The sequence below is a fragment of the Zalophus californianus genome, chromosome X (genome assembly GCF_009762305.2).
Source record: "Zalophus californianus isolate mZalCal1 chromosome X, mZalCal1.pri.v2, whole genome shotgun sequence".
Lineage (NCBI taxonomy): Eukaryota > Metazoa > Chordata > Mammalia > Carnivora > Otariidae > Zalophus > Zalophus californianus.
The window spans coordinates 88358835-88492026 of NC_045612.1; the positions used below are offsets into that span (position 1 = coordinate 88358835).

Genomic DNA, 133192 nt, shown 5'->3' on the forward strand with positions numbered 1-133192 from the left:
ATCAGGAATGAAACACGGGATATCTCTGCAGATCCTGCAGCAATTAAAAAGATAGTAAGGTAACCCTACAAATAACTTTATAAATAAAACTCATAAATTCAACAACTTAGAAGAAATTGAGCAAGTGCTCCAAGACTACAAAGACAAAACTCATCCAAATAGTCCCAGAACCATTAAAGAGATTACATGTGTTGTTTTGCCCTCCAGAAAGGAATCTCCAGATGCAGATGTTTTCAGTGGAGAATTCTACCAAACTTTGAAAGAGAAATTAGAACCAACTTTGTAGGATCTCTTCCAGATAAGAAAACATTTCCCACCTCATTTTATGAGGCTAGTTTCACTTTGCCACCAAAACCAGGAAAAAAAGCACACAAAGAAAAAGACAACTACAGATGGAGAGATCTCTTGAATTCAGCCAGAGAAATTCAACAAAACAGTAGCAAATCAAATCTGGCAATGTTTAAAAAAAAGAATTATGCAGTATACCACAACCAAATGGGATTTATTCTAGGTAAGAAAGACTTGTTCAATATTCAAAAATCAGTCAATGTAATCCACCATATCAAAAAAGACAAATCGTATGATCATATCAATTGATGCAAACACACACACAAACCCCCAGTATCTGACAAACTCCAATGCCAGACTTGTGGTTCCTGGAGAAGATGGAGTGGACACACCTCTTCCTATTTCTAGCACTAGTTAGGGAACCTGGAGCAATGATCAAATAAATAGTATTTCTTTCTTTCTTTCTTTCTTTCTTTCTTCCTTCCTTTCTTTCTTTCTTCCTTTCTTTCTTTCTTTCTTTCTTTCAAGATTTTATTTATTTATTTGACAGAGACAGCGAGAGCAGGAACACAAGCAGGGGGAGTGGGAGAGGGAGAAGCAGGCTTCCCGCAGAGCCGGGAGCCTGATGTGGGACTCGATCCCAGGACCCTGAGACCATGACCTGAGCCGAAGGCAGACGCTTAACGACTGAGCCACCCAGGAGCCCTAAATAGTATTTCTTATTATAAGTCACAATATCATAGTAACAAAGACAGACGAGCTATTTACATTCCTGGCCATGAGTGATCTTCTGTCTAACTATTTCATCCAGAGGAAAAAAGCATCAAAGAGATTATTTTCATTTGATTAGGAAAACTATGAAAGGGATTCAGAATTTATATGACTTAGCCACAGAGATATGCATTAGGTTATGTGCCTGTGGCCTAAAGTAACTATAATATTACTATTGGGGATTATACCTTAGAAATTTTTGAACTGGAAAAGACAGTTGATTGTCTTTTTTGTTGTTTATTTAGTAATAATGGAAATCTGACTTTGAGAGGAAACTCGGGATATTTTCTGCTTTAAGTTATTCTTGTGTTCTCTTAGAATAAGGACCAGCAAACCATGGCCCATGACCAAATATAGACCTCTGTCTGTTTTTGTAAGTAAAGTTTTATTGCAACACACACACACAAAACAATAGCATTTTTATATACTAACAATGAAAGGTAAAAACACAATACCATATATAATTGCTCCAAAGAACATAAAGTACTTGGGTATACAGTTAACAAAAAACGTACAGGATCTGTATGCTAAAAATTATAAAATATTGATGAAGAAAATAAGAGGAGATCTAAATAAATGGAGAGACATTTTGTGTTACGAATTGGAAGAGTCAACATGGTAAAAAAAAAAAAAAGTCAATTCTCCCCAAACTGATCTATAGGGTTAATGCGATTACTATAAAAATACCAGCAAAGTTTTCCGTAGACAGAGACAAGCTTTTTCTAAAATTTATATGGAAAAGCAAAGAGTAAAATAGCAAAGACTAAAACAGTTTTGAGCAAGGAAGAAAAAAGCAGGAGAAATCACTCTACCTGATATTAAGGCTTATTATATAGCTACAGGAATCAAGAGTGCATGGTACTGGTAGAGGGATAGACATAGATGGATGGAACAGAATATAGAACCCAAGCATAGACTCACACAAATAGGCCTAACTGATTTTGGTCAAGGGAGCAAAAGCAATTCAAGGGAAGGACAGCCTATTCAACAAAGGTGCTAGAGCCAAGTGGGCATCAATGGGAAAAAACATGAACCTGGACCAAACCTTGCACCTTATACAAAATTAACTCAAAATGGATCATAGACTTACATATAAAACTTCTAAAAAGAAAACAGGAGAAAATCTTCAGTACATCAGGCTAGACAGAGAGTTCTTATACATGATACCAAAAGCACAATCCATAGAAGGAAAATGTGACAAATCGGGCTTCATCAAAACTAAAACTTTTTGCCCTGGAAGAGATGAAAAGACGAGCTACAGGCTGGGAAAAAGTGGTTGCAAAACATACATCCAACAAAGGACTTGTATCTAAAATATATATATAAAAAAACCTCTCAAAATTCAACTGAACAACCCAATTAGAAAACCAAACAATCCCATTAGCAAATGGTGCAAAAGACATGAAGAAACATTTCACCTCAGAGGATGTACAGATGGCAAATAATGATGTCTATATCATTAGCCACCAGGGAAATGCAAATGAAAACCACAATGAGATATCCCTACACACCTATCAAAATGGCTAAAATAAAAAATAGTGACGATACTAAATGCTGGAGAGGATGTAGAGAAACTGGATCACTTATACAGTGGACTCTTGAACAATGCAGGGGTTAGGGGCGCTGACCCCCCCCCAGTCATGTGTAACTTGTGACTCTCCTAACTACTAATAGCCTACTGTTGACCAAAAGTTTTACTGATAACATAAACAATCGAGGAACACATATTCCATATTGTATGCTATATTCTTACAATCAAGTAAGCTAGAGAAAGGGAAATGTTATTAAGAAAATCATAAAGAAGAGAAAATATACTTACACAACTGTACTGTATTTATGGAAAAAAATCCACCTATAAGTGGACCTACGCAGTTTAAACCTGTGTTGTTCAAGGGTTAACTGTCCGTTGCTAGAGAGAATGCAAAATGATACAGCTACTCTGGAAAATAGTTTGGCAGTTTCTTATACAACTGAACATGCAACCACCATATGGTCCAGCATTGCATTCCTGGGCATTTATCCCGGAGAAATGAAAACTTACATTCACACAAAAACATGTACATGAATGGTCTTAGCAGCTTTGTTCATAATAGGCAAAAATGTCCTTCAGTGGGTGACTGGTTAACAAGCAGCAGACACATCCATGCGATGGAATATTCTCAGGGATAAAAAGCAACGGTCTATTAAAACATGCAACAACTTAGTCGGATCTCAAAGGAATCATGCTGAGTGGAAAAGCCAATCTCCAAAGGTTTCATATTGTGTGGTTCCATTTATGTAACATTCTTGAAATAACACAATTATAGAGATGGAGAAAGGATTAGTGGTTGCCAAGGGGACAGGGATGGGGGAGGGGGCCTGTAAAGGCATAGCACAGGGCTCTTTGTGCTAAGGGAACAGTTCTGTCTTTACTGCAGAATCTACACATGTGATAGAATTGCACAACACCACACACACACACACACACACACAAGTGCACGTAAAGCTAGTGAAATCTGAATAAAGTTGGTGGGTTGCACCAATGTCAGTTTCCACTTTTTTTTAAAGATTTATTTATTTGAGAGAGAGAAAGCACGAGCAGGGGGAGGGGCAGAGGGAGAGGAAGAGAGAATCCTCAGACGCCCCCCTGAGCAGGGAGCCCGATGCAGGGCTCAATCCCACGACCTTGAGATCATGACCTGAGCCGATATCAAGAGTTGGACGCCTAACCGACCGAGGCACCCAAGCACCCCGGATTTCCTCTTTTTGATGTTGTACTATATTCATGCAAAAGCTAAATGAAGGACACATGGAATCTCTTTGTATCATTTGTTTGAGGAATCTCGTGTGAATCTCTTATTTCAAAATTAAAAATTAAAAACCAATCGGCATGGAGAAGGGGACTGGCTTCTGTGGGCAGAGCGGCGGGCTGTGGAGCTGCCCTGAGCCCTGAACTCACAGACTGTAGCCTGGCAGCGAGGCCACTGGATGACCAGTGTCAACCTCTATGGGGACAAACACTGTGGCAGCGGATTGCCCAAGACCCCTGTTCGGGACCTTATGTGAACGGATGCCACGGGATGGGACCCTTTCAGGATGCGTGTCAGTGGATCAACAGGCTAGTGAGCCCTGCACCGCGTGGGTCAGGACCATGGACAACCGGACCCCAGCCGCACAGAGCATGGTAAGCCAGCAAATGTGCTGAGACTGCCAGTCACACGGTAGGGTGACGGAGAGAGCTTCAGGGCACATGGCGCTCTAGGCAAGTGCCCTCCCCGGCTCTCGAGGGTGGGGGGCATGGACTGCAGCAGGTGCCTCTTCGGGCTCGGCACTGCGGCTCCTGCCTGCGCAGCGGGTAAGGCCTTGGATCCAAGGACTCCTAACTGGGTGGAGCTGCATTTGGAATTCCCCAAACACATCCGATCGCACCAAATGGTGCCACCTTTCAGCAAAGATGGCCAGGCAGAGGGCCGTTGGCTGCACATTCCCTGCCCTGGGTCACCCCCCGATAGGAATGCCATTAAAACATAAAATGGATTCGTGAAAGAGAAAATGAAAGGTAACTGAGTCACCAAGGTGCTGCTCGTCGGGCAGCACACATTTTAAACAGGCAATGTGGGCTCGAGAAGTGGCAATTCTCTGCCAGAGAACCTCCCATTTGTTTTTTTTTCTTTCTTTTTTTTTTTTAAGATTGTATTTATTAGAGAGAGAGAGAGAGCAGGAGCAGAGGCAGAGAGAAGCAGACTCCCCGCTGAGCGGGGAGCCCGATGTGGGGCTGGATCCCGGGACCCTGGGACCATAACCTGAGCTGAAGGCAGATGCTTAACCTACTGAGCCACCCAGGTGCCCCCAGAGAACCTCCCATTTCACCTTATGTCTTCCCCTCCCACGCCTGCCAGCAGGAAGTCGGGCAACTGGACCTCGTGAGTGGCAGAGAAGAGATGGGGGGTGCTAACCTGGTGTTTCTCTTCCCCTCCCATTAGCCAGCGGGGCTGGATGGTTAGAGACTGATGACAATGGCAGTAGGTATGAGGGGATGATGTCTAAGTTGGTCCTGGAGCAACCACACACACGGGTGGGGCAGATATGGGGGAGATGACAAGGCCTGGGTGCTTCAGAGACCGGGCATACCCATCACGTGGCCACCAAAGGACAACGACATCTTGGGCTGGTGGGGAAGGAACCCATCAGGCCTAGGGGATTTGGTGCAGCGAGGGGTTGGGGGGGAACCATTAGGGTTTGCTTTGCTCCTGCCTGCAGGACCCCTGACTTGTCCTGTCATCTCAGAAAGCTGAGGAAAACGTTTCTAGATCCCAAGTCAACAAAATGCTGCTGCTGAGTTGTCTACAAGCCTGCTAGGCGAATCCAGTTCCCCGTGAGCAGGCCGTGGCAGGGGGCTGTGCCGGCTGGAGTAGCCTCATTGTTCTCTGCAGAAACACTTGAGCCGGCTTCAAAGGGTTGGTCTGTATAAGGGACGCAAAACTGGTTTATTCCAGTTATCAGAAGTGTAATAAATGATTCCATCTTGCTACAGTTTCTGCCCCAATAGGGTACCACTTCTTTTTTTTTTAATTTTTATTTATTCATTAGAGAGAGAGAGAGAGCACGACTGTGTGGGGGGGGGGTGCGGCAGAGGCAGAGGGAGAAGCAGGCTCCCCCACTGAGCCAGGAGCCCGATGTGGGGCTCGATCCCAGGCCCCTGGGATCATGTCCTGAGCCAAAGGCAGTTGCTTAACCATCTGAGCCACCCAGGCGCCCCTAGGGTACCATTTCTGTGGTACTTGCCTGCCACACACAAACCAGTCTCAACTCCCTGGCATGACTGGGGACGGACAATCCCACGGCCCCGGACTTCCTGTTGGCCACCCCAAGGCAGGCTGCCTGCGGTTGCCAACACCTCTTGCCCCACCTGGACTCAGGACATATTTAGGGGGTTTGCCTCTGGACCAGGAGCCTGGCTGTGGTCTGTCTGGGATCAGACCAGGTCTGGTCATTCTACTGGGAGTCATAGCCATGGTCACTCCCATCTGTTTGCACTCAAGACAAATAGAAAGTCTTTCTTCCAAGCCCCTCTCAGTACAGTTACTTGGGGCATCTGATGGGGTGCCCTGGGCTTCTAAGAAGAATTCTTAGATGATCACGTGAAAGATGGGGCGGGGCAGTTGTAGGGGACAGCTCCGTCGGTCATGACGCCATGGCGACTTTGCACAGCCTCGCATGAACCGCAAAGGGCAAAGGCTTGAGCGAAGTCCCACATGAGTCTTGGCGGAGGGTCCTGCGGTCTTCTCTGGGACATGGCAGGACGGGCAGCCTGGTGAGGAGTGTCCCTCGTGTCCCTGGCTAGGGTGCTGCTGGGACTTCCCACCTTGACTGCACGGGGGGTCCAGCCGCAGGCTTCTGTGTAAGTCTCCAAAACTGCCCGGAGTCGTGTAGTTCTGGAAACAGAGCGACTCCTGTTTAGAGTTGGCTCTTCTCTAACAGAGCGACTCACCGCCTGTGCTGCCTGTCTGTCATCTGTGCTGCTCCCGTTCCGGGTCACCTGGGGGAACTAGGGACGTGGCAGCCATCACCACGCTGGCCTTACTTTTGCTGTCTCTGTAGGCAATAAAGCGAATGGATGTGGGCTCGTTGTCTCTTTCTTGGCTCAATCTGGGGACATGTGACAAGCTAGCCTAGCAGCTGCCACCGCACTGTCGCTAAAGAACTGTTTTTCCTGAGTGACACAAATGTGCTGAAACGCGGGGGAGGATACGCTTCCTCTCACTTTGGCATTTTGATGAAACACCTTCCCAGTGTCACCTTATCGTCCAATTGCCCACGTCAGTGCCTGGAGTCACACTGCCCCTGACAAGTCTGCCGCACGTTAGCCCTTGCGAGCCCCCTGGAAGCTTCGATGCTGCTTAAGAGATCCTCAAAGGCAAGACAGGAAACCCTCACTGCCATTTCTCTAGAAGAAAACCCCCATGGAAAAGAAATTAGTTCATCCGTGTAACCTAACAACACAGATCACAGACATGTCAACAGTGAAAAGGAGATTTGGAGGTTAGTTAGACCAACAGCCTCCATCACATGGGCGCGGATTTCTGTACCCATCTTACAGGCCAGAAACGGGGCCACCGACCTGTAAGGTGCCTTGTCCCCAACCCCCCCACCCCTACCCCGGCATGGAGTTGGGATGGACCGTGTCCCTTTCTTGCACTTACAGTCAGGCTCCTTTACACAAGCAGCAAACAGCAACAATGACAAGGAGTATGTGCTCGCTCTTCAGTTGGTGATTCTTTCCCCCCTTGGAAAAGTTAAAGCCTAACTCTTAAGATATAGAGAACAAATTGGAGGTTGCCAGAGGGGAGGTCGGGCGCGGGGGAACGGGCGAAATAGGGCATGGGGATTAAGAGTTCACCTCTCGGGCCTCCGAGCACTGAGTCATACATGGAAGTGTTGAATCACCAGACTGCACACCTGAAACCAATATAACACCGTATGTTAATTATACTGGAATTACAATTTTTTTATTACACTTTCTTAAAACGCTATAGCGTTACATTAGACAAAGCAGGCACAGATGAACACTTTCACTCTTACGGAAAATGCCTGCCCTACAAATGAGACTACTTGGAATGCTCGGGTGATGTCACCAACACTAACGCGTAGCCCCGCTGGGTGCTGTCCTGCAACAGCCGGTGTGCAAGCCAGTCCTCTCGCCTCGCTCACGCATGGAGGGTGCCGGCCGCCTGCTCGCTGGTGTTCCTGCGTTCGGAAGGACTTCTCCTTTGTGCCTGGCTGCCCTCTCGCTCCCGATCTCGGTTCTGAGGCTGTCACCGCCCCCCCCCCCCCCGCAACCTGTTGCATTTGGAGATGTATATTTGGGCTTGGGGGGGTGATTAGCAAGAGCACCAAAAGCTTATTTTATCTGCAGTTTTTGATCAAATGCATTAATCAAACTTAGAATTGCACCGTAGCTATGCACTTGACCCCTGAACAAAGCAGAGGTTACAGGTGCTGATCCCCACCCCATGCAGTCAAAAATCCATGTGTAACTTTTGGCTTCCTAGAAACTTAACTAGGAATAGCCTACTGTTGACCAGAAGTCTTACTGAGAAGAGTTAATGAAAACATATTTCTTTTTTATGTTCTATCAATTATATGCTGTATTCTTTTTTTTAAAAGATTTAATTTATTTATTTGACAGAGAGAGAGAGACAGCGAGAGAGGGAACACAAGCAGGGGGAGTGGGAGAGGGAGAAGCAGGCTTCCCGCTGAGCAGGGAGCCCGTCGCGGGGCTCCATCCCAGGACCCTGGGATCTTGACCTGAGCAGAAGGCAGATGCTTAACCGATTGAGCCACCCAGGCACCCCAATATGCCGCATTCTTACGATCCAGTAAGCTAGAGAAAAGAAAAGGTTATTCAGAAACTTATAAGAAAAAAATAGTTACAAGGAAGCGAAAATACATTTCCAGCACCCTACCGTATTTATAAAAACAAATTCGGGTATATCGTGGGCCTGCACAGTTCATACCCCTGTTGTTCAAGGTCATCTGCATAGCAACTCACAGTTAGTTATATAACATAGTCTCAAATATTTGAGAAAGAAGCAAACTACTTGAAAGATCTGGTTTCTTCCTCTGGCATTCCTATTTCTTTTCTGAGTTTCAGTGTGGCTATTTGAAAAATCTCTGCAATAATTGTGAATTGCTTTGATTCAATGAAAGAGTAGTGACACGTCCATTCTAACATGTTCACTGGCATCTTCCTAAATAAGATGAACTTTGTTTGACAATCTATGATCTGGAAGGAGAATGTGTATGTGATCACAAAACTTTGGTTTCTAAGTTATTGCTTTTTTCCCCCTTTATATACTGGGAGTCGGTACAACGAAAACAAAATAGTCTTACTGAATCATAGCTAAATCCTACTGTTTGGTGGAGACTCTGGGCCCGAGGCCTGTTTTTCCGTTGTCACAACTTCCAAAACGAGACCTTCTACCTGCCATATCCACAGATGCTGAAGGAGCCTACGGAAGGCAGCATCTCTCTCACCCGTGAGTCACTGTTATTTAGTGCTGCGTCCATAGTTACCACCAGTGATAAAAGCAGCCTGCACTTAGTACTGAACGTCATTTTATTTAACCTTCAAAATATGCATCAGTTGAGGGATGCCTGGCCGGCTCAGTCGGTGATGAATGCGACTCTTGATGGGGGGGTGGGGGGGTTGAGTTCAGGCCCCCCATTGAGAGTAGAGCTTACTTAAAGAAAAAAATAAAGTATGTTAAAAATGTGCATCAGGTTTTTAAAAAATATTTTGTTTATTTGAGAGAGAGAGCAGGAGCTGGGGGGCAGAGGGGGAGGGAGAAGCAGGCTCCCCACAGAGCAGGGAGCTGTAAGCAATGCTCGATCCCAGGACCCTGGGATCATGACCTGAGCCGAAGGCAGACGCTTAACGACTGAGCCACCCAGGCGCCCCAAAATGTGCATCTGTTTAAAGCAACATAAGGAATAAATAATGTTCATGTGGTATATGGATATGGCAAAAGTAGTGATGGTCGCACATGAATTACTGAAATCAGCACTGCACACCATCTTATATGTGTATGTGTTTTATATGTATGCGTCACAGCTGTATGCTACCTCTGTCATACGTAACACATAGAATGTGAAATCCAAATATCTAGTTTTTATATATACCATACATTTTAAAGCTCTGGAAATTATGAAGAAAATATCAGAGTCTCTGGATTTCTTTTTTTCTTCCATTTACAGCTAAAATCTTTATGACAGAGGGGCACCTGGCTGCCTCAGTGGGTAGAGCATGTGACTCTTGATCGTGGGGTTGTAAATTCGAGCCCCACGTTGGGTGTAGAGATTACTTGAAAAAAATAAAATCTTTAACAAAAAATATTTATGGCAGAGTGAATTAAGGAGCAGTCACTGGGAAAATTAGGCTATAAATTAATATATCATATACCAACTTCAGAGAATGGACTTCTGTGACCTTTGCCATGGTGTTTCGAGCACCACTTGATTAGTAAGCGGGACTCAAACCATTTCTCCACTGGTCCAGGGCTCGAGTGGTTTCTACTATGCTGTGTGCGTGGTAACTGGAAAAACCATAAATGATAGGAAAAACATATGGTAATGGGAACAGAAATTGATATATTCCACAGTGTTCACACAACATAAATGTGTCAAAGGAAGGATTTATGTTGAACACATTTCCATTAGGACATAATTATGCACTGTTATGGGTGAGTTTTTTTTTAAAAAAACGAGGGGCATTAGGGGTGCCTGGCTGGCTCAGTCAGTTAAGCATCCGACTCTTGGTTTCGGCTCAGCTAGTGATCTCAGAGTCATGAGATCTTGAGCCCTGGGGCGGGCTCCCCGCTTAGCAAAGAGTCTGCTTCCCCTCTCTCTCTCCCCTTACCCCACCCTCCCAGCTCATGTTCTCTCTCTCTCTCAAATAAATAAGTAAATCTTTTTATTTATTTTTTTTATTCTGTATTTTATTACTGAAATACATTGTCCTACCCGCACCACCCCACAATAAAAATCTTAGCTAGATTCCCCATTTTTTCCCCTCAGCCCCCCAGCCAGCCCTGCACAAGTGCTCCAGGATTCTCTGCCCACTGGCCATTTTGGAGTGTGTCCCTTGGATAACCACGTGGAAACCAGTTGGTGCCTTTGTGGAGAAAATGGAGAGGGGAGACGGAGTCTCAGGAGGCACTTATTTGAGGGCCTTGGCCACTTGCTCGTAAGCCAGCTCGATCTCCTCATCATCTGGACAGGTGGAGGCAAACTCTTCCCAAGCATAGGCATTGCGCAAGTACCGATGCACTCCGCGGAACCCCTCGGGGATGGAGAATCCCCTGTACTTCTTACAGACCACCTGTACTATGTGGAGCTTTGGCAACAGGTTGCAGTCAGCCAGAGTGAGCTCATTGCCATCCAGAAACTTCCTCTGAGAGATGCCCTTGTCCTCAGCACTGGTCTCATCCACTTCTTCTGGGAGGGGAGATGTCAAATAATTGTCTAAAACTTTCAGGGCTTTCAGGAGCCCCTTCTCCAGATTATCATTGAGTGCCGGGTTTGAATTCTTGATGTAAGCAGAGAATTTGGCAAATATGTCCAGCCCCGCCGTGTTGGATTCAGGGTTCAGAGCTGCCAGCTTGGGGTACCTGGGAGGGCACAGCACCGCCTCCAGAAACTCCTCAATCTTGTTGGTGTCTGTGTGCACTTCGGTGCCCTACAGCAGGAACGGGAGCTGCCCCCCTGGGCACAGCTTCTGCGCTGTCTCAGTCCGCCTCTTGGTGTCAACAGTGGTGACGTTGAAGGTGACTCCCTTGAGCCAGAATACCATGAACAGTCTCTGGGAGAAGGGGCAGTTCCCAATCTTGGCCCCATCACTGCCAGCCTTCACGAACAATTCAACCTGAGGTTCTTCAGCCATGGTTGCGACGGGGCAAGTAAATCTTTTTTAAAAGGGGGTGGCGGCATTATGGGACATTTCAATTCAAAATATTGCCCTTTAGTGTCAAAAATTGGGTGGGGGGGTGTGGATATTTATTCCACAGAGTTTAAAATAGGTCAATCCTGCAAAGCAAACCATTTTAATGTACTCTCTAAAATCCAAATGTTCAAAGGGCCAATATTAAAATTTATAAAAAGGTTGCAACTATACTTTAACACCCATTCCATAAATTATATTCACTGACTATTTGCTCAAAGCCTAGCAAATGAGGGCTGGCCCCAACAACTCACCCCCTGCCTCCTTTCTCTGGCCACCTCTCACAGGTGACAGCTGAGTTGGTCCATCTATAAGGCAAAATAGTCATTAAGGAACAAAAAAGTATAAGGTGCGCCTGGGTGGCTCAGTCGTTAAGGGTCTGCCTTCGGCTCAGGTCTTGATCCCAGGGTCCTGGGATCTGGGATTGAGCCCGGTGTTGGGCTCCCTGCTCAGCTCAGAGTCCACTTCCCTCTCTCCTTCTGCCCCCTCCCCCTGCTCGTGCTCTCTCTCTCTCTCAAATAAGTAAAATCTTTAAAAAAATAAAAATTAAAAAAAAAGAAACAAAGTATGTTCACAAAAATCCTCCAACTGATCTTTCACCTTTTTTCTGGAAGAAAACAAGAATTCTGCGATTCACATAGTGAGACCACTTTATCACTAGGACTCAGAGGAAAAGCCTGTTTGGGTCTAGCAGAATTCTACAGAAAGCTCTTCTGTTTGGTAAAGCAAAGAATACTGGGATCCAGCAGCTTACTAATCTGATTAATGAAATGCTACCCCCCATACCACACCCAGATTATTAGTTTTTCCAAGAATTGGAATGCAAAAAATTTGCCGCTGAATCTGATGAAGATCGTTTCAACTTCATTTCACAAGGGAGAAAGTGGGTCACGGTCCTGTTGAGCTGTAGGTGCCTGCGTTTTGCCACTCTGCTAAGAAACAAAGATATCCTTTCTGTAGCACAAACAGGTCCCTGGCCATTCCACAATCTTTGTTGGACGCATTAGGACTGTGGGGGTGATAAAATGAGAGCTTTGCTTGTTTGCTTTTTAATCACTGTGGCCTTTATAAGAGTAGCAACTGGACTAGTAGAAAAAAGTCGTGGGGAATAACAATATAGCAGAACAAAAGCTAAAAATTATTTTCAAGGACTAAGGAAAGAAACGCGTGGTACAAATAGCCAACGGTGCTGAAAGATCTTTGGGAGGAAAAGTAGACATTTTTACCAATGCAGAAGAAAATGTTACTTCTCTGGGTCTAAGGATAATAACAAGGACAAGGAAAGAATGTCAGAACAAGCAGGAAAATCGGGTTCTATGTCTTGAGAATCGAAACCTCTTATGATTCTCACTAAGAGAATTACTGTGAGGGGCCCCTGGGTGGTTCAGTCAGTTAAGCCTCAGACTCTTGGTTTGGCCTCCTGTCATGATCTCAGGGTCGTGGGATCAAGCCATGCATATGTCCCTCTCCCTCCCTCTCTGTTCCTCCCTGCCCCTGCTTCAAATAAATCATTTTTTTTAAAAAGAGAGAATTTCGGGGCCCCGGGTGGCTCAGTCAGTTAAGCGGCTGCCTTCGGCTCAGGTCATGGTCCCAGGGTTCTGGGATCGAGCCCCACATCGGGCTCCCTGCTCAGGGTGGAGTCTGCTTCTCCCTCTCCCACTCCCCCTGCTTGTGTTCCCTCTCTCGCTGTGTCTCTCTCTGTCAAATAAATAAAATCTTAAAAAAGAGAGAGAGAGAACTTCTGTGAATAAGAAACTGAGTTTGATAGCAGCATGAAAACCAGAAAAAGGATAGAAAAGTAGGAAACAAATTTAAATAGCCATAGGAATGGCTTTGACCATGGGCATGAGGTCGGAATTTCGGGAGGGACAGAAAAAGCAGGCAGGCAGATGGCAGAGAGATTTGCTGGAACCTTCGAGCCATAAGCAAGAGTTCTGAATATGTCATTGCTTTAGAAGGCTTTCGAAGCCATAACTCTCTGCGAGGAAAAGCTCTGCTAGCCTTTGAGACCGATGAAGACTGGTCGTCCTGCTATGGGAAACACGGAGTTTTAAAGTGGGAAAGCCTAGGGTTTCTTGATGAGAAGAAATCTGTGATGGGGCATTCAAGTCCCAAGCATTATTTTTTTTCCAAAATATATTTAGAGAGACGCTAATTGGCATTTCGGCGTTGTTTTTTTCCTTTTTTTCCCCCAAAGATTTCATTTATTTATTTGAGAGAGAGAATGAGATAGAGAGCATGAGAGGGGGGAGGGTCAGAGGGAGAAGCAGACTCCCCGCTGAGCAGGGAGCCCGATGTGGGACTCGATCCCGGGACTCCAGGATCATGACCTGAGCCAAAGGCAGTCACTTAACCAACTGAGCCACCCAGGCGCCCTACATTTCTGCATTGTTGTTTAGGTGTTATAAGAAAGGCCTCAGGGGCACCTGGGTGGCGCACTCGGTTGAGCGTTGGACTCTTGGTTTCAGCTCAGATCATGATCTCAGGGTCCTGGGACCGAGCCCCACATTGTCGTTGGGCTCTGTGCTCAGCAGGGCGTCTGCTTGTCCCTCTCCCTCTCCCTCTGCTCCTCCTCCCCCCCCACTCTCTCTCTCTCTCAAATAAATAAAATCTTTAAAAAAAAGAGAGAGACTTCAGAAATCAGCTCTTCCTGTGACAAATCAGGCCACTCAACTGTCAATTCAACCCTTGGTCCTCAGCAATGCTCAAACAAAGTAAACGCATGCTTCCTTAGGCCAACACGGATCACAGAGGGACTCCTGCTCTCTGTGGGTCCTTCTGATAATATGCATTTTCACACCTCACGTGGGGGATGACAGTGAAGCAGGTAAACTCACCAGGGACACTTGGTACATTTCTAAGAGCACTATGAGAGCTACTGGAAGGCCATGGGGAGAAATGACTTACCAACTCCATGTGCCTTGATGAAGTCGTGGCCTGAATATACAGCTGGTCGTCTTACTTATGAGCTCAGGTTCCCAATGTGACAGTTTGTTCAGCCGTCTGGTTTAATGAGGGTGACGAAGATGGTCTGTAGCAGTTCTTAAATTCTCCCCGGGAGACTTTACCAAATGAAGACCTCAGAGAATTGTCCCCAACAAACCTAAGACAACTGAGCAGCTCAGCTGAAAAGATTCCCCCAGACTCACTTAAATGCAAAGTGTTCTCAAGTCTAGGCATCACTCCAAAAGTGGCCCCAGGGGTGCCTGGAGGGTTCAGGCGGTTAAGCGTCTGCCTTTGGCTCAGGTCATGATCCCAGGGTCCTGCTTGGCAAGGAGCCTGCTTCTCCCTCTCCCTCTCCCCCCCACCCCCTCCGCTTATGCTCTGGCCCTGGCTTTCTCTCTCTTAAATACATACATACATACATACATACATACATACATACATAAATAACTAAATCTTTAACTAAAAAAAAAAAAAGAAAGAAAGAAAAGAAAAGTAGCCCCAGCCTGGCTGCCATGGCTGAAGGACAGGGTCAATGCAGAAAGGCATTACATCACTGGGAAAGGTTTTGTGGGGGTGGTTGGTGGGGGGAAGTAGATACTAAAATCCTTTTTTTTCCCTCAAGTCATCACCTGTTGGTTCCCGAAAAGGTTAAAATGAATCATCTCTTTCCCTGCCTCTCCTCCACCCACCTCCTCCACAGCTCTTATGATTCCAGAGCAGAAACAAAAACTAATAATCACTGGGGTCACAAGTAACTGATGATCACGAATGCATGATCATGAGCATAAAATCATTTATATTTTAAAATACGCATTACAAAATGAGTAAAATATGCATACACATGGCCAGTGGAGGTTACCATAGAGACAATTGGCTATATTGTTCCCAGTTTCACCGTTTATCGCTGCTCGGGAATGCATCCACCATAACTATATTCCTCCTAGAATACACACACACACACACACACACACACACACACACACACACACACAGAGGCTGAGCACTGTCAAGTGACACATTCTCACAAAATTTAGGTTACAGTGATTAACATAAAATAAAAAATTATTAAAAAAATCTAGTCACTTAAGAAAAACAAAAAAAACAAAATTTAGGTTACACTGTTCTTTCATCTGTGCTCTTTTTTTTTAAGATTTTATTTATTTATTTGACAGAAAAAGGGAGAGAGACAGCGAGAGAGGGAACACAAGCAGGGGGAGTGGGAGAGGGAGAAGCAGGCTTCCCGCTGAGCAGGGAGCCCGACGCGGGGCTCGATCCCAGGACCCTGGGACCATGACCTGAGCCGCTTTCTAACTAAACCTAGAGTAAGGTGGCATGGTGGAGACCTCTGGAAAATGCTACCTTCTGACAAAGGAGGCACCCTGTGGCATTGGAGAATGAGGTCTGTCATAAATAAAGCACCCTTTTGAGGACATTACTGAGCTCTGAAATGGGAATTATTCCTTTGTCTCATGTTTTATCATCTAATAATGCTTTAAAAGTGCAAATATCACTTGTTGATGCTATACTTTCAGTGAAATCAATAAGTGACTGCTGCAGTTTTAAAAATTGTACTTCCAAAATAGAGACCTAACTCCTGATTTCTTGGGAATACTTATCACAGAAGGGGCTGGCCTCATAACATTCCAACTTTAGGGGTGCCTGGGTGACTCAGTTAAGCGTCTGTCTTGGATTCAGGTCATGATCTCAGGGAACTGGGATCGAGCCCTGCATCGGGCTCCCTGCTCAGCAGGGAGTCTGCTTCTCCCTCTCCCTCTGCCGCTCCCCTGCTTGTGCTCTCTCTCTCTCTCTCTCAAATAAATAAATAAAATCTCTTTTAAAAATTCCAACTTTTTCGGGCACCTGGGTGGCTCAGTTGTTTGTTAAGCGTCTGCTTTCGGCTCAGGTCATGGTCCCGGGGTCCTGGGATCGAGCCCCACGTCGGGCTCCCTGCTCGGCGGGAAGCCTGCTTCTCCCTCTCCCGCTCCCCCTGCTCGTGTTCCCTCTCTCACTGTGTCTCTCTCTGTCAAATAAATAAATAAAATCTTTTAAAAAATATTGCAACTTTAAAAAAACACAGGTTTCCCACAAATTCTACCTCAGGAAACTGCTGGAGGAAATGCGGGTGAGGAGATAAGGAGGGGTGTTAGGAGACAGTGGAAAAAATAAGAAACATCACAGCATTCGAATAAAATGAAAAAATGTTCATCATCATTAGCCATCAGGGAAATTCAAAACAAAACCACACTGAGGGCACCTGGGTGGCTCAGTTGGTTAAGCGACTGCCTTCGGCTCAGGTCATGATCCTGGAGTCCCGGGATCGAGTCCTGCGTCGGGCTCCATGCTCGACGGGGAGTCTGCTTCTCCTTCTGACCCTCTTCCCTCTCGTGCTTTCTATCTCTCATTCTCTCTCTCAAATAAATAAATAAAATCTTAAAAAAAAAAAGGGACAAAGCTGAAATAAAAAAAAAAAAAAACCCACACTGAGATACCACCTTACACCAGTTAGAGTGGCAAAAATGGACAGGGAAAGAAACAACAAATGTTGGAGAGGTTGTGGAGAAAAGGGAACCCTCTTACGCTGTTGGTGGGAATGCAAGTTGGTACAGCCACTTTGGAAAACAGTGTGGAGGTGCCTCAAAAAATTAAAAATAGAGCTACCCTATGACCCAGCAATTGCACTCCTGGGTATTGACCCCAAAGACACAGATGTAGTGAAAAGAAGGGCCATATGCACCCCAATGTTCATAGCAGCAATGTCCACAATAGCCAAACTGTGGAAAGAGCCGAGATGCCCTTCAACAGATGAATGGATCAAGAAGATGTGGTCCATATACACAATGGACTATGACTCAGCCATCAGAAAGGATGAATACCCAACTTTTACATCCACATGGATGGGACTGGAGGAGATTATGCTAAGTGAAATAAGTCAAGCAGAGAAAGTCAATTATCATCTGGTTTCACTTATTTGTGGAACATAAGGAACAGCACGGAGGACATTAGGAGAAAGAAGGGAAAAATGAAGGGGGGAAATCAGAGGGAGAGATGAACCATGAGAGACTATGGACTCTGAGAAACAAACTGAGGGTTCTAGAGAGGAGCAGGGGGATGGGTTAGCCTGGTGATGGGTATTAAGGAGGGCACGTACTGCATGGGGCACTGGGTGTTATACGAAAACAATGAATCGTGGATCACCACATCAAAAACTAACGACGTACTGTATGGTGACTAACATAACATAATAAAATAAAATTAAAAAAAAATATGGGGAAGGCCCACCTAGCAGCCCAGAAATATGAACGGCTATTCTCAGCAAATGTGAGGTTACCCAAGGTAACCCTATTTACAGGATAAATAAACGTGGTTATTTTTCCTCTTAAAAAAAAAAATTTTTTTTTAAAGATGTCTGTTCTTCCTCCAAAAAGATCTTGGTGTATGAGGTGATGGGTGTTCACTAAATGTACTGTGGTGATCATTTCACAGTATACATAAATCATATTATCATATCAGAAGCTGAAAACTAATACAATGTTATATCTCAATAAAACCGGAAAAAATAAAAATAACTAAAAAACATAAAGATTTCGGGAGAACATACACCTGCTGTGGGTTCAGCATTCACTTTCCCTGCAGACTCACACCTCTTTGCTCAGAGATTTAGGGCTTCAGATGTCGTCAACAAGTAGTACAGGCACCTAATACATTTCCTCGTCATTGATTTAATTCAGTAAACCCAGTAAAAGTCACCTACTTGATGTGTCTTAACTCTGTGGGGTAGTTCCCTGACCTACTGCCAACAAAACAATTTCTGTTGGTTTTCTTCTGAGTTGTTTTTTTAAGATTTTATTTATTTCTTTGAGAGAGAGAGTGCGCACAAGCAGGGGGCAGGGGCAGAGGGAGAAGCAGACTCCCCGCCGAGCAAGGAGCCCGATGTGGGGCTCGATCCCAGGACCCTGGGATCAGGACCTGAGCTGAAGGCAGATGCTTAAGGACTGAGCCACCCAGGCGCCCGATAATCTTTATTTCTTTAACTTGTTGTCTTGTAAATAAGAGTACTTTGGCTGAGGGGCAGCTGGCTGGCTCAGTGGGAAGAGCATGTGACTCTTGATCTCGGGTCGTGAGTTCAAGCCCCACGTTGGGCACAGAGATGACATAAATAAATAAATAATTTTTTAAAAAGATCACTTCAGCTGAATACAACAGCACACTCTGAAGTTTCTAGTATTTCTGTGTCCTGTAAAAACAGAGAAGCCCTGTGCTGTTCCATTGTGGGAGTTCACGAAACACGCCAAAGATAGGGATGGAGACATGGAGGAATTACATTGTAGCAGTCAGCGTAAGTAATGTTGTCTCTGCGTGGACAACAAAATAACCACGTCCTCTTTTGATCCTGGGTTAAAACAAAGAGCTACACAAATAGCTGAAATGGGGGGGGGTGTGTGTGTGTGTGCAAAATTCCAAAAGAAGGCTGGCTTTTTTTAAACTGCTGATTTTTCAGGATGCCTGGGTGGCTCAGTGGGTTAAGCGTCTGCCTTTGGCTCAGGTCATGATCCCGGGGTCCTGGGATCGAGTCCCGAATCTACTTCTGCCTGCCACTCCCCCTGCTTGTGCTCTCTCTGACAAATGAATAAAATCTTTAAAAAATAATAAACTGTCAATTTTCAAACCTCATGCCAGAACCACTAAGAAAGTAGCAATGCCAGAGATGCCTCTCCCTTAACCATCCAATGATGAAGAGCCTTTCACAAACTAGGATGGCATTAATCCCACCGTGGCAGGGTGCAAAGGAATAAAACTAAGGAATGAGACGATCTAAAATAATGAACTAATCTGTAAACAGTCGGCCCTACCAACATGGCTTACTCCTTCAAATTATACAACTGCAGTTCCTTTTTTTTTTTTAAAGCTCACACATGATCAAAATCAGTAGGAGGACTGAAAGGATTTTCTTTTTCTTCAAACAAATAAAATTGCTCTTTAGCACATGTTAGAAGGAATAGAGCAGTAGAAAGGGTGAGGCTTCAGACAGAATACCTGGCTAAAAGATACTACTTGTTTGCTACCTGACCTTGGGCAAGGGCAGACTGCAGAACCTCAGCAGCCGCTTGGCTCTATCATCTGTTAACATGGCAACAATAACACCACATTCCATAGTGTTATCACGAGGGGCAAATGAGAATGTATCTGGAATTCCTGAAGTCCCATTTGTATTATTGTATTTATGACAGAGCAGGACAATTTTTAATAATCATTAAAAGTATTTTTGTTTCCAGAATAGGTTCAGAAACAGATTGTATTTTGAAATGTATTTTGAAACACATATATTACCTTCACTGAAAGTCATAGCCCTCTTCATATGTCACAAAAAAAAAAAAAAAAAAAAAAAAAAGCTGGCTGAAAGCCGAGGGCAGGAGCCTGGGAAGAGGCAGGAATGTTTCCAAATGGATACAGAATCTGCTGCTTTCAGCACAGTCTCCTTTTGGAAAGAGGAAAGATCCTTTCTACCCCTCCCCCATTTCCAACGGGGCACAGAAAAGCCTATTGACTGAGGGAGGAAGGGAAGAGGGAGGGAAGGAGAGAAGCCCCTTGGTGAGTGTAACTGCTGGAGCAAACCCAAACCGAAATTTTGTTAGGATCTAGAATGGAAAGAATCAAGATTCCAGAGCTGCTCAAAGATTGAGACATGGATCTTCCATGGCAGTTTGGCGGCGGGGGGGGGGGGGGGGGGCGGGAAGGAGGGTCCCTTGAAGCCCTGTTTTCAGACGTTGTTCATTCCTAACACCAAAAACCTATATTCACAATTAAGTTTTCTTCTATAGTGCTTTTACCATTTCATAGAGTAGCTAATGTAGGCAGTGACCCGCTCAATGGGTGGCTGGCAAATGCATGTGGACCGTGACCAGCTGTGCATCACATTCTCTGGAAACTGTAACTGTAAACCTTATCCATGTGCTATTCATTTGTTCTACTTTTCTGTTTCCCTTTCTTGCTTTCTTCTGCCTTCCGTATTTCTTTTTAACGTCCAGATTGCTTTCTCTCCTATCTCCTTACTGCACTGAAAGAACATACAATTTTAGAAGGTCATGTAAGAAAATGTTTTTAAAGATTTTATTTATTTATTTGAGAGAGAGGGAGAGAGAGAGAGAAAGATCACAAGCAGGGGGAGTGGCTGAGGGAGAGGGAGAAGCAAACTCCCCACTGAGCAGGGAGCCCCATGTGGGGCTTGATCCCAGGACCTGGGTGGGGATCATGACCTGAGCTGAAGGCAGATGCTTAACCAACTGAACCACCCAGACGCCCAAAAATGTTTTTAAAGTATAGATACTTGGGGCACCTGGGTGGCTCAGTCAGTTAAGTGTCTGCCTTCAGCTCAAGTCATGATCTCAGGGTCCTGGGTTGGAGTCCTGCATCGGGGCTCCCTGCTCAGCGGGGAGTCTGCTTCTCCCTCTGCCCCTCCTACTGCTCATGCTCTCTCTCTCTCTCTCTCTCAAATAAATAAAATCTTTTTAAAAAAACTGTATTAAAAAATAAAATATAGATACTCATGTTTATATCCATTTTTGTCCAGTTGTTAAGGAAACTTTTTCAAGACAAGGATTATAATGGCACAAAAAAACTATAAGCATTTCACAAATGTATCACTTTTTTTTTATTCAATGAATTTAAAGAACCCAACAGTGTTAAAAGTAACAAATCAATGTCTGTGAGGTTTTTACAATCCATATTTCTGTCTTTTAGTGCCTAAGAGTACAAATATATCGAGACAAAAAGTTGGAATAATTAATGGACTAAGCCTTCATCTCAAGAAGTGAGAAAACGAACAGCTAAGTCAATTTAACAACGTTGAGGAAAAGTGCTTCTGCTTCCAGCCACAGTAGGGCAACAGGGACAAGACTCATCTTCCTGCCTGAAACTACAATAGAACCAGACAAAACACATAAAACAATCGTTTTCAAAATAAGGGTCATCAGGAAATGAAGGACAGCGTTCCCTGAGAGATAGGAAACAATTGAGATGAGCCCTAGGAATTCCTCAGCTTCCTGCCTAGAGGCATTGTCCAGGCCACAGGGTGGGGAGGGGCACCCAGGCAGAGCCCAGCAGACCCCTCAACTCAAAGAGACAGAGCAGAGAGTCCATGGAAACCAGGATGGCTACAGTCCATAGGGCAGAGTAGCAGAGAGGAGATTAATGCACAGAGGACCCTGGAGATCTGCAGAGGGTCCTCCTCGAACAGTCAGCAGAGTATCAGTCAGAGCACGTGTGTGAGGAAACTGCCCGAGACTAGGGAAAGAGCCATCTGAAAGGGTTATAGGGAACAATGCGTAGCATTCACACAGGGTGGGGAACAGAGGCTAATCTAATCGGCAAGACTGGAAACACTCATAATTCACAGGTCATGAGCTGGAGGTCTCAGTAGTGGGGAATAATTAGCCTCAGAACAAACACTTCTTTGGAACTGCCTAACAAGTCATAAAAGCAAGACCTGAAAGGATCAAACTGTTTCTAAGATAATTAGATGCATCACAGAACAAAGATCCAGGAGATTTACAGGAAGACAAAAATATCCAGCAGCCAGTAAGATAAAATTCACAATGTCTAGGATCTAACCAAAGATTACCAGAAATGTCTTTGCCGGGAAACGTGACCCATAATAAGGAGAATCATCAGTTAATCAAGACCGACTTAGAATTGACCCTGATAAATTATCAGAGGTCATTAACGGTTATTAGCATGACTGTATGCCGTATGTTCCAAAAGTTAAATAGAGACACTGAGGATATAAAAAAGGACCCAAACTGAGCAGCTACAATGCCCTAGTTGAAAAATACACTAGTGGGATTAACAGCACATTGGGCATTGCAGAAGAAAATATTAGTCAACTCGAAGGCACAGCAATAGAAACTACTGAAAATGAAACACACGGGGGCTCCTGACTGGCTCAGTGGGCGGAGCATGCAACTCTTGATCCCAGGGTCATGAGTTTGAGCCCCACGTTACGTTGGGTGGGGAGATTACATACATACATACTACATACATACATACATACATAAAATATTCTATAAAAAAGAAAAGAAAATGAAACACATAGAGTAGGGGCACCTGGGTGGCTCAGTTGGTTGAGCGACTGCCTTCGGCTCAGGTCATGATCCTGGAGTCCTGGGATCGGGTCCCGCGTCGGGCTCCCTGCTCAGCAGGGGGTCTGCTTCTCCCTCTGACCCTCTTCCCTCTCGTGCTCTCTGTCTCTCATTCTCTCTCTCTCTCTCTCAAATAAATAAATAAAATTTAAAAAAGAGAGAGAGAGACGCATAGAGTAAAAAGAATTTAAAAAATGAAAAGTGCATCCATGAGCTGTGGGACAACTTCAAGCAGCCTAATATATGAATAACTGAAGTCCATGAAGGAGAAGAGAGAGGGGAGCTTCAGAAAAAAAAAAAATTTTTTTTGAAGAAATCCTGGCTAAAATGTTTTCCAAATTTGACAAATATTAGAGATCCAGAGATCCAAGAATCTCAAAGAAACCCAAACACAAGAAACATGGAGAAACTACACCAAGGCTTATCATAATCAAATTGCTCAACACTGGTGCTAAAGAGAAAATATTCAAAGCAGCCAGGGGCCAAAAAGGACATGCTAGGTACACAAGCACAAGGATAGGGGTGACAGATTTCTCATTGGAAAACAACGCAAGCAAGAAGACAGTGGAGTAACATCTCCATTTTTAAAATTTTTTTAAAGATTTTATTTATTTATTTGAGAGAGAGAGGGCATGAACAGGGGGGAGGAGGCAGAGGGAGAGGCAGACGCCCTGCTGAGCAGGGAGCCCGATGCGGGGCTCGATCCCAGGACCCGGAGACCATGACCCGAGCAGAAGGCAGCCGCTTAACGGACTGAGCCACCCATGTGCCCCTGGAGTAACATCTTTAACGTACTGAAAGAACTAGAAACTGTGTACCTAGAATTCTATACCCACGAAAATATCTTTTAAAAAAAATAAGGTGAAACAAAGACATTTCCAGACATTCCAGAACTGAGAGAATTCATCACCAGCAGACCTACACTCTTAGAGATGTTAAAGGATGCCCTTCGGGCAGAAGGCAAGTGACACCAGATGGAAATCAGGACCTAGACAAAGGAATGAAGAGCACTGGAAGTAGTAACCACGGTATGGCATGGTAAATATATGCGATTCCTTTTCTTATTATTTAAATCTCTTTAAAGCAATTGGCTGTTTAAAGAAAAAAACCCAATGTATCATGGGGTTTATAACATATGGAAAAGTAAAATGCATGATGACAACAACAACTTAACGGCTAAGCAGGGAGAAATGGAAGCATGCTCTCAGAAAGTTCTTATACTATATGCGAAGTGGTATCTGTCACTTGAAGTTAAAGATGTATACTATAGGGCGCCTGGGTGGCTCAGTCCTTAAGCATCTGCCTTCGGCTCAGGTCATGATCCCAGGGTCCTGGGATCGAGCCCCACATCGGGCTCCCTGCTCCGTGGGAAGCCTGCTTCTCCCTCTCCCTCTCCCCCTGCTTGTGTTCCCTCTCTCACTGTGTCTCTCGCTGTCAAATAAATAAATAAAATCTTAAAAAAAAAAAAAGATGTATACTATAAACCCCAAAGCAATCAGTAAATAAAACCAAGAGTTAGAGCTAATAAGTCAACAAAAGAGCTAAAGCGGAATCATTAAAAAAAATATCTGGGGTGCCTGGGTGGCTCAGTTGGTTAAGCGACTGCCTTCGGCTCAGGTCATGATCCTGGAGTCCCGGGATCGAGTCCTGCATCGGGCTCCCTGCTCAGCGGGAAGCCTGCTTCTCCCTCTGACCCTCTTCCCTCTCGTGCTCTCTATCTCTCATTCTCTCTCTCTCAAATAAATAAATAAAATCTTTAAAAAAAATATCTAACCCAAAATAAAACAGAAAAAGAGGGAAAAGAAGAGGGAATAGGATAAATAGAAAACCAACGGCCAAATGAAAGACTCAACTTATAGTTAAATATGTCAATAATCACATTAACTGAATAGTCTAAACACCCCAATTACAACACAGATATTGTCAGATCAGATTAAAGATCCAACTACACGCTACCTAAGTGTGTTAAGAAACACACTTAAAACATAATACACCAGGGGAGTGGCATCAGCAAAATGGCAGACTAGGGCGCTCCAAGCTCTCACTCTCCAACAGAAACATCAACAAACAGACAAATACCAAGCCGAATTGTCAGAACAAACCATGTCAGAGCCCTGGAGAACAGAGTTTTACAGCAACGGAGCAAGATCTATCCAAGAGAAAGCCATCTTCAAAGTCGTAGGAAAGTTTTAGGCATTCTTACCCACGCTCACCCGACCGCCTCCCTGGCATGGTGGCAGCCATGGTCTCAAAGTGCAGCCCAGCTCCCAGTTCCCTCCCTTGAACTGAGGGGACAGAGCTGACTTCGTAAATGCGCATGTATGTGCTCTCTAGCCATCCGCCTTGCTCTATTTTCCCTTCTGGATTGATTTATTCATCATTCTGTTTCCCTCCATTTGTTTGAAACATATACCTTTCCTATTCTTTAGTTGGTTAGCCCTAGTTTATCAAAATATAGTATTAGTCTAACTTAAGGTCTAGAAGATGCATTCCTTGGTCAACACTTTAACCTCTATCCATAATGTATTTTATTTACTTATTTTAAGTAAGCTCTGTGCTCAACGTGTGCTTAAACTCACAACCTGGAGATCAAGAGTCACGTGCTCTACCAACTGAGGCAGCCAGGTGCCTCTGCTTTAACCTCTATCCAATTCACCCATTTCCTCCTTGGCTACATGTAATGTGTTGTTCAACTCATCCATTGTTTTTTTTTAAAGATTTTTTAATTACTTATGTGACACACACAGAGAGAGAGAGAGAGAGAGAGAGCACAAGCAAGGGGAGGGGCAGAAGAGGGAGAAGCAAGCCCCCTGCAGAGCAGGGAGCCCAACTCGGAGTTCCATCCCAGGACCCTGGGATCATTGACCTGAGCAGAAGGCAGACGCTTAACTGAGCCACCCAGGCGCCCCTCATCCATTGGTTTCTTAAATTGTATTACCTATCTCAAGCTTATCATTTCTACTTGGTTCTTTTTTTTTTTTTAAAGATTTTGTTTATTTATTTGACAGAGGGAGAGACACAGTGAGAGAGGAAACCCAAGCAGGGGGAGTGGGAGAGGGAGAAGCAGACTCCCCGCTGAGCAGGGAGCCCGATGCGGGGCTCGATCCCAGGACCCTGAGACCATGACCTGAGCTGAAGGCAGACGCTTAATGACTGAGCCACCCAGGCGCCCGTGTGATTCTGATTCTTATGATTCTCTTCTGATTCTTATGTGTGCTGTCATTTTTTAAAAAGATTTTATTTGAGAGAGAGAGAGAGAGAGAATGAGCGGTTGGGAGGGGCAGACGGAGAGACAGAAGCAGACTCCCTACTGGGCAGCAAGCCTGACGTGAGACTCGATCCCAGGACCCAGAAATCCGACTGAACCACCCAGGTGCCCCTTGTGTTGTCATTTCAAGACATTTTTGGTTAAATCGGGGAAGTTATTTTAAATGGGTTCACTTTAGGAGGTCTTCGTCCAGGACTGATGATGCATAGGTAATGAGGTCTTTCTGTACTTAAAGCCCATTCTGAATCAGCTCTTTACACCTGCTTCCTCATCTACAAAATGGGGTAACAGTGTTCAAATCATATGGTCTTTGTGAGGATTAAATGATGGCTTTTTTGAGTTCCTGGATCTGGTCCTACCCGAAACAGTATTTATCTTTGCCTACTTCAGTTCGAGGTGGGTTCCTCGCAGCAACTACTTCTCTTCTCGCCCGGGTCAACGGCGTGACTGGGAGGTTTGCGGGCGCTAATGCTGGGCCGAGTGACCCTGAGCGGGGCTTTGCCAGGGGGATGTTGAGGCCCTTCCTGTGGGAACGGTTCCCCCAACCGCCGCTGTGCAAGATTCCCTTCCTCAGTGTGAGGGGCTGGGGGCTTGCTTACAACTACATCCCACACGTCTGTCCACACTGCTCCACCCCGCAGCGGCTCCCATGGGTGCTGTTTCTTAGAGGAGGTGGTTGGCGCCTAGGCGAAGGGTCAGCTGGGAGACACTCGCTGTTTAAATGGTGTCTTATACCCATACGCACTCTGCTGTTCCCGTTCCATGGTAGGTGTTCCATCTTCCTCTTCTCCGGGATGAGGCTGGAGGGACCCTGCCTGGTGGTGGGGTGTGTGTGTGTGCAGAGGGGCTAAGTATAGGACAACAGAGACACAGCACATGTGTCCTGTCGGGTTGGCCGGTTTGGGTCAGGTACCACCTCTGCAGTTCTCCTCAGAGGACACCGCTGGGAGTCCGGGAGGTTGTCTGGTTAGTATCTTTGTGTCCAGAAACCACACATTTGCCCACAGGGATGCCTGTCTGTTCCAGGGGTACGTTTCCCACATCCGCCGTAGGGCAGGCCATGTCCACAGAAAGATTTCTGTCTTGGGTCCAGAGAGGTCCAACGCCCCCTCCGGGAACCAACACCAGTGTTAACGAATGGGGTGTGCTGATCTGGCAGAACCTGGGCAATTACTTGATCTCTGTACCTCAGTTTACCCATCTGAAACTGGAGATGACAACTCCCACACGAGACCGTTGTGAGGATTGTGAGTCAGTGTGTAAAGTGCTCAGGAAAACCCTGGGCACGCGGTTAGTGCTGAGAATCGTGTCTGGCGTTCAGATGGTGCTAACAAATACCCCCAAAATGGTGCTCGACAAGCACTCGGCACGGCATTCATCACACAACCTGGCATTCGGTAAGCACACGCAAGCACACAGGCATCCAACCGGCGCTCGGGAACCACCTGGGGAAAAAAAACCACACCGCCAAGGAACACACTGGCACTTTATATATACACAGCGGAAGGTACAGGGTCTCGATAAGAAAATACACTCTGTGTTCAGGTGCACCCCACCACCACCCCCTCAGAACAGCCCAGGTTGAGGACAGAGGGAAGGGGACAACCATAAATAGAGAATAGAAGGGAAGGTTAATGCTCTAAGGGGCAAACACAGGCGGGGAACACACTGCTGGGAGGAGACACGACCTCTGCTTCCCCGGGAGAGAGCAATACAGCGGCACGAGAACAGTAGCCACAACTAAGCCTGCGATGCCTGGCACGGGGCGCCTAACACGGGTAAGGGGGGGGTGGGGCGGGGGCGGGAAGGAAGAGAGCGGAGATGGCTTCCTTCCCTGCGGCAGGGCCGGGGCCCCTCAGTTTACATCCATGAACTCAGAGTTGGGCGGGGGGCCGCAGGCAGGGGATGCTGGGGGCTCAGCTAAGCCGGGCTGGGGCTGCAGGCGACGCGCCACATCCTGGCGTTGGTAGAAGAGAACATAGGCTGCCTTGGACTGCGGCGAGAGGACAGGAGTCAGTGTGGACCGGCTGGCTGCGGGATGGGGGTCGGGAGGAGGGGAGGGGGGAGGAGGGAACGCCCACCTCAATCTGGTTCTCAGTTACGGGTGAGACGCTGTTGTCATCGAAGTAGTGCCACTGGCCACTGTCCTTGTTGCAGGCAAATGTCGTGTCTGCAAGAGAGGGGTGCTGTCCACATCTACTCCCCTGCCCCCGAGAGCTTCCCACGTTCCCGCCCCACTCCGCCCACCATGACAACCTGGCCCCCCGCTCACTTATCTTTGTCATACACGGGATATCCTGCCCCCCGACCCCGGGCCAGCCCTGCCACAGCCCGGCACATACAGTGTCCGTCACGCAGGCCCCCATAATGGTTGGAAACCGCAATGAGATCGTATTTGTACAGCTCTGGCGCCGACTCGTTCTGCGGCTTGATGACAAACTCGGAGAAGTCCAAGTCCCTGCCGGGGAGGACAGGGTTACTCCCAGGGCGCCCCTTCTCCGCTCCTTGCCCCCTCCCGACCCACCGCCACCCAACCACCCTGCTCTGGCCCCAGCCCAGACCGGATAGGAAACTCCACAAGGGTGTCCAGCTTCTCGCGGGAGAACTTGGTGTAGGAAAAGCGCTTCAGGTGGATGATGAGCGTCTCAGGGAGCATCCACAGGTCCAGTTTCTTGGTGGCCAGCTGGTGCTGCTTGCAGGTGGGGCAGTACCTGCAAACAAGAGCCCGAGTCAGCACACAAGACACTCGCTGAGCACCTACTGCATGCTCTTTGTTCTGTGGGGCCCCCACGGGCCCCGTCTGATCCACAGAGACGCTGCTCTTCCTTCCAGCCCGCCCATTACTCCGGTCGGCTCTCTCCACGTGTTAAAATCCTGCCATTCATCAGGTACTATCTACCTGCCCAGGCTATCACGCTTTTACACTAGTGTGTGTTTTGCTTTCGTTTCTGGTCCATGAGATGCTCGTCTTATTTTAGAGCCTGCCTCTGTCCCTCTACTTCTCCATTTTACCTACTCACTCACTTGCCAGGTACTTACCGACCACCTACTGCCGAGTCCTGTGGCCACTACTTTGTACTTCTGTCCCTCCCTGCCCCACGGAAATGTTGCTCTAGTTTCTGAGACCGGTTTTATCTTTTCAGTTGTCCCCTTATATTTTGTTCATCCTGCAAGGAGCTACTGAGCGCCTCCTGCACCCGCCCCCCCACCATTATAATCAGAGAGAAGAGACACACAACAGATACTTAAAAGTCTTCACCCTCAAGGGTTTACTCTAATGGAAAAAAACAGAGAATGAGCAAAAGGGGATCTAGGACATGCCAACAAGTGGTATTACCGAGCTAGGAAGAGAGTGATGCTGCTGGGCCAGAGGGAGCCTGGGGAGGGAAGAGAAGGAGGGATGGCTTGGGGGGAGTGGCTTCTAACAGGGTAGTAAGAGAGACCTCTGATAAGCTGACGTTTGATCAGAGACCTGAGCAAAACGAAGGAGTCCGGTCCTGCAGGTAACCGGGCTGGAAGGAGGGACAAACGGGCAAAGGCTCTCAAGTGGGACTAAGCCTGTGTGTTGGTGGCCAGAGCAGCAGGAAAGGTCCGAGTGAGGGATATTTGCAGGTAAGAGCGATCTGGGCAGGGGGTCCTACCCAGCTACACCCCAGAGGCCCCAGCCTGGTCCCTCACCAGGGATTTTCCTTCTCTAGAGTCTCGACAGTGGTGAAGAGCTCAATGCACTCCTGCAGCCGCACGGGAGCCTTCTTCAGCACGTACCCGACACAGTCGTGCTTCACATAGCCCTAGGCCAGGAGTGAGGACAGCGCATGAGAGGGGGCGGGGGCAGAAGACACGTGCCCCGTGGTGAAGGACATGGACCCCGAAGCTAGGAATCTGAGGCCCTGGGAACCCTGCGGTCGTGGCTTGGAGGTGGGAGGGGCGGGGGTGAAGGGCTGTGGGGTGGAGGCAGGGGACGCAAGCAACCGGGATCTTGTTTACCTCAGCCTCCACCTCGTCATAGTAACGCTTCTTCATCTCTGGCTCCCAGTCGATGGCAATGTACGGCTGGGCTGGGGGCGAGGGAGGTGGTCATGGGCCCTGCTGCCAAGGAAACCCCCCTCCCGCCTCCCAACCCTGGCTCACAGCTGAAGGAGACACCATGGGTATCCTCGTTGAAGGTCGAGCGGTCGCTGGTCCCGTTGGAGTTCACTGTCTGCAGGGTGAACAGGTGCTTGCGCCGCGCCCTCTGGGGCCAGTGAGATGGTCCAGGGGAGTTGTCCACGGGGGCCCGGCTCCCGCCCGCGACTCCGGAACTGGGCCCAGCCTGCTCCGGCCCAGAATCTTGGGAGCTGCCCCCAGCCACATGTCCCGGCTTGGGCATGCTGTCCTTATCCTCCATGTCTGCTGGGGCGGGCGGGGGGGGGCACGGGTCCGTGTGAGCTCCAGGCAGCCTGCCCGCCGGCCCCACTGACCCTCCCTCGGGCCCTGGCGCGGCCCGTGCAGACCCTCACCCTTGTCAGTCGTCTCTCCCTCCCCCTCACCTTTCTCATCCCCGTCGTCCTCGTCATCCGAGCTGGGTCTGGTCACATAGCGCCTGCCGAGAGAGCACAGGAGACTCTGGAGGAGGGGCACGAGGCCAGGGCGGCCAGGGCCCAGGATTCTACTTTGCTTCCGATGGGAAGCCACCAGCAAAGCCCCACACAAGCGGTCATTCATGCTGAGCCTGGAAGGTCTCAAGAGATGACACAGAAATGCACGAAGAGGTGGCTTGACAAGGTAGGGCCTCGTGAGCCACGGCTAAGGAGTACGGACCTTAAGTACGGTGAGCCACCTTAAATAAACACACCATCAACTGCAAACTTTGATCATGGCAGGCCTCTGAGCAATGGACTTGTTAGTGCAACACGAAGGAGAAATTAAGTCAGAGAGCGCACTGCTGTTTGCCTCGCCAGGGACTCTGGATTTTAGGCACAGTGGAAATCTCTTCGTAAAAACCCAAATAACCGCGCCTCACCAAGGACCGGGTACTCAAGTACGAGACAAAGTCGTGTGTATTTTATCCATTCTGTTGACCCCCGTTATCCCCAACACCCAGGAGAGGCAGTGGCAAAGCCAGAGGTTTAGACCAAGAAAAAAAAAAAACCTCCAAGTTCCTCTCTGGCCACGTTAAGCTTAGCTGTCTTTTGGAAGTGGAAGACGGTTGGCAATAAGCAGCTCGACACCCAGGTCTGAGTTCAGACTCCACCTCCCCCCACCCCGGCCCCCCAAAAGGCAGACTCACGAGAGGCGGTAGAGCAGGATGTGATAGAGGGCATCCCAGGAGAGCCGGTCACGGGGCACCGACACCAGGAGCGGGTGCCCAAAGAGCATGAGGCCGTAGTAAGAGTTGTTGTAGTCCCGGGCTGGGGTGCGCTCCCGCAGGTAGATAGGAAGCACGACGTCCTCCCTGGAGTTCTCACCAATAGCAGACCTGCCTGACACCTCGTATCTGTAGGGGGTGAACGTCGGGTCACACCTGATCAGGACACGCCAGAGGGACTCGGGGACTCTGCCCCACTTGCTTCACCCACCCACCCCTCACGGCCTGAAAATATTTCTTTAAAGGGTCTGAAGAGCCACCCCGTGTTTGGTGCTTTACAGACTGGTAGATGGTACAACACTTTGTTTGCGTGATGTTTTACAAAGCGCTCTGGTGGTAAGAACGCGCTGAGGAGAATAACAGAAATTTTTAGTGACGAAGGGATCTAAAACCATTTTCTTTTTGGAAAACGCTCCTTGGTTTAAAAAGACTTTCTCTACTCAGGATGCACTTTCTATTTTATTTTTATTTTTTTAGAGATTTATTTATTTATTTGAGAGAACAAGCGAGAGAGAGAGAGCGCGCGCACACAAGTGCAAGTGGGGGGAGAGGCAGAGGGAAAGAATCTCAAGCAGACCCCCCCCCCCCCCCACTGAGCACAGAGCCTGATGCGGGGCTCCATCTCACAACCATGAGATCATGACCTGAGCCAAAATCACGAGTCGGATGTTTAACTAACTGAGCCACCCAGGCGCCCCTGCCCTTTCTATTTTAGTTATCCAAAGATTTCAAGTTTATTCTGAATACTCTTGTGTTCAGAAAATATCTTAGTGTTCCCTATTTCCAAAACCCCTTTTGGTTTTTGAGGACTGCAATAGGAGTAAGGAACGAGCTTCGAGCACCTGGTACATAGGAGGTACTCAGTGACTGCTAAATATAACGAAGAAGAAACAGGAGCCTTCATCATGTAACAAGAAAGACAACACCCAAGAACACCCTGTATAAGGATGTCTCACCCACCCCACTGACAGCCCCAAGCCTCCTGCCCTACTAAGGCCCATGACCAAAGCCCTGCACAAGGCAGGTGCCCTGTGAGTCAGGCCAAAGGGGGGGGCAGGGAAGTTGGTTAAGAGGAGGAGATTCCTGAGGAACCCCTAAATCTCCTGGTCCCCTCACTCACATGAAAATATCATCTCGGTCCAAGATGCTGCTCAGAGACTCCTCCAGCTGGTAGATCTTATAGAAGCGGTGACTGAAGACATCGGCCACCATCATCTGGGAACGGAATGCAGAGGAGGCTGGTCAGTCTGCAAGGTCTCCCTGGGCCCCCTGCCCCTAAATCCCACCCTCCCTGTGCCTCCAAGAGCCTCACCCTCTCTGGCGACATGCCAGTGTGTTTGGCCAGAGCCACACACAGATCTGAGATCTTGCCCTTCTTGGGGACCACGAGCCGGTGCTGAGGGAGAAACGGTGTCCACAAAAGAGCAGAAGGGGGTGTGCTAAGTCAGTGTGGGCAACATTAAGGTATAGCAGAGTCATCAGACTCTGACTACATCCCTTGTTACGTTCCCATGTCACCATGACCCCATACCTGCTCTGGTTTGCGGCGAGGATCCATGGAGACAAAGAAGACCTCCATGACCCTCTTGTGGCTGACAGGCAGTGGGACACTGAGGTAGCAGAAGGGGTCGAAGGTCACAGACACGTTGCCACAATCCGGGCACACCAGCGTGGACTTGAAGAGACCGTGGAAAGTGTCCACGATCACAGAATCATTCCGCCGTTTGTGGTTCTGCCAGGCCTCCTGAGCGACCTCCTGTTGAGAGTGTCATGTTGGGTGATAAGGCTTGCCTGGGGCAGGGGAAACCGTAGTTCGAGGTGGATGTGAATAGGGATGAAGTCAAGGTGAGGGCCATGGCAAAGTCCAGAGACAGTTACAGCTAGGGCTATCTGGAGGCTGTGCTCATGGTCAGGCTGGGGTTTCTTTGGGTAGGAGGGTTAACTCTGGGCGGGAGCCCGGGCTGGGACTAGGGTTGGAGATGAGGTCAGGTGGGGTGTGGGATACCCCAGGGAGGCCATAGGATCCCCGGAGCAAAGGCCCTGGTGGCTTTAATGGAGCTCTCAGCATAGGGGTCTCTGAGGAGTGCCCTCACCTGATCTGGCCGCCCAGCAGCATCGCACAACTCCACATATTCCTTCTTCTTGACACGATTGAGGTCCTCATGCAGCCCATCCAGGAGGAACGACAGCAGCTCCTGTGAGTCATGCTGTTGGTAGCCCAGAAACTGGGATGCAAAGTGGCCGACCTTGGTCTGAGAAGATGGGCAGGGTGGTCAGAGCGATAGGGACTCGGGGGTGGGGGTGGGGGGGCGTGGGCAGGGGCAGCCCAGGCCCGAGTCACACCTTGAACACATGAGGCACGATGGACCGGTGGTGGCCAGACCAGGCCTGCTTCACCAGGTCCGCGTAGGCCTCTGCGATCTCCCCCTTCATGCCCAGCGGGTTGCAGAAGTTGAGCTCCTCCAGGTAGTGGTTTTTGAGGAAGTACTCGGTGAGCTGTGGCACATTGCTGAGGCACTGCAGGAGGCAGGGCCCGGGAAAATGAGGCAGAGGAGAGGAGAGAGGGGTGACCAAGGTGGAGACAGAGAGAAGGAAGCAAAGAGGAAGGAGAGAGAAAGGGGGGACAAAAAGGTGGGGGAGAGAAGGCAGCAGCATTTCGAGAAAAGGAAGAACGTGGTGACAAAGGAAGAGAAGAACCGGGAAACGGGCAAGCAGAGGGAGAAGGTACTGATGTTTCAGGGAGGACCGTGGGCACGTCAAGTCCGACGTGTGGGGCCCCAGCTTCCAACCTGACCCCTTGCCCTGCAGTCCCCCTCCCCAATCCTTGTCACTTGAAGCCCACCCCTGCAGCTGTGCCAGACACAGCTCTACTCGCCCAACCTGCAGGGCCGAGTTCATGAAGCACGTGTTGCCCAGGTTGGTGAGACCACAGATGCCTGGCTGGCCCTGGAATTCCTCATCCTCCTCCAACGCAGTGTTCCTAGGGTGGAGGGGAAACGGTTATCAGCTGAAGGCCAAAGACGTGCAGGTGAAATGGGCTCATGAACTCAGTCATCCTGCCTACTGGGGGGACCCCGCTCTGAGCCAGACACTCTAGGGGCTTACACAGCCTGTGGCTGGGCACTGGGCCAAGTGCCATCCTTGTTTCGGGTCTCCATGATGACCACCTGGGTTGAGGAAGAGAAAAGAAAAGCAGGAAAGGCACTCATGGGAGGGCCCATGGGCACCTCACCCTCACTTCCCCCAACCTGAGAGCACGGGTGGTGAGCAGGAGGGCCCTCCCCACCCTCACCTGCCCAGTCTTGAGGGCAGCGTCAAGAAGCGTGACGCGTGTGTTGCACAATCTCTCAAAAGAGCCCTCTGCGTTCTTGATCCACAGCCGCGTCTCTTCCTGGGGGCTCACCAGAAATTGCTCTCGGGCAGTGCGCAAAACGAGGTCTGTCGAAGGTGGCAGAGCACACTCAAGGTCTTCCTGAGACCCTGAATGATCGACCCATCTCAGCATCAGCCCGACTCATTCTCACAGACTGGGCACACTTTGGTCAATACCTTGTGTCCCCGAACGCTCTCCGAATGACAGATGCCCGCTCGGGACTTGAGACCCCCAGCCTGCCATACCACCTAAGCCACGGGAATGCAGCTCGCACCCCGCCTCAGGACTCTAGGGCACCCCCTCAGGGCCTCCGCCCAACTTGATCAATACCTTCTTGGTCCTCCAAAGTCTGACCGATGCTTCCTCAGTCGGCCACAGCCAAAGCCCAGGCATTCTTAGGTCACTGAGCCGTGGGAAGGCTGCCTCATTCTGCGGCCCTCAGACTCACCAACAGAATCTGTGTGGCTGAATTGAGCAATGTGAGGTGTGTCCATATCACTGTGCCGGACAAGCAGCAGTTCTACTGGGTACACTTCGACCTTCTGGACGCTGGGCAGCTCCACAACCTGGAAGGTGGAGGGGTGCGTACACGGGCGCACCCACAGAACACAGACACACAGACGCAGGCACGACGACCTCTAAGATCAGAGGAACATGCACGCAGACGCACGCACACCTGGCACACACTAAGATACTTGAGGGGACAGGAGCACAGACAAGCTGTTATCTACACAGCATACGTGGAGACCCAGGTACACACTGGTCTAGACCCATCCTGGGCCTACAAGGCCTTTCTCCTAATCCATCCCCCGAGAACCTACCCCGAGCACCCTTCCCATCTGCTATACCTTGCGTTCAATGGGGGGCTGGCCATGCTCTAGACCGTACCAGTCGACCAGGTAATGCCAAGCAGCCGCCGGGAGCAGCACATAGTCTTCACCTTCCACTAGACCCTTCTTGAGGCGCCAGTTTACCTGGTCTGCCGGGGGCAGAGGAAGGTGGCAGAGGAAGAATCAGGGAAGGAAAGTGGTTAAGTCACTCTGGCCATCTCACCAATGACATAATTCAGTGAAGAGGCTTACGATCGTTTGTTTAAGTACAGAGGGGACAAGAACTCCAGGGCTTGGCTGGGGTGGGGAGGGAGAGGCCTGGTACCTTCAAAGAGGTCAGCATTATTGATGCAGCCAGGGAAGGTGCCGGAGTCCTGGTCTCCTCCCTGCACGTACACTTCCCACTGTTTGTACCAGTGCTGCTCCACGAGGAACCTGGACCAGACAGGTAACAAGGGTGTCACATGGTTACCTGGAGTTAGTGGTACCACTTCCCATGGTTATGAGACTAAAAGGATCAACACACTGCAAGTCGACATGACAAATTTCACGTACACCTAAAACTAATACCTTGTTGTATGTCAATTATATCTCAAAAATGGGAAATCTCTCCTAGAACTCAACATGAAAAAACAAAAGCTTCCCCATCATATAAAAATAATTAGAAGCAAAATTTATTCAGCGAAACTCAGGTTTGAATATATTACCTAATTTCTTAGGACACTAAGAGATTTGATTAAAAAACAGAAAATGGCAAAACCCCAAACAAAACAAGACAAAACAAACCACAAACCCACATCCATGGTGCCAGGAAATAATGAGGTTTTATTACAGAACAAAGAATTAGGCTGAAAATTACCCGTTATTTACAGCTAATGTTTTAAAGATTTAGCTATTAAGTGTGCAGTGTTTGTAAAGGATATATAAAGAATGAGAAATGAATTATTAAATTCTGGAAACGTGCTCAGAAACTGAGAAGAATTTAAAATGCTAAAAGAAATCACAAGGTTTTCCTTCAAAGACTGCATCTCACCATTTTTCGTCATTTTTGATTTGAGGATTTATTTTAGCTTTATAATAGATCTCCGAGCTTATTTTATTCATTGATTTGAGAGAGAGACAGAGATAGTGAGAGAGCGCAGGAGCGGGGAGGAGAGGGAGAAGCAGACTCCCTGCTGAGCAGGGAGCCCGAAGCGGGGCTCGATCCCAGGACCCCAGGATCATGACCTGAGCCGAAGGCAGATGCTTAACTGACTGAGACACCCAGGCGTCCCTCTATGTTTTTTAATTGTGGCAAAAAGCAGCACATACCATTAAAATTTACCATCTGAACCATTTATTTAATTTTTTAAGATTTTATTTATTTGAGAGAGAGAGAGAGACAGCGAGGGAGGCAACACAAGCAGAGGGAGAAGCAGGCTTCCCGCTGAGCAGAGCGCCCGATGTGGGGCTCGATCCCAGGACCCTGGGATCATGACCTGAACCATTTTAAAGTGTACAGCTTGGCCAGCTCTCTTTTAAAAGAGAAACTCCTATGTGCACGACACCTAGGATAAACATTCAGGACTGCTGAGGCCTGCCCCTGTAAAATGTCATGAGCAATTCTCAAGTCCAGAAAAGACTTGACATAGAATAAAAATGCTAAATGAATGTCAGCAGTTACTGTTTCAGTCCCAGGGCCTGGATCTCAGAGCTTACATACAGAGACACACAACCCCGGTCCCACACTCACTCACAAACCTGCTCTGCTATGGGATTTTTGACACATAAGAGGCTATCCCAGATAGTTAACTGCCTCAAATAAACACTTTTTTAAAATATTACTCTCATGCTGTAGTGATCAGTGTTCCAGCAATTTAACCCCATCAATGGGATTCTTTTAAAATGGCAACTTTTCTTGTGTTCATAAAAGGATGAGAGAGGTGAGGGGGGATGGAGGCCTAGAAAACCTTGCAATCGTCACAAGTCCCCCAGACAGACACATATTTTGGTGGGGTTTTGTTGTTTTGTTTTTGCTGCACTGACCCCCCTGCACGTCACTCGTACTAGGAACACACACCCTCCCTGCCCCAGTGGCCTATGCCACAAATCTCCCAACACTCTTCTGGAATACCCCATCCCTGACCCCTACCCCTCCGCCACTCATACCTGCAAACCCACCTCTGCCCTTCCCTGAGGCTTTCACTGCCTCCACTGACAGTCTTGTGAGGTTAACTTCTTCCCTAAAGCTCCTTTAGGGTTACTGGGACTTTCAACGCAAGGGGAGGCACTACTCAACTTTTTTAAGAGCAGATTTTTAAGGAAAATTAACATTAAAACCACTCTGTAGCATACACCTGAAACTAATGTAACACAGTGTATCAACTATACTTCAATTAAAAAAAAAATTACCCTGCAGCAGTAAGCAAAACCCTTCGTACCTGGCTACAACCTGAATCTCTAAAGTCTTCACAGGAGCCTGAAGTTTTATACCAATTTTCACAGAATAAGAACACCAGATTTCGCCAATTCAGAGACACTTTAAAAATGTTTAACATCTCTGAAATTGGGATGTCTCATAATCTGTCCGCCCAGATGGCAGTCATGACAGAGTTGTCATTGTCTGATAGGGAAGCACCCACATTATTAGATTTACCCCTAGGTATCTGACTTGGGAGGATGCGATCATAAAAGGTATCTTTTAAATTTTAATTTTCCAGTTTCTTCCTGTTAGTATATAGAAATACAACAGATCATGCTAAAGTCACTTATGTTTGTGTTTCCTCAACTTTGCTGAAATGCTTATGAAATATGTGCCTATGGAAAAAATTACTAAACAATGTTTTTTGTCCTCGGGTTTTCTCTCGTGTCTGAAGAAAATTGGTTACACTGGTTAAGATAACAATATACATAACAGGTCGATTATACTAGATACAATAATCAGAGAGAAATAGAAATATGGATATAAATGAGGAAGTAGGATTTCCCATTTTTTTTCTGTTTATTAAAAGCTTTGTTAGCCTATTCAGATGGTAAATGTAATACTATGTTGTTCTAAGTTTATTATTTATATATCCGTATAAGCCTAAATAGATGTACATAGAGGCATATAAATGAATCCTTTACTATAAATTGTTACATCAATAATGTACCAAAGGAGGAAAATTAGAATTCGGGCCTTTTCTGTCCAATGTCATTATTTTATGCCCAGATTATAAGTTCCTTTTTTATCACCAAATTATTAACTCTTGGTGTTTTCTGACATCAAAAAAGTTAAGCTTCTAATCATCTTTGTTATTTATCACTGCGTTTTTACAAAGTTGACTATAAGTATTTTTTTGTCCTTCAATTTATATCTTTTTTTCCTAACAACTATTCTTGATTTGTCTTTCCCCAATTCTGAATAATAATACTGTTCAAATGTTCTTTTATGGCTAAACTATGTCTGGGAGATAACACAAAGATTTACTCCATTGCCCCATAAAAGGAATGGCAACAGGCATAATTAGGTTTATTCAAAAGTCTCCAAATTTCAATGAATTTAAAATTTTTATAAAAGCTCTTTCATTTTCCAAACTTAACATTTTCTTTAAATTTTATTAAGTTTTTAATTTTAATTTTAGTACAGTTAACACAGAGTTAGTTTCAGGTGTACAATATAGTGACTCAACAATTCTATACATTACTCAGTGGTCGTGATAAGTGTACTCTTTCACAAACTCGGTATTTTTGGGGCACCTGGGTGGCTCAGTCGTTAAGCGTCTGCCTTCGGCTCAGGTCATGATCCCAGGGTGCTGGGATCGAGCCCCGCATCAGGCTCCCTGCTCCGCGGGGAGCCTGCTTCTCCCTCTCCCGCTGCCCCTGCTTGTGTTCCTGCTCTCTCTCTGTGTCAAATAAATAAAATCTTAAAAAAAAAAAACTCGGTATTTTTTAAAGACGACAAATCAAAAAGGAAGTTTATCTTCCTAGCTTAATTACATTAATCAGAATTAGAATTGCAAATATCTTTCAATAATTGCGTATTTTTCAAGCTAAAAAGCATATTCATGTTCAAGCAACAAAGAATGGTGCAGTTACTATCTACCAAAAGATTCCCCAGTCCAGGACCCTAAACTCACAAACTCTCTTCCCCCTGGTTCATGAAAAGTCTGAACAAGCACTAGGGGGACCGACTCAATGACAAGGGAATTGCCAGAGGCCTATTGTTTATTTCAGTCTTTCTTGAGATCCAGAAGTCAAGGCATATCCACCTTGTTTAAGAGCTATAGCAGCAATCATCAAGCAAACGTGAAAATTGTTGATTTGGTTCTAACGTCTTTACCCTCAATGGTCCCCTGTGCTGTGCAGGCTTCTCCACTGACAGAAAACCCTCAACATTCCTAGGCTAGTCCTTAACCTCTAATGGAACACGGTCACTTTCCCTTCACACATCTCCATCCACTCTGCAATACTGAACCCAGCCACACTCCTTCCTTTACCTGAACAAAGAACCCCTTGCCTGCTTACCTTCTAGGAAACTACCCGCACCCTGCACAAACCTTCTAGAGACTCCCTCCACTCTCCCTGATTTAATTATGTTTGTAGGTGGTTCATCCTTAAAAAGAAAAACTGGAATTTGCCAAGAAAGCTTTATTATCATAGATTTGAATTTACTCTTAAAATAGAAACTTCTAGAAATTAAATCAGTTCAGAAGGCCAAATTACTTGCCCTTGCCCAGATCTGCCAGCTGACAAAAAGAAGGTGCAAAATATTAATACTGATATTATATGATTTGGGGATTTAGTCCATGACTTCGAAATGCTTTGTAAACACAAATTTCCTGACCACTGCAGCAAACCTCTATAAAATGAAAAGCAAATTAAAGAACCTTGAGATGCTTTGCTCTCACCTAAGTAGATCAGCATTTAAAAAATGGAGGTAAGGTAAAACGCTTCACATCAGCCACAATTGCAGAGATGAACTGGCTTCAATACTGAACCAACATTGGTGGGGTAATTTTTTTTTATTGACAGAACATAATTTTAAAAAATTCACATAAAATTAACCATTTTCAAGTGAACAGTTCGGTGGCATTTAGTACATTCACAATATTGTGCAACCACGACCTCTATCTAGTTCCAAAACATTTTCAACACCCCAAAAGGAAACCCATACCCGTGAGGTAATTTTAAAGGGTACTGTCACCAGGACGCTGTAAAGGGAGGATGCGGCAGGAAGAGAAGCCCCCAACCCTGTCTGAACACATCCAAATGAACTATAAAAAACGTTCCAGTTACTGTTGTTTATTCTCAGGATGGAATGAAGCTTTTCCTTGCTGGAGAGCTACAGCGCAACAGTTAAAAAAAAAAGGTTTCTTACTCCCTATTGGGGGAATCTCAACTTGTCTCTGTACTCTCCAGTAACAGGGATACATGTATCTCACTAGCACAGTGATTAGAAACTCTGTAAAATGAGCAAACCTCACTCAGAAAAGCCCTCAGGTGAGAGCATGCCCGCGGTGTGAGAGGAACAGTAACAGTCCAATATGGCCGGATGGAGAGAGTTTGGGGGGTGGGGGGGCGGTGGTAATCAAAGGCGAGATCAGAGAAGCAATCAGCCAGGGACCAGCCTCGCTAGTCATTGTAAGAATGTTACCATTTACACTGCACGAGATGGGAAGCTGTTAAAACGTTTTGAGGAATGTTTTTAAAAGAATTACTGTGTACCGAAAGAGAAAAATAGTATCTTTACAGTGGAGAAACAGGGCAGATACCACCTTCACCAAATGATCAAGGCTAACGTCACCAATGACGTCATGTGGATACCATGTACCACCTGATATGATGCGAAGGGCACACCGCAGGCATCTAGTATGGTTTCACATATATCCTCCATAAAATGAAAGCTTAGACCACAAATACTACTTAGGGATGCGTACAGAAGTGGGAAAAGCGTTAACAAATTGAAAAATTCAGGGTAATAGTGGCGCAGGGAGAGGGATTTTCATCCGAGGGGCACAGGATTTCTTAAGCTAACAGTCTGAATCTTAACCTGAATGGTGAAATTCACAAATTTTTGTTTTATTATTCTTTAATTTTTTTTACTCTGAAATAAACTCAGAAAAATTGCAAAAATAATATAAAGAATTCCCGTATACCCTTCATCCAGATTCCCCAAATTTTTAACATTTTTGCCATTCGCCCGATCATTGTTTCTTTAAATACATCTTCATATACGCTATTTTTTCCAACCATTTGCGAGTAAGCGGCTTACACGATGGTTCTTTATCCGTAAAAATTTCGGTATGTATTCCCTTAAAAAAAAAGATACTCTCTTTCATAACCACAATACAATTATCCAAAGCAAGAAATTATCACTACTAATATCTAATCTACAAGTCTCAGTCAAATTTCACCAATTTTCCCATTAACATCTTTTACAGTAAAAAAGCGAAAATTAATTTTATGAGAAAAACCCCTGATTTTTTAAAAAATAATTTATTTTTTTTTCTGCTCCAGGATCCAATTCAGGATCACACATTGCATTTAGTTATCGTGACTCTTTAAATCCCATTAATTCCTTCAATCTGGAACAGTTCTTCATCCTTTGTCTTTCACGACCTTGAGATTTTTGAAGAGCACAGGCCGTTTATTTTTTACAGAATGTCCATCAATCTGGGCTACGTAAACGTTTTATGCAATCTTTTTAGGTCTTACGTATATCACAATTTAAACAATGAGATGCAACTCGGCGAGAAACAAAATAAACCCAGAAACAGTACATTTCAAGCACTGGTTAGCCAAAATCAGTAAAACAAGCTGATTTATCAAGATACGCATTGACATTTTTTTAAATAGCTATTTCTCCTGATTACAAAAACAAAACAGTACTAAAACAGAAAGCAAATGTAACATCGAAGGCCCCTCCCGTGCCAATCACCTGCACTTTCTCCCGTCCCGGGAAGAAGGCCTCGGCCAGAGGCAAAAACCTCGCCGCGTCACAAACTTTGCTCATTCGCAGGCGCCATTTTCTGCTTCACAGGCGCCACCTCCCCTCTGCAGTCTTTCCCCGGCCTCAGGACACGCCCCTCGGCCCACGTCACAAGCCTCGTTCCCAGGCGCCAGCTCCCTCTACCACGCAGGCTCCGAGTCCCTCCCTCCCGCCCACAGCCCTACGGCTCGGATTCCGCTCTTCTGCCTGACGTCATCCGCCTTGCTTAACTCTCAGGCTCCAGGCAACCGCAGGCCGTCCCTGCCGCCAGATGCTACTTAACGCCACGCAGACCACGCCCCTCGGCCTCGGCCGCCGAGACCGCCCTTTCCCAGGTTCCGAGTGTCATCACGCAGGCCCGGCCCCACCCACACGACCATTTCTTCTCAGGCCCCGCCCTCCCGCCGCTCCACAACAAACCCTCTCCTGTTCTCAGGCCTCCGGCGCCACCATACAGGCCCCGCCTCTTTCCCCGGACAAGGCGATCCACTCGCAGGCACTTCCCCGCCCCGCCCCTCCGGTCCTCCGTCCCACAAGCCACTCCCCCGCCCCCACGGCAGTTCCTCGGACCTCGGCCGTCACGTTCCCCCCACCGTCGCAAACGCCCCCACTTGTCCCCTCAGCCGAGGCTCTGCTCGCCGCCCTGCCTCACCAGCTTTCGCCGGCCCGCAGTGGACGCTCTCGCCCACTCTCGCCGTTCTCGATCTGGCGCCGCTGGCTCTCAAGGCCCGGCACGTTTTCGCGCTGCGACTCTCGGTCCTCGGCCGCAGCCGCCACATTCGCTGCGACCGCCGCCATCACCGTTCGCCCTCTTCTCACAGCTACCGCAGCTGGAGATAGGAAGAGGCCCCTCAACGGCCACTTCCGGATTCTGGTCCCGGAAACGGAAACAGAGCCCCCCAAACAGCCAGGGGGCTCCTGCCATCTTGGAAAGGGACCCCACACTCGGACGCGCGGAGGGGCTACGCGGGCATCGGCCTCTGGGCGGGGATCTCGGTGGCCAATGGGCGGGGTAAAACCTCCAGATGGGAAGAAAGACAAAGGTGCTTTGTAGGATTTTAACGCCATGTTGAGTCTGGGCAAAAAGTTGTGTGGAACGGTGGAGGCGGAGGTCCCCGATATGGACGAGAACATTTTGGGGAATGCTCAGGGACATAAAGGTTCCGGGCTTTCTCGGTCCCGTGCTCTGCTGGGGAACCGCGGCCCCTGCCCTGGGAGTTTTTGTTAGCCTGACCAGAATGCCCTACCTTCATTGCACTGCTCTTCTCTCGTCCATCAAAACCTGGTACAAAAAAGGTCACCACCCAGGCCTGCGGGCCGCTTCCCTGCCTGAACTAGATTTATTTTCTTGGCAAACGTGTTGAAGGCAAGTCAGCCTCAGGCCCAGTGTATTTGTTGGCGTTATAGCAATGATAACTAATAATTGGCCCTGTTTAAGTGCTTTATTGCATGTGAAGAGTAGCCTTAGGCAGTAGGTAAATATGGTCACCTATGGACTTCAGTGGGGCAAGCTGAGGACCAGAAACGTTAATTCATTTTGTTTGGGCTGGTAAATGGCTGAGCTGTGGTTCGAACTCAAGAGCTGTGACCTTAAGCACCAGGCCATAGATTCTCCGTCTGTGGTTCGAGTCTTCCTACTACTAGTTCAGACCTTCTCAGGAGCGTTCACAAAGTCAAAACTATTTTCACAATACTTTTTCATTGTCATTCTCTCTTGCGTGTGTGTGGAATATTCCGAGGCTACGTAAGCAAAAGCTCTTTGGACGTCCTCAATTTTTAAGACTATACGGGGATTGTGACCAAAAAGTTTGGAACCATTGCACCAGGCCAGGGGTTCTCAGCCTAGGCGCTACCGACATTTGTTATGGGAAGCATTGTAGCATATTTAGCTGCATCCCTGCCCTTTACCCACTGAATAGCAAGTTATCATGCCCTAATTGTCTCATTCCCAAAAGTGTCTCTAGACATTGCCGGTGTTCACTGGGCGGGGGGTGGGGGGGTGGAGATCACTGGTTGAGAACCACTGGACTAGGCTCTGCCATCCTTATCTTCTGGGGCTTCCAGCCCTACCTCTTGTTGATAACTTGAGTATTTCAGTCTCTGGCTCCCTGTATCTACCTGCCTGTTGGCTGCCCCCTAAGACAGGCTGGTGATTGTGGCTCTGGTTCAGTGACTTCCTTACCACCCATCCCCACAAGCAAGACCACAGCTTGCCTTCCCACACCTCTAGGCTGGTGCACACAGCTCCCTGGGCCTGAAGTGTCCAGAATACCCTCTTCCTGCACATTTTCAAACCCCACCCATCCACCGGACATCATAATTTACCTCTCTATTCAGTTAACCTCTGTAGAGCAGGGATTGTGTCTTTATTGCTGTGATTCCAGCCCCTAGCCCAGACCCGGCAGTGCTGAGGGGTTAAACTCGGTTGTGTAAACCCTGAGGGAGAAGAGAACAGCCCTTTCACCCCAGGGTCTCTATAATGGCACTGAGTTGGGTCTGGCACATGGCGAGTAGCTGCTCTTCAAGCCCAGCTGAATCTTGTCAGATTCTCGGAATTGCCTCTCCTCATTGCCCCTCTGCAGACTCCCCCTCCCCATTTACTGGGTAGCCTGTCCTTCCTACAATTCAACAAGAGGCCTCCCCTCCCCAGGCCTAGACTGTTTGGTTTCCTCACCTTCCAAAGGCCTACCACTTCCCAGAGCAGTTGTGTGAATTCTAGTCCTTTGAAGTCTGGCCTAGCAATCCTGCCTCCCTTTGCAAGGTCCTCATTTTCCCAGCCTCCCTTGCTGCCAGAGGTGGCCATATCATCTTACTCTAGCCACAGAATGGCCCTGGAGGTCTGTTGAGCTTGTGGAAGGTTCAGCCCTGTTACAAGGAAGTAAGACAGGAAGGATGTCCTGTTTGTTGTTGCTTCCCCATCTCTGGGAACATGGCAGCCACCATGCAACCATAAGGCTGCAGGCTGAGATATCACCAAATGCTTACCACAGTGGAATGGTTAGAGGTCCTTGGGCCACCACCATTGGACTTTAGTAACCAGCCTTAGTTAGGCTTATTACCTGCAGTAGCCATTGCATCCTTCCTCAGGGTTATCTCACCCCTACCCAGGGTTTCTGTTACTTTCTGGACACCAATAATCCAAACTTCTAGTTCCATCCATCGATGGCCCCACTCCTGAATTTGACCCATTAAAGGATTCCCCCACCTCTCAGTGGTCCAAAATTTAGCCTCTCTCATACTCCCTCTCCAACTGGCCTGCCTCATGGTGTCCAGTTCTGACATGTGGTCATACTGGACCTCTCCTCCCTACCTCGTTTTATTGGGCCTTCCCAAGTGTCTTGCAAACAGCCCCTCTACGAACACCAGGCCCCACCACTATCTGGCTTCCTCATCCTCTTGGGTGAATCTCTTCTCTGCTTGATTCTTAATTCATCCTCTATTCAGCCTGCCCTACCTGCTTCAACTCAATGTTCCACTGTTGCGTGTGCAACCCCTCAGATGCCTTTCATAGTCATGCCATGTCCCTGGCCCAGCTCAGTGCTCTCCTAGATGATGGGGGCCAGTTATGAATTCTCCAAGGTCCCAGGACTCACCTTGGATTGAGCCCACCCCCACCCCTGCAGGGACTTGCAATCAGGTTTTTCACTTTAGACTTTTTAATATTTCATACAGCGATTATGGTGCATTCAGGAACCCAACCCCCCAAACCCCACTAGGAGGGCCCCCACCCCAGCCCTCCCACCCCATTTGAGGGCCCCAGGTTTAGAGTGGAGGACGGGGAGGTAACCACCCATCTGGGACTGACCCCAGAGACTGTCCCTGCCCTGCCTCACCCTCCCCAGGGGTTCAGGGATAACAGCTGGGCACAGACCCCCATGCATCCCTCTGCCCCTGCTTGTGCACATATACACACTATGGCTCCTTGAAGAGTTGGTCAGTTCCTGGCAGGGCCCTACGCAACAGCACCGAGTGGGACAGGGGCAGGAGGGTTGGGCTAAGGAGACCCTGAGAAGGAAGGAGGCCCCAGCTATGGGACTGCAGGGGGGAAAGAGTGGGGGCCCCCCACCTCGTCCACCTCCCAGAGAGTCTCCGGTAGTCCCCAGGTTCCCCTGTGGCCGGGGATGGCAGGCGGGGGGGGTGGGTAGGAAGGCGAATGGTCGAGACATGCTTTCCCTTAGCCGACCCCAGGGTCTGGTGATGGTCAGGGTTCAAAATAGGGGCTGTGTCCCTGCCTTGGAAAGGCTGGGAGCGGGGCTTCATTGCACAAAATACTGTGGGAGGGCCACACGCAGGGGGTGGGGCCCAGCCAGTCTGTATACAGAGATATTGCATTTAAAAAATGAAAACCTCATTTAAAATAATTAAAAAAACAACAATGAAATGAAACAAACAAACAAAAAAAAAGGCCCACACAACATGAGGCAGGTGGGGCAGGCAGGAAAGCAGGCAGGGGAAGCCTCAGACCCAAGGCATTGCCACATCTTGTCTGAGTCGAGATCCCCAGCCTGGGCTAGCTCCGGACCCCTGGCTGGCCGTGGGGTAGTGGTCCTGGGGGAGGATATGATGGGGAGGGGGGATAGGCCTGGCCTCAGTGTGGGAGGCTGGCACGGCCATGCTGTCCACCGGCAACTACCGAGACAGAGAGAGACAGACAGACAGACAAGACAGACAAACCAGGCGAAGGAGCGATGAGAGCTTTGTTAGCACCCAGCAGACAGGCCAATGGGTGGGCTGACAGGCCAATGGTCGGGTGTTTGGACAGGCAGCGGGGGACATGTGGGCAGGCGAGCATGAGTCAGGCAGGTAGCAGACAGCAAGCGAGGAGGATGCAGTTGCGGGCTGCCCTGTGAGGGGAGTAGCATCCCTTCAGCTGCTGCCTGCGGGGGCCTCGGTCTGTGGCTTAGAATTCAGCTTAGAACTCGGTGTCCACCACTCGGAAAGCTGGCCTGCCTGCAGGGGAAAGCAGAGCGGATGGCTGTTGGTGGGTAAGCAGGTAGGTGGCTGGGGCAGGGAAGAGGGCGAGGGCCACACCTACCTGAGTCAGGCATTGACGAAGACCGAAGGCTGGCCTCCTTTTGTAGCTGGATCTCCTTTAGTGCAAATATGGAAGTAGCTGTGGATGGAAGAGAGACAGTGGGAAATGACCCACAGGGCCATCCAGGATCACCTCCCACATGGCACCATTGGGGGAATTATAAAAAGTTGCCTTTTCTTTGAGAGGCTTGACTTTCACCTATCAAATAATCCTTACACACAAACCAGCTACAACTAGGAAATATGGACTACTACACGACACCAGGAAATCAGTAATTTTGTCAAGCGTGATAATGGTATTGCAATTACCATCTGTTGAGTTTAGGTGATGAATGGTGTTTGAGATTTGATTTAGTTTATCCAGTGGGGGAGATACAGGAAGTGAGCCAATTTTTTTTTAAGATATGATAATGATATCGTTATTAAAAAATATTTTATTTTTGGGCGCCTGGGTGGCTCAGTTGGTTAAGCGACTGCCTTCGGCTCAGGTCATGATCCTGGAGTCCTGGGATCGAGTCCCGCATCGGGCTCCCTGCTCAGCAGGGAGTCTGCTTCTCCCTCTGACCCTCTTCCTTCTCGTGCTTTCTATCTCTCATTCTCTCTCTCAAATCAATAAATAAAATCTTTAAAAAAAAAATTAAAAAAAAATATTTTATTTTTATTTTTTTTTAAAGATTTTATTTATTTGACAGCGACACACAGCGAGAGAGGGAACACAAGCAGAGGCAGAAGCAGGCTCCCCGCGGAGCAGGGAGCCCGATGCGGGGCTCGAACCCAGGACCCCGGAAATCATGACCTGAGCCGAAGGCAGACACTTAACGAGTGAGCCACCCAGGCGCCCCTAAAAAATATCTTAGAGACACATGCTGAAATTTATAGATGAATGATATCTCTGGGAGCTGATTCAAAATAACCAGAGGGAGGGGCGCCTGGGTGGCTCAGTCGTTAAGCATCCGCCTTCGGCTCAGGTCATGATTCCACGATCCTAGGATGGAGGCCCACATTGGGCTCCCTGCTCCGTGGGGAGCCTGCTTCTCCCTCTCCCACTCCCCCTGCTCGTGTTCCCTCTCTCGCTGTGTCTCTCTCTGTCAGACAAATAGATAAAATCTTTTTATTTTATGTTACTTTATGTTAAGCAGACGCTTAACAGACTGAGCCACCCAGGCATCCCTCACATCCTAGTTTTTGACCTGTATGCCAGTTACACGGGTGTGTTTAGTTTGTGAAAATTCATTGTGTCGGTGCACCTCGGTGGCTCAGATGGTTAAGCGTCTGCCTTCGGCTCTGGTCATGATCCCAGGGTCCGGGGATGGAGCCCCGCGTCCGGCTCCTGGCTCAGTGAGGAGCCTGCTTCTCCCCCTGCTCATGCTCTATCTCTGTGTCTCAAATGAATAAGTAAAATTAAAAAAAAAAATTCGTTCTGCTGTATACTTACGATCTGTGCATTTCCTGTACATTTTATGAGAAAATGTTTACTAAAAAGAGAAAAACGATGTTGCATCTATTTTTATGTATGTTTGAAAATTCCCATGAAAGGTAAAAAGGAACCAAAAAGCAAATAATTTTTGTAACAAACACATCACATGTCTGAACAAGGGTGTGCCCCCTTGGAGGTGACACAGCCAGAGCCCTGCTCCCCACAGCCCCCCACCAACTTCACTCACTGTCAGGAAGTTTGTGGATCCGCTCCCCAAGACTGAGGAAGAATGGATGTTTCATGGCGTCCTCTGCGGAGATCCGATTGCGACCTTCAAACTGAGTGGGGGACAGGTCGGGGGAGGGCAGGGGCGGCGGCGGCAGGGGTGGTGTATTGAACACCTTCAACAAGTAGGCCTCTCTTCCTCCCCACCCCAGACCGTACCCCTGGAGCTCGTCCATTTCCCCACACCTAGAATCCCCTAACCCCCAAGGCTGGCCCAGGAAGGTGGACTCACCTGCAGCAGCTTGTTGAGGAGGTCAGCCCCGTCGCTGTCAAGTCTACAGCAAGGACAAGGGGACCTGCTTTAAATTGAGTTTGGGCACTCTGGCCCCTCATACCCACCCACCTACCCACCAGTCTCACCGGGGTGCATGGCTCAAAAGGGCCTCGGCTCGATACTTGGGGTAGTTGTATGTCTTGAACTCTTCGTTGGACAGAATGCCTGGCCACGTCTCCTCAGTTGGGGTTCCTGGCGGGGAAAAATTACCCTAAGCATCCACAGGGCATCTCTAAATGTCCCCATGGCTCCTAGGCCTCACCCCCCTCCTCACCCAAGATGCGGAAGATGAAGTGCAGCTGTTCCTCCACTGTGGAGCCTGGGAAGAGGGGCCGGCCTGTGGCCATCTCGTAGAAGATGCAGCCCACACCCCTAGGCAGGGAGGGCACAGTGAACAGGGAGGCAGCTGGCTTGTTGGCCATTGTGACCGAGCCACCCCCTCCACCACATGGCCCCTGCCGCACTTCCACCTGTCCTCACCACATGTCAATCTGGGTAGAGTAGTCCGTGGACCCAAGCAGAATGTCGGGGGGTCGGTACCACAGTGTCACCACCTCGTTGGAGTAGGTCTTTGTTGGGATTGACTTAGCTCGGGCCAGGCCTGATAGGTTGAGAGAAGGGGCAGCTGGAATTGAGGAGGCCCCCGGCAATCTGGGGGACGGTACAGTTGGGACTGAGGGCGTCTTAAGCAAAGCCTGGAGAAGCTGAAGGGGATGGAGATTAGGTGGTCATGAGGAAGGGGGAGTGTAGGAGGGTAAGGCTGGGGCATCACTGAGAAGAAGGGGGAGGCCAGGGTACCAAAGTCTGCCAGCTTCAGCTCTCCTCTCTCGTTGATGAGCAGGTTTTGGGGCTTGAGGTCTCGGTGTAGCACCTTCTGCCGGTGGCAGTAGGCCAGGCCACGGAGCAGCTGGAACAGGAACAGCTAGGAACCGGGAAGGGCAGGTGGAGGTCAAAGGGTATCCAGCAGCCTGACCCCCAGCAGACACTGCTTCCCCCCCGCCGCCCCCAAAGACACTGAGCCCAGAGCCTTAGTTCACGAAAGAGGACAGGGTCCCAATGCCCTCCAAGGGCTCCCGGCAAAAAAGCCAAACAGGAAAAGTCTGTTTCTGGGAGATTTGTGGGGTGGAGTGGGTGAGTGGGGGCCCCCATGTGCCCCTGCTTCCTGCCCCACACCCACTTTCACGTTGTGCATGTTGATAACGTTCCCACAGTCATCCAGGTACTGCTTCAGGTCCTTGTCCTGAGGAGAGGAGAGGAAACAGAGGAGAAAAGAGGAGATAGTGGCCATCTGCCCACCTCCCCCCTTCAGGACCCACTGCCACTCAAGCTTACCAGGTACTCAAAGACAAGGGTGAGTGACTTCTCCGTGTGGATAATGTCATGTAGCGTGACGATGTTGGCATGTTTGAGGTCCTTGAGCAGGGACACTGCAGCAAGCATGGGAGTGAGATGGGGGAAGAGTCAGGACCCCCACCCTCAGGCCAGAGGCAAGGACGAGGACCAGACAGGGATGAGCCCGGGGTTTCTTTCTTTCCCTGTGCACTTTGGGGTGGTGGCTCACAGCCACCGGCTCTATCCCACGCAAAGCCAGGAAGGTGTGTCCCTAGGTTCCGGATGTGGAAACTAAGGCTCAGAGAAGAGTAGGGAGCAAGAACCTGGGACTGTAGCTCCAGGCTTACGTGACATTAGATTTTGACAACCCATTTTTGATTTCTGGAAAGGGGTTTTGTTTCAACCCTCGGTACAGAGGCCTGCAGCTTCGTGTGAAATTGAGTTTGTGCATATAATTTCTATGCAATTCAAATTCATTCGTGTGATAGTCTGCCTAGAAATCGTGTCAAGGAAACTGGTGAGCACTTTCATGGGTTCTCTCAGAACCAAAGTAAGCACCCTGCTTTCTAATTCCTTGGTCTCTTCTCCAAACAGGAACAGATTCCTGGTTACCTTGATTATTATCTAGAGATTTGCACAATGGGCACTTTCATATGAAGCTCAGAGCGTCAGAAGGGAAGTCTCAAAACCCCCAGTCTCTCTTCTCACCATGGGGCCTGTATGTATGTGCCATGGGGAGAGGCCGGGAACCCTGGGACAGCCTTCCCGGGTGTTTATACCTTCCCGGATGGCGGTGCAGGGTGCCCCCTCTTCATGTTCCAGTCTGATCTCCTTGAGTGCCACAAGGTTGTCCGTGAGCTTGCTTTTGCCTTTGTAGACGGTGGCATAGGTACCCTGGGGTGTGAGGAAGAGTGAGAGGAAAGGAACTGGAGGCTGCAAGAAGTTCTCACGGACTCCCATCCCCACCATAGGCCTCATGATGGTCTCTCACCTCACCCAGCTTGTCCAGCTTGATGTAGGTCTCCAGTTTCCCAAAGCCAATCTCAGACTGTGGGGTAAAGGGGCAGATTGAAGCAGGCTCCTGGGAGGGGACTGGGGAGGAGAGAAGTTGGGGGGGGGTGGGGAGAGGAGAGGACAGAAACAGAAGATGCTCACCAGGCTGACACGGCGGAGGCGGCGGCTGAGGGGCTTGTCGAAGATGGGGCTATTGAGGGTCAGCTTCTCAAGGTAGCCCTCAGGCAGCCGGATGTCGGCTGGCAGTGACAGGCGCTTGTTGATGTCCTAGCGGGCAACATAGGTGGGAAACAGGACCATGAGCTCCACCTCCCTGGGTTTAACCCTCTTTTCTAGCCCCACCACCAGCCAGACGGGGGTTAAGCACCTCAGTGGAGATCTTGCGTGGGGGATGGTTGCGCATGCGCACCCTCACTGGCGACTGCACCTCATCCGAGGACGTGGCTGAAGCCTGGTCACTTTCCCCATCAGACCCCATCTTCAAGTCCTCATGTACAATCTCTGGTGGTGAGGACGGGGGAGGGGGGGAGGAGGGCAGACCAGTTGAGGTCTGGAGCCCCAGGAACCCCCTCCCCAGCATAACACATTCCTTCATCACACATGTCCACACAAGCAAGCCCCCAGAGCAGCCTGGAGTCCCTCAGGGAGAGGGTGGCAAGGCCCAGGGAGGTTCAGACAAGTCGGGATGGGTTGAATAGGGGCGGAGGGGCAATAGTCACCTAGTGGAGCACCCCATTCCAGGGGTGAGCTGAGACTGGTGCTGGCCCAGGGCCGGCAGGCACCCGTAGGCCTGAGGGGGCCATAGCAGAGTGCAGGAGAAGGGCAAAGGAAGGTTGGGGCAGCTATAGCAGGCAGGGCACTCTTCCTCCCTCGAGGCCTGGGCACAAAGCCAAGGAAAGGGACACAGATGGACAGATAGAGAGAGGGTGTTGAGAGGATGGCAGGGAAGGGGGAGAAAATGGAGAAAGGAAAACGGAAATAAAACAAGTCTAAAGGGAGCTCGGCTGGGAGGCAGCACCTTAGGGACCAGTCTCGGGGGCAGGAGTGGTCAGTGGGCCTACCTGGTGCAGAGCTGAGGGGGCCCCGTCCAGAGCGAGGTTCCCCAGGAGCGGCACGAGTGGGTACCTCTCCAAGGTCACTGCCACCGCCACCCCCACTCTCATCCAGGCCTATCTGTTCAGGGGCACCATTGGTCTTGTCCACACCTCGGCCCCCTCGGAGTGTCATTGACAGCTGCCGCTTGATCTTCTTCATCCGATCCATGGCGACCTGAGCAGGGGGGAATAGAGGGAACGGGTCCCACGTTAACACTTGCCTGACCACCACGGGCCCCCTAAAGCCCAAGACAACTTAGCGAGGTACACTGACATGAACTTGTGTCAGTGCCCACCCAACCGCTGTGGAGGCCTGAACCACTCGGGATTCCCGGAAACCTGGCATAGATGGGGACCCTTGTCAGTGCCTGCCCACCTAAAGCCAGCCCCTGGGGACCCTGCTCCTAAGTAGCGCACCTGGGAGTTGAGGCCTGGGTGGCTGGCTGAGGGCAAGGGCCCAACTGGTGGACTGTTGGCCTCTATGCGAGCAGCCTCACTGTGGGAACAAAGACCTCCACAGCAGGCATTCTCAGGTGCAGCAGTGGTGATGGGCCCAGCTGTGGGTGGGGCAAGCGGCTTGCCCAGGACCGAGGGGCCACCAATACGACCCCGGGCTTGCCCAGAGAATGGCATACTCAGCCGGCACCAGCCCCACATCACCCCCAACTGCCAAGGCAGAATGCTCCCCACAACCACAAGGACCCGCCCGCCTTCCCCAGCAACCATTGTCACTACCCCACTGGTAAGTGGACTATCCCACTGGTCTACTCAAGTGAGGGGTGTACAGAGAGGGGAGTCCTACCCAGACCCAACCACTGGGTAGGTTCTGGAGGGGGGGGATCTCAATAGACACCAGCTGTCCTGAGGGCCGCTAGAAAGTTTCAATCAGGGTGGGACGTCCCACTCAGACTTTTATAAGCCAGGCCTAGCCTCATTTCTCCTCTACTTGAGAGTGCACATCTCCCTTATCACCCCAAATAAATGTCCCAGTCCTCAAGGGTGGTCCACAAGGTCTCACCCTATTCACCCCTATTATCTCTCTGGCTTCACCTCCCCCTCAACCATTGCTAGCTGTTTTGCAACCACACCCAGCAGTCCCACCTTAGGGCCTTTGCACTGGCTGTTCCTAGTACGTGAAACACCCTTCCCCCAGATTTCGAAATAGCTCACTCCCTCACCCCCTTCGGACCCTTGCTCAAATACCACCTTTTTCATGGATAACCCTCCACAAATAACCCTATTTAAAATCTCAACCACACTGAGCTCCCCCTCACTTTGCCAAATTATCCCCCCAGCACTTATCACCTCCTCAGAAATGATACCAACTACTTATTGGTTTCTATATTCTTAACTGTCTGTCTCCTCACCGCCATAACTAGAAGATCAGCTCCGCCAGGGTAGATTTCTGTCTGTTTAGGTCACGGCTATATCCTGAGGACCTGGAACAGTGACTGACACAGAGTAGACGCTCAAAAAGTGCTTACGGCAGAAATTAATGAATCAGGGGGCTGAGGGCCTAAGACCAATCTCTACCAGGATGGGCAGGGTAAGTTTGCTACCTGTGAACAACTCCAGAAAACGTGGCCCAGGGACACTAGCATCGGCAGGAAGATGACCTAGATGGGGCTGCTGGAGGGAACAGGGCCACCAAAAGGCTTAGGCTGGCCTTCTTCTGCTTCCTCCTGGGCTCCAGGCCAGCAAGGAGGGGGAAAGACCTGGCCTAGGAACCATCTGGACTCACAGCAGGGCCTAAGATGGCCCTGGGCCCAAGGGAAGTGGAGCTAGATAGGAGGTGGGAGGATGAGGCTGGGGCTGGATTCGAGGAGAGAAGTGGGTCATCTGTTACCTTGAAATCAGGTGCTTACCGCACTGGTCCTTACACCCTGCTTCCGCTTGCCTGGCCTCACCACCCCCAGCAGGAGCAGAGGGGCCAGCCTAGCGGAAAGACCCCAGTAAAGAGGATGAGGTCCATTCAGAGAACCCAGGACAACAAAAAAATTCTGACCCAGTAGGCCGTACACTGGACCTGAAGCTGAAGAAGGAGAAGCATGGCCAGCCCCAAAGGCAGTCTTGCATCCATGGTACGAATACCCAGCCGGCTTTGCCTGTTGTGGCAGGGAATGGGGCATCTGGGGGGACAGTAAGTAGGGCTGGATGGAAGATGAGGAGGGAGCCAGAAGGAGCCAGGGTCCATGACCTCTAACTGGAAACTCCAAGGGCTGGACATGTTCCAGAGTTCAGTTTTTTGGGGACTTTAGGAAGACAGGATACAAAATCTGTGTATCACGCAACATTCCCAGCAGGGGTGCCCTGGGCAGACCTTTGTGAACAGAGACACTTGAACATTAATATACAGTAAAACTTTTAAATATTATTATTTCCATTTTCTGAGCTTTTTAGATTTCAGTATAGTGAAGGAAGGAACAAGAAACTGGATACACAACTCCACTCAAAAAAAAAAAAAAAAAGGGCATTTGTCCTTCCTGACCCCCGACGACATACACCCTTCCTCAGAATACTCTCACACCCAAGGGCACTCATCACCTCACACCACACTGTCCACTGAGGACACAGTCACCACACAACTCCCACCAAGAACACACCATCCCCATCCCTTCCAGACCCCCATAAGCACACACAGGCCCCTCAAGAAGGCCTCTCTGCATTTTAACTATCAGCACCTGAAATTTCCCCATTTATTTCTAACCCCCATCAGCATAGGAAGCCCCAGCAGAGCAGAGCACTCTGTTTGCATAGGCTCAGGCCCCTCTAAGTTAACGCTCAGCGCCACATTCTTGGGCGCCTCCTAGGCCCAGCTGCCTGTTAGCTTCTCCAAAGCACTCACCCCCATTAACACACTGTTCCCCATGCCTAATTCTGACCCCTATTAACATGCACTTGGGACCCTCTACAGCTGACCCAAATTAGCACTCACTGGACCTTCACACTGCCCTGAATCTCATTAACACAAAGTGAAACTTGCCAATCCCTGACCTGACTGTTTTTGCCCACACTCAGACCCCTCGACAGCTATAACCATCATTAAACCCATATTCTGGTCCTCTCACTACCCTGTCCCCACCACCTCCCATCAGCACAAGCTGGACCTTCACTTCACCCTGACCTCTATTAGCACACACTGGGCCTCTTACAGTGCCTCCCCATTAGCACACCCTGAACCCTTACTCAGCCCCATTCCCCAGGGACACACAAACACAGTGTTCTATAATGGCCTGACCCTCATTAGCGCACACAGGTCTTCATTCAGCCTGGAGCCCCATGAGCGAGCACACACTTCAGCCCTCCATGGTTCTAAATCCACTTTATCACACCTAGACCTTCACATATTCCTGTCCTTTATTTCTCTTTGCTTCAACTCCTCCACACCTATAATGCCTGTTGGTTCACATTTGAATCCCTTCACAACCCCGATCCTCCTTACTGCACCCCCTGGAACCTCAACACACCCCAGTCCCCCGTGGACACAAGCATACACTGTCTTCACAATATTCTGACACTAGCATTTTCCAGACCCCATACTGCTGACTCTTCCCCCAATGGCACACATTTAAGCACCTCCAAGGCTCTAAATCCATATCCACGGTCACTAGAACTTCACATATAACTGTCCCTTATCGCATCCTGGAGTCTCACGTCCCCTGTCCTCATGGACACACACACTGGCCTCACACCATCTTGATCCTTAATATACTGAATCTCTTACAGTGCTAAGACATTTCCCTCACCACTGTGCCCTCCCACCGCACATATATTCCTAACTTCTGGTACCCAGCAGCACAGGCTCAGGTCTTCCACCACTCTGTCCCCATTAGCATATCCTGGGCCTCACACTACCCAGACCTTTATTAACACACGCACGTACCCTCTACAGCTATGACCCCCATTAGCACACTCTCAACATTCGAGTTCTTCCACTACCCTGACCTCCATGGGCACTCTCTGGACCCCCGCACGCTGCAGTCCCTCATGGGCAGATACACAGTATTAACACCATCCTGACGCTCATTACCACACACACAGGGCTTCAGAGCCCTGATCCTATTAGCATACCTTCTGCTATCTCTACCACCTTATCCCCCATTAACACACACGGGGTCTCTCCACACCTTTAACCCCGTTTGCATACCTCAGCATTCCCCTGACATGCTCCCCCCTATCACACACCGTCGGGGCCCTTCACTGCCCCCCCCATTAGCACACGCTGGGCCTCAAGCCCTACACAGCTGTAAGACTTATTATCACATGCTCCAACCCCTCCACAGCTCAGGCCATTAGCGAACCTCGAGCCTTGCACCACCCACTTCCACATCCTCTGGTCCTTTGATCACCCTGCTTCCCATTAGCACCCACAGGACTGCCCATCCCCAGTTCCAAGACCGGGCCCAGGGCGGGGCCAAGGTCAGGGAGGCCCCGAATGACCCCCCGCCCCGGTGCACTCTGGGAAACTCGCTGGGGGAGGGGGCACATGCCAGCGGTGCAGCCCAGACCCCTGGGCACCGCCCGGGGTCTGGGTTGGTTCTGCAAGAGGAAGGGCAGCCCCCACCCCACGTCTCGGGGACGCGCTCACCGGCGGGGGCGCGCGAGCAACCTCAGCGCCGCGGGGCCGGCGCGGCGGCGCCTGGGGCGGCGGCCCGGGCTGAGGCCGCGCGACCTCCTTCTCCTCCTGTTCGCCGCAGGCGCCCGTCCCAGTAGTCTTCGGCCATGGCTGCTGGGCCCGGGCCGCCGCCGGCTGAGGAGGAGGAGGCGGCGGCGGCGGCGGCGGTTGAGGCGGAGGCGGCGTCCCGCTCAGCCGGCCATGAGCTTGGCCGCTGCGGGCGATGCCCCCGGGCTCGCTGGCGCCCGCTCGAATCCGAGAGCTCACGGCGGCTCGCGGCTCAGAGCCGACTGCTTGCGGAGACGCGGCGGATCCCAGGGCCGAACACCCAACGGCCCAACCGCCGCGCGCGCCGCGCTCCGCGCATGCGCACGCACGCGCCGAAAAGGCTGAAGTGGGAAGGAGGGGACTCACCTCGGACTGCATGTACCAAAAGACCCGTCCGCAGCGGGAGGGGGCGCGGCCATTGCGCGCCCACCGGGGAATGTGGCGCCAGCCCTGGAACGGCGCCAGGGGGAAATGTAGAGGTTGCTTAGTACTCAGTTCCGAGCTTGTTAGAAGTTTGCTAGCGCCGAAGTGGGCAGCAGCCAGTAACCAGGGTGCCGGTCACCACTCGGTCCCCCTACTTGGTCTCACTTGGTACATCCCCATGGTGGCAAACGGGACTTTTGCAAGGAGGAAAAAGACAGATGAGGCAGTCAGTCTGAGTCCCTTGAGGTGCCTCAGAAGGCAGGAAATTTTAAAGGTTCGCGAGAGGATGACTTTTCTAGGAGAGGCGGCCTGGACAATCACTGGCCTTTACCCCCTTAGGACAGAGTCTAGCCCCGCCCAGCTCCCCCCCCCACCTCCGCTAGCTCATTCCCACTGTGAACGTGTGCGGCCCCGCCCTTTGAGGTTGTCGCCCAGCCAATCGGATTTGCCCCCTGGGGCGAGGCAGAGCAAGAATGAAGGGCGTTGCTGAGCTGAAGAGGCGTGATTTCACTGCCCCGTACCACGCCTCTGCCAGACTTTCATTGGCTTTCGGCGCCAGGGGCGGGCACTTCTTTTTGTTCTGAGCGCCTCTCTCACTATAGGCCGAATATTCCGCAAGGTTATTGGTCAAAAGAGCGTTCAATCGTCTTTCGTCCCGCCTCTAACCCCTCCCATTGCCCCCCGCCCCACAGCAAGACTCACGGGGTGGAGCCTAGGCTGAGAAAAGAAAGGCGGACCCTTAGAGGGGAGGATGCGTTACTGCGCATGCTTGGGACTTTAGGACGGAGGGAGTCCTCGTTGCCGCCTCACGCGAGCATTTGCGTCTGCACCCTGAATTGGGTTTTCTCGCCTGCAGTCTCTCAGCTGCCTCTTGCCTGCCAGAGCCCCGCCGTGGTTTTCCCCAGGTCTGCGGTTTTCTGTTGTATCTATTGCGCGCCTGTTGTGTGTCAAGCACTGCCAGCACACCTAAGCCCTCACTCCTCTGTGCCTGGAAAACTCTCTACACAATATCAACAAGCCCAGCTCAAATGGCGGCAGCTTTTGGCAGGCCTTCTGGGACATCTTTACACTGCACCCCAGTCCAAAGCCAGCTTCCCCGCCTCTTCTGGGCTTCCTTTTATGGCAGCCTTGATCACACCGGTTAGAGTTTTCAGTAAGGTTCATACTAGCGAGGATTACCAGAGCATGATGGGAGTGGAAATACTTGACGAAGATAGAAAGTCCACCGCGGGCTAGACCATCAGGTCCATCACTTCCCTGACCTCATTCTCATTTCCTACCCTTCTTCCTCTCACTCCACTCCAGACGTATTTGTTCCCTTCAAGCTGTTTCTGAATAAAGCAGGCACAATCCAGCCTCAGGGACTTTGCACTTGCTGTTCCCTTGGCCAGGAATATTCTTCTAGATACCCACATGCTTCATCCCTTCACTTCTTCCAAGTCCTTGCTTCAATGTCACCTTCATGAAGCCTTCCCTGAATGCCCTATTTAAAAGTGCCTACCTGCACCCCCATCATTGGAGACCCCCAGACCTGGCCCTACAGACCTTTTGAATGACACCGGTCAACTTCTTAAAATTTACTTGTGTTTGTCTATTCTGGGTCTCACCCTGGCAGAACATAACCCCCCCCCAACACGCCCACAGGCCTCAAGGCAGGGATTTTTTTTTTTTTTTTTTTTTTTTTTTTGATCCATTGCTGTCTCCAATGCCTAGAATAGTGCCTGGTCCATAGTAAGCCCTCAGCAAATGTTATGGCAAATGTTTGATGGCAAATAGCTCTAGGTCAAGAAAAGACAACCGTGTACACCCTTTTCTTTGTGCCTGCCTGCCCGGTGCAGGGGGCTCAGTGAAGTGACCCGAAGAACTCTGGTCTTCTATCTTGTTGGTGTTACAATGGTAGCCAAACAGGACAGAAAATGGCACATGTGGGAGAACTAAGACACAACCAGGATTCCAGGGTTCCTGCTGAAGCTGTTCTTGATAAAGAAGTGTTTCAGGTACGAATGAGGTAGGAAGGTGATCCAGGAGCTGGGGTGGTGAACAAAGGGACAAAAGTGTCTGGAGAATCAAGAGCTGTAATGGGGGAGATAGTGGACAAGGAGCTGGGATAGTAGAGAAAGGGGGCAGAAAAAGTTTGTGTTCGGGGCGCCTGGGTGACTCAGTCATTAAGCGTCTGCCTTCGGCTCAGGTCATGATCCCAGGGTCCTGGGATCGAGCCCAGCAGCATTGGGCTCCCTGCTCAGCGGGAAGCCTGCTTCTCCCTCTCCCACTCCCCCTGCTTGTGTTCCTTCTCTTGCTGTGTCTCTGTCAAATAAGTAAATAAAATCTTAAAAAAAAAAAAAAGTTTGAGTCTCAAGATGGTAGCAACAGCGGACAAAGGTGTGGAGTGTTTGGGGGGTACTCTTGAGCAGCAATGGGAAAGTATCTCTGGAGGGAAAACCTCTCCACTTGACCTAAGCAGTTAGCATCACCACTAAATAGATGCCAGAGGTAAAGCACTTCAGTCCCCAATGTCCTGGAGGGGAATAAAAAGGAAGTATGGAAGGATGAGATCACCCAAGCAGAGTAGGCCAAGGAAAAAAATAATCACGAGGGGGAAGTGGACAAGGGCATACACTGTGCCTGGGGTCTGGAGCTGGCTCAGGAGGCAGCAGATGTGGGGGCAGGCTGTGATGAGTGTCAGGCCGGGTTCAGGAATAGCTTGTGCTATTCCCAGTACCCAGGTTTGAATGAAGGAAGGAGGGGTCTGTTTCCAAGTGGGAGAAAGAAGTTGGGCTTCTGGCTGGGTGAGGGAAGAGATATGAGTGGCATCCCCAGGCATCAGGTGGCCAGTCTGATTGGTGCTTTCAACTGTCTGGAGTGTTCCGTCAAGACCAAGGACAAGCATAGGCAGCCCTGCAGTCCTGTTGGGGGCCGGGGGGGGGGGGTGCCGTGCTGAGCCTGCTCTAACTAATCAACAACCCACAGCTGTCTCTCTTCTCAAAGGTAGGAGGCCTCGGGACAAGCAGACCAGGCCTGAGGGGGAGCAGGGTGGAGTGGGAAAGGGGCTTTTCTTCCACAGATATTCTTAGCCAAATATTTTAATTAAAAACTGCAAAGTCTACATAGTTACGGACATTCCTCAGTCCAACAGAGTTGTTTAGGCCCCCCCTGCAGCTGGGAAGTTGAACAAGGGCACCACAGGAACCAATGATGATAAAGACCTGTCCAGGGGCTCAGTGCTTTAAGCCAGATAGGAAGGCATCTGTCCCCCCACCGGCCAGGACATAAGCCATGCTGACCAAGCCCTGGCTGATGGGTCGCAGTTAGCTTTCTTCTTCACAGGAGGAACAAGGTTAGAGAGGTTACAGGACTTGCTCAAACACGACTACTACCTCTCAAACTCAACACGGCAGGGAGTTAGGAGCTGGAGCCGGACAGGGTGGAATTTGAATCCAGCTCAAATACAGTCACACGGACCCAGGTACCTGTGCCCTGTGCCTCCATCTCTTCCCAAGCGGGGAGGGTGGGAGGAAGAAGTGGCAATTCCCACCTTTTCTCTGCCCAGGCAACTGGCACAGCTAGGGTGGGGCTGAACCCTCTGGGCTACCACCTGAACCGACAGCTCCGGAAGTCCCTCCCTTCCCTGGAAGCACCAGGCCATGCCACATCTGGGTTAATAATTCTTTATTAGGATCCAGGTTCCAAACAAGGTAGAAAGCAGCGGCAAGAGGGGTGCGGGGTGGGGGGTGAGGAGGGAACACCAGGCATGGCTAGCTGGGCCACTGCCAGAGGCCCGGAGGGAGCCCTGGGCTGGAGGGGGGCGGGGCTGGGGCCAGCCTACTGCGTGTGGACGGGGGTCAGCGGATGGTGTATCGTACATAGGGGACCTCAACATCCTCGCCACTCTCGTCGTTGCAGCACAGCTCAAGCACCAGCGCCCGCACGTGGCGGCCCAGCTTTCGCTTCGACACACGGCTCACGATCTCAGTCATCCTGGGGGGCGGGGGAGCAGAGGCTCAGGGAGGCAGGGGCAGAGGTGAAGGGCAGTGAACGGAGGTGGAACGGCTGCAAGTGGAGGCCCTCCGCCACCCTCCCCCCGCAACTCACGGCTGATCCAACCGTTCTTTGAGCTTGGCGGCCGGCATGAAGAAGGAGTAGAGCATGGACACACCCTGGGACAGCATGGTGATCTCCAACTTGTGCTCTGTCTGGGGGGGGGGAGGGGGACAGCAGCGTCATGGGGGTGGATGGCCCAGCGAGCCCCGCCCGCACCCTGCCCGCAGGTGGGATGAGAGTGAGGGAGGGGGGTCTCACCTTAAAGTAGTCCAGGAACTGTTTGAGTGTCATCTCCTCGCCGTTAGGCTGCAGCCCCTGGACCTCAAAGCGATCCCACAACGTCCACTCCTGGTTATAGTACTGCGGGACAAGGAACGGGGCTGATGGGCTGGGGGCCACCACAGGGTCCGGCCCCGTCAGTCCCGTCCTCACCCGCCCACCACATGTTAGCTCAGGCTAACATGCTAAGTCAGATCACAAGCCCCTTTTGTCAAAAACGTGCGGCTTCCGTCGCACCTTGAGCACTGACACCCTTCAGTGACCGATGACCGACGTGGCCTAGTCGCTGGGGTCCTGCTCTGTTCTCATCTCCTACCGCCCCTCATCCTTTCTCTCACTCTGCTCTAGTGACTTATTCTTCCTCAAACATGCCAGGCATGCTCCTACCTCAGGACCCTTGGAGAGACTCATCCCTCTGCCTGGAATGCTCTCCCCCGCCAGGAGCCTGCGTGGTCTGCTTCCTCCCCTCCTCCAAGTCTGGGCTCACAGGTCATCTTTTCAGCAGGGCCTTTCCTGACCATCCCACATTTAAAGGCCCCAACCCAAGCCCTTGCCACCTGGTACTCAAGTCTTCCTTACCCTGCGCTCTTTTTTGGAGGTTCTAAAATAATTTATCCTGTTATTTATAGAATCTATTGCACAGGGGCGCCTGGGTGGCTCAGTTGGTTAAAGGACTGCCTTCGGCTCAGGTCATGATCCTGGAGTCCCGGGATCGAGTCCCGCATCGGGCTCCCTGCTCAGCGGGGAGTCTGCTTCTCCCTCTGACCCTCCCCCCCGTCTTATGTGCTCTCTCTTTCTCTCTCTCAAACAAATAAATAAAATCTTAAACTAAAAAAAAAAAAAAAAAAGAATCTATTGCACAAGTACAATCCTAGCACCTCCAAGAGTATCTGGCACACAGATGCTCAGTAAATATTTGAAGCGAATCAATGAATGACGCAAGTAAAAGTATTTACCGTAATAAGCACCAGATACATGTTGGTTGCTATTCTTATGTTACTAATAATCTCCTGGAATGCAATTAAAAAATCCCATCTTTTCTGAGGGCTTCCACAGGCAGATTCAGACCAGTGCTTAGCACAAAACAGGGTCAGTGAATAAACGAATAATGTGTGCACAAAACAGGTAAGTAGGTGCATGCTGACAGAAACCCTCACCTGGTGACAGGCTCTGAAAGCAGACTAAAAGCGAGCTGCTCTACAGAGAAACATCCCACTCACAAACCCAGCGGCCCTGATGCAGGCCCTTACCTGGTGACGGGGTGCGGCAAGGGGTTCAGAGAAGGCAAAGAAGGGCAGGGCCAAGTTGAGGAAACCATTCTTGTAGGAGTCCAGCTGTCGGTGCCCATGCACCACTTTATACAACTCCAGACACACAAGACCAACCACAGCTGCTGTGGTCGTGGCAATGGCGGGGATGATCTTCCCTGCAATCAGCTTACTCTGTGAGGCAGGAAGGATCAAGACACGTGGTAGTTAAGGTAGAAGAGGCTCAGAGCCTACACTGAATGAATGGAACGTGGAAAACTCAAGCCGGGGGTGGAGGGGGGGGAGTGGAATCAGGTCCAGACTCCCCTCACCTTGTGCCGGTCTGCAGGGGGAATGTCATAGTTCTCTGCCCGGAGGTTGGATGCAGCCACAATGAAATCCATATGGAAATTGCTGTCATCATCCTGTTAGTAGCAGGGGAAGGAGAAAGGGAAGGATGGGGAGATGATGAGAGGATCAGAGTCGGGGGAGGAAAAGGATTCCTGGCCCCTGGGGACACCAGTATCCTCCACTGCAATTACCTGCAGGGTTCTCTTAGATCACAAAGGCATGGCTGGGAACATCGATACGTTCAGGGCCATGTGGCAGGCCCATGATCCGATCCCCGTAAAGGCCTGCGGCTGCCTCCAGATCCCCACAGACCCGTTCTGTCTAGCCATCCCCCTCCCCTGCCTGCCCAGGGACCCGACCTAGCACCTTCTCAAAGTCGATGGGATACATCTTGAATCCAGGGAGCTTTTCTGGACTGGGCAGTGTGGCCTTGAGCTCCTCGAGACGGCTGTCATCTGCAGGAAGAAAAGGACACCCTGACCCTTTAGATCCCAGGCCAATGTCTGAGGTGGAAACGGGAGCCGGGGCAGGGGTGGGGGCAGGGAGGGCAAAAGATGTTCAGGTAGAGAACACTTGAAAGGGAAAGTTATCCTGGGAGAGAGGAGGCGCAAGGCGGAGAGGCAGAGCAGGACAAGAGAGCACAAACCTGAAGGAGACAGAACGGGGGCAGGTATGTGGAGAGGGAGCTCTCCAGAGACCCTAAGGAAAACGTCAGGAGGAAGTGAACATGGACAGATCCAGAGATCTGGCTGGGAGATCTGTAGATCTTGGGGAGAATGTTACAGAAAGAGGTGGGGAGACATGGAGAATACGGGGGGGGGGGTGCGACAGGGGTATGAAAAAAATATACAGAGGGGATACTGCGGGGGGGGGAACGCAGACGTGGAGACAGAGGAAAGATACGGGGAGGGAAAAGAAGATATGAAGAGGGGAGAATGGGGGCATGAGACATGTAGATGTTATGTATCCCATATGCAATTTACATATATATCATTTATATACATTTTATGTATACCTTACGTACATCACACAGATCTCAGGGCACAGTTACGCAGCTATACGCATGTGTGTACATATGTACGTGAGGAGAAAAACAGGAAATACAGGGATGAAGCGAATGGAGATGTGGAAGGAGAGATGGGAAGAAACATACGGAGAGTAACATGAGGGGGTAGAGATTTGGGAAGGGAGATGGGGAGCCAACGGGGGAGATAACAGGAGAAGGGAGAAGACCGATGGAGAGGACGATGGGGAGCACGGAAGGTAATGCAGGGAGAGCCACATAGCTGCAGATGCTGGATCTAGTCTGCGGACAGGGAGAGGTACGGAGCGGAAGACAAAAATCCACAGACTGGGGGGTCAGCAAACTACAGCACTGAGCCCAGGTCAGCCCGCCAGCTGCTGGATCAATAAAATGTTACTGGAAAACAGCCACACACGTTCATTTACACATTGTATATGGCTGCTTTTATGCTTCCACCGCCACAGGTGATTAGCCGCAGACACTCTATGGCCTGCAAAGCCTGGGAGTCACTGTGTGGCCCCTCACCTAACATGCAGCATGAGCTGAAAGAAAGAGATGGAGAGAGATGCGGAGTTGGAGGGGAGAGACGTGGAGAGGAAGACAAGGAGGGAGTTCTGGGGAAAGATATATGGAGGGCAGTATTAGGGTGAAGCAGCATACAGAGGAACACAGGGGCCAGATGTCAAGGCAGAGAGACCACTGGTGGAGATCATAGCCCCCAGAGAAACATAAAAAAAAAGAAACAGAAGTTCTTTTTTCCAAGGCAAACACACACAGAAGACCAGAGAGTGGGGAGGAGGAGTGAGGGAGACAATTTGCCCCAACCGACCGACCTTCTTCATACTTCAGGAGAAGGGAGGCTCAAAGGAAGGTGTGGGGAAGTCCCAGGCCTGGGGCAGCAGAGCAGAACCAGGGGCAGAGAACAGGTGGGGAGGCTGGCCTGGGCAGGGGACAAGGGGGGTGGTGACTCCTGGCCAAACACCCTCACCAACTGAGGCATTGGCGCTTTGCAGCTCCTGGTCAGAGACGTGGATCTTGACGCCAGACTTGGGAGTAAACTCGGGGACCTGCACAGACCGTAGGAGTGTGGCCACAGCATCTCGGTCCTGAGAGCCTGTCAGCCCATAGGTCTGGGCAAACAGGTTGGCGGCAGCCATCACGTAGTCCAGATGCAGGGGCTGGGGGAAGGCAGGGCCCAGGAGGGTGAGGACATCGGCTCTCGCCTGATGCGTCTCAGCCTCCTTCCCTCCCACCCACCCTCCACCTGACCCAAGGAGACCCCAAGGAAGAGACTTACATTGTTGACATCAAAGGTGAGCGGGTGTGGACAGCGTTTGGGCCCAGACCAGAACGGAGCTCCCGAGCTCGTGAGCTAAAGAAGTAAAGAGATTTTTGAGGGGCAGGACTTGAGGGCTCTCTAACAAGCCTAACTCCTGGCTGGGCACACACAGGGCCCTGGAGTCAGTCATGAAAGACCCAGACTGTAGGGTCCTGTAGATGGAAGTTCTGATGCCAGGCTGAACCAGGGACCTCGCTGAGCAAACAACTACCAATTCCTGGGCACTCGCTTTGTGCAAGATATGCAGCCATTTCACAAACTCTTACGGACTGCCAGGCATTGTACTAACTTACTATTAGTAAGTACCAATAAATCCTCACAAAACTCCCCGTGAGATAGATTACTATTATGTCTACTTCGCACGTGAGAAGACTGAAGTGCAGAGAAAGTTATGTGACTTGCCCAAGTGCAAATGGAGCTGGGAAGTGAACCCATACGGATTCTTGTGCTCTGGACTACAAAATTTCTCCCCCATAATCTGTACGGCCCTGGGAGTCTAGCAGGGCTCAGAGCACGCCACAGGCAAAGGAAACAGAAACACAAGTCTCCTGCTCGAAGGCAAGGCTACAGGAAAAACGGGTCAGACTTAAGCCGTCTTCTGAGAGCCCCATGCCCTGGGGTACAGGCCACAGCCAGACTCTTGATCGACTGGGAAGAGCATGTGGAGAGCCCACAGCAGGTTCCTATGTTGGAAAAACGCATTGCGCCAAACGGACCTGGCAAATGGGCATTACCTGGTCGGGAGGGAAGTTATGCAGCAGCTGCCGGATGTTGTTAGAGTACTGGGTGTGCCAGTGGTGGCAGGCCCAGCTCACGCAGTCGGCCCAGGTCTGTGGCCGCTGCAGCACCAGGCTGCGCTGCACGGCCTCCAGCACCTCCAGGGGTTGGGTGCCCGCCAGCCGCAGGGTCCGCTCCACAAACTTGGGGTCTCTATCAGGAATTGGAGGGGGTCAGAGGGGCAGGATTACACAGCGGCCCTAGGAGTGGGCTCCAGGGCCACCCCACTTTCTCCATGGAAAGCTAGTCCTGACCCCCGGCGATATGAGGCCCGAGCCTTCACTTGACTCATCTGCAAAGTGTGCCTGGTGCTGGGTGTCACTGGTGAGGAAAGCAGGCAGGATGCCTTGGCGGGCAGGCAGGGGATAGGCTGAAGGGGCACCTGGATACTTACGTGAGGTACTGGTTCACGTTTTCTGCCGGCTGCTTGAAGAGGCCTTCAAACTCATCCCGAGCCCACTGTAAGACACAGAACAGATGGACAACATGGAGTGACGGTTGACAACTGGGGATTTGTCATTAGAGAGACCATCAGTGAATGCATCCAATCAGAAGAACACCGCTGCTTTGAGAAAAGGGAAGCCCTCTGTCACTGCTCCCCAACCGTCCCCACTCCCCCACCCTCCGGCGCCTCAATTTAAAACCCAATGAACGAGGGGCGCCTGGGTGGCTCAGGTGTTAAGCATCTGCCTTCAGCTCAGGTCATGATGCCAGGGTCCTGGGATCGAGCCCTGCATCAGGCTCCCTGCTTGGCAAGGAGCCTGCTTCTCCCTCTCCCACTCCCCCTGCTTGTGTTCCCTTTCTCCCTGTCTCTCTGTCAAATAAATAAATGAAATCTTTAAAAAACAAACAAAAAAACCCCCAATGAACTTGATCTGGGTGGTGGTTATACTAGCCTATGCGTGAAAAAAAAAAGATTCTTAAAGATCTGTGTGCCTTACTAGCGATGTTATATCTCGAATAAAAAAAATTTAGTTCTATTTTACCATAATTAAAAAAAAAAAAAAATTCAGACCCAAACCAAAAACGATTGCCATACAGGCCCTGGCGCTGAGCAGCAAACAAGACAGACGCTCTGCACTCTGAAAATTCCCAAGGACAGTAAATGAATTCACTGGTGAGGGAGTTTGGAGGAGAGAGCATCTAGGTTCAATCCCCAGCTCTGCTACCTAGTATCTAGTTCGGGGACTTCAGAAACACACGGCAACACTTACCTTCACACCTTCCTTTCTAAAACAGATACTGTAACAGTAATGACTCTGTGGTGGGGTTGCAAAGAAAGAACGAGCAACTACGTATCTACTGAAACTTTCCTAAACCGGCCCCAGATACACAGTAAATGCCCAGTGCTTTCTGAACCCGCGAGGCCGACACTGCTATTAGCCCCATTTCACAGAGGAGGAGTCAGGCACGGAGCGCTGGAGTCTGAAATCACACACGGCCCAGTGAGAGAGCAGTGGGGACACAAATATGAACATGCCCACTCTGGAACTCCAGGCAGAAGGGAAAGTGGCCGAGGAAACCGGTTTTTCCCTATTTGGTTCTCACCCCCACACTCCTAACTAAACATTCTGAACAGTTTGTTCCCGAAGACAACAGGGTCATTCTCATAGCACAAGAGTTTTCCTCGGGCCGCCCTTGGGTTCTGGTTCGTGGCCCTGGGGCCAGCTGCCTAGGTGCGTTCACTTTGTAAAAAGTCAGCCTGATGATAGGCGCACTGGGCTGTACAATGTATGCACACGCATCACACAAACAGAATCATCCTGAGAAACAAGCAATAGCTGTGCACACCTGAAGAGGAACTAAGCATGAAAGGCCTAAATAACTGCAGGAGGTAATAAGAAATTACCATTAATTGTGTTCAGCATGAAAGTAGGCTCTTGGTTAGACAGCAGCAGTTCTCACCTGGGAGCGATTTTGCACCCCCCCCCCCCACCCAGGAGGGGAGGGGGACATTTGGCAACGTCTAGGAGACATTCTGAGTTGCTGCAACTGCAGAAAGCTAGTGGCATCTAGTGGGCAGAAGCCAGGGATGCTGCTAAGCACTGGACAGAGCAGAGGACGCCAGCCCCCACCGACAAAGAAATATCTGGCCCCAAATGTCAATAATGCCAAGGTCGAGAGACCCTGGTTATGCAGAGCGCACTTCCCTTGCAGAAGCATATTAGATTAAGGAGGTGTTATGATATCCACAATACATTTCAGCACAAAGAATGAAAAACACAGCAATCTAAGAAGAAAATGTGTCAAAACATTAACAACTATTAAATCTAGGTGAGGAATGATATTTGAGTATTCATCATACCACTCTTTGTGTTTCTCTACATGTTGAAAACTTCTCAAAATAAAAGAAAATGAATGAATCATTCTAGAAACCCAGGCTGTTGGATGAGAAGCGAGGGAGGAAGGTTTCAAGAGAAAGCACATCCTGAACTTTAGGCTTGTGACACCTGAGGGGGCCTAGTGGCCAAGAAGGTGCCTGCCCCCACCCCTCTCCCCCCAACAGCTGATCACCTGCAGGGTGTGCTCAATGGCGTTAGGGAAGTTCTTCAGAGTGCAGATGGGGATGGACTTCTCAGGCGGATCCTGGCTAGAGCTGTAGGACTCTGTCAGGAAGGGGATCACCACCTGCACGTTGCCCTTGGTGCCCAGTGTGCCAGACTCCAGCAGCGGCTTACGGTAGTACACACAGCGGCGGTCCATGTACATGCCTATTGGGGGGGTGGGGGGTGGGCAGACCGTGTGTGTGTCAGGAATGTCAATAGAGAATGTAAAGACAGACACCCCTAATACATACACATGCGTGCGTGCGCACACCACCTCTGCCCCTGACCTCCTCGCCCGCCTCCAAACTCACGGGCATCCACATTGTCGAGGGCATTGGCCACACCATCCAGGTTTTGGAAGAAATCGTCATCATAGACGCGCTCTGTGTCAGGGCCCACACGGTTCTGGTGGCTTGTCACCCGGATGTGCGGATTCATCTGACGCACAGCTGCAGCGGCCGTGTCAGACTTTAACTTCTAGGGGGACAAGGGCAGGATGGGAACACAGGGCTCAGCTCTTCATGCATTCACCCAACAAACTTCTATAGCGCGTCCTCCTAAACACGGATTTACTTAATGCCCGGGAAGAACCAGGTTCTGAGTTCAGAAGGCTCCTCAATTTAGCAGGAGACAGTGTTCGACAGCGCCACATGGCCAGGGCTGGGACAGAGGTGGCAGGGGCTCAAGGAAAGGAAGCAGTGAAGAAATGCAGATCAGAGGCAAGAGGCCAGCCACTCTGTTTCTATGCCTACCCAACATCTACTGTTCTTTCAGATAACAGCACCCAGAGCTGGGATCCATCCTCTCAAACAAACGATCCTTTCAAAGGCCAGGTCAGGTCACGTTCCTCCTCTGCTCAAAACTCTCCCCCTGGCTCCCCCTCTCCACAGTGGGGAAAAGGAGTTGGCCCCCACTTCCCCTAGCTCATCTCCTACCCCTCTCCCCACCATCAGGATCCTGGCCTGGAGCGCTCTGAACCCAGAAAAGGGGGGCTCTACTCCCTTCCACCCTCCAGGTCTGCAGAACCGAGCCCTTTCCTAACCACTATAACCAAAACTGCCAACCCATCTTCCGGGGGTGCCTGACTTCCCTTGGCTTGCTTTTGTTGTTTCCTTTGCGCGGCACTTATCAGCGTTAACTCCAAACCTCACACTTACACTGTGTTGCTTGCTTATGGTCTGCCCTCCCCACTCCAGCAGCTTTCTTTCCTCGCTGTATCCCAAGTGCCAAGAGCAGTGCCTAGGCCAGTGGCTACCTGGTTACCGAGTCAATGAATGGCGAGGGGAACAGATCCTGGGCAGGCACACATGGCACTGTCACCCACGGAAGGCTTCATAGCTCGAGCCGTGTACGGCCCAGGGTCCATCTGGCAGGGAACAGTGAACCTAACACAAATGTCCTCCTAGGGAAGGCCTGCTGGCAAAGCTGGCCCTTGGTTGGCACCTGGGAACCTGGATTTCGGGAGGGTTCGCACCATGCCTTACCTGGTAAGGGTGGGTGGCTCCCCGTGCCTAGACTGCTTATGCAAAATACGGATTCTGCTGAACTCCTGCTTTCCTTCTGGGAGGCTGGAATTTGGGTACGTGCCCAGCAGAGGGTGCCTACGTGACCAGCCCATAGTAAAAGCCCTGGGCACTGAGTCTCTAATGAGCTTCCCCGGTTGGCAACATTTCACATGTGTTGCCACAACTTGCTACTGGGGGATTTAAGTGCATCCTGTGTGACTCCAGGGGGAGAGGAGTCTCGGGAGCTCACGCCTCGTCTCCCCCAGGCTTTGCCCCGGGCGCCTTTTCCCTTTGCTGATTGTGCTCTGCATCCTTTTGCTGTAAAAAAATCATGGCTGTGAATACGGCTATGAGCTCAGTCCTGTGAGTCCTCCTAGTCAATCATCGAACTTGGGGGTGATTTGGGGGACCCCCAACACCCTGTCCCAACCAGCACTGATAAGAGGTCAAGGAAAAAAAAAAAAAAGAGAGATGAAAAATGGCAGATCCAACGCAAGGATACTCAAGAAACGTTTGCTGAATGAGTGAGGCAGAGAAGCTGAGACAAAGAGCTGAAGGAAAAAGGTGGAAAGGCCTCCCGCCTTTCCAGAAAGAATGGAAACAAAAGACAAAAGGAAAGCCAGAGGACAAAATCCCACCCCCTCTCCCCACCCCGCTCACCGTGACGTCCCAGGGCCGGAACAGAAACTGCCGGTTCAGATTTGACTTCTCAATAGTGTCCATGTCGGTGACAACAATTTCTCCGCCCTCCCCACAGCCCAGCCCAATCATGGCGAAGTTCTTGAGCAGCTCACAGCCAATGGCTCCTGCACCCACCTAGGAGGCAGCCGAGAAGAGAGACAGAGGCTGGTTGGGGTAACACAGGTGACTGTGACGGTACGCATTATTCCTCACTCCCCCCCCGAAGACAGCAGGGGAGGCGAAGTGGGGCTAGTGCCACATCCTCAAGTCCCAGAACTCTAAGAAATAACCCAGAGCCATCTGAGGGAAGGCAGCACCGGGGGGGGGGGGGGGGGGGGCACGACACAGAAGGACGCACCAGGCTTTCCCTTGAGATAAAGTGGCAAAAGGCACGCAACAGAGGTACCAGAACCGAAAGCCCTTCCCTCGGGAGGCAAGAGACTCCAGAAGAGGTGGCCAGAGGCCTGGGAGGTGCAGGTAGAGCGCCTCTAAGGGGATCACTCACTAGGAAGTACTTCTGCTTGCCCAACTTCTCTTGCAGGTCAGAGCCAAACACGGCCACCTGCCCATCATAACGGTTCTGGCGCTGAAGAGTGCGAAGGGAGGAGGGTCAGAGGGGGTCCCGCCAGAAATGCCCCCAACGATGTCTTCCCCGTGGGCCCCACTCGCATACCGGGTGGCACTTGTCCTCCGTGAGGGCCTCTTTGTCCTCCGGGAGACACTCCAGGGCATCAAAGTATAGCCACTGCATTATGGGCATAAACTTCCCAGAGCAGGCCTGGGGATTGGGGAGGAGAGAGGAAGCGGTCAGTGGTTAATTGGGACAGATGGACAGTAAGTGATGGAGTCGGGGAGGTGCCCGGCCCACCCCGACCCTGCCCTTCTCTACCCACACTGACCTTCATGACCTCCTGGGCAGCCAGGCCCCCAATGAAAGCGTTTACGGGTGCCAGGTCCCCAGCAGCCACATAGGCCAGCTTTCGGATGAGGTCCTCGTCCAGGTTGTCCTGCTGCACTGCCCGCAGGGCTCGCGCATTCATGGCCCGGGCTAAGGTCACCAGCTCTGTCGCATCTTCCTGGTGGGGCAGAAGAAACCAAGAAGGCACCTGTCACGCCACTGCGGGAAGAGGGATGGGGAGGGGAAGAGGGGCGGGAAGAGTAGACGCGTAGAGGAACAGTGGGCCTTCAGTGCCAAGGTCACCTGCCCTGGTTGGCCCACCCACTCACCCACCTCATTGCGGGGCCGAGGGGGCCGGCCATGCTGAGCACAGAACTGGTGTAGGGCCTGGAAGCCAATGTGCAGCTGGGCGGGCCGGGAATACTTGGCAAAGTCTGTCATCACGAAGTCAGGCTCTGCCAGTGAGGCCAGCAAGGATTTCTGTGGGGGACAGGGCATCAGAGCCTAGAAATGCCCAGAACCACCCCTGACCCCTCACTACCCACCACACTCACAAAGCTGATCTTCTTAGGTACTTTGACCTGACTGACAATGCCTCCACGGATGTAATCGGAGAAGTTGGAGGTGTCACAGATGCTAAAGGTGTAAGGACCTAGGTAGACAAGGAAAGGATCAGGCTACCTGCCCTCCCTAAAGCCCACAACACCCCCCGAGATAAGGGAAAAATCCATGGATTTTCAGGGAGCTTGGTCCTCAGGAGGCAAGACCCCCACCCCAGGTTCTACTTGGACATCAGAAACCATCTCCCCTCTGCCCAAGATCCAGGCTCAGAAGCCACGAGACCCTGTGCTCTTGGATCCAAGTCTACACTCAAAGACATTCTCTGCTCCCTGCCCACATCAGCTCAGACATGAGTGGATCCTCTGACCTCCTCTGTTCACACGCCAGAGACCTCTTCCCCGTCAGCGCAGATACCAGGGACCTATTCTCCTACGAACAGCTCAAACACGAGACAGCACCTCCACCCCAGGCCCACCAGCTCTGGCTAGACCCCGGGGGGGGGGGGGGGTGTCTGTCTCTGATTCATCTCAGACACCCAGCATGTGTCTGTCTCCCCTCGCTCAGAGCCCTGGGTCATACCTCTTATCATCCCTGATTCCTCCACAGCCCTAGCTCACCCAAGACTTTGATCTCCATGGGCTGACTTCCGTTGAGTTCAACCATGCCCTGTACTTCTGAAAAGGAGACAAAGTCGCCATTCTCAAACCCATGTCGGGCCTCATCCAGGCAGGTGACCACACCGGGGTTGTCCTGATTATTAAAGGAGAAGTGAACCTCAGAGGCGGGTTCAGGGTACCAGGAGCAGACAGAGAGCCTGGGGCTGCCCACCCGCCTGCCAGGACCCCTGAGGCTGGTCTCCTCACCTTGGTGACCATAGAAACCATAGCACTGAGTGGCTGCTCCCCGTTGGAATCTGTGAGGATCATTTCCTCTCCAAAGTCACAGAAGAGCTGCCTGTAAAGGGAGGCAACAGGGCTGATGCCCCAGAGTCCCATGCTCACGGGGACCTGCGTGTCCCCTGAGATGCAGCGAATACTTGCTGAGCAAATTCAGCCCATCACTGTGGGGAATCACACAGCTCTCATGTCACGTGGGGAGAAGTGGACACACAGAATCCAAAACCCGAGTGGCTGAGGGGCAGGGCGGTGACAGCTCAGGGGTCTTGGTCTGGGCCTGGCAGGGGTCGGGGAACCAGGGTGGGGGCACTCACCCAAACAGGCCCCGCGTGTCTGCCACCACCAGCTTGATGCCACGGTTGTGACAGAACTCACCGACCCGCAGCTGGTCCTCCAGGGGGGTGTTGGTGAGGACCACCACCTGTGGAGAGGTGGAGGCTCAGGGCAAGGGCCCGGCACTGGGGCCAAGGGGAGAGAATAATGGAGGAAGACTGGTGCCTGGGGCCGGCAGGCGGGGGAAGGTGGGCTCAGAAGAGACTTTAAAGGTTTCAAAGTATTTACCGCAGTTCAGTAGATACTTCTACAAAGTATCTACTATGTATCAAATTCAGCCAGGGTAAGACCCAGAGAAAAGGGAAACGCGAATCCCTGCATTCCTGCATCAGGGCAGGCAAGGTAGCCGGCAAGGCAATGAGGCAGCCGGGAGCAGAGAGTGTGGAGAACAGGGAACTCATTTATGCACCAACACCCACTGCCACCCGCCTACAACCCTGCCTTGCCCCATGAGACACGGGAGTAAACCTCCCTCCGCAGCCCAAGTCTGAGCTCACTCCTACCACACCCACTCGCTCCCAATTCTCGAGATAGTGCCTGCTGAACCGGGTGCCTTGGGACTTCGCTCTCTGCCGGAATGCCCACCCTTCCCCGCCAGGGCCAGCTCCTCCAACTACCTCAGGCTCAGCGGCGGCGCCCTGGCCCACCGGGATGCCCCAGGGCAGAATCTCGGCCCCCCAGAGCTCCTCTTTCCGGCTCAGTTTTTATTCAACAAACAAGCAGACGGCCCTTAGTGCGTGCCAGCTGGTATCCCAAGCACTTAGCCCTCACAAAAACTCAATGAAGTAGGTACTACTACGGGTCCCAAGTCCACAAACAAGAACAAAATGAAGCAGAGGAGATCCAGTGGCCTGCCTGAGGACATCCTAGTAGAACTGGAGACCCACGCCAGGGCAGTCTGGCTCCTGCCTGCCACCACCACGCTCCGTGGGTCTGCCCATTCACAGCCCCGCCCCCCCGAAAAGGCAGGTCCGGGGTCTAAATCCCACCTGCGTCCCCAACACGAAACCTGGCACAGAGGCTAGCCCATTTACCAGAGAACTAATGAACAAAGCAAAGATGGACTGGGAGAAGAGTGGGCAGGCGGCTGGGCGGTGCGCCCCCCCACCCCCACCCCCCCGCAAGGTACCTGAAAGCCACTAAGGAAGTCGTCAACCAGAGGCCCAGTGTAGGCACTGACAGGCACATAGCTGTTGAGCTCGGCGAGGCGGGGCTGGGAGACCTCAGCCCGGTTCTTACCAATGTCCTCCTCCCGCAGGTAGAACTGCAAAGGGGAACCAGGGAGGAAGGAAGTGGTGGCAGAGCCCGGAGGACTAGCACCTCTGCCAGGGAGAAGGGCTGCCAAGAAGTACCTGGGAGGAGAGGTCAGCCCACTGGGCAGTGCCCTGGTCATGCAGGGTGACAGCCTTGACCCCACCAAGGATGATGTTCTTGGCAATCTCCACGCCCAGGCCCCGCAGGCCTGACACCAGGACGCTCGAGGTCTGGAGCCGCTTCATGGCCTCATGGCCCAACACATACCTGCCAGGTTGGGGGGTGTTCCGGGTCAAGGTCTGGCCCTCCAGACCCTGTCCTCCCAGTGCCCCTCCCGCTGCTTGGCCCAACCTAGGCCCCACTTACAGCTGCCGGGAGTAAAGGCCCTCATCTATGTCTGCTTCACTGCCGTTCTTCGCCATTCCCTAGGAATAGAGGAGAAGAACAGGTTTGGGGAGATACAGAAGAGAGCGTGGACAGATGCACAGTGATACGGAAGGCTCTCCCACCCACCACTCCCACCACCCTGCCCACCAGGGTGCAGAAAGAAGACACTTACGTTGGTTGGCACCGAGGGCACTTCGGACAACACGGAGTGGGCAGGGGAACAGTTAGAACCCGGCTTTGGATCAGGCCCGGACACGCGACGTTTCTTGGACAGCGGCGAGCTGGACATCTGGAAGGGAAAAGGAGGGTCAGAGGTGAGCCTGGGGCATGTGAGCGCTGCAGCTGGTTAGTGGTGACTGTCGGGGGAAGGGAAGACTTAAGGGCTGGTATCTCCATTTTACGGAAGAGGAGGCAGGTACAGAGAGGTGAGGTGACTTGCCCAGGGTCACACAGCTGTCAGAGCTAAGATCTGAACCCAGGTGGTCTGGCTTGCAATCCATGCTGCTGACCACTAGGCCATTCGCCTTTCTCCCCAGCCCAGCATGAGGGAGAGACTCCAGTCCTGCAGGGTGAGAGGAGTGACATGAAGAATGTCCTTGTGGGAAAAGTCAGAGGAGGCTGTAGGCTCAGGTCAGACCTTGCCACTCCTTGACAGACCTCATTTAAGCCCTGTGGGCTCGGTTCCCTCACCTGTGCAACAGGGCTGACAGGGCCACTTACCTACCCCACGGAGTTGCTGAAGTGATGAAAGAGAGCCCAGACCACAGAGCCTGACACAGAGCGGGCAGGCAACAACAAGCAGCTGTTCTCCTCCCCCTTAACCCCGGTGACAGGGGCGCAGGAGGGAAACGCGGCTTAGGCTTCCGTCGGGGTGGCATGATGGCGGGAGACACCTTGCCAGAGACCCAGTCCCCAGAGGGGCCCAGGGAAGAGAGTTTTCCAAAGCCCACCGCACCCCTCCCCCCAGCTCTGGGAGGGGAAAGGCCCAGGCCAATGAAAGAGGTCACGGGGAGAGACAACACACACACTTCCCAAGCCCTGTCTGCACGTGGAGCCCCTTAAACAGGTTAACAATGGTGGATGAACATTTATCAGGAACCCTCCCTGTGCCAAATGTCACACTAAGTAAGCACTTTATGAGCCTTGCCTCACTTTGTCCTCAGGGCGTCTCTGTGAGATCTGGACTACTATCTATCAATAACATCCCCCAACTCACACCGGAGGAAAAAAAATTCACTCGGGGACATGTGGTGACTTGACCGAGGTTCCCACAAACACAGTGGCCAAGCGGGGCCCGGACCAGGATCTGCTGACCCTGAAGCCTAGGCTGCCGCCGCCTGGTATTATCACATTTCCTCCCCTCCATGCTCCTGACCCTGCAAGGCAGGGTTGAGCACCCTTGCCAGACAAATGAGAAAACCTGAGCTCATGAGGTCAAGTTAACCTGCCAAGCATCACATACTGGGTCCCAGAGTCAGAACAATAGACAGAGCCTGCTGTGGGAGTGAAATCTGTGTGTGACTGGATCCACATGGCGGAGACAACAGGACCCTCGACCATTTCCCCTCACCACCAATGCTCTCCTAAGCCACTGTCCTCCTACCCTGGGCCTTTTCTGACCCTCCCCCCCATATCACACTGAGCACCCCCAGTGTACCTAAGGTTCCATCTTGGCACCTGTCACACTCTGACACTAGGCAAGAAGACAGGAGCTCCCTCCCCATCATCTACCAAGAGCTCACTGCCCGTCAATCACAGGGTAAAGGGCTTTGTCCAATCCCAACAATGCCCACGAACGAGATAACCTCACGCCCACAACACAAGAAAGAAAAAAAAAAGGCTCGGAGAACTCAGTCACTTGCCCACAGTCACGCAGCTGGTGCGGGCCTGTTTGCCAAATGCCTCCTGGGAGAACAGAGTCAGGATCAAGCTCAGGACCCAGCCCACAGGGCTAAGGGATGAGGTGTGAGGGAGGAGGACCCAGAAGGCAGGAGGCTGGCTAGGGCCCTGGAGCCAACCAACCTAATTACTGGGAATGCAGAGCACTAACCTAGACAAGAAAAAGTTGGTGAATTAGTGTGGAGACAAAAGCAAATCATAATTTTTCCATTTACTGACTCTGTGACCTGGGGAAGGGCTCTCATTTACTGAGCCCCATTTTCTCAAAAGGCAGGGACAAACAGAACTATCCTCAAGAAGCTGCCGAGGTTAAAAACAGTCAACTTCTGTGGTCAGAACTCAGCGACTTGAAGACCTAAGTAAGCTCCTCCCTGGACACCTGCAGTGGCCTCCATTACTTAGTTATCTCTTTGCTTTGTCACTGCTTTGCTCGTCTGGGACACACCATCTCGTTTACTTCCTAAATCAGAGATGACCCAGGGCCAGAGAGATCTTTAATATCTGCACTTTTTATCTCCACATTCCTGTTGCTGCCAGCAAGGGTCTAAGCAGGTTTTGGGTAACTGTTCCAGAAAAGATTTCAACTGCAGAGATTTGCAACAGCCCAGTCTCAAGGCAAGCAGGAGGATTCTAGGGCAGAAACCCCAGAGAGGAGCTAAAAATTCCCCCTACCCCCAGTACAAAATCGATACCCTTTCTCCCTTCAACATATGCTCAGGCCCCAATTAGGATGCATATACTATCCGTTCTTCAGCAAAGCTGAAATGGGGCTTAGAGAGTTTCAGAACTTGCCTGAGGTCTCCACACTGGTGATTTTGAAGCCTGAGCATTCTCTACCACCCAAACCAGAGAAGAAGGTTTGAGGCAGGAATCCTGGAGCAGGTTTGAGAGGGGGCAGGCACAGGGTCAGGTTATCGAGATGGAGAAGCTAGGGCACAGGATGCTGGGGCCTGTCAAGCCTCCTGGGAGGGATTAACTGAGAAGTCCCTGGGAACATAAGAGAGGAGTCAGGAGGTAGTTGTTTGAGCCCATGGAGGCTCAGAGGGAGATGGAAAAGGGGGTTAGAAGTCATGGGAGGCGGGCAGGGGAGGGCCAGGCCAGATTGTTAAGACTCATATCTGGGTCTTTGGAAAGGATCTTTGAGGGAAAGGCCAGGAAATTGCACTACAGGCCCCCTGAGGCTGCAAGGAGGTAGGAGGACAGTAGCTGGGCCCCATGGAAGCTACACAGGGAATGGGTGGGGGATTCTGGGGCCCAAGGAGGCTGCAGGAAGATGCTGGGGTCTAGGGGGAGGTGTGCTCTCCATCAGGAGGATGCTGGGGCTCTAGGGGTCTCTGCAGATGGATGCTGTTGGCACAGAAAAACCTTTTGACCAAAAATAACAGGGACCTGTGGGGAGACAGGTGTCTCTGACATCGATGTCAAGAGTCCCAGGAGGCTATCTATGAAGGTGAATGCTGAGTCCTAGGGTAGGGTTGGGGAGGGATTTCTAATGGAGCACAAAGGCCTTGTGTCGATCTCTGATTCGTACATGCTAGGTACAGCAGCTGCTCTAACAGAGTGGAAAGGGGAGGCTGAGCCCAGACAGTTCTGGCCCTAAAAAGTTCAGTAAGCAGATACTGGCTAGGTCTCCAAGTAGGATTGGGTTTCTCTGACCAATTATGTGGAATCCATGGAGGCTCTGAGAGTAGATGCTGAAGAGGTTTTCTACTCTGACTGAAGACAACTAGGCCTGTTGGAAGAAGGGACATCTGACAATGATGCTGGGGTCTTACGAACCTGAAGGCCTCTAACTGATGCTGGGGACCTTGAAAGACTCTGAGGAGATTCTCAGGCCTGATGTGAGGTTAAGGGATCTGTGAGAGAAGCTGAAACCCCGGATGGCTTTTGAAGGCAGATGTTGAGTGAAGGGTGGGGTTTGAGGTGAGTCTGATGGAGGGAGCTGGAAGGCAACAGGGTCTGCAAGGGCAGGTGCTGGCCGGGGGAATCTGTGGTGGAGAATTATGTATCCAAACAGTTCCGCCCTGGTATTTGGTCCTTCGGGAGGCTCTGAGGGAACATCCTGGGAGTTAGGGAGTGTGTGATCAGGGAGCTGCTGAGGCCCACAAGAGGCAGTCTCCAAAGAGAATACTGAGACCATGGAAAAGGGCATTCCCTCAAAGTAGAGGAAGTCTCTAAAAGCGGATGCTAGAAATGAAAGGAGTCTCTAAGGGTAAATGTTGAAGAGAACCTCTGATTAGAAATGCTGGGCCCAGAGGGCTTTCTGATGGAAGATGCTAGGGCCAGGTTGGGGTTGGAGATGTGGCGAACCGGTCTCTGACATGGAGGACAGGCCCAAATCGTCTTTCACAGGGTCTAGTTTCCTTGGAGGCTCTAAGGGCAGATAACGCCTGTGTGAGTTGGGGGAGGAGGCAGAGCGATCTGAAGGAAGCTGCTAGAGAAGACTTAGAGAAATGAAGGCCCTCCCGGGGGTCTAGCCCCTCTTGGAAGCTGTGAGAGCCAATACTGAAGGACTAGGAGGGCCTGAAAGAAGACTCTGGGGGTAGGGCTTTAATGGCATACATTGGTGGGAGGCTTCGACCGGGAATGTCAATCCCGTAAGTCTCTGTTGGCGACTGAGAGGCGTTCTGAGTTGCGATACAAGGTTCAGGACAGGGTCCCGGTCCCTGACTAGGAATACTGGCCCTGAGTCTCCAAAGCCAGATCCGCGGTGGGGGGAGAGGGGGGCGGGGGGATCTGACCCCAAGGTCAGACTTCGGAGCGCGAGGGCTGGTCCAGGATGGGAAATGTCGACCCCGCCCCAAGATCTGTCCCCCTCCCTCCTCCCCACGGATCCCTAGCATCCGAGTCACCACCGCCCATCCCGACATCAGCCTGGCCCAGCGCCGACCCAGGTTCATCCAATGCTTCCCGAAACCCCTGCCCCGGCCAAGGCGCTGAGAAAGGCCGTTTGTTACCAATGCCGGTTCCCCGGGTCGCGCCGCCGCCAACTCCTCTAGGAGCCGAAGCCAAGCCCGGCCGCCACCCTCCTCCTTCTCCTCCTCCTCCTCCCCGCCGCCTGGGCCGCCTAGAATCGCCGCCGCCTGGGCCGCCTTCTCCTCCCCCAGCCGTAGTGGCAGTGCTCGTTCCAGCCACCTCCTTCACCTCCGCCGCCGACACAAGATGGCGGCCGCAGAGCCTGAGGCCGGAACAAAACCTTGAGCCCCACCCCCCAGGAGCCCGGATGCAGGCAGGCCGCGCCCATTCATGAATCATGTATAAATGTTCCCGGCCCGCTGTAACTCATTCGAAGAGGAAGAGCGCCACCTGGTGGCGAAGGTGGCCACAACTAGGAAAACAAGTTAGAAAAAAAAACCCAAAAAACCATAGAAGCCACGACCCATGGAACGTGAATAATGAATACATTGTTGCAGCCAGGCTGACAAGGAAACTAAGAAACGACCTCAAGGCTACATTTCCTGATCATGAATTATGCATGAGGCCGGGTGGTTGGTGGACTAACTCCCGGCAACCAAAAAGCCAATGTTAAAACATGGCAGCCACGCCCCGTTGCTCATGAATAATTAATGATCTTATAGCAGCCCGGAAGCCAAGGAGACCAAGGCCACATCTTATCATGAATAATGCATGAGGCCCGGTGGGCTGGAACAAAAGGTACGGGTCCGCCTATTGCTTCATCTAATACCCTGTAAGCAGGGAAAAAGGGCTACCACAGGGAAAACACACTCCCCCGGCTCATAAATAATGAATGATGATGCTGCAGCAGCTCAACCTGGAAACTCAGAGAGGTCAAGAAAGGTCCCACCTAGTTACTTATGAATTATGTATGAGGCTGGATGGACAGAAACACTCAAGACAGCCCTGCCCAGCTAGTAGAGATTATAGTACTCCAGCCAAGGCAACACAGCCACGCCTTCCTGTTCATGAATAATGAAAGCCGATGCTGCAGAGCCACAGGGGAAACCCAGGGGGAAGTGTAGCTGCCTTCTCCCCACCCCTGACTAACATCAGGGCTGCCTTGGTCCCACCGAATCTAGACTAATATGCCTTTGGCAGGTGCTTCAGTTTCCACAACTGTAAAATGGGGATAGTAATAGAACCCATTTACCTCATGAAGGCAAAATGTGCTATTATGAAAATCAGAGAATACGGATTAAGGTGTGAGCTAGCAGTACTGACACAGGGCGATGTTAAATTTAAGTATTATATATTAACATAAAAGAACTATGTAAATATATATTTATATTAATATAAAATTAGTTATGGGTGAGGGTATACTCAGCCACTAGAGAAACCCCCAACTTGGGGCATTATTTAAAAAACAATGTCTTGACCAGGCAATGAAATCTTATTCAGGACTAAAAAGAAAAACCAACCAACAAACAAAATGCCTTGAGACAACCAACCGCCTGGAAGGACAATGGAAAACAGAATGCTAAGGCCACCAGTGTCCACTGAATAGGTAGGATAGAGGACCAGGTCACCAGAGATACAACTGTATACCAAAGCCTCAGGCTCACAATAAGCACCCAATACATTTCTCTCAAATAACAACAGATCATGTTAACAGATCGCATATTATGGTGATGTGTCCTTTCCATGCATTGTGCCACTGATCTCAGGAATGCAGAGCAGGAAACCGGTTCCTTCCTGGCCTTCAGGTCTTAGTTCAAAGGTGACCTCCTTAGAGAGTTCTTGAACCCTCACAAAAATCATTTCCACCCACCGGTGACTAGCTGTGTGACCTGGGGCCAGACACTTCACTTCTCTGGGCCACTGTTTCCCCACCCATAAAATGAGAACAATAGTAACCTACCTTGTGATGGAGTTTAAATGAGTAAATGGGCAGAAAGGGCTTAGAACAGTGCCATGCACAAGTGCTATATGACTAAAACTAGTAGTAGTACAGGCCATTAAAGTGGTGGTGGTGGGCGGGGGGAGGGGGGGAGGGAGACATTATGGCATTTGATTAAGACTACAGACTCCGGAACTAGATTGACCAGGTTTGAATCCTGGCTCAGCCACTCAACTGACTGTGAGTAACTAACTTTAGGCAAATTACTTAGCTTCCCGGTGTCCCAGTTTCCTCATCTATAAAATGGGATAATAACAACCTATCTCCTAGGATTGTTGTGGGGATTAAATGGGCTAATAAAGTGTGAAATGAGTGTAAACTCATCTGATTATCATTATGCCCATACCCATTGTCAGGCTCACGGAAAGATTTGCCAAAGATCACACAGCTGGCAAGGATCGATGGGATTTGAATCTAGAGCCTGTGTTGATAATCTGGAGTTACTGGGCCATAAGGAATGAACAATGTAGGAGGCCTCCTCCCTTCGCTAGATTTAAGGCTTAAATCCTGGAACCTGTAAGGGAAAGCTAACAGCGGGTCATGCAGATGAAACCGTAAAAGCTACGCCCCTCACGAATTATGCACAATTACGCCCCTAGAAAAGCCACAGAAAACTCGGGGCGCTATTCACCTTTCCGATTAATCAGTGAGTTGTAGTTTGCCCGGCGGACTGCAGGACTCGCCTTCAGCACACCCCTCCAGCACGCTGATCCGCCCCCTCGTGAATAATTCACAAGCCGATACTTCCTGCGGACCAGGTGCGAAAGAGGCAAAAATGGGCTTCCTCAACGGCTCCACCTCCTCATGAATAATGAAAAAGCCGCGGCCAACGAAGGCCCGGTAGCACGCTGTCCCCTCGGGAAGAGCCTAGCACACTGGGTTCCAGCGTCCCTTCCACAGCCTGGCCTGGGGGTCCCTCTTCCTAAAACTGTGTTGGCTCCGACCTGTCCAGTCGCCTCGCCCCGCGTACCCAAGCGCGGGGGGACCTCATCATAGAACCAGAGGTCACAAAGGCCATAGATACATCCACAATGCCACGTCGGTCCCGAACGTTCCCACTGTCACAGGACCTTTCGTGAAACAAGCTGTCCCCAAATGCCGCCTTGACTTCAGGAACCTCAAACTTCGCCTCTCCCTTTGGGGAGTACCCCCAAATCCTGCCTCATGGACAGAGAACTCATACACGGACCTTAAGGGTCTCCTCAAACATCCCCCTAAACCCTGCCTCCGAGGGGTATACAAATCCTGCCTCCCAGTGATACTCCCTAAAACAGACTCAAAATCCCATCCCGGTGTCCCCAAATGCCACTTCCTAAGGGACTCCTCGAAAACAGCCACCCCGAAACGCCACCCCGGGCCCGGAGCTCCAAATGCGCCCATTAGGGGGTCCCCCAAATTGAGCCCCCTCCCCCGGATGCTGCCTAGGGTTTGGGGGCACCGTGCTCCAGCTCACCCCCTGCGCCGGGCGGAAGCCTCGCCTTCCTGCTGGAGATGAGCCGAAGCCACGGGGCAACGGAAGAGCAAACCAGCTCCGTCGTACAAGAGCCAGAGTTTGCGCGGAGCTCGGAAGCGCGGGGCCTTGAAGGGCCCCCGGTTTGGGATGTACCACAGATGCTTAGTTAAAGGGGCGGCCGCCCTTGCTCCCGCGCCGTCGGCGCCCGTGTCAGACCCAGACAACCCTATGGGTTGTGGTACTTCCCGAGCGCGCGAGGCATGCTGGGGGTGGTAGTCCTGTCTGGTGCCCGGTGCCCGGTGCACGTGGTGGGCTACAGCGCCCAGAGTATGGGAAAATGTAAACCTGGGCTGTGGAATTCCGGGATCTGTGCTCTGGAGGCGGGGGGGGGGGGGAGGGAACGGGAAAAGGGAGTGGAACGTGGGGTACCACCAGATGTAAAGGCACACCCATCCTACAGATGGGAAGGCAGTCAAAGGAGTTCATTCATTTGACATTTATGGAGTTCAAGCTGTGGGCCAGGCACTAGGGATTCTTTGCTTGCCCTCACGGAGCAGACGTTCTAGCGAGAGAGATAGACCATAAATACAGGAAATGAGTAAAAATTAGTTTCTCATACAAATATTTATTATGATAGATGACTGTGTAAGTTATATGTAACAAAATATACATATAAATACATAGTTGACAAAACATGATAGCTAGTGTCAATATGTAAATAATTTACATTGTATATAGTAAATGTCTTAAATACATTGTATTCTATATTCATTCTATATTCATATATTCATAATATATACTTAAATATATATGTAAATGCGTGTTGTATAGATGTATGTGACAACTGCCAAGTGCTATGGAGAGAAATAGAACAAGATAAGGGGAAATCTCTGGGGTCAGGTTGCATTTTTCGTGTGATCAAAGGCGGCCTCGCTGAGGTGATGTTTGAGCACCTTATCCCAAATTCTATATCCTCTATCCTGTCAACAACCTCCAAATTTATTCATTTGAAAAGGATTTCTTGGGTGCCCACTAAGTGCAGAGCACTGGGAACACAGCAAAGAACATATGAAGGAGACTGCACATGGGGAAAAGCATTCCGGACAGAGGGATCATCGGGTGCAAAGCCTTGAGGTTGTAAGTTCCTGTCTGAGGAAGAGTGCAGAGATCTGTGTAGTCAGAGAGGAGTGCGGAAGGGAGAACACTGGTGATGAGCTCCGAGGCCGGGTCAAGGAGGGTATTGTAAGCCAGGCTGAGATGTTTGGGTTTTGTTCTAAGATCCGTGGGGAGCCGTGAAAGGATTTTAAGCGGAGGTGTCACATTATATAAATTATGTTTCAGTGTAAACCAGCTGGCTGCTCTGGGTGGAGAGAGAACAAACTGTAAGGGGAAAGATGGGAGCAGAAAGGCCACTGCAAGACTCCAGAAGCGATGAGAGAGGATCAGACTAAGATGGTAAAAGTGGAAGGGGTGAGGAAAGATTTAATTTTGGGCTGATTTTGCAGGAAAAGACGCCAGGATTTGCCAAGAGATCACACAGAGGACATGAAAAGTAGAGAGGAGTCCTGGCTGACCCCCCAGGTCATTAGCCTGAGCACCTGGGAGGATGGAGTTGTCATCAACCGACATGGGAAATACTCCATTAGGAACCAGGTGTGGGGCAAGATTTTCTTGTATTATCTTACCTGTTTCAGGGATAGAGATTACACTAGCTTCATAAAATAGACATCTTTTATTCTTTTCTAGTACCTGGCACAACTTCAGATTTTAATTGTACAGCTTGAATTTTTACCTACATATACACCCATGTGGCCAGTAACCCCAGTCAAGATCTAGAACTTATTCATTATTCCAGAAAGCTACCTTGCAACCCTTTCCAGTGAAAGACACCCTCCCCACCTCCACTCTGCTCTATCACCAAAATGTTTTTTTTTTTTTTTTTTTTTTAAAGACTTTAATCTCTACAGCCAACTCGGGGCTCAAACTTACACAACTTTGAGATCAAGAGTCGCATGCTCTACTGAGCTGCATGCCAGCCAGGTGCCCCACCAACATGTTTTGACTGAGAACTTCACATAAATGGAATTATAGAGTGTGTACTCTTTTGTGTCTTTTTTCACTCATGTTTGTGAGATTCATTCATGTTGATGTTTATATCAGTATTTTGTTCTTCTTTATTGCTGAGTTGTAGTCCATTGTATGAATAGACCGTAATTTATCCATTCTCCTCTTGTTGTATGTTTGGGTTCCTAGTTTTTGGCTACTGTGAACATAGCTGCTGCTTTCCATGTACGTGTAACAACAGGTCTTTTTGTTGGCGTGTTTGCATTTATTTGGGGGTAAATATCTAAGAATTAAATTGTTGGGTCATGGGGTAAGTATATGTTTACTTTTATATGAAACAACCAGTTTTCCACAGTGGCTGCACCATTTACTACTTCCAACCATATATAAGGGTTCCTTGCTGTGGGATTCTGAGAGCCCTGGGGGGTGGGAAGCGGGAAGGGAACATATAGGCGCCTCCAGGCTAAAACCCACCCAACCTGAGACAGGTTCTTACAGGTGGCCTCCTTCTATTCCTATTTCCTGTTCCTCTCCCCTCTCCCACACCACCCTCCTCTGTCCCTGGGCAACACCCCCACCCCGAATCACCACCATATCACCTCTGGGGGCCCCTTCTTTCTCACCTTGCCTCCTACAGCTGGTGCAGGGAGGTGTCACAATGCAGGCCAATAAGTGGGGGAGGGGCTTTGTGCCCACTGCTTTTCCCTTAGCACCTCCCCTTTCACCTTCTCACCTCACAAGCCTCTGTTTGGGGCCGGGGCGGTTCCTGGCCCCATTTCCCGCCCAAACCTTCAGGGCCAGCCGGGGGAGGGCAGCCTCAGCTTCATGTTCCACTGCACCCAAACCTGTGCTGAGAGCACACACATACTTGGGAATCACAGGGTGCAGACTGGTCGGCAGTGACCAGAAGGGTGGGTCCTGTGCTAACAGTCGTGGAGAGGATGGGAATAAGTGTGGGCCCAACTGGTCCTGATGGGGCATCTCTGACCTGGGATTGGCAGGCTGAGCCTCTCTAGCTCCACCCCTCTGAGGTCATCTGCCCAGTGAGGGCAGAGGGGTGACTGGGGCCAGACTGCCCACTGTTGTCCAATTGGGAGATGCCCTTGGGCAGTCCCCAGCCCCAGGGAGGGCCAAGTGTGGTTTAGGTTTAGCCCTGCGATTGTACAGTGGGTGCAGCTGCTGGGTGGCAAGTTCCCAGTGCTGGCTCTGACTCAAGGGGACTTCAAGCCCGATGGTGTCCTACTGGTGTGGGATTTCCTGGTATATGGAGACCTGCTGGACTTGACAATGGCCAGGGGGCCGTGACCAGGATCTTGTGGGTCGGGGCACAGGCCAGAACTTCCTGTTATAACCCCCACCTTCATCCCAAGCCGGTAGCCCCCATGCACCAGACGCCATGAATGCTACCACTGCCACCTACCTTGGCCTGATGAGGCCCCTCGTCCACCTGTGTTTATGTCCCTGCGTGTGGGCCACAAACCACACTGGTGCATGAGAGAGAGACATGCAGGCTATGGACTTTTCAACTTTTATTACAAAAAAAAGAGCATGATCCCAGCCCAGTTTGCCAACAAAAGTCACCAACTCAAAGTCTGACTTGGTCAGGGCCTCTCTGGATGGGGAGTGGGCTGGTAGACAGGTGCAGGGCCCCACTCAGACCACCCACACTTCACCCTCCCCTGCTGGACCCAACATATGTAGCAGCAGCTCTTGCAGCTGCTCACTGGGCCTCGTTGAAGCGGGTCACCATTGTCTTGTGCAGTGTCTCCTTGTAGGACTCGGTTGAAGTGACCCCATAGGAGCTGCCTCGGGCACCCAAGCCGGAACCCCGCACCCGTGTCTGGGCCTACGTGAGAGAGGCAAGCTGTCAGGTCGGCTGCGGGATGGGGGTGCAGCAGAGAGAGGATGTTGGAGGATGCGGATGGGATCACAGGAGACTCACCTCAATGGGCGTCACAATGCCCTGCTTCTTGCGGCCCAGGCCACTACCCTCTTTCCAGCCCATGGCCTGAAGCATGCGGCTGCCGATGTTGTCACTGCCCAGCCCATCCCGCGTGGGCTGCTCAAAGTCCCTGCAGGGGCCAGTGAGACAGTGTGAGTGACTGGCCTGCCGGCCCCAGGCCCCTCCCCTTGGCCCCGGGCACTTACACAGAAGCTGCGGACATGCCCCCATACTTCCTCCTCTTGGGCTCTGGTGGCTCAGGGATGCCGTACTTCTCTCTGCGTTCAGCTGCACGGTCCCGGTACTTCATTTGCTGAAAACACGTGTGTGTGTGTGTGTGTGTGGGGGTGTGTGTGTGTGTGTGTGTGTGTGTGTGTGTGTGTGTGTATGTGTATGTGTGTAAGAATGGGGGAGCTGGGTTTGGCTAACAGGTCTGACTGAGGTCCCTGTGGGCAGGATATCATGGGTGCGAGCAGCAGGCTACACCTGCCGAGGGACTTGAGCACCAGCTGCCCGAGGGGATAGGCACTTGGCAAGGGGCAGAGGGGATGGAGTCCAGGAATGGGTCTCACCTCCATGTCGTTCTTCTCCAGTGCTTCAAGCTCGTTTTCTGACAGGTGGGCTCGCCGGTGAATCTCAAGGTTTTGCTGCAAGGGGACAGACAAGAGGCGGCGTGAAGGGGCGGGGCCGGGCCGGGCCGGCGCTCCCTGCCAATCCTCCCTCAGTCACCTTGTGTAGTCCAGAGAGCTGCTGGTGGCGGATGAGCGCCTCCTTGCTGGGGAACTGGCGCCGACAGAGCAGACAGGCCAGCTTCTGCCAGTCCGTGAGCTTCTCCTCCCGTTCGGGACCCCCTCGTTCCTGCTCCTCCTCACTGTCGCTCTCCCCGCTGTAGGCTGCCACCAGGCCCCGAGGGGGACTCTAGAGAACAGGAGGGTGCGGGAGGGAGGTCAGGCCTGGCTGGATTGGAGCCCCCACCCCTCCACGGCTCCTCCTGCCTGGGCCACTCACCGGGCGGTCATCGCTGGCCAGTTTTGGGAGGTCCATGCTGGTGTGCTGTCTCTCGGCTAGTGCTCCCTGGGGTGTGGGGGACACACACACACACACACACACATTCAGGGACTGCACAGACGGACGGCAGAGATGGCGAGGTGGGGATGGGGGGGGGATGGAGGGGTGGCCGCCACACACTTTCTTCTCAAGGATGGCGTAGCCAGCGTCTGCGGTGGCTGACTCCCGCCTCTCGTCGTCGCGCAAGGCGCTGATGGGCTGGAAGCTGTTTTTGAAGTTTTCTTTTTGCTTGTTGAGGCTGCGGGCCCAGCGTTCCATGTCCTTGGCAATCTAGGGGTAAGGGTGGGGGTGAGGCTCTCAGGGACCCTCCAGGAGCTGGGACCGCCAGCTCCGTCCACTGCCCCTTCCTGCCCTGCAGCCTCCAGCAGGCGGTGAGGAGGTGGCGAAGGAAGTCCCCATTTCTCGTCATTCTGTCATCAGTGCCCCTTGCCAAGCCCTCTTGGGCTGTGCCTGTCCTCTTCACAGGCATGCCCACGACTCTGCTCTCTGGGTGCTTCCATCTTATCATTTTACGGTGCAGATGACGGCTTTCTCGAACCTCTACGTGTGATACTATGCCACATTCCATATTCTGCCCTCCCACCCCTCCAGGCACAACACCGCTTTTAGAATTTACCAGGTTGCCAAGGGAACACTTAGTTCTTGCTTCTAAGTGCTGCACCCAGACTGTCATACCCTTCCTCCACAGAAAGACACTGAAGTTCCCTCCAACTGCCCACTCCCACCAGATGTGGCAACGGCCATTTTCCACACCCTGATGGGCCCATAGTAAGTTCTCTGGGGTAGACAGACCTGGACACATACCCACAAGTGGGGTTCTGGGGCCCAAAGGAGGTCTGTGTGCCCCCTCGTTTCCACAGGCAGGGCTAGCCTGCCTTCGGGCACACAAGCAGCAACGGGAGGGTTCCCGCCGGCGGAGGGTAGGGCACAGGAAAGCTGACTGGGCTCACTTGCATGGATGGCACTGGCCACTCAGGGAGGTGGGCCACCCTACCATGTACTAAGGAGACTGGCCCTGGCTCAACATCATGCATCAAGGAGCAGAGCTGGGCCAGAGCCTGGTCTCTCTGGAGCACAGTCACTGCCATGCGCACATCTGCTCCCCTCCCTCAGCAGTAGAGGCTTCAAGAGTAATACATTCATTGGAAGACACCAAACAGCCAGCCAGTGACTGCTGGACCCCCAGTGTTCACCTGTTGGGCTGTCTTGGTCTTGTGCTTCTCCTTCTTCTCTTTACCCTCCTTCGAGGGGGCCCCTGTCTCTTTATGCCCGTCGGCTGACTGCTCCAGGGCTGGAACGTAGGTCCGCCTTTCCCCGTCCCAGTAGAGGTACTGCTGGCTCTGAGCATTGTAGTAATACTGGGAGAGGAGCAAGAGAGGGGAGCATGAGGGGAGACCTCAAGAAGGGGAACTACAGACCCCACCCGTTCCCTGGGCCACCCTATCACCTGGGAGTTGGGGTCATAGTAGAGGCCAGTCTGGGGGTCATAGTAGTAGCCAGATGTCTCATCATACTGGTAGGTGGAGACGTCAGGAACAGCTGGGGGGGGCGAGAAAGGAGGGGGGTCACACTCCTCTCTGCTTTGTTAGGGAGCTCCCTGCCCCGCCCCCCACCCCACCCGCAGGCCATGGCTACTCACGGTACTGGCTGTAGGATTCCTGGGCGGTGGGGCTGGTGGCCGGTGGTAGGGCAGCGCTGGGATGGGTAGGGCTCTGGAGCTCGGATTTGAGCACAGCGGGTGACATGATGGTGTATGGCTGGTCAAAGGGCCGGACAGGGGAACGGGGCTCAGTGTCTGCCGATGCTCCCTGTGTGGCCCGCCCCCCCGCCCCCAGGATCCCCCAAGCTCCCTCACCTGGCTGTTGGCAGCGGCACCCTGGCTGCCGCTTGCTTCAGCCGCTGACTGCTGGTAGATGCCAGGGGCGGCACCAGGCTGGGCGCGGGAGAAAGCCTGCAGTGATACAGGATCTGCCCCAGGATCCAGGGAGGCCTCTGCACCTGTAATAAGGGACAGGGAGGAAAGGAGAATGCCTGTGAATGATGGGGCCCAGGACACCACGCCTGCCAGCCCCCCCCCCCCCCGCCACAGGCTCAGGGACAGATGCTGGGGCTCACCTGCTCCAGATGGATCCCCTTTGGTTCCAGTGATGCCGGGGCCCTTGGTGCCCTTGAGGTAGCCATGGGCATAGAGGGAGGACTCTGTGCCCTGGCTGCTGCCATAGCCCTCATCCTGTTGGTAGTAGCTGTAGTCGACCGGTGGCTCCTCGGGGGTGGCCCAGGCACCCTCCCCACCCTGGGAGGCCTGAGGGGCAGTGGGAGGGGCTTATTAGCAGAGGAAGGGGCGCAGGGGGAGGGGAACCTGCTAAGAAGCATCTGCCCACAGGTGAGGCTAGTGTCTGTCTACTGACAGAAAGCATGCAGGCCTGAGAGAGCTGAAGTGTGAGGGCCGCCCGGCCACAGCAGGGCAGGGCAGCAGCAAAAACAAGAATCGACCGAAGAGCTGTGCCAAAAGGCTCCCAGGGCTGACACTGGTACGTGTGTGTAGTAGTTCAAGCGCTGGGTGTCAGGTCAAGGAAGACACCGTCCTCCCCTTCTTTATTCTCATCTCCCAATTTTCTTTCAGCCACTTATAAATTCCGTTTTATTAAAAAAGTTGTAACAATTCAGGATGATAAAATAACCACCAAATAGAAGCGAAAAGCAGCCATGATGGTGTTGAAGTTGAAAGCCTGGGAGGTGACTGGGAAGGGAGCTGCGGCGAGGCCCCCAAAGCCTGCAGCAGCCACTGTGAGGGTTTGGGGTCCACGGAAAGCCAGACAGCAAGCCAGCCCTCCTGGTTGCAGAGAGGGCACGGGAGGGTCGAGACTGTGGCCCCGGTGTGGGGATGCTGGGGCAGAGGGGAGTCTTTGAGTACCTGTGAGATGGCCCACTGGGCCGCGGCAATAGCAGTGCTGGCCACAGAGGCAGCATTGATGCGACTGCCTTCGTTGGAGGCCATGTCCCTGGGGAGGGTGTCAGAGACGAGGGGTGAGATGAGAAGCCCCAGGCTGGGGGGCCAGCTGGGAAGGGACACAGGTGGGGTCCTGACCTCTTAGAACCCTTGGCAAACTCAACGTTGATGGTCTTGCCGTCGATGGTGAGCGGCGGGTGCAGGGCCTGCAGGATCTGCAGTAGCTGGGCTGCCTCCTGGAGGGGGAGGAGGGGAGGCAGGGGCAGAAGGGTCAGGCCCGGGGAGGTCCCCGGCTCCATTGCCCCGTTGCCAGGCTTGGAGCCGCGGTTGGGGGAGGGGGGGTGGCTGGGGTCAGAGTCCCTCCTCCCCGCCCCGGGGGCCGGGACCCTGGCTGCCCGGCCCCCCCCTGTGCCGCCCTCACCACGATGGTGGAGAGCTGGATAAAGGCGAAGCCACGGTTCAGTTGGGTCTGCTTGTCCTTGATGACACGAACATTGGAGGAAGACAGCACCGCGTAGGGTGCCAGGGCCCCCAGGATGGAGTCCATGGTGCTGTGTGGGTTCAGGTTGCGCAAAATGATGGCTGCGGGAAGGGGCCCAGCATTAGGGGGCACCCCTGATACTCTGCTCCAGTCCTACCCTCTGGTGGCTGCCCACTACCCCTCTCCTCTGGCCTCCATGTCTTTTGCACCTGCTGCTTCCTCTCACCTCTTCCTCCTGGACAAACTTTGCTTGTCAGTCCAAGTCCCAGCTCAGTCGCTCACCTGCTGAGAACCTTCCCAACACACCCCCAAAGTCCAGTCGGGCAATGTTCCTCCCCTGCTCTCCCTACATCACGTCTGTCCCCCGACCAGGCAGAGACCCTGGGAGGATTAAGTCCTGGTCACCGCCACCTCTCTGGCCTTGGAGAGCCCAGCCCAGACACCCTAGGGCAGGGAGAAAGGAAGGAACAACGGACTCACTGTCATTGGCGTTCTCCGAGCTTGGCTCCGAGCCCTGTGACAGAGCTTGGGAGGCCAGCACACCCTGGGCCTGGTAGGGCTGTGGCAGGGGGAGCAGGCCCTGGCTTAGCTCCCGCCCGCCCAGCGGCAGCGTCTGCTGGTCCAGCCTCGCGCCCAGGGGCAACTTCTGCTCTGCCTCTGTCAGGGGCAGCGGAAGACAGGCTGGCGTCAAAGGGCAGGCAGCTCCAAGGCCCGTCACCGTCCTTCCCCCTTCCACCAATGTCCCGGAGGCGGGGGGGGGGGGGGGGTAGGAGGGCCTCACCTGACTTGGGCACACCACATTTGAAGCACTTCTCACGGCGTTTGAAGTTCTGGACACCGCACTGCGAGGCACAGGCCAGGCCGTCAGGGTGGGGTGGGGCTTTCTTGTGGAACCCTCCAAAGTGGGATCCAGAGATCCCCCAGGGAACCCCGCCACGCCCCAGGAAGGAAGGTCCCAGGGTCAGGGGTGGCAGGGGGCTCTGGCTGTCATTCCCAGTCTGTGACTCTTCCCTTCATGTGGTCTCAAGTTTGTTCTCAGTGCCACCTCCTCAACTCAGGCATCAACAACTCCCCCACCCCTGTGACAAGTGCCACCTCCTCTGAGGTACCCACTGCCAGGACTGCCCCCCTTCTTGTCCCTTCAGCAGGTTCCTCTTCCTAAAACGCGCTTCCCTCTTCAGAAACCTTCAATGTTTCCACCCCTGAAAGCCAGCAGCCCCTCTCTGGCCAGATTCCCATCCTTCCTTTATCTCGAGGACTGGGTTGGTGTTCTTGAGAAACCAGCCTTGGTCATGGCAGCCTCCAGGAACCCCCAGCTTTTCTATCTCTGGAGGTTCTACATTTCTATGTCTGTTCCGTGGTCAGGGACCGCGCCATCGCTCCTGTGCCAGGCTCTGCCCCGTATGCCCAGGATGTGGCCTCGGCCACCCTCGCAGCCTAGCAGCAGGGAGCAGATGTAGCACGGGGGAGTGGGCGGCACGTTCATCTGCGGGGACTCAGGGAGGGCAACGGTCCAAGCGGGGCATGGCTCGCTCAGCTGGGGACAGTTGGTGGGATGTTTGGTCTGGGAGGCCTAGAAGTTTGCTTTGGTTTGGTCTGGTTTTGCTGGGAAGCTACTGTTAGCAAAGGGAACAAGAGATTTTCTGTAGCTGGTGTAGGGAGGGTGAGGACGGGCAGAAGTGGGAGCTGGAGAGGGCAGGTGACACCAGATTATGGAGGGTGGTCACGCTCAAGCTCAGTGGTGAGGGCCGGGTTTCTAAGCAGAGATGGAAGAACGTGGTTAGAGGCGGTTTCGAGGAATGTTACAAGTGAGAGGGCGAGAGAAAGAGGCAAGGGACCAGCACAGCAGAAGAGAGGTCTGCGGTGGCTGAGGGAGAGGGTGACGGCTGGTCTGGGCAGTGGGAATCGCGAGGGAGAGCATTTTTGTGACGGAAGCGACAGGACCTGGCGGCCAACAGGATGCGGGGAATTAAAGGAGGGTAAAGGAGAGAATTCCCTGGTTTTGAGGAGTATCTGGAAATACAGGAGGGACAAAGTGCCACTGTCCCTTCGTCCCTACCCCTGCAGAGACACTGGACACCCGTCTCCTGATAACACTTTCTCTTTTAAAACAAACAGGTGCCACTCCCCTCAGGAGGCAGGATTCTTCCTGTGGGGAGGGTCGGGGGCTCGGCCGGCTCTCAGTGTCCCCCTTCGGTCTCAGGACTGCCAGCTGGCTGTGGAAGGTGGGGCTGTGGAGTCGCAAGGCTGCCTCCGGGCCGCTTCGGAGGCTGGCCCCACAGGGGACCTGAACGCAGGGTACCATCCACGGCCCCTGTGATCGGGAGCAAGTCATGGCGCAAGGCTAACCCACGGGGGCACCCCCTTTGAGCCTCAGCTTCCTCGTAGGGACTATGACGGCAAGATCCTACAGCTTGTGGCCTCAGCCTCAGGTGGACATGGCTTTGCCAGAGCGGCCGTCAAGGTTGGGCCACCCGACACAGGCTCCCAGAGCAGCCTGTGCTTTCCTTTGGGGGAACAGGCGGACATCAAAGGGAGCTAACCGTGGGCCAGACGTTGTTCCAACGGTTACCCTCTCAGCGCCACATGGGAATCCTCCCGACCACCTTGGGGGAGAGGGGTCATCGCTATTCGCGTTTTGGAGCTGAGGAAAGTGAGGCAGAGACCAAGGAGGATGTGGGAGGCTCTAATTCCAGCCAGCCCAGCTCGGAAGTCCACATCCGACATTGACACACCACAGCGTGCCTCCACTGTCACTAGTCAGTCGCTTATGTAAGTACTTGTGGAAAGCCCGCTGGGACTTCGGGCTGGACTGCGCCTCCTGAGGGCAGAGCCTGGCGCTGAGTGAGACAGCCCAGTATACATGGGTGGGTGGGCAGGAGGCAAGGGACGGTGGCCCCTTGAGCTGAGCTGGTCCTCGACACCTATGCCACTCAGAGGCCCCAGGGCGACAGACGCCACCGCCGCTGCCGCCTCTATCCACGGCAACCGCTGCCCACCGCCCCTGTACCTTATTACACAGCCAGTCCTCATTGATCTTGGGCTTGGGGTCGCTGTAGTGCATGGACACCTTCTGGCCCAGGATGTTGAGGGAGTGCTGCGGGAAAAAGCAGAGCGCAGTGAGGCCCAGGCAGCGGTGCCCCACGCACCGTTTCAGCACAGGAGAAGAGAGTGAGCGAGCCCTTCAGCTGGATGGATGAGGGACAGGGAACGGAGGGAGGTCGGAGAACGGACGAGGGAAGAAGGAAGGGAAGGAGGGAGGGAAAGCGCCACAGCCCTTGGGCGCAGCTGTTTGCTGCCTTTCCGGGCACGCGCACGCACACGTGAACACACGCCACCAGGCACACAGTGCTCGGCTGACCGACGCTTGCCGGACAGTGGGGAAAACCCCCCACTCGGCCCTGACACTGCCAGGCCACACCCAGGGCCAGCACTACACAGGCTACACTCGGGATGAGGGGGACAGGGAGGGGAGGGAGAGGAGGGGAGAGAAAGAGAGAGAGAGCGCACGCGCGCTAGTGCTGGAGAAGGGGAAAAAGAAAGAGCCATATTTAAAAGATGGAAGTTCCTGCTGTGAGGCTGTCTTCCCAGGGCTGGCTGGGTCCTGGGCCCCCCAGCATTAGGGCAGAGATGGCCCCAGGGCCGCCCTGCTGAGCCCCTGCTTCCACCACATCTGACCCTTCCTCCTGTGCCCCACACCAGTGAGCCAGGCTCTGGGCAGGTGAGCAGAGCAGGTCTTTGGGTCTCTGAAGGTCCCAAAGCTGCTGGGTGGGGAAGACTGTGCCAGGCGGGGGAGCAGGCTCCCTTCCCTTCCTGACAGCATGACCCTTTGGCTGAGAAGGCAGGCCTGCCCCCAGTGGAGTGGCCAAGCGGTGACTCCTGTTGGGGGGGTAGGTGCAGGGGGAGGGCTGGGGCATCTGAAGTGAGTTCTGTCGCATTTGACTGGTACTTTAGATCAACAGAGCGGTGCTGGCCTCTCGCACGGGGAAGTCAAAAGGCCGAACTCACATGCAGGGAGAGAGATGGCAAAACGGGACTTGCTAGTTAGTGTGCCAACAGCTAAGTTCCCCAGTGGCTAGACTTCCAGTGATGCCGGAGAGTGGAACGAAATCCTGGCTCTGCCTAACCCCGGAGCAGGGTGGTCCCCAAGGAGTGGGAGCCTCCGTGGAAGAAAACCTCCCCCCTGGCAGCCCTTTCTCCAAAAGCTCAGCTGGGAGGTGGAGGGGCAGAGCTAGTGCCCGGTGGTGGGAAGGGGCCAGTGGTGAGTGTGGGTTCTTGATGGGAAGCCCAGTGGGTAGCAAGAGATGGGAAGAGGAGATAGTGAGGGTCAGGAAGGGGGAGAGAGAGGGGGCGGGGGGGATGGGACACAGGGCCACAGGGCAGGGAACTGTGTCCATAAGAATCAGGCGATGGGGAGCGCTCGATTACAAAGTAGTATTTGTTTGGGGGGGGGTTCAAGTGCGGCAAAGCAACCTGATTGGCTTCCATCCATCGTGTAGCGTCCTGCAAGTGACTAAACTCGACGAAGGCGAAGCCCCGGCTCTGACCTGGAGACAGCATTCAGATACAGACGCAGTGGGTTAGTCAACAGCTTTGGACACACGGCGTTCCCGGGGGTGGGACCCGAGGGGAGAGGACCGGGGGTGGGGGGGCAGAGGGAAAGGGGGAGAGGAGAAAAGAAGAAAGGGAGAGAGAGAAGTAATCAGAGAGAGAAAGACCAGGGGGTGGGAGGCAAGGTAGATGGCTGGGAGGAGTAGGGAAGAGGGACGGGGCACGGAGGTGGGAGGGGGAGGGGGAGATACACACACGCCAGCTGGGAAGAAAGAGAGAGGGGCTCAGGCAGACCTGCCTGGGGTGACGGAGACGGAGAGAAGGAGGTGGGAGGGCGAGGGCAAGGGTACGAGTAGAGATCTGTCTCAGAGAAGGAAGGAGGGCAGATGGGCAGGCTGTTGACTCCACATGGGCCAGAACAGATAACCAAAGGGTGGGGCCCAGCACGAGGCCGGTGCCCAGGAGGGGTCCTATGACAGGTGTTTCATCAAAGAAGCAAAAAAGAACCTGGGCCAGGCTCCTTGGTGAGGCTGGGAAGGCTCCAGGCCCATCAGGAAACCAGGGGGAGTCCGGGACACAATGTCACCTCAGCCTCAGCACAGTGCAGGGGCGGGGGCCTTACCAGGGAGCCGCCTCAGGGCCAAGCTAGGAAGATTACAGCCACCCACAGTGCAAGTCCTCCTAGATAGCAGGAGAATGGGGGCCAGGGTTGGCCAGGCAGACCTTAAAGAATCAGTGGGTGCCTGGGAGAAGTGCCAGAAGGGGCCACACCTAGGATACCACCTTATGGAGACAGAGAGAGACCAGAACCCTGTCAGTGTGTGGTTTGGCTGGGCTGAAGCAGAGCAAGACCTACATGCTACCAAGAGAGACTCAAGGCCTGGCCAGGGGTGGGAAAGGGACCCAGGGCTTGAGGCTGCAGGAGAGCAGCTCCTCTTCTGGAGATACACACAGGGAGGGCTTAGACATGGCAGGACTTGGGGGGGGGGGGCATGCTTGATCTCCATAAGAGTAACTGTTAGGATGCACAGGAAGATGAAATGGTATGATCTGGGGTGGGGGAGGGAGGGAGAGAGGGAAGAAGAGAGAGACAGAGAGGAAAAGAGGGGCAGGGAGAAGGAAAGGGAGAGGGAGAGAAGGAGGAAGAGAGGAAGAGGAGGAGGAGGAGGAGAGAGAGAGAGAGAGAGAGAGAGAGAAAGATGGAGGTGTGGGGAGGAGAGAGACTGAGAGATGGAGAGAGAAGCCCAGGCAGTGAAGCCCCACTGTGCCTGCCTTGGGGAGCCTGGGCCAGAGGTCCTGCAGAGACAACTCCCACCCCTCCACCCTGCTAACCTCAGGCCAGCTCCAAGCAGCCTGCAAGAGGGAGGGAGGGAACAAGTGAAGCCAGAAATCCTGGCTGCTCCTTGGGATGCACCCTTGGGTAAGAGCCATCCCCTGCCTCCCCTCTTGGGACATGTGGGTGGGACTGTGTCAGACCTACTTTCTGGTCACAGGCTGTTACCAGAAAAACGTGGGGGAGACTGAGGGGCAGGGGAAGGAGAAGAAGGGAGAGGGAAGGGAGTATATGGGGAGGGGGTTACCACCTCAGTTACTTAAAGAGTCCCAAAGAGGAGGTGCCCTGGAGCCTGGCCCTGGCCCTGCCCCCGGGGAGCACTCAGCTCAGTACTGCCCCCCCTCCCCGACAGCCCCAGAGCTGTGAGGAGGATGGGTTGAGGGGAAGAGAAGAAGAGAGGGCACCCCAAGCTGCCCATTCCCAGCTGTGGCAGGAAGGCAGGGCAGGGAGGGTGAGGGAGAAGGCAGAAGCAGGAGGGAGACTGGAGGCTGCGGCTGGCCAGTGGAAGGGGGGCACTGGGAACAAAAGCTCACCTGAGGATTTGTTCCGCATCAGCCGGACCTCTCGTGCTTGCACTCCGTGGGACTGCAGCTGGCCCCGGATCTGTACGGGGAGATACGGATGGGGGCAGGCTCAGCATGCGGGGGGCCACCGGAGGCCTCCAGGACCCTGAGGAGCTGCCGGTGATGTGCACACACCGCCTCCTCTCACTCTCTCGGGGCTTCTCCCCAAGTGGCCACGGCCCTGGGCCCGCAACAGCACTGGGTCTCAGCACTCGGCCCCAGACTTGCAGAGAGTGAGTGAAATGAAAGGGGCATGGTGCAAGGCGGGGGCGGGGGGTGCTGGCAGCGTGGTGACCCTCAGAGGCGGAGAGCAATGAGAGAGTGAGCCAAGCCAGCAGCTCAAGAATGGCCTGCGGGGGGTGGGGGGTGGGGGGTGGGTGCGCGTGTCTGTCAACAGGCTTGGTGCAGTGGCAGTGAGGAGAGCTGGGGCTTGCCCCAAGAGACCTGTGACGTGAATACCAAAACGGGAAGGACTGGGGTCTGAGCAGAGCCCGGCCGTGTGCCCCACACCAAAAGGTGTGGTCCCAGGGTGTGGAAAGCTTCCTGGGTGAAGCCAGAGGGAAGCTGCAGAGGCGATTTGGGGTTCGGACCAGGTGAGGCAGGGTCTCTAGGCCAGTGGTGCTTCTTGCAGAAGCCTGGGAGCATGTGCTGGGCATTCTCGGGCGGCAATCTTATTGCCTCTGGGCCCCAGTTTCCTCATCAGGTGAAAAAGCTCTCTCTCTCTCACACACACAGACACACAGACACACACACACACACGTGCTTGAGGATGAAAAGAAACACAGGGGAGCTCGTTAGGACTGCAAACACTCAGGGACGGCTCAGGAAGCAGCAAGGATGTGGGCTCTGGAATCCAGCCGCCCAGGGCCAAACCCCAGCTCCACTCTGCCACTCACTGGCCTGCCACTCACTGGCCTGCCACTCACTGGCCTGCCACTCACTGGCTGTGGGACCTGGGGCAAGCTGCTTCACTGCTGGGGGCCTGGCTTCCTCATCCGTAGGATGGAAACACAGAGTACCTTCCCCGCAGGGTGGCTGTGAGGATTAAATGAGACCTGGCCTGTGGCCCACCCTGTGCTCAATCCTTAGCACATGTCAGCACGGAGCTACCGTCTAACCCTGAACACAGCAGCTGGGCCAGCCTTGAGAAACTCCCAAATACAAAGGTGGGATATTCTCTGCGACAAAACGGGTAGCCGGTAGATTTCAGAGAAGAGCTGGGCAGAGAATTCAGGGGAGGGGGCAGAGAGGAGACTCGGGGAGGCTAGGGAGGAGGCTATTCTAGTGGCCCTCTGGGGTTTTACTGGGGCTCATTAGGGGAAGCCTCTATGAGAAGGGAACAGAAGAAAAGGGAGGAATATGGAAGGGAATGTCACGGAGCACGGGGTGGGAAGGCTGTCAGTAGCGGCGAAGGAAGGCAAAGAACGCAGAACTCTGTGGCTAGGCCACTCATATTTGACACTGCTGACAAAGGAGGGCAGGGGTTGAGGGTATGGGGAAAGAATGTGGATAAAACCTCAGAAAAATCCCATGGGGACCCTCCCCATCCCCAGGGCGGCAGGGCCCCGCGTCATCTCTGCCACCAGGAATACCCGGCTCTGGGCCCGGTGAGCATCTGGCCCTCAGTCAACATACGCAGAATGGATGGATGACCAGTGGAATGTTCTGGAGGAATGCTCTGTTCCCTCCCACACCCACCACCACAGCCCCTTGGCCAAGGCAGCCTGTCGGACAAGCCTCCCTTCCAGACCGGGAGAGTACAAGGGCCTGCCCAGAGGACGGATCAGTGCTGGGGGAGAAAAGGGAGAAAAGGTGCTGAGGTCGGGCTGAGGGAGAAGCTGAGGGCCCTGGAGGAGACCCAGCCTGGCCTCCTGCTCTGCCGCCTGCCCGGGGCCATGGGGGGGGGCACGTACGTCATCCTCAGTGGCTGCCTGTGGCAGCATCCTCAGCATGACGATGTTACTGGCCTTCTCCTCCTCCTCCTCCTCCTCCTCCTCCTCCTCCTCCTCCCCTTGCTCGGTCCGATAGTCCTGGTCCCGATAGTCGCCGTCTCGGGGGAAGCCTGGCGGCCCAGTGGGGCTGTGCCTGTGCCGCCGCCGCCGCCTACGCTGAGTCTCGGAGCCCGGGGAGGCCTCGTAGGAATCCTGGCCGACAGAATGAGACGGGAGACACCAGACGGGCAGTCAGTCTGGGGTGGGCCTAGGGGCTGGCCGCTGGCTCTCTGAGGCAGGCAGGCTCTGAAAGCCAGGGGTGGGCGGGCGGGCTCCGGCTAAAGGCTCAGGGCAGACAAAAGGGGTCGGCCCTGGACTGCAAGCCTTCTGGGGTGGGAAACTGTCCCCGGAGGTCTTTTGGGGGCTGCCTTGGTGGGAGCGGGGAGAGGCCGGTGGCAGTATTACGGTGGGGGGGGGGAACCCCCCCCCCCAGACAGGTGACCAGACACTGCCTAAACCTCCCCAGGTCTGGGGTCAGCGCGCTGCATCCTGCCCTCTGTTGCCTCCTCCTCCTCCCTTACAGCTCAGCTAGTATGCGCACAACTCTTCCTCATGCCTTATGATTTCCAGCTTGGGCCAGGGTTCTAGGAGTAGCTTAGTGTCTCATCCAGAGCCAGTCAGCAGGGGCCTGCAAACGTGTGAGGGCCTCAGCACTGCCCCCAGGCCCTGATTCTCCGCCGCCTGGCCAGTCCTCTGTCACCACTAGCCTTCCCCCTAACAGGGTGCGGTGGCTGAGTTCTTGCGTGTTGCCCAAGCCATCCTGCCAGGCCTAAGCAGGCCAGGCCAGGCCAGGGTCCACAGCCCTTCTGCCCTCAGGAGGACCAGATAACTCAGTGCTCCGCTCGCACCCTTCCCAACGGGTCCACCCAGGGCCCCCTGGTGCCCTGGAGACATCCAGGTACAGATCACAGCTGCCAGTGGGGAAGCTTAAACGCCCACACTCTGTCCCCGGGGGGCTGGGTTGCAAAAGTACCCTTCCCACCCTGCTGGATAAGAGACCTGCCTGCTTACTTGGACCTGGGCCCTGACTACCCTCCTCAGAGGGTGAACATCATGCCTGCCTTCCTCAGGTTAGGGCTAACTATGCAATGTGGAACTGGCTACCCCTGAGCTCAAACAAGAGGCCCTAGAAGGGTCTTTCCCTTCCTTAGAGGGGTTCTGCTGCCCCTGCGAATGCCCATGGTTGGCGTCCCAGGGCTACTCTGCTGGGTGATATCCAGTCCCCCCACTGCCCTCCCAACCACACATGCTGGGTCCCATGCAAGAGGCTCCTCAAGGGCCCCAAACTGGCTGGGAGCAGGCAGTGAAGGGCTTGCAGTGAACCATGGACCCCAATTAAAAAAGGGAAGAAGGGAGAGAGGTGATGGCCAGGGGCCCTCAGAAGTATAGAGCCAAGCATGTGGAAGTCAGGGAGCCCCAACTCGGGAGAGGAGCCCTCACAGAGGGGAGAGGGGCCCTCACAGAGGGAAGCGGGAACAGACCCTCCAGGTGAGGCAAAGCCACCGAGCGCAGTCCGAAGGCATGGGAGCCGAGAGCTACCTGCACGTGGTGCTACAAGCTGAGGCCCCGCAGGACTCTGCCCTCCCCGGCCCTCACCTCTGCACTCTGCTCCTCGGACGAGTCGTCGTAGTCATGCTTGCCCTCCTGGCTACCGTACTCGCGGGGGTATGAGCGGTAGTCCATGTCCCGGTAGTCGTGGTCTCGGCTGCGGTTCTCCCCACCGTCATCCTGCGAACGGTCAGTGGCTCCATAGCGGCCAGTCCTGTCCCCACGACCACCTCTGAGGGCAGAACGGGGAGGGGTCAGAGGGCAGTCCTTCCTGCAAGGTGCAAGAGGCGAGGGCGGGCTCCCGCCCACTCGCTCCCTCGGGCCCCCAGATCCCACTCACGACGGGGTTCCCTAAATCCGGACTCCATGAGGTGAGCTCGTCCCCACCCCTCAAAAATCCAATGCACTTCTCCTTCCCTCTGCCACCTCCCCGGCCCGTGCCTGTCTTCCTTCAGGAGGCCCTCAGATGTGGTGTCAGGGCTGGTCGCACCCCCACCACGCCTCTCCCAGCTCATTCGCTACGCCCCGACGGGAGCGAGTATTCCATAAGGCAAAGCCAACCAAGCCCAACCACTGCGCTCCCCTCAACGGCTCCCCCTCATTCTCAAGATAAAACACCAAAACGCTCACGAAGGTCCTGCCAGGTCTGCGGGGTCTGCGGGCAGAGGTCCCTACCGCCCTCTCTCCCTCTGCCTCACTGGGCGCTGTGCTACCCTGCCCCCCTGCTTCGCCATCACCCTGCCGGCCCTGGTGGCTGTTTTTTTAAAAATTTCTCCTACTGCGATTACCGTAAAATAATTATCTCCAAGTTGATTTCACATGTACGTTTCTTTTTCTTTAAGGTTTTATTTTTTAAGTAATCTCTACATCCAACGTGGGGCTTGAAATTATAAGCCCGAGATCAAGAGCTGCATGCTCCACTGACTGGGCCGGCCAGGCGCCCCTCACGTGCATTTTTCTGATGATTTAGAAAAGGACTAAACTGTGAGTTCTGGAAAAGAGGGGACCACATCCAGAGGGTCCACTGCCCTACTCCCCAAAACTAAGCTCAGTACCTGGTGCTCAGTGGGTGCCCGATAATTTTGTTTGATGAAATAATGACTTAAAAAGTATTCTAAAAGCAACCGATACATGTTTACTTAAAATAAGACAAAACTGACACCACAGTAGACTACTGCGGGCAGGGTCCCAATCCTGGTCAGGAACAACACTGTTAGAATGTCTAGTATCAACACCACTACGACCGTTGTTCTACGGTGCTAGCTGAACCAAGAGCATGAAGAAAAGAGGTTAAAAGCTGGACACGAGAAGGTAAAATTACCATTGTTTGTAAATGGTATGACGATATGCCTGCAAAGCCTAAGAGAATCAAATGAAAAATGATTACAACCAATAAGTCAGTAAGGATGCTGGGGACAAAAGCAACATGCAGAAATAGATACGGTGCCTCTATTCAGAGAGGCGTCGTTTAGAAATGGGAAGATCCCAAGTATGACTGAAGCAAAAAGGTTAAATACCTAGACAAGCGCCAAGATCTTATGACTATACTTCACACATATAAACCACGATACGTTTAAAAATGGGTCAAAGATTTGAGACAACATGGATGGAGCTAGAGAGTACGATGCTAAGCGAAATAAATCAGTCAGAGAGAGACAAATACCGCATGATTTCACTCCTATGTGCAATTTAAGAAACAGAACAAATGAACAAAGGGAAAACAAAAAGAGGGAGGCAAACCAAGAAACAGACTCTTTTTTTAAAATTTTTATTTATTTTTAAAGATTTTATTTATTTGACAGAGTCACACACAGCGAGAGGGAACACGAGCAGGGGGAGCAAGAGAGGGAGAAGCAGGCTTCCCGCCGAGCAGGGAGCCCGACGCGGGGCTCGATCCCAGGACCCTGGGACCATGACCTGAGCCGAAGGCAGACGCTTAGCGCCTGAGCCCCCCAGGCGCCCCAAGAAACAGACTCTTAACTATAGAGAACTGATGGTCACCAGAGGGAGGTGGGTGGAAGGGATGGGAGAAATAGGGGGTGGGGTTTGAAGAGCACACCTCTCATAAGGAAAAAAAAATTTTTTAAATAAACCAATCGGGGCACCTGGGTGGCTCAGTTGGTTACGTGGCTGACTCTGGATTTTAGCTCGTCATGACCTCAGGGTCCTGGGACTGAGCCCCACGATGGGCTCCACACTCAGCGGGGAGTTGGCTTGAGATTCTCTCCCTCTGCCCCTCCCCCTACCTGCATGTGCGTGTGCTGTCTCTGTTAAATAAATAAATAAATCTCCTAAAAAATAAAAATAAAACAATCAGGAAAATATGAAAAAAAAATAAAATGCACGGTCTGATAGTAAAAAATAATAATAAAAATAAAACGGGTTGGGGCACCTGGGTGGCTCAGTTGTTGGGCATCTGCCTTCAGCTCAGGTCATGATCCCAGGGTCCTGGGATCAAGCGCCGCATTGGGCTCCCTGCTCGGCGGGGAGCCTGCTTCTCCCTCTCCCACTCCCCCTGCTTCTGTTCCCTCTCTTGCTGTGTCTCTCTCTGTCAAATAAATAAAATCTTAAAAAAAAAAAATAAATAAAACGGGTCAAAGATTTAATAGAAGAACTGAAACCATAAAAGTAGAAGAAAACACGAGATGATTTCTTGATAATCTTGAAATGGGGGAAAACTATGACCCAAATCCAGAAGCCACAGAAGAAAAGATTATTAAAGTTAACTATATAAAAATAAAACATTTCTGCTTGGAAAAGAAAAAAACCATCATGAGCCCCAGTCAGGACAAACTAACTGGGAAAAAGCATGGGAAGAGGAAGAGGAACAGAATTCACAGGAAAGAAATACAAGAAATTTAAATTTAAAAAGATGCTCTGTCTCATAACGAAGGATGACAATTAAAACTACCCTGGACAGGCCACTTATTTATTTTTTTAAGATTTTATTTATTTATTTGAGAGAGAGAATGAGAGATAGAGAGCACGAGAGGGTAGAGGGTCAGAGGGAGAAGTGGACTCCCTACTGAGCAGGGAGCCCGATGTGGGACTCGATCCCAGGACTCCAGGATCATGACCCGAGCCGAAGGCAGTCGCTTAACCAACTGAGCCACCCAGGCGCCCCTGGACAGGCCATTTAAAAATAAACGTCTACAATTTATTCTTTGTGTATTTTTAGTCATTTTTATTGTGGTAAAATAGAGATCTCACAAAATTTACCACAAAATATACTCACGATGTTGAGCAACCATAACCGGCTGTTTCCGGAAACTTTTTTTCATCATCCCAAACAGAAACTCCCTACTCACTGAACATTAACTCCCTCCCCCCCGGCCCTTCTACTTTCAGTCTCTATGGATCTGCCTGTTCTCGGTACCCCGTGTAAGTGGAATCATATAGTAATTTGTTCCTTTGTGTCTGGCTTCTTTCACTTAGCATCATGTTTTCAAGGTCCACCTCTGTCGTAGCATAAGTCAGAACTTCCTTTGCTATGGCCGCACGTGTATGTAGGTACAGCATACAGCACTTTGTTTGGCCATGCATCTGCTGAAGGACACCTGCACTGTTTCCACCTACTGATCGGTTCTCGGCCTTTTGGCTAAGATCAAGTGTATTTCCACCTACTGGCTGTTTTGGGTGTCGTGACTAATGCTGCTACGAACACTGGTGTACAAATATCTGTTTGGCTCCCTGCTTTCAAGTCCTTTGGGTAAATACCCAGGAGTGTAACTGCTGGACCACACGGTAGTTGTAGATTTATTTTTTTGAGGAGCCCCTGGACAGTGTCCCACAGCAGCTGCACCGTTTACATTCCCATCGCCAATGCACCATGGTTCCCATCTCTTCACATCCTCACCAACACTTGTCATTCCGCATCTCTTCCTGTGCTTATCGGCCACTTGTGTGTCTTTTCTGGAGAAACGTCTATTCGAGTCTTTTGCCCATTTCTGAATTGGGTTTTCCTGTGCTGCTGTAGGAGTTGTTTTTCTATTCTGGGTGCTAATCCCTTATTAGATATATGATTTGCAAATACCTTTTCCCATTCCGTGGGTTGTCTTTTCACTCTCTTGAACCATGTCCTTTGATGTTCTTAGGATTCTAATCTTGATGAAGTCAAACTTGTTTTGAAATAATTTTAGATTTATAGAAAAGTTCGAAAATAACATAATTCTCGTATACCCTTCACCCGGCTTCCCCTAATGTTAACAGGGGACAAATGTAACCACAGCACATTTGTCAAAACTAAGAAGTTAATTAAACTCTACACTTTATTAGGATTTCACCCATTTTCCCACTACTTTTTTTTTTTTAGGATTTTATTTGTTTACTTGACAGAGAGAGAGAGAGAGAGACAGCGAGAGAGGGAACACAAGTGGGGGGGAGGTGGGAGAGGGAGAAGCAGGCTTCCCGCTGAGCAGGGAGCCTGATGCGGGGCTCAATCTCAGGACTCTGGGATCATGACCTGAGCCAAAGGCAGACGCTTAATGACTGAGCCACCCAGGTGCACCATTTTCCCACTACCATCCACTTTCAGTTCCAGGACCGAATCCAGGATGCCACATTGCTTTTAGTCATCATGCACCCTTAGTCTCCTCTGGCCTGTGAAGGTTTCTTAGTCTTGCCTTTTTCTTTTTTTAATGACTTTGACAGTTTTCAAGAGCACTAGTCAGCTATTTTGCAGAATGTACCTCAACTTGGGTTTGTCCGTTGTGTTTTTGTGATTAGACTAGAAGTTATGGAGGTTATGGTATTTTGGGGGAGAATACAAGAGAGGTGACTTGCCCTGCTGATCACACTGTATAAGGGGGCCCATGATATCAACGTGACTTATCACTGCCAATGCTGACCCTGACCGTGTGGTTTTGGTGGGGTCTGCCAGGTTTCTCCACTATAGTTTCTCTTTTTCCCTTTCTACACTCTGTTCTTTAGAAGTGAGTCACTAAGATTAGCCCACACTCAGGAGGAGGAGAATTAAACTCTACCTCCTGGAATGTGGAGTATCTACATATATTATTTGGAATTCTTCTGTAAGGAAGCTTTGTGATAGAACATTTCTAACACAACAGATCTGTAAAAGTCCAAATATTTGACAAGACACTGTTGGTAAGGCTGTATGGGAAAGAGGCATTTTCGTAGTGCTGGTAGGAGTGAAAATGGAAACAGTCCCTTGTGGAGGGGAATCTGGCAATAGCTGGTAGAACTAAAAATCTACCCTGACCCCCAGTTTTCCTGGAAATTTAATATACTAGTATACTTGCACACGTACAAAGGCATCATTCAACAGCACTGTTTATAACAGCAAAGGACAAGAAACAATTTAGAAGAGTCAGGAAAATTCTGTTTAAAAAAGAAAAGTCTAATGGGGGGGGAGGGGAAGAACCTCACCAAATATTAAAACATATTACATATAAAGGTGGAACAATTGAAACACAAATGGACAGATCAGTGAAACCGAACGGAGTCCACACTACACAATAACACACATGGAAATTTAGAGTAACCCAGAGGTTGCAACTCAAATGAACAGGGTGAGAATGGATTAGTCAATAAACACCAGGTTGCAATAACGGTCTGGCCCAGAGATCAGCAAACTACAGCCAGTGGACCCAATCCAGTCACCTAAATAAAGTTTTCTTGAACACAGCTATACCCATTCATTTACATATTGTCTGGGGCTGCTTTTAGCTGAGTAGTTGTGACAGAGACGGCGTGGTCTGCAGTGTCAAAAATATTTACTTTCTGGTTCTTCACTGAAAAAGTTTAAGAAAATAAAAGTTGTTTCTCTACCTCACTTCTTATACCAAGTAAATTCTAGATGAATCAAAAATTGAAATCCCTGAATAGAAACTGTAAAAGACATCAGAAAGAAAACATAAGAAAAAAATGAATCACCCCAAGAAGGGGGAAGGCCTTTCGAAGCAAGACGAAACCCTGAAGGCATTAAAAAAAAAAAGCCTGATAAATCTGGCTTTGTAAAAACTTAAAAACGGGTTAAAAAATACCATAAACAAATAAACATGTCATAAAGCAAGCATGGTAAAATGTTAATGGTAGAGTCCAGTGGATGGGTAAAGAGGTATTCACTGTAAAATTCTTTCAACTTTGCAGTATGTTTGAAATTTCATAATAAAATACTGGAAAAACACCATAAAGCTCAAAGATAATTAACAAATGGGGAAAATAAAATGTTTCTAGACATCTGGTTGGTTTCCAATTTTTCATAATTGTTCATTCATTTATTCATTCAACAAATATTAATGTAACATTTGCTATGTGTCAAGTACTGTTCTAGGTGCTGGAGACAATTGCTGTGAATAAAATGAAGTCCTTGTCCTTGTGAGCTTGGCTTGGAACCCAAATTATTTCTTTATGATAAATGCCTGGACAAGAAGTGGCTGGTATGAGTGACATATTTTTAAGGGTTTTTTTTTTGTTTTGTTTTGTTTGTTTGTTAGAGAAGGGGAGGGGGGAGGAGGAGACGAAGAGAGAGAATCTTAAGCAGGCTCCATGCGTGGCACAGAGCCCGACACAAACCTCAATCTCATGACCCTGAGATCATAACCTGAGCCGAAATAGTCAGATGCTTAACCGACTGAGCCACCCAGGCGCCCCCCCTTAAGGTTTCTGATATGAGCAATATGTATTTGCTTACCACAGTTATCCCTCAATAGGTGAACTCTAGTCCTCAGAATTTAAGAACCGAACAGCTGATAAATGTTCAGATGAAATTCTGAACTCTGACACTCAGCATCTAAACCAAATAATTTTTTTAAAGATTTATTTATTTACTTGAGAGAGAGAGAGAGAGAGCACAAGCACATATGAGCAGGGGGGAGGAGCAGAGGGAGAGGAAGAGAGAATCCTCAAGCAGACTCCCTGCTGAGCATGGAGTCTGAGGAGGGCCTTGATTCCAGGACGCCAAGATCATGACCTGAGCTGAGACCAAGAGTTGGCCACTTACCCGAGCCACCCAGGTGCCCCTAAACTAAATAAATTTGCATCCTGAACTCTTGCTATTTAAACCTGGGAAGAGAACAGATCTTTTACAAACAGACATTTGTAAAGGACACTTTTCATTGGCCACAGAGCACTTTGATGAAATACCTTCCAAAGACAGACCCTGTTCATAATACATTTCCACAAAGCTGGACTGAATCCTAATATATGAGGACCTCTGCAAAATGAATATATTTCTGAAAAACATAAACTGCCAAAACTGGCAGAAGAACGAGACAAAATGATTACAAACCCAGGCCCTTTCGAAGCTCAGTTTTAACAAGCTTTCAAGGGACAGATAATTTTTATACAAGTTTCTCCAATAAAGAGAGAAATGGCAAAAGCTGCCCAAATCATGCCATGAGGCTATGGTGACTCAGTGTCAGATGGATACTAGAAAAGGAAATCGTTAAGACCACTTTACTGAGGGACACAGATGCAAATATCCTAAATAATACAGCACCTAATCAAATGTAACAGTGTTTTAAAAACATACATATTAAATAATTTTTCTGCCAACAATGCATGAATAAGCATTAGGAAAACTCAAATTCAGAAGCATCTACAAAGCCAAGGACCTGTGCTCTTAAAACATACTGAGGCCATGGATGAAACAGAAAGACTTAGTAACTGCTCCTGAGTAAAGGAAACCAAAAATGCAAAGTAGCTCCGTGCAGTGTAGTGTGTGATCCTGGACAGGATCCTAGATTAGGGAACCAATGCCATAAAGGACAAGGGATGACATCCAAATACGGACTTTTTAGAAGATAAAAGTACTGTTAACAATGTTCAATTTCCTGATATTCAGAAGTGTACTATGGTTACAAAAGAGAGAGTCCTTGCTCTTAGGACATACGTTCTGTCATGCTTAAGGGTCATGTCAGTCACTAACTGAAATGATACAGGAAAAAAAAGTTGCCTATATATATATGTATATACGTAGATATATATCTGCGTCTCTATATAGAGAGAGGGATGGGGAAGAAGGGGATGGCGAGGCATATAGGTAAGTAAAATAAATGTGGTCAAATGTTTACAGTTAGTGGTTCTGGGGAGAAGATACACAGGAGTTTACTGTACTTGCAACTTTTCTGAAAACTGGAAATTTTTTTCAAAATAAGAAGTTATAAACATACACACCATGATCAAGGAAGGTATATCTCAACAACGGCAAGGATATAATTTAATGTGATTTGTGAAACTGATGGACAAAAGGAGGAAAAAAGCATGTAATTACGAAGTTCGATTCTCATTTCTTTTTTTTTTTTAATGTTCATTAAACTCAACACTGATTATTTTTTTTTAAAGATTTTATTTGACAGAGATAGAGCACAAGAGCAGGGGGAATGGCAGGCAGCGGGAGAGGGAGAAGCAGGCCCTCTGCCGAGCAGAGAGCCCGATGCGAGGCTTGATCCCAGGACCCTGGGATCATGACCTGAACCGAAGGCAGACATTTAGCCAACTGAGCCACCCAAGCACACCTAATTTTTTTTTTTTTTTAAGATTTATTTATTTGAGAGAGAGAGCGAGCACGGTGGGGAGAGGGAGAGAGAGAATCTCAGGCCGACTCCGCGCTGAGTGCAGACCCGATGCGGGACTTGATCCCAGGACCCTAAGATCATGACCTGAGCCGAAATCAAGAGTCGGATGCTTAACTGACTGAGCCACCCCGGTGCCACCGATTCTCATTTCTGATCAATCTTGACAAACTAAGATTAGAGAATTTCCTTGGTTTATGAAAGGCTACATTCTAACAGCCTACAGCACACATCCAATTTGATGGCTAAGCAGACGGGGCTGCCTATCAGGCCGGGACTGACTGCTAATGTCTTGCAGATGTCCTTTATGAGACAGAAGTGTCTCATCTATCTGCAGATGTCCTTTATGAGAAAGAAAATAAACTACAGGGCGCCTGGGTGGCTCAGTTGGTTAAGCGACTGCCTTCGGCTCAGGTCATGATCCTGGAGTCCCGGGATCGAGTCCCGCGTCGGGCTCCCTGCTCAGCGGGGAGTCTGCTTCTCCCTCTGACCCTCTTCCCTCTCGTGCTCTCTTTCTAATAAATAAATAAAATCTTAAAAAAAAAAGAAAATAAACTACATTGTTTAAGCCATTATTCTTCAGATTTTCTGTTACAACCTGCCAAAATGAATCTTATTTTGTGTACCCAGTATCACTGACACTATTTAATATGGTACTAAAGTCCTAGACAACGTTATAAGTGAGGGAAAAGAAGTGACAGAATTGATTTGCATACAGCACGATCAATTACTTAGAAAGACTATCAGAATCAACAATGAATAATCAGAAATAACAAGAGAGTACAGCAGGGGTAAGATAACTTAGAAAAAAATCAGCAGCTTTCCTCTACCCCAGCAAACACAAGCTTGGGAAATGTAAAAGAAAATAAGACGTCAATGAAAACTATTGAAGCACCTAGGAATTACACAAGACTTCTATTTTCATTTATTCAGATTTGAATGTCACTCATTCATTCATTCACTTTAAAGTAGGGCTTGAACGCACGACCCTGAGATCGAGACCTGAGCTGAGATCAAGAGTCAGATGCTTAACTGACTGAGCCACAAAGACACCCCATAGATTTATTTTATTTTTTTTAAGATTTTTATTTATTTATTTGAGAGAGTGAGAGAAAAGCATGAGCCAGGGCAGGGGGAGGCAGAGGGAGAGGGAGAAGCAGACTCCCCGATGAGCAGGGAGCCCAACATGGGGCTCGATCCCAGGACCCTGAGATCATGACCCGAGCCGAAGGCAGATGCTTAACCGACTGAGCCACCCAGGAGCACCTTGTATGTCCTTTAAACGAATTTTAAAATATTCTCCATACAGGCCTTGGATGAGATCACCAATTAACAAAGATGACAGTTCCCCCCCCAATTAATATATAAATTTGATGCAATCTTAATCAAAATTCTTGACTGTTTTTGAGGGACTTGATACATTTTTTATAGAAGTCCCACAAATGGCTAAAATCAACTTTGATAAATAAGAGAGCAAAGTGGGAGCTAAGAGATTCTAATAAAGCCATAACAACAAAACCAGTAAGGTTCTGGCATGAGAATTAAGCAACTAGACCAATGAAACAAATCAGATTACTCAAGACAGATCCACGTACATGAGGGAACTTGAAATGAGATGACGTTCTACAAATCAATAAAGAGAGAATGGACTATTTAAAAGGTACTGGGAAAACTGCCTACTATATGGAGGAACACAAAACCAGAACCTACCTTATACCATATTCAAAAGTGTACTCTTAAATGTTATTAAAGATCTGAACGTGAAAGGGAAAACTATAGAGTGAAAACAATCTTTGTAATCCAGAGGCAGGAACAGAGGTTTCTGAATGCACAGATTACAAGACAAAAAAGTGATGAATCTTACAGGTACCCATCCTGAGGGAATCATTAAGTAAAAGGCAACAGGCATACACCATGGTGTCCTTGGGACCAATTAGGAGCAAAGCACTAATATACACATGGCAATGGAGACAGATCTTAAAAATGCAGTGCTGAGTAATACAAAGTTCAGGAAACAGAAGGAAAACCGTAGCTCTCTGTCATTTGTATAAACTGAAAACAGGGACACTCAAAACAATGCCACATATTTTAGACGGATACATTTCAAACAGGACAGCTATTGGAATTGGAAATAAAAAGGAAAAAAAAATATGGCAAGAGAAGGCCCTGCAGTGACCTATGACAGAAACCCACCTTGAACTGAAAAGGTATGATTTAACTTAAACCTCTGCACTCGAGGTCTTTTGAAAGCCAAAAGAAAGACAGTGACTTTATTTGGTTATAAAGTCTGAAGGAAGTATGTCACCTACTCAAACTCAGAAACTGCCACAGAGCATTTCCAGAGAATACCACCCAAAACTTGAATGCTTTCAAAAGACATTTTTTTAAGAAGACTGAATAACACTAGATGATGACCCCATCTCAAATTTGGACTCGCTCTTCAGAAAACATTTTTAAAGGGGGGTGGTGGAAGAAGAAACCCTTTGTAAGACATTTTAAAAAATTATTTCCCCCCTGACTTTCTATAAATCTACTGACTCTGTTCAGAGGCTTTCTGGGAGCATTAGGTCTACTTTCCTAGGCACTCTTAATATGTCAGGAATAGATCATCTGCATGAGAATCAACTGGAGTGATCTACCAGGATGGTGAGGGTTGGCCCAGGATCTCTGTATTTTACCAAGTGTCCCAACTGTTTCCTGTTCATACCAGTTTAAAAATAACCACACGGGGAAAAAAAAATAAAATAAAAATAACCACACGAGAGTGTCCCATTCTAAGACAAATATCCTGCCGGCTTCAGCCCACCTTGTCCTGAAGTCTCTCACTATCTGACCTGGCTTGCCCCATACTTATCCTGCACAAATGCGTGACTCTGAAAGGACCGCTCCCACCCATCCCTCCAACCCAAAGCTATAGCCCACACCTCTCCCCTGAGAATCCACAGGCACTTACAACCCATCACCCACCTGCCACACACCTCTGCCTCTCCTCCTGCAGTGGCTGTCCACACCTTGGTGAATATGAGTCACCCAAACTGGAAATCTGGACCTCTGCCTCCATTCCTCCTTTTCTCTTGATCCTTTCCCAACTCCACAACCAACCATGGCACCTATCAAGCTATTTCTTAGTCACCTGTAAACTGTGTGGTCTCTCTTGTGAGACCCTGAGGAAGAAGGCTGCAGTCTTATCTGTCTCACTCACCACTGCACTGCCAGAGTCTAGCACAGGTCCTGGCTCACAACAGGTGCCAAGTAAATGTCTGCTGAACAGAAACCAATCATCTTGCTGCACTGTTTCCTCTGCCCGGAAGTCCCCTCCTAGCACCTTCCTAGACCAATCCTTACACGGGGATAAGCCTAGGATGCTTGGTAGGGGTGGGAGTGGGTAACTCACCGTCTTTCATACTCCATGTCCTGATAGGGCCTGCGGGGGCTGCTGGGGCCCCTCCTCAGCCGCTGGCTCCGTTTCACTTCCCAGCCACCCCCGCTGCTGCCACCATGATCTGCCAGCCTGGGTGATGCCTCCTGCAGGGACTCTGGGGAGAGTAGAAGGAAGAAAGGGGTCAAGGCAGTTGGGGCCTCCTTGAGAAACCCTTGTTGTCAAGGCTCTCTGCTGTCCCTTAGCCCAGGGACATTATTTCCCAACTTCCTGGTGCTTCTGTGGACCAGAGTGGGAAGGCAGCCCCTACCTGGCCGGCTCCTTCCTTTCCCCACACACATGAAGCTACAGCCCACAGCCCTAAAATAGCAAGGCCACGGGTGCCTGGCTGGCTCAGTCAGTAGAACATGCAACTCTGGATCTCGGGGTCATGAGTTCAAGCCCCACACTGGGCGTAGAGCTTACTTAAATAAAATAAAACAGAAACAGCAGGGCCTTCAGCAGAGAGGGAGCATCCTGCAGAGAGACCTGGTGGTACCACCTATTCTGTGATCACGGCTCTGCCATCTGAGACTGGTAGACAAGTCTGAGCCTGGAGCTACCTGCCCAGGGGGTTCTCGGTGCTGGATGATTTGCCTAAGATCAGGCACATTAGGCACGGAAGCAAGACTTCACAACAGGAGTTGCAGGCGCCCACCAGGCTCCTTCCATGGGGCCCCAGGTGCCATTTCATCCTCCCAACAAGAGGCTGGCTGCCCCCTACAAGACAGCAGAAGACCACGAAAGGCCTAGAGGGTAAAGGGGCTAACTTGGCAGGGAGACAGCTGACGCCTCCCTGGGCTCCGGGCCAACACAGCTTTGGCCCTCACTCTGCAATTGGCTCAGCCTCGAGCCCTGTCTCTTATGCGCCCTGTCTCTTATGCGCAGCCAGGTCCCAAGGTGGTTCTCTCCCCAGGGCTCTGGGTCCAACTTATTCAGAGGCAAAAAGAGCCCTTTTGAGGCTGTTCCCAACCCCTGTGCTGTTCTGCTGGGATGGAAAGGCAGTCACTTCACCCAACCCTCAGGGCTGCCCTGAGAACTAAGTAAGTCCCCAGAGCCACGTGACCTGGCCAGGGGTCACCAAGAAGTATCCCAGAATCTTCAGGCCCCACCCTCTGAGCAGGAATCAGGCAAAGCTAGGCAGTTAACAGCAGCTGCCCAACACTAGGTTGCCACCACACCTTTCCTCCATGTATACACACAACCAATTTTCTCTTCCTCCTTAAGCCACAGGGAACCAGAGCTGCCTGCTCCCAGATGGATAAGAGCTAGATTCACAACCAGGGGCCCCAGTGGATGAGAGCCAGATACAAAACCCTCAGTAGACTCTGGCAAAGAGCTCAGAGTCACACACGGGTATCCACAACAGATAGGGACCAAAGTCACAGACACGCACCCCGAATAACTGTGGGCCAAAATCGCAAGACAGGAACCCACAATGATTACAGGCCATAATCACACACTGAGGCCCTTTCAAAGGATGAGCGTCAGAGTCACAGATACGAACCCCTTCCCAAAGGGGCAGTAAAGTCATACACACATTCCTTGCGCTCCCTCCCCGCTAGCAAGTGGGTTGGTTAGGGCCAGTCCCAGGAAGACTCCCTATGGCTAAGGACCCCTCCCCATGGATAAGGACCGGAGTTACAGCACAGACTGCAAGGATAAAGACCAGAGTCAAAGAGACGTTCTTGTTCTTGTTCTTCTTCCTCCTCCTCCTCCCCCACCCAAGAATAAGGACCAGAGCCACAGAATGCTACCCGATGGATAGGTAAGTACCCAAGTCACACAGAGCAGATAGTACACCCCCTCCCCTATGGATAAAGACCTTAGCCCCTCCACGGATAAAGTTCGGTGTCGCAGACACAGTAAGCCACGGAAGCCCACTCCCATCGGTCCCTCCCTTCCCCCAACCCGCGTGCACCCATTCTGTGCCCCAATCGCGCACGCGCCTCCGCTCTCAAAAGTGGGGGGGGAAGACACCCCCTCCCGGGCTCAGGCCATGCACGCATCCCTCGGTTCCGCGCGTAGCCCAGGCCCACGTCCCGTAGTCCGCCCTCGCGCCTCCTCTCCGCACCCGCCCGCCCCCGGCCCCTTACCTCCGCCCCCACGACCAGCGACGACGCTCACCTTCTCGGCCCGGGCTGTCAAGGGAGGGCTCCCGGACATCACCTCGGCGCGCCGCCACCTCCTCCAACTCTCCCAGCTCAGCCGGAGCCGGCCCGCACCACCGCCAAGTCCGAGGCTGGAGGCAGAAGGGCGGAGAAGCGGGGAGGGGAGAAGCGCCAAGCGCGCTACCCTCCCCAGGAAACCCACTGCCGCCTACTCCCAGCCGGCCGCAATCACCAGCACAAAATGGCGACGAGGAGAAGGGAGCCGGCGCTTCGACCACCATCCACCTACTAAGGGAGCGCGCTCTGGCCGCCCTCGTCTATTGGTCGCCGGCCGCCGACGGACAGCCCTGGCCGGCTCTGATTGGCAAGTGTATGCCACCTCCCCATTCTCCTTGCGAACGCTCGCAAGTCGCGAAAAGGAGTAGCTATTGGCCAATCGCGCGAGGCCCGCTTTTTAGAAGCTTGGCTTCCTTCAAAGATGAAAGACAAGCGGAAGCTCCACCCCTTTCCCCAAAGGGTGAGGGAGATCTCCGTGCCATTGGCTGGGACCTGTATCCACCCAACTGTCAACGCTTTCTTATCAAGGAAATGGGCAGACCTATCAGCCAGAAATTCCTTAGCCTGACCGAGGTTAGGAAAATGGTCGCCCCGGGAGGCCATGACAGAGGGAAGGAAAGAGGGCTGCTCAGCGCTTCACTTCATTTGAAAACCAAATCCAGACTCGGGACCTATTTAGTGCAGCGGGGGCGGAGCGACAATTGTCGCGCTCGGGCCAACTGCAGCTGCGCATAGTCGCATTTCCGTCTCCGCCCCTGAGAGCCGGCAGCACAATCTGTCATGGCGGGCGGGCTGTTGGGGTTGTGCGCTCGCCGCTTTTTGGCAGTAGCGGCGACGCGAGGGCTCCCGGCAGCCCGTGTTCGCTGGGAATCCAGCTCGTCCAGGGCCGTGATCGCCCCGTCGGCTGTGGCTGGAAAGCGGACGCCGGAACCGACCGTACGCTGGCAGGAGGACCCAGATCCGGAGGACGAAAACCTCTATGAGAAGGTGAGAGGGAGTGGAAACGGACGCCAGAAGGGTCAATCGGGGGCCGGCGGACGGGGCGCGATAGAGGACATTCTTAGGCGGCTGAGGATTGCGCTGCTGGTGAAATCCTCGAAGACTTGGGAACTTGGCCTAGCTTGATTTCCTTCTTTGTCCCCTGGTAATCTTCAGTTCAGGGCCAGCGGCGAGATTGGCTTTATTTTGCAGACAGGTATCAAAACCTGAAGTGGGCAATGCTCAAAACACGTTAGAAGCAATATAATATAACGACAATAATACTAAACACCCATGTATAATAGTAATAATCTAAACACTCTGCGTACGTTATCTTATCTAATCCTCAAAACAGCCCTATTTTGAAGTAGATACTATTAGCATACCTGTTCTACAGATGAGGAAACTGAAGCATGAAGGTGTTAAGTGACTTGCCCAAACTCGCATAACTGAACGTGTGGCGGAATGAGGTCCGCTGTGCTGTGGTGATAGCAGAGACTCTGAAATCAGAATGCCACGGTTGGAATACAAGCACCGACAGTTATTCATCTTTGTGACCTTGGTCAAGTAGCTTAACTCCTTGGTGCCTCTTTGTAAAATGGGGAAAGTATGAGGACACCTTCTAGAAAATAAAATGCTACATCTGCCTCATGTAATTAAATGAGTCAAAGTGCTCAGAACAGCTGCCGGCACCTGGTATTCAGCATTAGAAGGTGTTAATCATTATTGCTACTTTCCGCCTCCCTGGGATATGGGAAGTTTGTGTATGGCACACAGTAGGTTCTTCCTCAGTACTGTCCTCTGGCGTGGATATACAGGATGCTTATTCATTTATCCATTCATTTTGTAAGTAAGGAGCCAGGGCCTGCTGTATGCCAGGTGCGGTTCAGGGCCCTAAGGGTTCAGCAGTGTGGAAATAAGATAAATCCCTTGCTCTCGTACAGCTTGTACGATAGTGGAGAGCACAGAAGATAAACATGTAAAATATTTGGAAACAGTAATATTGAGTGTAATAAGATAATGTGATAGGACCTGGGGAGATGCTACCTTGGTAAACTAATAACTGCTAGAAAGAAAGTTAAGCAAGATAAGTGGATGGGGAGTGATTTGGGGGTGGGGGTAATTTTGTTAGGTGAAACCATAGGAAGTTGGCAATATTCAACCATTTTTAACCTGTAAAAGTGGCAATTTCCTGTAGTTTAAGACAAGTAATGGATAAGGTGACTAGGGAATGCCTCCTAAGGGAAGTGATTATGAAGCCAACACTTTGAGTGAGGAGACAGATCTAGCCATGACGAGATCTGGGGGAAAGGCTTTCCAGGCAGAGGGAACAGTAAGTGCAAAGGCCCTGTGGTAGGAAGGAGGTCGACAACTCCTAAGACTAGAAAGAGGAATTAAAGGAGAGAGGGGAGATTGGTCTGAGGTGAAATTGGAGACCAACTTATGCAGTGCCAGCAAAAAGGCTTTTGTGGAGCCACAGGAAGCCCTCATTGACCTCTTCTTCTTCTTGCCACAGAACCCAGACTCCCACGGTTATGACAAGGACCCTGTTGTGGACGTCTGGAACATGCGGGTCGTCTTTTTCTTTGGCTTCTCCGTTGTCTTGGTCCTTGGCAGCACCTTTGTAGCTTATCTGCCTGATTACAGGTGCATGGGGGGTGTCCAAGAGAGTGGAATGGGTGGGGGTGGAGGTTGAAGGGGACTGTGCCAGGCATCCTGTTCTTTGTGCCAGTGGGGATTGGGGAGCTAAGATGGGGATTGGTGTCCAGTGAGGCTCCCTCATGTCTACCCCCGTGCTGCTGCCTCCAGAATGCAGGAGTGGGCCCGCCGAGAGGCTGAGAGGCTTGTTAAATTCCGAGAGGCCAATGGCCTCCCCATCATGGAATCCAACTGCTTTGACCCCAGCAAGATCCAGCTGCCGGAGGATGAGGACTGACCCATTGCCAAGCGGGGCTCAAGAAACATCACCTTCTCCACTCCTGCGTGTCATTTTGCCCTTTCTTCAGAGCACCTAATTAAAGGGACTAAAAGTCTGACTGGCTGGTGTTGGTTTTGTTGTGGCGGGGGGATGTGGGAATGGGGATGTCAGGTCTTAAAAGGCCACTGCAGCCTTTTCTCGGTGTTCTGGTTATCTGTTGCTGGGTAACAAACAGATTTAGGAGAGACTCCCTGGAAAGAAACAGCTAGAGCAAGTCTACTGAGCTCCATCTTCCAGAGCACAGAGAGACAGAGGGGGCACTAAGACTTAGTGGCTTAAGATGACAATTTAGTATTACCTTTCATGGTCCTGTGGTCGACTGAGCTTAGCTAGGTGGCTCTTCTTGGGGCCTCAGGTGGTTGCAGTCAGATGGTGGCAGGGGGGCTGGAGGCATCTTTAACTGGGATGGACATCCAAGGTGGCTTCTTCACTCGTGTGTCTGGCACTTCAGTCTTATTGCATGTGGCATCCCTCTCCAGCAGAATAGTCCGGGCTTCTTACAGGGTGGCTCAGGGCTCCTCTGGATGGGGGTTTGGCATATAGGAAGAAGTCAGTGGCAACCATCTTAGAAGAAGGGCCGGAACGACTGGGGATTGAGGGTGGTGTGGCAGAGTAGGGCTTTTCTATTAACGAGGATGAGCGTTTGTCTCCGTCGCCACCTTCTCTGTTTCTCTCTGCGCTTTGGAGTTTCTGCCTGTCTTGTGTCTTGGTGAGTCTGGATGCCCCTCTCTTCCCTTCTGCCCAAGTCTGGGTGGTCTCGCATACAAGATGCACATCTCTGTGTATGCATGCGTGTCTTTGCCTGCCTGCTTGCTCGCTCGCTCTCGCTCTCTCTCTCCCCTCTGGAATTCTCCCCTTGCACATTCTTTGGGAATAGGCTGTCTCCTTGCATCAGGGGCTCATTCTTTCAGGCTCTGTCTGTCTTTGCCCCCTGTGTCTGTCTGTGTTCTGGAAGATGGAGCTCAGTAGACTTGCTCTAGCTGTCTGTTTCTTTCCAGGGAGTCTCTCCTAAATCCCTGTTAAGTCTGGACATCTGGGCTCCCCTTCATGCCCTTGGCATCTCTGCCGTCTCCCTGGGGGCCCTGTTCCACAGCCCATACTTCAGAACTCCACATCACATGCTCATTGCTACCATCTCTGTGCTTGTTCCTGCTTGGGACTTCAGAGGTGATGTCTCTACCCCTAGCTACTGAGTCTCAGGAGGAGCCCTAGTCCACTGGCCTGTGGCCAAGGTGGGAGCAACGTCCACGTAGAGCCTTCCTGGAAGTGAGCAACTGCACTTGCTGAGTGCTTCCTTGTGGGGCCTGTCTCCCAAGCTGAGGATAGGCCCTAAAGCAGAGAATCCCAACATGTAAAGGGAGCACTCTCCACCTTCCAGCCTGCTGTTACTGGGACTGAAAGTGAGACGGCCGTGTTATCCCAGCCACCCAAGTACCTGAGTATATTGGGCGATTACTCCCTATAATAAACCTCAGCCTGTTGCTGCCATACCCTACCATCGGCCTGGAGAACCTATCCCCCACTGACCCCATCCAGGAGGTAAGCTGCATGAGGGCAGGTATGCAGGCATGTCCGTTCGCTTAGGGCACGGATTGGTACAGTATGTGCTTGGGAAATGTGATATTGCTACCTCTGGTACAGGGACTGTGCCCTACCATCAGTGCCCTTCAGGCTTACGGCTACTGAGGCTGCACACCTCCAGTTCCCCCCAGTTCTGCCTCCTCATCCAGCTCCCAGGACCTCAAGAAACCATTCTGGCCAAACAGGAGCCTGCACTTGGACTAAATCCTAAAATCCATATTTTTGCTCCCTTCCTGATGGCAACGATACCACCTTCCCTCCCCTCCCAGCCACAACCGGCCACCTCAGAACTTCTTTGTTCTGACCATTGAATTAAAATGTACATACAGGGGCGCCTGGGCAGCTCAGTCAATTAAGCGTCTGCTTTCAGCTCTGGTCATGATCTCAGGGTCCTGGGATCGAGTCCCAAGTCAGGCTCCCTGCTCAGTGGGGCGTCTGCTTCTCCCTCTCCCTCTGCCTCTCCCCCTGCCCCTACTGCCCATGCTCTCTCTCTCTCTCAAATAGATAAATAAAATCTAAAAAAAATAGATACATACAGTCTTCAAAGTTCATTTACTTTTTACAAACTGGATGCTCCTGTGTAACCAGCATCCAGGTTGAGAAAGAGAACACGAACAAACACTAGAAGCTCCCTTCAGGTCCAACCCTACCCCCTCCCCGCCCACCCCCGCTCCAAGGGTAACCACTCTCCTGACCTCGAACAACGTTAGGTTAGTTTTGTCTGGTTTGGGACTTCCATATAAATGCAATCACACGTTTTTCTCTCCAGCTTCTTTAGTTCAGCATGATGTTTGTGAGATGGAACCATGTTGTTATATAATCAGTAGTTTCTTCTCACTGCTGTAATTTCTTCCATTGTGTGACTAGATCACACTTCATCCGTTCCAGTGTTGATGGGCATTTGGGTAGTTTTCTGTGTGGGGCTATTAAGAATGATTCTGTGAACATTCTTTTTTAAAAAAAATTTTTATTTATTTATTTGACACAGAGAGGAGCACAAGCAGGGGGAGTGGTGGACAGAGGGGGAGGAAGAAACAGGCTCCCCACTGAGCAGGGAGCCCAATGTGGGGCTCGATCCCAGGACCCCAGGATCATGACCTGAGCAGAAGGCAGATGCTTAACCGACTGAGCCACCCAGGCGCCCCGATTCTGTGAACATTCTTATACACATCTTTTTGTTGTTATATACCTTTTCTATTTTTTTAAATTTTTTACAAATTTTATTTATTTATTTGGCAGAGAGAGAGACAGCAAGAGAGGGAGCACAAACAGGAGGAATGGGAGAGGGAGAAGCAGGCCTCCCTCGGAGCAGGGAGCCCGATGCGGGGCTCCATCCCAGGGCCCTGGGATCATGACCTGAGCAGAGGGCCGATGCTTAACCGACTGCACCACCCAGGCATCCCTTGCTGTATACATCTTTTGATGGATAGATGCACTCATTTCTCTTGGGCATATACCTAGGACCTAAGACCTAAGCCATGGGGCAAAATGGGATCAGTAAATGACTCCAATTTTCCAATCTCCACATCCCTCGGTGGTGAACACCAGCCACATCCCCGCCATCGCTCAGCACCCTCCATCATTCTCACTGTAGCCGTTCCGGTGAGCCACTGCCCTTTTAAGGATCACACTGGGCTGAAGAGGCGGATGTTTGTTGCCTACCCTGTGCTAAGTCCTGACAGTGTACCAGACACTGATACATACCAGCATCCTTGTCCTCCAGGATTTCCCAGGGTGGGGGTGACCGTGGGGGCCGGTGTGAGTGGTCAGAGGGCCCAAACAGAGGACTTTCACCCTACCGTTTGACCCCAGGGATGTTTGAACCTTGATCTGTTGGACCCAACTCTGCTCCAGCAACATAACGGATACCAACCTCCTTCATCCTTCAACCTCACAGGGCATTTATTATGTGCAAGACCCAACGAACAAGACAGTCACAGGCCCCTGTAACAGACAGTCAGTTTCCTGCCTGGATCCGCGTGTCCTTACAGCTCTGGGGTGTGCTGGCCAACTGCCAACCGCCAGTGTCTGTATGTCTTCACTGGAGGGCTTCCTCTCAGGCTGCAGAAGGCCGTTCTGTTCTGTCTGTGGGCCTGGCAGGCTGGAGGGGCCAGGAAATGAACACCCCTTAGCCGCAGCCCTTAACCAATGACTGATGAGAGCTGGTAGATAAGCACCCTTGCCCCCTGGGCCCTCAGATGGGACATCTCTAAGGTGTGTGTTCTCTGCCTGCCCCCAGAACTCCACAGTGGGAACATGCTCAGGTTAACCCCCAACACTAAGTTGCTTACTAACTAACAGTCTCCATCGGCTGCCTTCTCTCTTCTTTGTCTTGCTGCCCTACTTCCCCACTGCCTTACAGGTGCTTCCTGGAATTCCAGTCAATGACTTGCCTTCAATTCTTGTGTCAGGGTTGGCTTCTGGATGCACCCCCACTAGAACAGTCTGGGTCCTCAAGGAGTTTCCCTCAAGGTGGTGGGTAAGACCGGTGTTAGCAAACACAGAAACCCACAGAGGAGAGAAGTTTCACCAGAAGGCCAGTGTGGCTGGAATATTGTGCTCGCTGGAAGCCCTGGGCTCTTCCAGGAAAAGAGTGGCTAGAGATGTGATTATAGAGGTGGTCAGGAGCCAGATCCATAGGGCCCCAGGGGCCATGGTTAGAAGTTTAGATTTTATACACTACCCAAAGTTGACCCGAAGCTTTAGCGAAGCTCGTCTTAGATAATTCTGGACTGCATAAGGGACATTGCTTACACTTTTTGTCCTGGATTACCTAGGAAATAAAACCAAATATCTTACCAGATCCACGACTGTTACTGCTAGACATAAGCACCATAGAGCAAACTGACGGCAGGCACAACTCTGAGCTTTGGAATGTGTTGAGGGAAAACTGGTGGGAAGACCCAATGTTCTCCACAAAACGTGAACCTGCACTTCTTGGTCCTGAAACAGTAGACTCGGTGAAAACTGGCCACAAAAAAAAAAAAAAAAAAAAAAAAAAAAAAAAAAGCTCAGCATGACAGGAGCTATTCGTTCAGCGAATATTTATGGAGTGCCTACTGGATGTCAGGCACTGTTATAAGCAGTGGGGAGACAGCAGGGAACAAAAAGATTCAAAACTTCCTGCCTTCCTAGAGCTTATGTTCCAGCAGAGGGAGACAGACAATAAATAAGGCAACCAATGACATTATTTGTATGTTGGGAGATGGTAAGTCTGCATTAAATTTCAGGGGGACCAGGAGGTGCCAGACTGGCTCAGTCCAGGGGGTATCTGACTCTTGAGCTCCAGGTGGTGAGTTCGAGCCGCATATTGAGTGTGGAGATTACTTAAAAGTAAACAAACAAACAAACAAATAAATTCAAGGGGGATCAGGAGTGTAAGGTGACAGAAGCTTGTATTCAAATAGGGTAGTCACCTGATTTCGGTTCAGGTCATGATCTCAGGGTAGTGAGGTCAAGCCCCATGTCGGGCTCTGTGCTCAGTGGGGAGTCTGCTTGAGATTCTCTCTCTCCCTCTCCTTCTGCCCCTTTCCCAGCTCACGTGCTCTCTCTCTCAAATAAATAAATAAATCTTTAAAAATAACAAAATAGGGTGGTCAGCTTAGGCCTTGTTGAAAACGATTTTTTTAAAAAGGAAAGATGATCTGAAGGGGCACACGCACCCCAGTGTTTATAGCAGCAATGTCCACAAGAGCCAAACTATGGAAAGAGCCTAGATGTACATCAACAGGTGAATGGATAAAGATGTGGTATATATATACAATGGAATATTACTCAGCCATCAAAAGGAATGAGATCTTGCCATTTGCAATGATGTGGTTGGAACTAGAGGGTATTATGCTGAGCGAAATAAGTCAATCAGAGAAAGATATGTATCATATGATCTCACTGATATGAGGAATTTGAGAAACAAGACAGAGGATCATAGGTGAAGGGAGGGAAAAATGAAACAAGACGAAACCGGAGAGGGAGACAAACCATAAGAGACTCTTTTTTTTTTTTTTAAGATTTTATTTATTTATTTGACAGAGAGAGAGACAGCGAGAGCAGGAACACAAGCAGGGGGAGTGGGAGAGGGAGAAGCAGGCTTCCCGCGGAGCAGGGAGTCCGATGCGGGACTCGATCCCAGGATCCTGGGATCATGACCTGAGCTGAAGGCAGACGCCCAAGGACTGAGCCACCCAGGCGCCCACCATAAGAGACTCTTAATCTCAGGAAACAAACTGAGGGTTGCTGGAGTGGAGGGGGGGTGGGAGGGATGGGGTGGCTGGGTGATAGACATTGGGGAGGGTATGTGCTATGGTGAGCACTGTGAATTGTGTAAGACTCATGAATCACAGACCTGTACCCCTGAAACAAATAATACATTATATGTTAATAAAAAAATTTAAAAAAATAAAAAAGAAAGATGATTTTTTTTCAGGAAAGAAACATGAGGGGGGCGCCTGGGTGGTTCAGTCATTAAGCGTCTGCCTTCAGCTCAGGTCATGATTCCAGAGTGCCAGGATCGAGCCCCACATCGGGCTCCCTGCTCAGCGGGAAGCCTGCTTCTCCCTCTCCCACTCCCCCGGCTTGTGTTCCTTCTCTCGCATTCTCTCTCTCTCTGTCAAATAAATAAATAAATAAAATCTTATTTTATAAAAAGGAAAGAAATGTGAAGAAAACAAGAGATGAGCTAGAGATATAAGAGTATTTCTGGCGGAGGGAACAACCAGTAGGGTCCTGGAAGCCAGAATGTCCCTGAGCTGTTCAAGGAGCAGCCTGACTCTGAGGAGATATCTGGGGCAAAGCCATTATTGCTGAAACAAGACGCGGACAAGAAAATTGATGCAGGAATCGAATCATCACTGTAAAAATTAACCCGAAAGTGATTCATCCCACTGTAAACAGTTTCAGAAAAGTGAAAATGGCCCAAACTGGCTTTGGGTTAAGGGCACCACTGTAGGGCATTGAACAAGGAATTAAATTGGCTCATAATTCATGCCAGGGCAAACTCTCTCTCTCTCTCTTTTTAAGATGTTATTTATTTATTTGAGAGAAAGAGAGAGAGAGAGAGCAGGAGCAGGGGGAGAGGGAGAAGCAGGCTCCCCGCTGAGTGCAGAGCCAGGCGTGGGGCTGATTTCAGGACCCCGAAATCATGACCCGAGCGGAAGGCAGACACTCAACTGAGTGAGCCCCCTAGGCGCCCCCAGGGCAAACTTTCTTAATAGAAATTCATCAGAGTGGTATGATTCCGATTTTAAATGTTAATATTTGTAAGCAGAGTCAATATATCAGAGGTCAGAGGACTCTGCATGAGTCAGAAGAGCGAATCCAGGGCCAACCAGGATCCAGACAAGGCACCTTGGAATCAGCCATCATTGGAAGGGTTCATTCCCTCATTCCCTCATTTATTCATTCATTCATCCCACAAATATTTACCAAGTGCCTACTGTGTGACAGGGGTTACAGCAGTGAATAAAACAGGCAAAAATCTTTGCCCTCTTGGAGCTGACTTCTATAAAAGACAGATAACAAATGTAAAGAACAAATAACAATTTTGAGTAATGCTAATCGCTAGATCACTAAGTAAAATGTATAATAAATGTGAAGGAGAAAAATGACACAGGAAAGGGTATGTGTGTGTGTGTGTGTGTGTGTGTGTGTGTGTGTGTGTGTGTGTGTGTTGTGTGTGAATGTGTGAATTTTAGCTAGAGTGGCCAGGAAAAAAGCCTCACCGAGATGACATTTGAAAAAGACCTAAAGGAATTGTCTAACTGAAGAGAGAACTTTGAAACAAGAGCCATGATCACGACAGTCATAGTAGTTAAGGGCATGGATTCTTGAGCCGGAACGCCTGGGTTCAAATCACAGCCCCCTCCCCAAATGTGTGACCTTCTGTTCCCATTTTACTCTCTTAAAAAAAAAAAGATTTTATTTATTTATTTGAGAGTGAGCAAAAGAGAGCAAGACCTGGGGGCGGGGCAGAGGGAGAGGGAGAAGCAGACTCCCCCCTGAGCAGGGAGCCCGATGTGGGGCTCTATCCCAGGACCCTGGGATCATGATCTGAGCCGAAGGCAGACGCTTAACAGACTGAGCCACCCAGGAGCCCCCCACCCCCCTTTTTACTCTTCTATCAACAGGGGCTAATGCAATTAACTCCCTCCTAAGGATATTGAGAGGGTTAATTTGAGAGTGCTTTTATAACATTGCCTGATATAGTTTAGATGTTTGTAAATATTGATTGAATGAATGCATCCTTATTCACATTAATGTAGTGACCATGGACGTTTTTAAATAAGTGCCCTAAAAAAATGAAATCGTGGTAATTATGGTTTGGGGGAATGTTTAGATTGTGGACTCGAAATAGACGTGGTTTCGGAATCCCTAGTAGTCACTTCTGGGAGATTTGTGGTCTGGCATGGAAGGTGGCGTTTTCTGAAGACGAGGTTTGGAAAATGACTTAGGCCAGGGGCGCCTGGGTGGCTCAGATGGTTAAGCATCTGCCTTCGGCTCAGGTCATGATTCCAGGGTCCTGGGATCGAGTCCCGCATTGGGCTCCCTGCTCCTTGGGAGCCTACTTCTCCCTCTGCCTCTCTCTCTCTCTCTCTCTCTCTCTCTGTCTGTCTTTCATGAATAAATAAATAAAATCTTTAAAAAGAAAGAAAATGACTTAGGCCAGTCAGGGCCTTTAGCAGTAGTTGTCGGAAAAGTGGCAGGATTTTTGGAGTCAGTTATCTAAAATGTAGAGAGGGTCTGAGGAACTCTGCCTGGGTCAGAATGAGGGTCCAGGGTCTCAGCTGAAGTTTGGGGAGAGAGCAGCCATTGATGGAGGCTACGAGGTGTCAAGGACAGGTACACCTCTGGGGGCCTCGAAATGCTGTAGTCTTGTCTTTTTATTCTCTTTCCAACTCCCTCCCCTCCTTCACATCTTTGCTAAAGATCAGCTTCTCAGAGATGACTCCCCTTATTTAAAATCTTAATCCCCGGGGCACCTGGGTGGCTCAGTCAGTTAAGCAGCTGCCTTCGGCTCAGGTCATGATCCTGGAGTCCCGGGATTGAGTCCCACATCGGGCTCCCTGCTCAGCGGGGAGTCTGCTTCTCCCTCTGACCCCCCCCCTCATGTGCTCTCTCTCTCTCAAATAAATAAAATCTTAAAAACAAAAACAAAAACAACTCTCCGAGCACACTTTTCAGCCTCTGCTTCTGCCAAGATTCTAAGTCATATCGACCTCTGGGCCATCATTCTTCTCACCTGGAATCTGCTTTCTCCCTTTTCCAGAAAAATTCCACTTGCCCTACAGACGTGGCCTCTCTGGGGGGAAACTTTTTTTTGGAAAAGAAAAACAACAACAACACAAAACAAGCTCGGAGGGGTCAGTTTGGGATCTTAAAAAGACTTTTGATTAATAAAACGTACCATTTTTAGCTTAAAGTCTATTTTGTCTGATATAAATATAACTACACCTGCTTTTTATGGCTAATCATTTGCTTGAAATACCTTTTACCATGCCTTCACCCTCAGTCTATGTGTGTCCTTAAGGCTAAAGTGAGTCTCTTGTAGACAGTGCATTGTTAGGTCTTGTTTGTTTGTTTGTTTTTAATCAATTCAGCCATTTAATGTCTTTTGATTGGAAAATTTAATTTATTTACATTTAAGGTAATATTGATAGGTAAAGATTTACTATTGCCATTTTGTTAATCGTTTTCTGGCTCTTTTGTAGATCTGTTGTTCCTTGTTTCTCATCCTACGGTCTTTTTTGGTGCTTTGCTGTTTTGGTATCAGTATACTTTGACTTCTTTATCATGTTCTTTCTTGTAATTACTATAGGTTTTTCCCTTGTGGTTACCATGAGGCTTACATAAAGTATCTTCAAATTATAACAACACCCTATTAGAAGCTGGTAGAAATCTAACTTCAGTAGCAGTCCTAAACTTTACACTTTCACTTCTCCCCCTCCCAGTTTAGGTTATTGATGTTACAGTTTACATATTTTATATATTGTCTGACCAATAACAGATTATAACAGTTATGACTTTTTACGTTTGTTTTTTTACCTTTTAAAAAAGATTTTATTTGGGTGCCTGGGTGGCTCAGATGGTTAAGCGTCTGCCTTCAGCTCAGGTCATGATCCCAGGGTCCTGGGATCGAGTCCCGCATCAGGCTCCCTGCTCCTTGGGAGCCTGCTTCTCCCTCTGCCTCTCTCTCTTTCTCTGTCTCTGTCTCTCATGAATAAATAAATAAAAAGTTAGATTTTATTTATTTATTTGTGAGAGAGAGAGAGAGAGAGAGAGAGAGAGAGAGAGAGAGAGAGCGCACAAGCAGGGGGAAGCGGCAGGCAGAAGCAGGTTCCCGCTGAGCAGGGAGCCCGATGCGGGACTTGATTCCGGGACTCCAGGATCATGACCTGAGCCGAAGGCAGACGCTTAACCGACTGAGCCACCCAGGGATCCCTGTTTTTTAACTTTTAAACTAGAGTTAGAAGCTAATTACAGTACCACCATTACCATATTACAAAATCCTACAGGAAATACAGAAAGTGTAAATATATATATATATATTTAAAAATCACACACACACGCACACACGAGGGTAAAATTTCCTGTACTGGAATGGAACTCCCGCAAACTGAATCCAAGTCGATCCCTCTGCTCTAGATGAGAAACCAAGTAGCAGCCCTCTTGAGTTACTCTTCACAAGTGTCTTGGACCTGCCCCCAGGTCTTCGCGTTCCTTAGCGTGGGGGCTGCGCAGACTCCTCGCCCACTGCGCACTTACGACACTGTCTCACTGTCTCCCTTCCCGGGCCCCGAACCCGACACCTTAGGGGACCAGACGAGAGAAGCTGGGCTGGGCTCAGAGCCTCTTTGCAGGCCCGCCTGTCTCTGTGCCATTAGGTGTTCAGGAAGAGGCGGGGCCAGCTGTGACCGCTCGGTGGGCCGCCGGCGGCCCTCGGGTTAATCAGCTGTTCATCAGAGCAGCTAGGACACCTTTAGAGGGTGGGCTCTCCGGCTGAAAGGGCAGCGGGCAGCCAATCAAGAGTTCTGGTTCCCGAGTCGCTGAGTGTGCTGAGCGAGACGGTAGAAAGTTGATTGACCCGCCGGTCTGTCCAGGAGCGCGGGATCCCGATCCGCCGCTCTTCCGCGGCCAGGGGGCGGGAGTGGGAACTTGACTGATAGCCTTTTCAACCAGTGAGAACGTCAGAGCCCGGCTGCCCTTAAGTAGCCCGGGTCTTTTGGCCGTCCAGGGGAACGTCTTGCTTTGACTGACACTGGTATCACCCAATAAGTATGTCTGCTTGAGCTGGGGGCGGGGCGACTGGTTTGCAGAAAAGGCGGGGTCTTGGACTTGACCCACCTAGTTTGGCTTAACGTGGAAACCTCAATTCCACGAGGAGTGTCCTCCCTTTATCTGCTTTTGAGAAAACTTATGATACTTTTTAAAAAGCTTGGAAAATTACAGCTTTAGAGCAATTTAGCTTTCCCATGCTGCTCAGAAACAGCAGTCTGACTACTACTAGACCTGTGAAAAAGAGCAGCCCTTAGGGAAGGCGGGCTTAGAGATGGGGACAGGAAATAGAAGTGGTTCTCAGAAGCAGCTTAACAGCAGTTGGCATAAAATTGGAACTCAATTTGAGGTTTTAGGGCCTGAGAGACTGTGGGGGACAGGTCTTGTCTGAGAGAGGGTCTCTGGTGTGATTGATGGGGGCTTGGGGGGCAATGATGGGGGCCTGTGGGGATCAGTAATGGATGGTTAGTGGTTGAGGTCAGTCTGGGTCACCCGTGTAGACGCCCACAGTAAGGGCCTGTTCTCTGATGAGACCGACTGGAATCAAGTGGCTGACTGGGCCGGGGCTGCCCCAAACGCTGCCATTACCCCCTGGACATGACAGTGCATTCATCATCAGAGACTGGACACAAAGTTAAAGACCACGTTTCTGATGCAGACCATTTGCAGTCTTGACAGTGGTGTACTTTTGTTACAAAGGCCACCCCACAATGGGTCAAGAGTTGAAGTATTTGATAGACATCCCAAGCTCCCTACCATTGGCAAATAGCTGATGACCATTGAACAGCCTCCTCAAAAATGGACTCAGAAGAATCTCAGTCTACCCCTCTCACCTCCTCCTGGTCCACACACCTTAGTAAGGCAGACTGATCCCTGAAGGTGGCTATCACCAAAAAGGGATCATCTCCTATTGGATACCTCCTAGATGATGATCAGAACAAAAGGTGGGGGGTCTTAGAGACCTAGTTTGAAAATCAGGGACTCTGCTCTGCCATTCCTGGACACCATCTTTCTTCCTCCTCATGGCAAACCCAGACTAACCTGGTTGGTAACCATCTGGGTGGCAGCTCAGCCCAAAAGAGGCCTAGGAGATTCAAACTTCTTTCTGGTTCAGTCACCTGGATTCTCTTGTTGGATGGACAGGGTGCTAGATCATAAAGATCAGGATCACATGATTGAGTACATGCTCCCTGAGTTCCCCTACAGTGACCCCCAGTGGCCAAGATAGAAGACATTAAAAAAAAAAAAAAAACCACACACACAACAAAACCCTGTAAATTTTGTAAAAATGCCTTTGGTCTTTTTGCACCTGACCCCTCTGGATGAAAGATCTGGGTCCAAGTAGGAGATGATTGGATAAAAGTGAAGTTACAGGCACTGGGTAGGACACACTGATTTCCTGGCAGTGCAAAGAGAGGACTTGGGGAGCACGTGGGTTAGCCTCTGAGAGGTGTGAGGTGAGGAGACGATTAATCCTCTCTTTGTCCCCCTAGATCAAGCCCTGAAGCCTGGAAAAACAATCACACGGTCTCCCGGAGTCAAGCAGCAGATGCAGCTGGCAATCTGACCTCCTGCTCGGTCTGTCATCACTTCCTCGGGATGACAAAAACAGAAAAACTCATGTGAACATGGCCGGTCCTAAACTATTCTGCCGTGCCTGATGTATCAATGTCAGCTCCTGAACCTCCCTCGTCCCTACACACACACACACACACACACACACACACACACACACACACACACACACACACACACACGGGCCAACATGGCCTTGTTTAAATCTGACTGATACAAATTCATTCTCTTCTCCTGCTACCTGAATGGCCTCGGATGATGCCAGAGCTCAGCAACTTGGCTCCAGGCCCTTGATGCTACCACCCATGGGACTTAACCAAACCAATGCAATGGTGTTTTCCAATCAAGGCTAACAACAAATCCTAAACTGGAATAAACTGTGCCCTTTGGGTTATAGATTTGTATTTGGGGGGAAAGAACGGGGAACAGACTATCTTTCCATTGGGGATGGAGTTGGCTTTTGGCCCATGTAGTGCTCCCTATAATCATTGACAGTGACACCAAACACCAGCAAATCAGCCTAAACTCCTCCGTGTGGGTTGCAGGATAATAGCCTGGCCGTAGACTACTTCCTGAATGTCTAAGAATACAAGGCCCTGACCACTCATTACCTTGGCCACTTCTCAGGATTGTGTTGACAGCGAACAACCTGGCGGGATGAGGTAATGTCTCCCTCCAGGACAAAGAGCAGGCTGGGATTCTCCAAGCTCAGCGTTTCTTGGCTGTACTGGAAACCCACTGCATAGGTAGCATCCACCATGGCCCCTCTGCGTCAACCCTTCGAGACTTGGAGGACATGGAGCGCCAGCACCCTGCTGTGCCCTGAGGAGAAAGTCCTCCGTAAAATCCCCACGAGTCTCGTGTCTTCTGTCAGCAGCTATAAAACTTGTTAGCTTCCCAGAGGGTCAAGACTCAGACCCTGACAGTCAAGACTTGAGGGATTTCTTTTTTTTTTTTTT

The 133192-nt window shown here is 50.9% G+C and overlaps 5 protein-coding genes, 1 long non-coding RNA gene and 1 pseudogene across 29 annotated transcripts; 1 reads left to right on the forward strand and 6 right to left on the reverse strand.

Moving 5' to 3' along the window:
- Positions 1 to 5763: 5763 nt before the first annotated feature.
- Positions 5764 to 14646, reverse strand: LOC113930222. The gene is made up of 3 exons (XR_003522486.1): positions 14444 to 14646; positions 7439 to 7497; positions 5764 to 6473 (listed from the first exon to the last, which is right to left on the reverse strand). It is a non-coding gene; the product is annotated as an uncharacterized LOC113930222 (long non-coding RNA).
- LOC113930214 lies at positions 10534 to 11485 on the reverse strand (annotated as a pseudogene).
- Positions 14647 to 27353: 12707 nt separating the features above from the next.
- USP11 (ubiquitin specific peptidase 11) lies at positions 27354 to 43279 on the reverse strand. Of its 10 annotated transcripts, none has more exons than XM_035725385.1 (21): positions 43037 to 43279; positions 35761 to 35870; positions 35454 to 35584; positions 35054 to 35171; positions 34525 to 34712; positions 34338 to 34399; positions 34113 to 34212; positions 33576 to 33749; positions 33326 to 33484; positions 32764 to 32988; positions 32545 to 32628; positions 32353 to 32447; positions 31155 to 31361; positions 30415 to 30467; positions 30017 to 30277; positions 29873 to 29943; positions 29564 to 29676; positions 28447 to 28596; positions 28228 to 28343; positions 27967 to 28055; positions 27354 to 27878 (listed from the first exon to the last, which is right to left on the reverse strand). In XM_035725385.1, the coding sequence occupies exons 1-21, from the start codon at positions 43180 to 43182 to the stop codon at positions 27741 to 27743; spliced, it is 2790 nt and encodes a 929-aa protein (XP_035581278.1). In that variant the 5' UTR covers positions 43183 to 43279; the 3' UTR covers positions 27354 to 27740. The 10 variants fall into 10 exon arrangements, with proteins under 10 accessions (XP_035581278.1, XP_035581280.1, XP_035581279.1 ...); XM_035725387.1 differs by having other exon boundaries at positions 30032 to 30277; positions 43037 to 43276; XM_035725386.1 differs by having other exon boundaries at positions 30017 to 30274; positions 43037 to 43275.
- A 2748-nt stretch (positions 43280 to 46027) lies between these two features.
- CDK16 (cyclin dependent kinase 16) lies at positions 46028 to 58229 on the reverse strand. 6 transcript variants are annotated; one of them, XM_027607362.2, is made up of 17 exons: positions 54394 to 57142; positions 54202 to 54285; positions 52802 to 53009; positions 52108 to 52241; positions 51882 to 52007; positions 51718 to 51774; positions 51506 to 51620; positions 50727 to 50821; positions 50572 to 50634; positions 50193 to 50316; positions 49875 to 49995; positions 49669 to 49766; positions 49481 to 49586; positions 49353 to 49416; positions 49083 to 49173; positions 47420 to 47497; positions 46028 to 47334 (listed from the first exon to the last, which is right to left on the reverse strand). In XM_027607362.2, exons 2-17 carry the CDS (start codon positions 54205 to 54207, stop codon positions 47297 to 47299), a joined length of 1524 nt encoding a protein of 507 aa, XP_027463163.1. In that variant the 5' UTR covers positions 54208 to 54285; positions 54394 to 57142; the 3' UTR covers positions 46028 to 47296. The 6 variants fall into 6 exon arrangements, with proteins under 6 accessions (XP_027463163.1, XP_027463162.1, XP_027463165.1 ...); XM_027607361.2 differs by lacking the exons at positions 54202 to 54285; positions 54394 to 57142 and adding an exon at positions 57864 to 58229; XM_027607364.2 differs by lacking the exons at positions 54202 to 54285; positions 54394 to 57142 and adding an exon at positions 57864 to 58228 and having other exon boundaries at positions 49353 to 49395.
- Positions 58230 to 61569: 3340 nt separating this feature from the next.
- On the reverse strand, positions 61570 to 84386 carry UBA1 (ubiquitin like modifier activating enzyme 1). Of its 6 annotated transcripts, XM_027607333.2 has the most exons (27): positions 80893 to 81096; positions 76476 to 76598; positions 76209 to 76325; positions 76016 to 76074; positions 75748 to 75916; positions 75525 to 75659; positions 74377 to 74483; positions 74030 to 74120; positions 73784 to 73916; positions 73160 to 73257; positions 72939 to 73085; positions 72607 to 72783; positions 72381 to 72485; positions 72213 to 72293; positions 71687 to 71842; positions 69833 to 69998; positions 69490 to 69686; positions 67370 to 67434; positions 66933 to 67128; positions 66157 to 66231; positions 65848 to 66037; positions 64202 to 64290; positions 63817 to 63909; positions 63488 to 63679; positions 62217 to 62318; positions 62010 to 62110; positions 61754 to 61895 (listed from the first exon to the last, which is right to left on the reverse strand). In XM_027607333.2, the coding sequence occupies exons 3-27, from the start codon at positions 76323 to 76325 to the stop codon at positions 61760 to 61762; spliced, it is 3177 nt and encodes a 1058-aa protein (XP_027463134.1). In that variant the 5' UTR covers positions 76476 to 76598; positions 80893 to 81096; the 3' UTR covers positions 61754 to 61759. The 6 variants fall into 6 exon arrangements, with proteins under 6 accessions (XP_027463133.1, XP_027463134.1, XP_027463135.1 ...); XM_027607332.2 differs by lacking the exon at positions 76476 to 76598 and having other exon boundaries at positions 61570 to 61895; positions 80893 to 81027; XM_027607334.2 differs by lacking the exons at positions 76476 to 76598; positions 80893 to 81096 and adding an exon at positions 84244 to 84386.
- A 3441-nt stretch (positions 84387 to 87827) lies between these two features.
- On the reverse strand, positions 87828 to 117304 carry RBM10 (RNA binding motif protein 10). 5 transcript variants are annotated; one of them, XM_027607327.1, is made up of 24 exons: positions 116814 to 117304; positions 114663 to 114804; positions 102783 to 102966; positions 101109 to 101339; positions 99166 to 99235; positions 97222 to 97295; positions 95759 to 95845; positions 93530 to 93590; positions 93229 to 93405; positions 92692 to 92849; positions 92406 to 92503; positions 92232 to 92319; positions 91433 to 91619; positions 91173 to 91315; positions 90957 to 91074; positions 90765 to 90856; positions 90511 to 90675; positions 89438 to 89587; positions 89258 to 89323; positions 88979 to 89167; positions 88822 to 88896; positions 88456 to 88562; positions 88250 to 88379; positions 87828 to 88153 (listed from the first exon to the last, which is right to left on the reverse strand). In XM_027607327.1, the coding sequence occupies exons 1-24, from the start codon at positions 117076 to 117078 to the stop codon at positions 88028 to 88030; spliced, it is 3183 nt and encodes a 1060-aa protein (XP_027463128.1). In that variant the 5' UTR covers positions 117079 to 117304; the 3' UTR covers positions 87828 to 88027. The 5 variants fall into 5 exon arrangements, with proteins under 5 accessions (XP_027463128.1, XP_027463127.1, XP_027463130.1 ...); XM_027607326.1 differs by having other exon boundaries at positions 92689 to 92849; XM_027607329.2 differs by having other exon boundaries at positions 92689 to 92849; positions 116783 to 116991.
- A 125-nt stretch (positions 117305 to 117429) lies between these two features.
- Positions 117430 to 119868, forward strand: NDUFB11 (NADH:ubiquinone oxidoreductase subunit B11). Its single transcript, XM_027607397.1, has 3 exons — positions 117430 to 117841; positions 119349 to 119479; positions 119642 to 119868. Exons 1-3 carry the CDS (start codon positions 117635 to 117637, stop codon positions 119766 to 119768), a joined length of 465 nt encoding a protein of 154 aa, XP_027463198.1. The 5' UTR covers positions 117430 to 117634; the 3' UTR covers positions 119769 to 119868.
- Positions 119869 to 133192: the final 13324 nt, after the last annotated feature.

Excerpts from the sequence above, each read along its gene's own strand:
- USP11 (XM_035725385.1), bottom strand. The coding sequence starts at position 43,182 with ATGGCGGCGGTCGCAGCGAATGTGGCGGCTGCGGCCGAGGACCGAGAG. Across the intron at positions 33,750-34,112 it reads TCATGAACTCGGCCCTGCAG|TGCCTCAGCAATGTGCCACA; the intron begins GTTGGGCGAGTA and ends TGCCTCCTGCAG. Across the intron at positions 28,344-28,446 it reads CTTGTGGAGTTTCCTATCCG|GGACTTGGACTTCTCCGAGT; the intron begins GTCTGGGCTGGG and ends CCTCCCCGGCAG.
- CDK16 (XM_027607359.1), bottom strand. The coding sequence starts at position 53,560 with ATGGTTGCTGGGGAAGGCGGGCGGGTCCTTGTGGTTGTGGGGAGCATT. Across the intron at positions 49,996-50,192 it reads GCTGAAGCTGGCAGACTTTG|GCCTGGCCCGAGCTAAGTCA; the intron begins GTACCCTGGCCT and ends TCAACCTATCAG. Across the intron at positions 49,767-49,874 it reads TCTACCCAGATTGACATGTG|GGGTGTGGGCTGCATCTTCT; the intron begins GTGAGGACAGGT and ends CTCCCTGCCTAG.
- UBA1 (XM_027607332.2), bottom strand. The coding sequence starts at position 76,325 with ATGTCCAGCTCGCCGCTGTCCAAGAAACGTCGCGTGTCCGGGCCTGAT. Across the intron at positions 75,917-76,015 it reads GGCCTTTACTCCCGGCAGCT|GTATGTGTTGGGCCATGAGG; the intron begins GTAAGTGGGGCC and ends CCAACCTGGCAG. Across the intron at positions 74,121-74,376 it reads GACACGCGGGGCCTGTTTGG|GCAGCTCTTCTGTGACTTTG; the intron begins GTGAGTGCCCCC and ends CTCCCTTTACAG.
- RBM10 (XM_027607326.1), bottom strand. The coding sequence starts at position 117,078 with ATGGTGGTCGAAGCGCCGGCTCCCTTCTCCTCGTCGCCATTTTGTGCT. Across the intron at positions 91,620-92,231 it reads CCCAGTGGGCCATCTCACAG|GCCTCCCAGGGTGGGGAGGG; the intron begins GTACTCAAAGAC and ends ACTGCCCCTCAG. Across the intron at positions 89,324-89,437 it reads ACGCCATCCTTGAGAAGAAA|GGAGCACTAGCCGAGAGACA; the intron begins GTGTGTGGCGGC and ends CCCACACCCCAG.
- NDUFB11 (XM_027607397.1), top strand. The coding sequence starts at position 117,635 with ATGGCGGGCGGGCTGTTGGGGTTGTGCGCTCGCCGCTTTTTGGCAGTA. Across the intron at positions 117,842-119,348 it reads ACGAAAACCTCTATGAGAAG|AACCCAGACTCCCACGGTTA; the intron begins GTGAGAGGGAGT and ends TTCTTGCCACAG. Across the intron at positions 119,480-119,641 it reads GCTTATCTGCCTGATTACAG|AATGCAGGAGTGGGCCCGCC; the intron begins GTGCATGGGGGG and ends TGCTGCCTCCAG.